The following is a 105,885-nucleotide window of genomic DNA, read 5'->3' on the forward strand; positions in this document are numbered from 1 at the left end:
GTTGTGACGCCCTTCTGAGAGCTGAGCGTCCGGGTCAGCGGCTGTCGGGACCGAAGGCTGAGGCGCACGTGTGAGCGCTGCTGAGGAAGCGGAGGGCGGGCGTGCGTCCGCGAGTCCCCGGGCGGCCGCGGCGGGCGCGAGTGATGCTGTGGGGCCAGCGCGGCGCCGAAGTCCACCGCCGCGGGTCCCGGCTTTCCTCCTCTCGGTTCCCCGCAGGGCAGCGCCGCCGCCGCCGCTGATTCCCCGGGGAGGGGGGGATGCCCGCGGGTCTCACGGAGCCGCCGGGCGCCGCGCCTCCCGCGGCCGTCAGCAACTCGGGCGCAGTGACCATGGCCCCCGTTCTCGTGGAGAGCGCCCCGGTGGCCCTGGGCGCCGTGACCAAGGCTCCGCTGAGTGTCTGCACGGAGTCCTTGGCGTCCCAGCCCCTGCCCCCTCCAGTGGGGACCTTAGTAAGTAAAGTGGCTCCTGTCAGTGCCCTTCCGAAACTCAGCCCCGGTGGTCCTGCGCTGTCGGCTCCGCAGATAGTCACCGTGAAAGCCCCCAGCACCACCACCATCCAGTTACCAGCGAACGTGCAGCTTCCTCCAGGTAAGTGAGTGGCTCGTCCCTTCACACCCCCAACCGCATCCCCACCCCCTCACCCCGCCTCCAGCTTCACCCGGAGGTGCCCGCGGTGACTTGGGCGACTTCGCAGCCCTGGATGGCTGAGCCTTGCCGGTGGTTCCGGGAAATAGAAGTCTGAGCCAAAGGAAACCTTTTTTACTTAAAAAAAAAAATCATCTCGGATTTGCAGGGAATGCACAGGAAGCAGTGATTTATTTGGGCTCAGATTTAACTAACATAACCCTCTTTGTGCCATTCCAGCGTTTCATATTTTAGGAAGGAATTGTGTCACCGGAGGGCCAACAGAGCTGAAGCAGCATATTCCGTGGGGCCCTCGAGGTACCTGTACTGAGCAAGGGAGAGAATGGGATAGCTAAATAAAGTTCGTTTTCTGGGAAATAGACCCGTGTCTATTTTCCACATGCTTCTACTGGGATGCTAAGGAGAAAAGAAGTGTCTTTGTAAAAGTTCTTGGGGTGGGGGGGAGGTTGTGTGTGTGAAGACTTAAAAACAAATTAAGAATACATTTCCAGTTTCCCAGTGCCAGAAAACAAATGCTGCCTCCCGGTGCCATCTCCCGATATGCAGTGATTTTAACTTTTAGTTGAAGAATCCCCCTCCTAGGGCACAAGTGTGGGGGTTGACAAATTCATCAGAGCCCAGCAGTTAAATTTGAAACACTGTCTGAGTGAATATTCTTTTAATGAATCTTTGGCTGCTTTTTATCCTAGGGCTTATTACTTCGTTGGGCTATTTTTCATGATTTTCATGAAGGTTTTGTTTTGTGATAGTGTACATATATTAAATGTGTTGAATGAGATTTGTTCTCTCACTTGTCTTGGCTGTATTGAAAGTCTCTTGGAATTTATCTTCTATTAATTTGCATAGCAGAAATTAGAGCTTCCAACCTGCTAGTAGCTCAAAAAACAAATACAACTCAAGAGTACTTTAATAATTAATTGTAACTTGGATGGCAAAGAAATGCAAGCATTTATTCAAAAGATTTCCTTGTTATCCTCTTGCAAAAGAACAGTTTTTGTAGCTAATGCTTTATTTAGTTGTTAGTATCATACACTTTTAATCAAACTTTGTTTCAGTTTTATGTGTTACTTAAAACTATGCTGAAAATACCAGTTCAAAATTGTCATCCTGCCTACTCTCTTACTTAGTTATAAATACATTTGAATGCAATTGCGCCTTAATTTGTTAAAATATAAATTCTGTATAGTCACTAAGGTGTGTTTAAAAAGTCAAAACTGCTAAGAGAGAGAAATGATCAAGAATGACAACTTGGAACAAATAACTTATGAAGGCTTTGCCTGCTAGGCACTTTTAATACAGTATTTATATTATTTTATTCACTGGCCGTAATTGGGTAGGTAGCATATATGGGAAGAGGTCTCTAAGGCTAAATAATTTGGCCACACCTGGCAGCTCTTGGGAGCTGGAGGGGATTTGAAATCAGATCTTTCTAACACTATTCTTTATATAGCATTGAGCTTACTCCATGAGTGTATACAGTTTATTTTATTGAGCAATAGTGCTGAAAGGTGACTTTTTTTTTTGTGCTGGTACTGGGGTTTGAACTCAGGGTCTAGGGGCTGTCCTTTAGCTTTTTTGCTCAAGGCTAGAGGTCTACCACTTGAACTACACCTCCATAATATTCTTGTACTTGATTATTTATATGGATAATGCTTATAAATCATACAAAGTTTGATCATAAGTCCTATAAAGGCAGAGACTCTCACTTCATTCTTTCTGTTGATTGACATAGAAAGGCACTTTAATATTTATTTGAATGCTGGCCTTTGTGGGGAACAATAGAGTAGAAGCAATAGAGTTGTAACTCTATTATGAGGGCTGTTTACCACATCCCATGTCTGTATGTGCAGTCTTGACTTCTTTGCTTATTCTGCTTAAAGCAGTTTATATTTGTAAAGTTACTAAAAAATAATTGCCTTCACCAGAGTATTACCCTTAGCAATTTCATCATATCTTTATTGAACCTCTTCAGTTTTTTAGCCACAGTAGTTCATTTGTATTAACCTTCCATTGTTTTTTGACTTCTTTCCTATTCACAGGCATTGGTACTGTTTGTGCTACTTTCTGCTATTGCAAATACTGCTGTAATAAACACTTTTGTTGTGTGCAGGCTTGTAAACATTTTCACAGAATAATTTTCTACTAGTGGAATTGCTGGTTCAAATGACTGTATTTCAGTAAATATTGATAAGCTTCACCCTAAAATATATAAATGTATAATCCACGCTGGGCTCTGGTGGCTCACGGCTGTAATTGTAGCTACTCAGAAGGCTGAGATCTGAGGATCGCAGTTCAAAGCCAGCCCAGGCAGAACAGTCCCCATGAGACTCTTATGTCCAATTAACCACTCAAAACCCAGAAGTGGCACTGTGACTCAAATGGTAGACCACTAGCCTTGAGCACAAAGAGGTCAGAGACAGTGCCCAACCTGAGTTCAAGCCCCATAACACACACACACACACGTATATATATATATTATATATACATGTATATATATTCCACAATGTTAATATTTAACCTATTAATGCATTTTAAAAGTCAGTTCCAAGCTTAATTGTAATGGCAAATGAGTCTCTTTTTTTTTTCTTCCAGTCCTGGGACTTGAACTCAGGGCCTAGCACTGTCCCTGGTTTCATTTTGCTCAAGGCTAGCACTCTGCCAACTTGAGCCACAGCTCCCACTTCTGGCTTTTTCTGTGTATGTGGTACTGAGGAATTGAACCTAGGACTTCATGGATAGGAGGCAAGCACTTTTGCCACTAGGCCATATTCCCAGCCCCAGCAAATGAGTCTTAACAATTGAGTGGTTAGGGAAGGACGTACTTTTCAATATAGAGAGAAAGGAAGCTGGATGATAATACTTTTATACAATTTTTTTCATTATTGAGCATATCTAAAATGACTCTTCTTAATTCCATATGAATTAGGTACATGATCCACAGCAGCTTGGAAGGTTTAGTATAGGCCCACAGAATAAAGACTAGATGATGTGCTAAACAGGTTTGTGGATTACAATGAACTTGGGACCTTAGTCTTTACTGAACAACAGTGGGGTATAGCAACAACATGATTGAATTATAGTCTATAGACCTGGATGTGAATCCTAGTTACATCATTTTGTGATCTTTGGAAAGTTTATTAATCTCATTCTTCATGAGAGCTTTCTTATTTTCATTTGGCTTATAACTTCTTCCTGTAAGTATCATTAAGGATTAAGTACAATAAGTAAATGTAAAGCCTCATGCCACAGAACTTTGGAATACCATTCATGTGGAATTTGATAGGCGTGTCCTGAATATTTAAAGATCTTTATAACACCTGGCTCAAGGTATGTTGTTCATGTATATGAAATATATTAGCACAGACTAAATTCTCAATAAACTAAAAAGATAGGTGTGATCTCTGCCCATCCCCCTCCCTTTCTGTTATGGGGCTTGAGCTTATCTCCTTGAGCTCTTGCTAAGCTATTTTGCTCTAGGATGCCTACCACTTGAATCACTTCTGGGCTTTAGTTGGTTAATTTGACATAAGACTTTCACAGACTTTTCTGTTCAGGTTGGCTTTGAACCAAGATTCTCAGATCTCAGCCTCTTGAGTAACTAGGATTACAAGTAAAAGCTGCCACCAGCATCACTGAAAAGGAGATAGAACTTTAACCTTAATGGTAGTCACCCTAATGAGATGACTGGGAAAATATTTTTTACAGATGACTGGGAAAAGAGTAAAGTTACATAAAAAATTCTCCAAAGTATTTTGAGTGTATATTTTATTTAGTTAAATTGTTTCATGGTGCTCCTGAGGTTTAAACTCTAGAAGGACCTCACAGTTGGTAGGTAGGCAGGAACTCTACCACTCCAGCCATATTTCAAGCCCTTTATCCTTTAGTTGTATTTCACATTTTTTTAAACCTGATCATATTTGTAATCCTCCTACTTATATTCCCACAGACAGGCTGTTACTACCATGTCCAGCTGTTATGTTGAAATGGTTTTTTTTCCTAGATTGGCCTCTAACCCTGATCCTCCTGGTATCTACCTCCTGGGTAACTGTGATTACAATGTAAGCCACTATATCCAACTTTCTCTCCCCCCCCCCCTTTTTTTATGGTACTGGGCATTGGATTCAGGGCCTTAAATAGGCTAGGCAAGCACTATAGATTTCTAGACCTTGTATCTCCAATTTTTAAAAAGATGCCTAGTTTCATTGAAGTAAAGTTTTTATTATTCAAAGAAAAAGAGGAGTTGAGATGTGGCTCAAGTGTTGAGTGCCAGCTGTGAGCCACAAAGCCAAACTGAGGCCCTGAGTTCAAGCCCCAGGCACCAGCATTTAAAAAGAAAAAAGGAAAGAACCAGTGCAGTATTGTAATTCTAGCTTACTCAGCAGGCACTGATTAGTCTTATAGTTTGAAACTAGCCCTGACCAGAGTTCATGAGACCCCCATCTCAGCATGAAGTTCTAAGCTGGCTTCAGCAAAAAATTTGAGAGACATCATCTCAACAGAAAAAGCAAGGCATGGCTGTATGTGCCTATCATCCCACCAACTGCAGGAAAGGCCAATAGAAGGATCACAGTCCAGGTTGGCTTGGGTAAAATGTGAGATAAATCCTGTCTTAAACTACTGAGAATAAAAAGGGCTGCAGGTTTGATTCCAAGTAGTAGGGGTGCTGTCTAGCAAACACAAAGCCCTGTTTAAACCCCAGCTTAGCTGAAAAGGAAGGAAAGGGGAGAGAGAGGAGGGACCTTGTCCCCCGTGATGTCCCTCTCTCTGTTATTTGTAACCTTTTTTTTGGGTGGGGGGTGTTAGTTTAGTTTTTTGGTGGCAGTATTTGGCCTGATGCTTGCTAGGACGGCCCTATATCATTTGAACCACACCTGCAACCTCTTTTTCTGTTTATTACTTTTGAGGTAGGGTCTCTTTAAGCCTAGAGCAGCCTGGGCTGTCCTGAGCTACTGAACTAGTTGTTCTTCCCTGTGTCACTGCGGATGACAGGCATATGCCATAGAGTTCAGCATTGTTTCCTCTGTAGCTGGGAAAACAGGCTGAAGATATTGCATCCAGACATGGCTTGAGATGGAGTGTTGTGAACGGTTATGGCTGGACTGTCTTTGAACCACAATCCTCTGATCTCTATCTTCAAGTAGGTAGGATTACAGGCTTTAACCCCTGTTCTAAACTAAGTATTGGTAATACTGACTTTACAGAATGAGTTGGCATATTCTCTTCCATGAAGAGTTTGTGAAGGATTAGCATTAATTTTTCTTTCAATGTTTGTTAGAATTGACTAGTGAAGACATCTAAAGTCTTTGTGTATTTATTTGTAAGAGTTCTATTGTCTTGTTCTTCATGAATGAGTTTCAGTAGTTTATATATTTCTAGGAGTTTACCTATTTTATCTGAATTAATTCACTGGCTTACAGTTGCTTAGTCTTCTCCTATACTGCTTGTCTTGTGTATGGTTAGCAATACAATCCATTTCTTTCTAGTGTTGGGATTGAACTCAGGGCCTTTTATTATTTTCTTTAATCATTGAGTAGCTAGCTATACAAAGGGATTTCAATTCAGTGTCACATGGGTTTCTTTATTTGTTCCTGTGAATTACAGGTAACACTTGAAGTTATTTTCATAGTTTAGTGTAGATATGTAGTCACCATTTACTCTGCTCTTATTTTTTTTTTTCTACTCCTGGGCCTTGAACTCAGGGCCTGAGCACTGTCCCTGGCTTCTTTTTGCTCAAGGCCAGCACTCTTAACACTTGAGCCACAGTGCCACTTTGGGCTTTTTCTATATATGTAGTGCTTAGGAATCGAACCCGGGGCTTCATATATACGAGGCAAGCACTTTACCACTAGGCCATATTCCCAGCCCACTCTGTGCACTTATTTGAAAAAAATACATTTCCACCTGTGTGTTTCAAAAAACACAGTAATATACATAAACAGTTGTTTCCCTTAAATCAGTTAAGAAAGAAAGAAAGTGCACTTTATATTGTCAAATCTCAAGTTTACCTTTCAGTGCTATTTGTTCTTTCATGTGAGTTCAGATTACTATCTGGGATCACTTGTTTTCAGCCTGACAGAGTTCATTTTTTGTTGTTGTTGTTGCCAGTACTGAGGTGTGGACTCAGGGCCTGAGCACTGTCCCTGGCTTCTTTTTGCTCAAGGCTAGCACTCTACCTCTTGAGCCACAGAGCCACTTCCGGCTTTTTTCTACATATGTGGTGCTGAGGAATCGAACCCAGGGCTTCAAGTGTACGAGGCGAGCACTTTACCACTAGGCCATATTTCCAGCCTCAATAGAGTTTATTTGTTAATTCTTTATATGATGTATCTGCTGGCAGTGAATTCTCTCAGTTTTTGTTTATCTGAGAATGTCTTTATTTTGTCTTTGTTTAAAATAAGGTTACTCATCTTTCTTTTGCTTGGTGAAATTCCATTGTTGAATCCATCTTGTGAATTCATTTCTGTTACTGTGCTTACTAACTGTAGAATTTCCTTTTTATTTTCTGTGTGTTGAAAATTTAACCCACAGCTCCATGCATACTTAGCAAGGACTCTAATCCTGAGCTATACATCCAACCCTTCTTCTTTTTTTAAAGTTGTATCTATGTTTCTAATTTTTCTCTTTCCCATCTCTCCTCACAAAGTGTCTTTGTTTAGGCTGGTCTCTCTCAACCTCCTGTTCTTAAATGATTCTCCTGGCTCAGCCTTATAAGTGGCTGAGACTAGAGGCATGTATTACCATACTCAGCTTTTGGTGACCTTCTTTATTTGTGGTATCACCCTGATGTTTTTCTTTGCTTCTTCAAAGTTTCCTTACAGTCCTTTGATAATACTAATCAATGTTCAGCGATTGTTCTGGAGTCTTTGTCAGTTAAATCTCATATCTGTTTCCTCTCAAAAAAGATTTCTGTTGCTCATTTCCGTATGCATTTTAGACAATATAACATTATCAACATTAGATACTGGTCCTTACTTCCATGGACATAGTATATTTTTGTTTACTGAATGAATTATTTTAATGATGTTTTCTTCCACATAAGAAGCCTCTACCTTGCGTCTGAGGACACCCTTGAGCGTGAGCAAAATGCCATCTTTAGTAGGGCTCTTTTTTTCTTAGCCCTGACTCAGATGTTAGGATCCACTCATTGCTAGGTGATTGCATATTGTTTTCAGCAATGCCCCTAAGGCCTAACTTGCCCACAGTCTTATCCTGTATCCTGTGGAAATTTAGGCTTTGCAGGAAAAGTTTTTGAGGCAAACATTTGAGGTGTGTCCTGACCCCATGAGGGTAGTTGTCTTTTTGGTTCTCTGGTAAACTAATAGATTTATGGTTTAGCTGGCCTCTTGGAAGCTTGTTTCTTTTTTTTTTTTTTTTTTTTTTTTTGGCCAGTCCTGGGGCTTGGTCTCAGGGCCTGAGCACTGTCCCTGGCTTCTTCTTGCTCAAGGCTAGCACTCTGCCACTTGAGCCACAGCGCCACTTCTGGCCATTTTCTGCATATGTGGTGCTGGGGAATCGAACCTAGGGCCTCATGTATACGAGGCAAGCACCCTTGCCACTAGGCCATATCCCCAGCCGGAAGCTTGTTTCTTAATAGCTCAGCCTCTTCTTGATAGGTCAATTATAAGTCAGGCTCAGAGAGACAAAGGGTAATACTCTCAAATGGGCCATATATGCAAAAAACAACCTGACTTCAACATGGTGTATATAGAGCTGGATTTCAGTGGTCTAACAGTGATCAGACAGTTTAACAAAATGAATACCAGGAAGTAGAAATATGTTTTGTCTGAGGGGGGTTGAACTTAAAGTTTGGGCAGACAAATGGATAGAAGGATAATGGGTACACATAGTTACAGTATTCACATGTGAAAATCAGGGGAAAATGAGGGAATTGGTATGGTTGGGATAGATTGGGGATAAAATGATGAAGAGGGTGACAGTGATCAATCATAAATTGACATATTGAGTTGAAACGGCTTTGTACAATTCTTAAAGATAATAAAATAGCTCAATTGTATTTGAGAATGTTCTTAACTTTGAGCTTTGACATAGTCAAATTATGAGGAAGTTCAAAGTATATTTGTCATTTCCTTTAGTGCTTGTATTTGGAGCACAGTCAGAAGTGTGGCATATTTTTTTTCTGAATGAAATCTTTAGTTGTAGGGTAGTAGATGGGCCTAGGTGGTGGTACTTTGGTCTTCCCTGTTTGCCTCTGAACATGGAACTCTGAAAGGGTTGAACTGTAGGACCCAAGTAGGCTTAGTGTGCTATTTTTGAAGTAGAACTTTTATTAATTAATTAGTTAAAAAGTGAGTAGGCTTAGTGAAAGAAGTGAGCTTCAGACATCTAGGATGTATATGTCCTCCTCACTGTGGATAATCCCAGGGTTGGACCTGTTTTTGGGGAGGGATGAGAAATGCTAGGGCTTGTTCTCTACAGGAAGACACCTTGGCCTTTGACTGGGAAAGAGCCTTGTGTTTTTGACTACACTACTTAGGGTGGAGTTTCTTTCATGCTTAATTGAAAAGCAGAGGATAATAGTTTAGATATTATAGATTCTGCTAATCTTGCTGAGTTTGGGTAGATCTTCTTAAATAATTGTGTAGTCATATATTCGCTTTGCTTTAGGGAAATTTCCAAAGACTTCAAAGGTCTCTACCAATTATAGTATCTTAAGAAGACTCCTTACTAGTTATAATTGTTTCTTAGGGAATAGGTTTATGGAGCACATCATGCTGCCATTTTATAGAATTCCAGTGACAAGTAGTATTCTTGTTTGTGCCTTCCTATTGACAAAAACAAGAAACTCTTTATGTTATGAATACTGGGTTATAGGGATAAAAATGGAAATCAATTTGTCTTATTCTTGTAAAGTTGATTACATAGTTTCCCTTGCACAAATACGCATCATCTGCAGATGCACATCTTTCTTACCATTTAGTACTGTTCTTGAGCTTATTAATTTCGGACTGGCTTAGGTATATAGAAAGTAATACTGTGATCTTAATATACCTTTCCCTGTCATTTGCATCCATACTTGTGCTGCATTTTGAATATTTGCCATTTGAAAGGGAATTTTTATCCTGTTTGTGTCTTACATTTTATTTGATGGTAGATTTTGCTAGTTTACTTTTAATGTAGCTGAACATGAGTTTCTCATTTTATTTTATTTTGAGACATTTTCTTTTTTTCTTTTTTCCCCCTTTTTTGTCAAAGTGAAGTACAGAGGGGTTACAGTTTCATATGTAAGGCAGTGAGTACATTTCTTTTTCAACTTGTTACCTCCTCCCTTATTTTTCCCCTGCCTCCCCCTCCCCTTCTCTCTCCCCCCAGGAGTTGTACAGTTGGTTTACACCAAATGGTTTTGTAAGTATTGTTTTTGGTTGTTGTTTTTTTTCAGATTTTTATTATCAAACTGATGTACAGAGAGGTTACAGTTTCATACGTTAGGCATTGGGTACATTTCTTGTACTGTTTGTTACCTTGTCCCTCATGCCCCCCTCCCTCCCCCCCTCCCCCCCCCCCCCCCCCCCCGTGTTCAGTTCACTTACACCAAACAGTTTTGCAAGTATTGCTTTTGTAGTTGTTTCTCTTTTTTTACCCTGTGTCTCTCAAATTTGGTATTCCCTTTGAATTTCCTACTTCCAATACAAGTAAACACGGGGTTTCCAATATACTCAGATAAGATTACAGAGATAGTGTAGGTACAACCACAGGAAGGTGATACAAGAATATCATCAATAATAGAAACTACACATACACATTGGACGTTGAAAGTAGTTACAACTGTGATATAACAATTGTTTCCATAACATGGAGTTCATTTCACTTAGCATCATCTTATGTGTTCATAAGGGTACAGCTACTGGACCTTGTGATGCTCTGCTATGGCTTGCCTAAACCTGTACTAATTATTCCCAATAAGGGAGGCCATAGAGTCCATGTTTCTTTGGGTCTGGCTCACTTCACTTAGTATAACATTTTCCAAGACCTTCCATTTCCTTACAAATGGAACAATGTCATTCTTTCTGATAGAGGCATAAAATTCCATTGTGTATATGTACCACATTTTCCTGATCCATTCGTCTATGGAGGGGCTTCTGGGTTGGTTCCAGATTCTCGCTATGACAAATTGTGCTGCGATGAACATTGTTGTGCTGGTGGCATTACTGTGATTTTGTTTGTGGGCTTTTGGATAGATACCCAAAAGTGGGGCTGCTGGGTCATAGGGGAGTTCTATATTGAGCCTTCTGAGGAATCTCCATACTGCTTGCCAGAGTGGCTGAACCAGTTTACATTCCCACCAAAAATGTAGTAGGGTTCCCTTTTGGCCACATCACTCCAGCATTTGTTATTCTTACTGGGGTGAGGTAGAATCTCAATGTTGTTTTGGTTTGCATTTCTTTTATTTATTTATTTATTTATTTTTGGCCAGTCCTGGGCCTTGGACTCAGGGCCTGAGCACTGTCCCTGGCTTCTTCCCGCTCAAGGCTAGCACTCTGCCACTTGAGCCACAGCGCTGCTTCTGGCCGTTTTCTGTATATGTGGTGCTGGGGAATCGAACCTAGGGCCTCGTGTATCCGAGGCAGGCACTCTTGCCTCTAGGCTATATCCCCAGCCCCTGCATTTCTTTTATGGCCAGTGATGTTGAACACTTCATGTGTCTCTTGGCCATTCTCTTTTCTTCTTCAGAGAAGTCCCTTTTTAGGTCTTTAGCCCATTTGTTGAGAGGGCTGTTGGTTCTCTGGTTGTTTGTTTTGGAGGAATTTAATTTTTTGAGTTCTGTGTATATTTTAGATATGAGGCCTTTGTCCATTGTATGGCTGGTAAAGATAACCTCCCAATCTGTAGGCTTTCTGTTTATCTTGCAAGCTATGTCCTTTGCCATGCAGAAGCTCAGTCCCATGTGTCCAACCTTTCTTTGATTTGTTACATTTCTGGGCCTTTATTAATGAAGTTTTGTCCTGTGCCAAGGAACCCAAGTGTTTCTCCTATTCCTTCTTGGTAGTGTTTTCAGGGTATCTGATTTTACTTGAAGGTCTTTGATCCATTTGGAATTGATATTGGTGCAGGGTGATATATAAGGATCTAGTTTTAATTTATTACAGGTGTTGAGCCAGTTTTGCCAGCACCATTTTTTGAAGAGACTGTCTTTCTTCCATCCTATTTTTTTTTAGCTCCTTTATCAGAGATTAACTAGCCATAGTTCTGCGGGTTCATTTCTGTGTCTTCAGTTCTGTTCCATTGGTCCTCAGGCCTGTTCTTGTGCCAATACCAAGCTGTTTTTATTACTTCAGCTTTGTAATGCAGCTTGAAGTTTGGTATTGTAATTCCTCCATCACTGTTCTTTCTACTTAGGATTTTTTTTTTTTTTTTTTTTTTTGCTATTCGGGGTCTTTTATTGTTCCATATGAATTTCTGGATTGCTTCCTGTATTTCATTAAAGAATGGTGTTGGGATATCGATGGGTATTGCATTGAATTTGTAGATAGCCTTTGGCAATATTGCCATTTTGACAATACTAATCCAATCCAGGAACATGGGAGGTTTTTCTATATCTTAGTTCTGCCTTGACTTCCTTTTTCAGGTTTTTAAAGTTCTCATCATAGAGGTCTTTTACTTTGGTTTAAGGTTATTCCTAAGTATTTTATGTTTTTTGAGGCTATTGCAGAAGGAGTTGCTTTCCTGATTTTAGCCTCACTATTTTGAGAATTTTTTATAGAGCCTAAGCTAACCTCAAACTCACAGGCCTACTGCTTTAGCCTTCCAGATACTAGAGATGTTATCACTATATCAGCTGGTTTTTAATGCTTAACAATAGATTTATTAAAGTGTTTTATCATTTAAAGGTTATTTTATAATTATATCATTCTATAATTAAGGACATGGAATTCATAATATACTAAGTACTCAAATGATTTGCTGTTGCTAGTATTGTATGAGAAAATAAACTGGTGGTTATGTTTTATAAGCTTGGAAATCACATTTACTTTTCTCTTTAACTACAGGTACAGTTTTTATCAAAAGTAACAATGGTCAATTGATGTTGGTATCACCTCAGCAAGCTGTAACAAGAGCTGAGACCACAAACAACATAACCTCAAGGCCAACAGTACCAGTAAATACTCAAACAGTCAAAATCTGTGCAATGCCGGTAAAATACTGTAGTCTTAGTTTTCCAGCTATTATTTTCATGTCAATGTATATATGTTTGTTAATTTAAGAAAATTTAGATGATTGTGCTCAGCTTCGTAAATTAAGTCCTTTCTTTGAATTTGGCATTTTTGGTAAAAGGTAAAATAATGAAAGTTGAATACTCATATTCAACCACTGAATATTCAAAGTAAATGTTTAAAAGGACATTTTGCTTCATTTTTAATTTGTGGCAAATAGTACACAATTCCTTTTTGTCCATTATTACAGAAATTATCTTTCAAGATATGCAGAAATCTGTTTGTAATATTTTATTTGCCCTGTTAAAAAATTACTTTTCACTTGCCAAGCAAGCACAAGGCTCTGGGTTCAATTCTCAGAATGGCTGAAACAAAATGCTCTTTAATTTTACATAACACACGTGGCACTCTAAGTAACTGATGCTTATCTTTCGTTACAGAATTAAGTAGTATGTTTAAGCAAAAAATACTAAATGTAGCTTAACATGTTCCTGACTCGGGCTCATCTACCTGGAAGATGTGGGAATATTAATCTTTGCTGTTTTTTTTTTATATATACTCTCTTACTTTTCATTCTATGCCCTTATCTGGATATTTTCTGTTAGTAATAGTTTTGTATAAGTTAAGTATATAGGTTAAAAATACTCTTTGTGTGCGTGTGCACAGATACTAGGACTTGAACTCAGGGCCTGAGTACTGTTCTTTAGCTTTTTGCCTAAGCCTAGTGCTCCAGCACTTGAGTCACAGCTCTACTTTTGGCTTTTTGGTGGTTAATTGAAAATTACAGTCTTATGGACTTCTCTTCCTGGGCTGCTTTTGAATATGATTCTCTTTTCTCAGCCTCCAGTGTAGTTAGGATTACAGGTGTAAACCACTTAATACCCTTAATCTGGCTAGATTAAGGGTATTTGTTTTTTTTGGCCAGTCCTGGGGTTGGACTCAGGGCCTGAGCACTGTCCCTGGCTTCTTTTTGCTCAAGGCTAGCACTCTACCACTTGAGCCACAGCGCCACTTCTGGCCATTTTTTTTCTGTATATGTGGTGCTGGGGAATCGAACCCAGGGCTTCATGTATACGAGGCAAGCACTCTTACCACTAGGCCATATCCCCAGCCCTAAGGGTATTTTTTGATTATGGTTAAATATTAAGTAAGAATCTTTTTTTACAAACCAGAGTCAAGGTTAAGTCATAGTCTAATACTTATTATTATTATTATTATTATTTTTTAGATAAAATGGGTCTTAGTGAGTCAATTAATTCCTCTGAATTAAGTGAGTTTCAACTAATCAGCTGACCAGTTGAGCTTTTAGTATTCAATATCATCAAGGGCTATCATCAATCTGGCTTAGTAGTAGAATGCTTGCCTTGCATGCATGAAGCCCTGGGTTCAATTCTTCAGTACCACATAAGCAGAAAAAGCTGGATGTGGCACTGTGCTGTGGCTCAAATGGTGGAGCACTAGCCTTGAGCAAAAGAAGCTAGCTCAGGGACAGTGCCCCGGCCCTTAGTTGGAGCCCCAGAACTGGCAAAAAAAGAAGAATATCTATTAAAAGCATTGATTGACTAATAGCAACAAATTTTCTCTTGTCCATTCCCCCCAAGAATTCTAGCTCACAAATAATAAAGAACGTGGCAGTAGCACCTGTTAAAAAATTGTCACAGATAGGAACTACTGTGACAACCACGGTTCTGAACTCTTCCTCAGTACAAGTAAGTTATGGCTTCTATGTGGCCATGTGTATACCAGTTGTTTTCTCATCTTTCTATATTTTTTAGCTATTTCCTACCAGATAGATAAGTTGTTCACTATGTGACATTGAAGAGAGCATTTCAGTGAACTATAGTAGTACTTACTAAGTTGTGAACTGTTGGAGTTAAAAGAACAAGACTTGGACTTAAAGTTTATGCTTTACTAGGTATAGGAAGTAATTTGTAGCTCACCATGCTTGATCTTAGTGTAGTCTAGAGCAATAGAACTTAACCAAAGAATGAAGTTAATAATCTATGTTCACTGTGAGGCATACAGGAAATAAGGAGCAAGAACTTGGAATTGAGAATGATAGGCCTTTTTGTTTGACTTGGAAAAGTCTGTTAAGAAATTTTGTATTATCAATATACTGTTAATTACTATTATCAATAAGTATCAGTTATTTTACTTACAACATTCCTTTTCTTTCCTGTTCACTACACACGTTTAATCAGTGCAATGCACTGATTGGTAAGACCATTGGCTAGTCTAGAATATTTAGTTTAAGAGTTATGATTGAGTCTAAGAGGTTCCATCTAATACTGCAGGGGGAACACACCAGTATTCTGTAGTTTTCCATACTCCTTACAATATGAATTTGGCATTGAAGGCACATGTATCTGGCAAAGTATAGGTAATAGTTATATTAGAAAGCATTATAAAGGCTAGATTTACATTAGAATGTTAGAGCTTTCTACTACTATAGTACCTGAGAGAAATAAATTTACAGAGAAGAAAGATTTATTTTGGCTAAAATCCTTTTTTTTTTTTTTGCCAGTCCTTAGGCTTGAACTCAGGGCCTAAGCAATGTCCTTGGCTTCTTTTTGCTTAAGGCTAGCACTCTACAATTTGTGCCACAGTGCCATTTCTGGCTTTTTTTTTCTATATATGGTGCTGAGGAATTGAATCCAGGGCTTCATGTATGTAAGGCAAGCACTCTACCACTAGGCCATAGTTTTGTAGATTTCAAGCCATGGCATATTGGCCCCATAGCATAGTACATTATAGGGAAGTATGTGATGGAGGACAGTTTGCTGCATACAGAAAGCCATTGAGGATAAGGGAAGTGCTTCAGTCCTAGTATGAGTCCTAGTATGTTCTTCAAAGGCATGCTCCCAGTGATTGGAAGTCTTCTAACAGCCTCCACCTCTTTAAGATTCTAATACCTCCCAATAGTGTTCTGTTCTGGGTCCAGTTAGCACAAGGACTTTTTTTGTGCTCTTACTTGAATTTGAACTCAAGACCTTATGTTCTTTTTTGGCTTTTTTACTCAAGGCCAGTGCACTAGCACTTGTGTCATACTTGTATCCTTTCCCTAGCACGTGGGCACATTAAGACGGAAACTATACTATGGAGAAAAGATAAATATTATCATGTAAAATAATGCCATAAATACTTAATCTTGCTCATGAATAATAAGATACTTTTCATAAGCTCACATTTGATCAGGCTTTACATTGTATAAATCAGGGGACAGTATGCCCCTGAGGTGCCCCTACCATCAGGCATTGAAGGCCTTCATAATCATAGCTCAATTCTAGTTTACATTTTCTTAAATATAGTGTTATGTCTGATTATATAAAATAGACCCTGAAGTAAAATCTTACAGTATGCAGACCTCAAAGTTTATTAGAAAATATCCCTAAGAGGCATAAAAAAACTGCACAGTAGTTATCTCTGGAGAGCATGTCTAAGGATAGTAGTAGAAATGGGACTTGATTTTTTTAAAAAAGTTATTTATTTTTTTATTTTTTGGCCAGTCCTGGGGCTTGGACTCAGGGCCTGAGCACTGTCCCTGGCTTCTTTTTGCTCAAGGCTAGCACGCTGCCATTTGAGCCACAGCGCCACCTCTGGCCGTTTTCTGTATATGTGGTGCTGGGGAATAGAACCCAGGGCTTCATGTATATGAGGCAAGCGCTCTTGCCACTAGGCCATATCCCCAGCCCCCTAAGTTATTTATTTATTTTTTTTTATTGTAAAGGTGATGTATAGTGGGGTTACAGTTACATAAGTAACATAATGAGTACATTTCTTGTGGAACGTTGCTAACCCCTCCCTGGTTTTCTTCTACTTCCCCTCCCCTAACTCCCACACCCCAAGTTGTAAAGTCCATTTCCAACATGGTGTCTATCGAGTGTCACGACTTTATTTTCAATGTTGCAAGCACTCTTGCCACTAGGCCATATTCCCAGCCTTTATTTTTTCTTCTTTTGTACCTCAAACTTTTCTTATGTCTTGTAACTTATAGTATTTTGTCTTTGGGATAAGAGTTTGGTAATTAGCAGTATTAAACGTTTTGTTCTGCAGCTGGTGCTAGAATCACACCCCATTTTGATCGTGGGTCAATAAACTAAGAGAAGTTCTTTTCGGTGTGAATATAAGATATCCCCCTTTTGTAATATTCTTTATGCTTACTCTGTCTACAAAAATCAGTCTATCTGAATATAAGATAATTAGTTGATCACTTTGCTTTCTACTTAAAGTAGGAAATTGCAGGATAGGCAGTTCTTTACTATTTCATGTACATTTTAGAGAACTTTAACGATATTCTTTCTTTTGAAGACTTGCACATGTGACACTATTTTTCAGAGACAACCCTAGGACAGTAAATCTCACTGCTGTCCTCGATTTTTTTCAGACAAGATTAAAAGGATTAGGAAAATTAATTGCTTGTAGTCAGTATTGCAGAAGTTGGCAGTGGAAAGTAGGTAAGTGGGAATGATCTGCTAGACTTGATTGCTGTAGACTATTATAGCATTATAAAGGAGCAAAGAAGGAAGATAATAAGGTACCATAGGAATACATATCTAAATATATACCAACTTAATTTCAGTCTGTGGCTGTGCCTACCAATGTTGTCACAGTTAATCCTGCGAATCTGGTGAATGCTATAACTACTTTGAAGCCTTCAAGTTTGGGAGTATCATCTGTCCCATCAAATGAACCTAGTCTCAAAGCAGAGAACTCAGCAGCTACTCAGATTACTCTTTCTCCAGTAAGCTCTTAACTTTTTACCTTTTACAAATATAGTCCCTTAGTAATGTTCTTAAATCCTGCCTGCTAGTTAACATTTGTGATGATTTTTCCATGTTTAGGCAATGCTAGAAAATGTGAAGAAATGCAAAAACTTCCTTGCAATGTTAATAAAACTAGCATGTAGTGGCTCTCACTCTCCAGATATGGGGCAGAACGTGAAGAAGCTAGTGGAAGAACTTTTGGTAAGTTATTACTATAAACTCTAGTAAGCTTGGTGAAAATCTATATTGTCCATTGGTCATTTGGAAGACACTACCTTATTGAGTTTGCAGATCTTCCAAATGCTTTCAGATATTTTCCTTAAAAACAAAACAAAACGAAAAAACGCATTCACTAATTTCACTTTGTATCATACTAGAAAATTCTGTAAGTACTGTGAAGCCATCAAGTTCTAAAATTTTCCAAAATTGCTATCAATTGTTTTTCTTACAGACATTTGAGAAAGTGTGTGCTACATCTCTAAGTCTGAATGACCACAGTTGCTTTATTATTCTTTCCAGTAAAAATAAAAACCAGCAGCTAATTTATTTACCTAGCAACTTACCCAAAAAGAGCTTTTCCTTGAACATTTTTTTTTTGGTTTGCAATAGAAATGCTTTATGTGTAATTTCCTTTAGATGTGTACCAAAGGGCTAAATTTTAATAAATTTTAATTTTTATTGTTCTATCAAGATTTTTTTTTAAATTTAGTGATATTGACACTATTTTCTTTTTAACTGCAAGTACAGAGCAGTGTAAAGCACTGCTATGACTGTTTCTCTTTGCTTTTGTCTTCTTACTAGTAATTTTATTTGCTGTTACTTTTACGTCATTACTATAAACCTCAGCACAGTAAAAAAAAAAAAGTCTTTCCCCCACCTTCCAGAAATCTTAGTATTGGAGTGAAAATAATTTTGATTTCACAGTGTCTGTAGAATAAAATGATAAAGTAAGCTATCTTCATTTCTTTGGAACTGACATTACGAGTTTGCAAGAGTATCTAAAAATACAATCAGAGGAAAGCCATTGAATAAATTTTTTAAAGTTCTCAAACTGAACAACTTCTAATTCTCTACCCTAAGAAATTTTTTGTGACTCTTGTGCATTTATTGGTAATTGTTTTAAACTGACTATAAAAATGTAGTATTATTGTTGGGCATAGGTAGCTTATGTCTGTAATTCTAGCTACTCTGGAGGCTGAGATCTGAGAATCATGTTTTGAAACCAGCCTGGGAAGGAAAGTCTGTGAGACTCTTTATCTCCAGTTCATCACAGAAAAAAAGTTATAAGTGGTGCTGTGGCTCAAGTGGTAGAGCACTAGCCTTGAGGAAAAGGAAAAAGGAGCCCAGGGACAGGGTCTAGGCTCAGAGTTCTTAGCTAGTCAGCTTTTCTCTCACTTTGCTTACTGAGATCCCTTTCTTATCTCATTCCCTGAAATAATTATACCTTTATTGTATTTTTATAACTATCCCTATTATTTGTGCTTGTTTCTCTGGTGACATAAAAAAAAAAAGCCTCCCTATAATGGTGGACTTTACCACTTGCCAAAAGTTTGACTACAGCCAAAAATGACATACTTAGCCTCTTTTTAACTTTAACTTTTTAAAGGATTATGCCAGGCACCTGTGGCTCACACCTGTAACCCTGGCTACTCAGGAGACTGAGATCAGAGGGTCCTAGTTCAAAGCCAGTCTGGCTGATAAATCTAATAGACTCTTCTCTCTGTTATTAACCTGCAGAAAGGTAAAAATAGAAGTGTGGCTCAAGTGGTAGAGTGCCAGCCTTGAGCAAAAAAAAAGAAAAAGAAATAGGGTCTTGCTATTATTGTTCAGACTGGCCCCAAACTTCTTAGCTTTGCACTGTTTAAAGTATTTGTAGACATAAAAGTGTTTTATCTCTCTCATTTCTTAGGATGCAAAAATTGAAGCAGAAGAATTCACTAGGAAACTATATGTTGAACTCAAGTCTTCACCTCAGCCTCACCTTGTTCCTTTTCTTAAGGTAGTTAAATATCTTTTGAAGAAATTGTTTTGATTGGATTTCTTTAAAATGATTTAAGACCTGAATATATTACTATGGTAGTCATTCAGTGTGGAGATAGTAATAATATGATAGAACTTTAGCATTTTTGTAAATTGTAAAGCATTCATAGTATTGTTTTCTTTTTCTTTTAGTTCCATTTTATTTTATTAATTGATCAGTTTTTATGTCTACACTGGGACTTAAATTCAGGGCCTCTCATAGTATTGTTTTCACTTGAACGTTTTGGAAAAACTGAAGTAGCCTCTTCTTCCTGAGGATAACTTGATGACATTACATTGGTTATGCCTGTAGAAGGATATACCCAAAGATGGTGTGTGTGTGTTTATTTTTTAACTGTATTTTTTTTTCTTTCTGTTTTGGTACTGGGGATCGAACCCAGGATGTTGCATTTGCTAGGCAAGTGCTTTGCCACTGAGCTACCCATCCCGAGTGTGTGTGTGTTTGTCAAGAGAATGTGAAAGAAAGGAGGAGAGAATATAGGGTCTTCTATATATTGTCTTGTGATACATGTTCTCTTAGAACAGTAAATTAACATAGTGCTACATTTGATAGGAAGGTTATACTTCTTAAAAATAAATTTATATTGACATTTTTTTCTCTATAGTTTATTGGAATAAATAGAATTTAAGAACAGTAACTTTGATAACAAGATCTTGTTTTGGCAAACTAAAAACCATTCATTTAGATTCTTAAAAGTTAAAAAGAAATGAAAGTGTTCCTAATATTATGGTTTTTTAAAAAAAATCCACAAATACATGGAAGAGATTTGACCCTTGTATTTTCAGAGTCCATAGCTACGATTGAGTAGATTTCTCTTAAAATGTGAAAACTTATGCCCTTTTGCTGATGACCTGTAATTTGAGGCATTTCTTCTAAGGTCCTTTCTGTTGCATTGATTCTTCAGCTCAAGATGCTGCACATATCAATGATAACTCTCTTGAATTTTTATTTTGTACTCATTGTATACTGTGAGGGACAAAGAAGAAAATTAGACTGTCTAGTATGTGAACACTCTATTCTAGTTAGCTTTCCATTACTGTAACAAATACCTAAAGATGATAAACTTGCTTTTCTTTTTCTTTCTTTCTTTTTTTTTTTGAGACAGATTTCCTGTCATCCAGGGTAGCCTTGAACTCATGTTCCTGGCTCAGCTTCTAGAGTTTTGGGATTAAGCCTTGTGCTAGTCTTGGGCCTTGACCTTGACCTTGACCTCAAAGCTTGATTTTAAGCATCTTTGCCCCAAGGGTAGCAGTCTTCTACTTGAGCCACAGCTCTTCTTTTGGCTTTTTGGTGGTTAATTAGAGACAAGTATCTCACCGGCTTTTTTGCCCAGGCTGGCTTTGAACCTTGATCCTTAAATTTCAGCCTCCTGAGTAGGTAGGATTATAGGTATTTGCTATTTGGGGGCATTTTAAAATGTTGATTTCTTGCTTCCTACACACACATTCACTACATACATACACATACACTTTGAAAATCTCTCCAAGTTAAGCTTTTAATATTTTCATACATATAAAATATTTATATATGTAAACATATAAAATAAATATGTAAATATATATACACGTATAGAGAGAGCAATATATAAAGGTAGAGCAATAGTTCTTAAGTAACTTTTAGTGATTTTATTTTAATTTTTTCTTAAGTACTCCATTGTATTATAGACTGATAGCTTTATAGGCAATATGAATTTAAGTGTCACAACAAGAAAATATTTCCAAATAGTGGATAAAGATAACCTACCAAATATCTACTCTTTATATCTTTAAAAGAAAAAACAAAAGCTCTAGGGGTGAAAGTCCAAACCTGTTAGTGTTTAGTTTGAACTTGTATTTCTTCAGGATATGAAGATAGACATTGACTTAAGATACAGTCAGAAAGTATGCACAGTCAGAAAGTATGCTACCTTAATTAAGGATATTGTTTCAGATCTTATTGTTCTCTTTGTGTATAACTCACTAAAGTTATTGGCAAAAAGACTTCCTGTGTTATTTATTATGGAGTTTAAGTGAACAGAGAAGTATGATACAGGGTTTTATTTTAAAAAGTGATAAATGAGGTATTCAAAATAAACTTAATGTTGACATATCAAATTTCATATTGAATAAGTCTTTTAGGGCTTGAAATTGATTGTATCTTAGTAGTTGCATAAAATAAATGTTACCATGTTTTTTTCAGCTGAAATATTTGATAAAAGTTTTATTTTCTTCCTGTTCTAAAGAAGTAAAACATTTTTTTATTGGACTTATTTTATATCAGTGTTTTCTTTACTTCTTAGAAAAGTGTAGTTCCCTTACGACAGCTTCTGCCTAACTCCCGGAGCTTTATTGAGCAGTGTGTTCAGCAGACTTCTGGTGAGGTTGTCATTGCTACCTGTACCACAGCAGCAACAACTTCTCCTGTGATGACAACCACAGTATCCTCAGTCCAGTCGGAACAGTCCATCATTGTTTCTGGAGCAACAGCACCTAGAACTGTTTCTGTGCAAACTCTGAATTCACTTGCTGGTCCAGGTGGAACAAAAGCTGGAGTGGTGACAGTCCGTTCTGTGGGTCCAGCCACTGCCACTGTAGGATCAACAGCTGGAACTGTTTTGCTTCAGACTTCAAAACCACTTGTGACACCAATACCAAATACAGTAACAACCGTCTCACTTCAGCCTGAGAAGCCAGTTGTTTCAGGTACAGCAGTAACTTTGGCTCTCCCATCTGTGACTTTTGGAGAAACTTCAGCTGCAGCATTTTGTCTTCCATCTGTGAAACCTGTAGTAACTTCTGCTGGGACCACACCTGATAAGCCTGTTATTGGTGCCCCAGTTCAAATCAAAATTGCCCCTCCAGGACCTGTCCTTTCACAGCCCACCGGTATTCCGCAAGCAGTTAAAGTGAAGCAGCTAGTGAGTAACATTCATTTCTTTCTCACTTGTAATTTGGAAATTTTCAAATGTTCAGAAAACTGGTAAGCCTAGTCTTTACCGTATTTGACTGGTCCTAATTTTTTGCTTCATTTTGCTTTTTTTCATTGTAGTCAAATGCACAAGCACATATACAATTTTTTTGCTGAATCATTTGGAAGTTCGTTGCAAAAATTGTGACTGTGCACCCTCAAATTCCGTGGTATTATTACACATTGGTCATTATTAATATTGATACAATATTTTCCGTCCAGGGCTGGGAATATGGCCTAGTGGCAAGAGAGCTCGCCTCGTATACATGAAGCCCTGGGTTCGATTCTCCAGCACCACATATCTAGAAAATGGCCAGAAGTGGCGCTGTGGCTCAAGTGGCAGAGTGCTAGCCTTGAGCAAAAAGAAGCCAGGGACAGTGCTCAGGCCCTGAGTCCAAGCCCCAGGACTGGCAAAAAAAGAAAAAAAATTTTTTTCCACCCATCCCAATAATATTCTTTTAGTGCTTGTGCTTTCTCCCCCCTGATTTTGTTTTTTTCCTTTTTTTATGTTTTTATTATAAAACTGATGTACAGAGAGGTTACAGTTTCACACGTTAGGCATTGGATACATTTCTTGTACTGTTTATTACCTTGTCCCTCATACCCCCCTCCCCCCTCCCCTTGTCCCCCCCTGAGGTGTTCAGTTCACTTACACCATACAGTTTTGCAAGTATTGCTTTTGTTGTTGTTTCTCGTATTTTACCCTTTGTCTCTCAATTTTGGTATTCCCTTTGAATTTCCTAATTCTAATACCAGTACACACTGTTTCCCATACACTCAGATAAGATTACAGAGATAGTGTAGATACAATCACAAGAAGGTGATACACGAACATCATCAATAGTAGAAACTACAGATACACATGGGATGTTGAAAGTAGTTTCAACTCTGATATAACAATCATTTTCATAAAATGGAGTTCATTTCACTTAGCATCATCTTATGGGATCATAAGGGTATAGCTATTGGGCTCTTGTGATCCTCTGTTGTGACTTGCCTAAACCTGTGCTAATTAGTCCCAATAAGGGAGACCATAGAGTCCATGTTTCTTTGGGTCTGGCTCACTTCACTTAGTATAATTTTTTCCAAGTCCTTCCATTTCCTTACAAATGGGGCAATGTCATCCTTTCTGATAGAGGCATAAAATTCCATTGTGTATATGTACCACATTTTCCTGATCTATTTTTTTGATGAGGGAGGAGGGCTCAACTCAACTCAGGGTCTTAAGTTTTCTAGTTAAGGCTGTATCGCTTGAACTGTGCCCTCAACCCCTGATCCCGAAGGAGTGTTTTTACATTCAGTTATTTCTCTTTGGCTCTTTTAATGTAGAAAAGTCCTCCATCTCTTTATGGTTTTTCAGTATATTACAATCTTTTCAATACCCAGAACGTTTCTTTATTGTTTTGTCATCTGGTTCCTTCAAGGTTAAGTTTAGGTTAAATATTCTGGGGAAGATTATTATATAGATGATAGATACTATGATAACTTTTTGTTAATCCTCAGTTTTCAGCCTTCTGATTAGCTAAGATTACAGGCATTGAGTCACCAGTGCCCAGCTAATCTCTCTCTCTCTCTCTCTCTCTCTCTCTCTCTCTCTCTCTCTTTCTCTCTCTCTCTCTTCTCTTTTTTTCTTTCTCTCTTTTTTTTTATACTTAGCCCTTACTGGATTTCTTGAACTTATTTTGGAGACAGCCTTTAGCATTGGTTACTTTCTGAAGGATACTTTTTAGGATACTTTCTTTTTTTCACATTGATAAAAAGTATATATTAATACACAAAAGAAAGTATGCATATTAAATGAATTAAAATATCACAGTACAGATTTAGTGAGAGAGGATTTGTGTGGCATAGTGTCATTTTTGTCTTAAAAAAATCCTCCTCTAGTTCATCCTTTGTCACATCTCAGGCTGCAAGTTTTACTTTGTCCAGACCATGCATTACAATTATTCATAGCATTCAATATCTTGTCTTATTTTACTTAGGACTCAACAGGTTGCATAGACTTAATTTTATGACACTATTGTTGGCATGATGAGTTTAGGATACTTTCTGAAGGTTACTTTAGGATACTTTTAAAAAACAGAACCTAAAAAGTTCTTTTAGAAGTGTATTTTGAAATACTTATGGATAAAAAGGTATATCGGGATTTGTTTAAAATGTGGTGATATCAGAGAAGTGGTTATGGGAATAGAGGAAACATGACTTCTGGAATTAATCACTTTAATCTGGGTAATTATATAGGTGATTTCATTTAATCCTATGTATATCTTGAAATTTTCCATGATAAATTAAAGTAAAAATATAGTCTGTATGGAAAGTTTTGTAAATTTTAGTTCTACTCTAAAAGTATATATGATGTTGACTTCTAATTTTTGAGCAAGATAATTTTGCTATATACAAATTGAAAGTAAGCATTCTTGTTATGCTAAGATAAAGGTATATTTTACAGGTAGGTGAGTACTCACCTACATTTTCCTAAAGCAGTTTTTCTTTTAATAACAGTATTGATTGATCTCATGATTTTAGGTAGTCCAGCAGCCTTCAGGAAGCCTCGCTAAACAAGTGACCAAAATTTCCCATCCCACAGCATTGACCATTCAGAAACCAGGACAGAAGAAGATGCCAGTGAACACCGTAATGCCTACTAGTAAGTTTTCTTCATGTACATACTGATCCATGCCATCATCCCACTTCTACTGGGTTTGGAGCATAGTAGAGTTTTACCCAAGCGTGTTGTAGTATGAGCAAAGAGACTTGATATTTTCAAATCTGTGCTTAAGAGAGGTCTAGAAGGACTACTTACTAATTCTTTGTACATATATACATATTTTCAGGGCTATGGGCAGCCTGACCCTAAAATGATTTTTTTTTTAATAGTCACTGCTCAGCCAGGTGCTGATGACTCATTTCTATAATCCTAGCTACTCAGGAGGCTTAGATATGAGTATTGCAGTTTGAAGTCAGACCAGACAAGAAAGGCTATGACACTCTTTATCTCCAATAAATTACTCAGAAAAGGCCAGAAGTGGTACAAGTGGTAGAGCACTAGTCTTGAGCAAGTGAAGCTCAGGGACAGAGCCCAATCCCTGAGTTCAAGTCCTGGCCAAAAAAAAAGAAGCAATTACTCATGATATCCTATATTTAGATAAAGAAAACCTAGTTAACTTGCTGTAACTTTCTTTTTAGAAGGTAGCTCTTTGTTTCTAGGAAGTCAGTTTTATACAGATAAGGTAGAAGTTTTATGTGTTTTTAAAATGTACCAATATGAATGTTACTTTAATTTTTCAGTGAAAAATGATGCTGATTCTACAGGTAATTTTGAGACCACATATAATAAAAATAAGGAAATCTTTATGATTTCTTTTTCAGGAAATACATTCATTGTCCAGTTTGAATTTAAGCATAGTTTTATGGAAGTTTGACATTTTCTTTGATTATTCTACATATAGTAACTATAGTCTTGAATTTTTCCTAATGTGACATGATTGGTTTCTTGTATTCTGTGTTTTTCTTTTCTTCTTTTTCTTCTTTTTTTTTATAGCTTCCATTTTAAAGCAAATTACTCTGCCTGGAAATAAAATTCTATCGCTTCAAGCATCTTCTAGTCAAAAAAACAAAATGAGAGAAAATGGGACCGTATGCTTCAGGTAAATAAGAAAAAAATGTTGAAACTGGGTCTGATTTAAGGAAATAATTTTTAAGAAAAAAACTAGAAGAAATCAGATACATTGATGTCTTTAAAATACTTTATTGAGTGTGACTTATAAACAGTAAAGTGCATAAATCTTAAGTGGTCTGCTTCATGTATTTTGGAAACCATGCTTATATAATCATAGTCCAAATCAAGATATTCAGCATATCCATCACCTTTATATATCTTTAAACTCAATTATCTTTTTTTTTAATTCAATTGATTTTATTTATTGTATTTCTGATATTTTAACATCTTTGTAAAGATCTAGATTTCTTTTTTTTTTCTCAAATTTTTATTATCAAACTGACGTACAGAGAGGTTACAGTATCATACGTTGGGCATTGGATACATTTCTTGTACTGTTTGTTGCCTTGTCCCTCATGCCCCCCTCCCTCCCCCCCTTTCCCTCCCCCCCCAGGTGTTCAGTTCACTTACACCAAACATAAACTCAATTATCTTTATCCCCTGTCTATGGCAGTTTCTGTTCTTATATCCATTACAATGGATCATTTTGGTCTGTTCTTGAACTTCACATAAATGGAATATTATAAGTAGATCCCCTTCAGTTTTTCTTTCTGTGGTTTCAGTTACTGCATTCAATAGTGTTCTGAAAATATTAAATGGAAAATTCTAGAAAAAAAATCATGTATGCTATTCTGAGTAGTATGATCAAGTATTTTGCCGTCATACTCAGAAAATGATCTTACCTTTTTTAGCATATCACTGATGAATCACTTAGTTGTCTTAGTTATTGAATTGGCTATTATAGTCATGTTCAGGTAACCCTTATGTGGTGGCTTAGTGCTACAATTACAATGCCTACATCATTGATTTTATTCCATCTTGTAGACATTCTGTTATCCTACATCCTCACAGGAAGAGTGAGCACAGGATGATAAAATATTTTGAGAGAATTTTAAAAAGCGCATTCATATAACACTTCAGTATATTGCTATAATTGTTCTGTTTTTATTATTCTTGCTAATCTCTTACAGTGCCTTATTAAAATTTTATTATTGGTTTGTCTTGTAGAGAAAATGTATACCTAGGAATTGCTGCAGAATCTCCTCTCAGATACCAAAATTCATTTATGGTCAACTTCCCTACATGAAATGCTATAGTATTTACATATAATCTGAGCACTTATATTGAAAATATATATTCAAATACATATTTTAAATTCCTCTCATAGTTTTTAAATATCCAGTATAGTTTAAATGATGTATAAATAGTTCTTCTACATTGTTTAGGGAATCATGACAAGATCAAAACTCTGTACATATTTAGCATGGACACAGTTTATTTTTGAGACAGAGTCTTACTGTGTTGCTCAGCCTGGCCTGGAACTCATAATCCTCTTGCTTTGGCTTCTCCAGTGCCTGGGGTATAGGCATGTTCTCCTAAAACCCAGCATCAGATGCAAATTTTTAGTGAAGATCAGTTAAATTATGGTTGATTTTTTTTTTTCCCTGTCTTGTGATACTCTAAATCCTTGCCCCTCCCAACCCCGCTTTTTTTTTCAGTACTAGGGATTTGTGTTGTTGTTGTTGTACTTAGGGATTAAACTCATGCTACCTCCTTTTTTATATACTTTTTAATATAAAACTGATGTACAGAGAGGTTACATTTTCATATGTTAGGCATTGGATACATTTCTTGTACTGTTTGTTACCTTGTCCCTCATACCTCCCTCCCCCCTCCCCCTTCCCCCCCTGAGGTGTTCAGTTCGCTTACACCATACAGTTTTGCAAGTATTGCTTTTGTTGTTGTTTCTCTTAATTTACCCTTTGTCTCTCAATTTTGGTATTCCCTCTCAATTTCTTAATTCTAATACCAGTATACACGGTTTCAAATATACTCAGATAAGATTACAGAGATAGTGTAGGTACAATCCAAGAAGGTGATACAAGAACATCATCAACAGTATAAACTACAGATCCACATGGGATGTTGAAAGTAGTTACAACTGTGATATAACAATCATTTCCATAAAATGGAGTTCATTTCACTTAGCATCATCTTATGTGATCATAAGGGTATAGCTATTGGGCTCTTGTGATCCTCTGCTGTGGCTTGCCTAATCCTGTGCTAATTATTCCCAATAAGGGAGACCATAGAGTCCATGTTTCTTTGGATCTGGCTCACTTCACTTAGTATAATTTTTTCCAAGTCCTTCCATTTCCTTACAAATGGGGCAATGTCATTCTTTCTGATAGAGGCATAAAATTCCATTGTGTATATGTACCACATTTTCCTGATCCATTTCCTGCTACCTCTTGAGACAGCCCTTTCATTTAAAAATTTTGTTTCTGAGATAAGATCTTGCTAACTTGGCCCAAGCTGGCTTTAAACTAGGAGTGCTCCTGTTTCTGCCTCCCACATAGCTGAGACAGGTATGTCCCACAGTCTGGAAGAACACAAATTACAAGTTTTGCCAATTTAAGTTACATGCCGAGGCACCATTTAATATCTTGGGGTCTGCTTAGTCTTCATTGATAGCATATGTCACCTTTCTGCTCACTATTAACTCTACTGAGGTCTTTATTCAATTTTACTTGCCACAGTCCTTGAGACAGCTTGGGGTGGGGCTATGAGGATGAGTTAAAGCTCCATAGGTTAAGAGAACTTATCACTTGGATTTTTGTTTTCATTTGTAGATAGTTTGAAGTTTAGTTTTTGTGTTCAGATTATGTTGAGGCTGAGGCTGTGGTTATTGTTTTGTCTTTATTTCAATATTTGCAATATTTGTAATCAAATATCCAAATATTTGATTATAGAGATCTAGGCAGTTACCACCTTCCAATTCAGTTACATAAGATTCTTTTGGAGGCTGGGAATATGGCCTAGTGGCAAGAGTGCTTGCCTCGTATACATGAAGCCCTAGGTTCAATTCCTCAGCACCACATATATAGAAAATGGCCAGAAATGGTGCTGTGGCTCAAGTGGCAGAGTGCTAGCCTTGAGCAAAAAAAAGCCAGGGAAAGTGCTCAGGCCCTGAGTCCAAGCCCCAGGACTGGCAACAACAGCAACAACAACAACAACAAAAGATTCTTTTGTTCTCTCCTCCAGCCAATCTGACATTAAACCTTAGGCGCTAGAAAAATCATTGCTTTTTGGTTTAAGATCTCCTTTTTTCTAGCCCATTTTTACTTGGGAATTTAGATAACTAATATTTCTTAATATAAGCACTTTAAACTATAATTTCCCCTAAAGTACTGCTTTATTATTCAACTGAATACATTTTTTATTTTGTTTATGTCAGAATATTTTATCTCTTTTTCTTTCATTTAAAGTGCAAATGTGGGAGGCTTTCTAGGTAGATATTTTTGGGACTTTTCTAATAATGTTATCAGAAAACACAATTTTACAGTTTAAATTATCTTAATCTTGTTGAGATTTCAGCATGGATGCTTGTGATGAATATCTTATGAGCATTTGGCAAAAATATATATTATTATTTATTTTAGAGGAGTAGGTTTTTTTTTTTTTTTAATATTGGGTTAAATGCCACTGAAGCTACCTTGACAGAATGTAGATATTATACATTCTGGTGCTTTAAAAAAATTTTTGGCCTTGTTTTGTTACTCAGACTGGGTGTTTTTGAAACAATCTAATTCTGATTGTGGATTTCCTTATTTTCCTGTTACTTCTGTTGATTTTTCTACACCTATTAAAATAGACTCTGTGTGTGTGTGTGTGTCGGTGTGTGTGTGTGTGTGTGTCGGTGTGTGTGTCGGTGTGTCCTGGGGCTTGAATTTAGGATTTGGACACTATTCCCTGATTTTTCACTTAAGGCTATGCTCTGTGACTTGAACCACAGCTTCACTTCTAGCTTTTTGCTGGCTAATTGGCTATAAGAGTCTCATGGATTTCCTGCACAGGCTGACTTTGAATATGATCCTCAGCTCAGATCATCTCAGCCTCCAGAATAGCTCCATTTTATAGACGGGAGCTACCAATGCCCAGATTCAAATAGACTTTTAAAAATAGTTGTTCTGTCCTATTACAGCCTTTTCTTTTTTTTTTTTTTGTTCTATGGTATAATTGTATATCTTTACCTCTATGTGAATGATTCTAATTATTTTAAAGTCAGTGCTTTTCTATTTTTTTTTTTTGGCAGTACTTGAGATAGGCACTAAGCCATTCTACCCTCTACCCCCTTTGCAGTGTGTGTGTGCGTGCGTGCGTGCGTGTGCGTGTGTGTGCTTACGCGCACACACATGTTAGTCACCAGGAACTCAGCTTTTTGCTAATTAGTTGTACATAAGTGTCACATGCTTTTTCTTCTTGGGTAGGCTTTTAACTGTGATTCTTAGAGATCAGCCTCTTAAGTAGCTAGGATTACAAGTATGATCAACAAACAGCCTCTGGCTGAATTAGTTATGTTTGAGGTAACAGACTTCCTTTATGGTCTGGCTGGCCTGAGCTGTGGTCTCCTATTTTTGCTTCCCTGTGTCACTTGGGATGATAGGTGTATGCATTGTGCTTTCCTGTAGCTAAGATAGTAGACATGTGTTACATCATACCTAGCCAATGGTTTAGATTGAACTGTGAGAACTTATTTTTTTCCCCAGCTGGCCCCAATCCAGTATTCCCCATCTCTGTCTCATAAATAGTTAGGATTACAGCTATTTAGGTGCCTGGATATTACCTTTTTTAATACTTAGATTACCTAGGAGTTTGGTTTACTTATTCAGTGTCAGAGGAGAATGCCAGAAAAAAATATAGGAGTTTTGAATTAATTCCCTTCAGAAAAAATTCATCTAGTGTCCTTGAGGGTCGCAGATGAGTTCTCACCTCTGTCTAATCTGAGAGTGGTAACCACTGTTTCAAAGTGAAATAACCTTTCCAAGCCTCCTTTGTAACTTTGGTTTTCCTACCTTTGGAGGTTTAGTCCCTTAAGGATTTCAGCTAACTTACAGTGCATCTTTTTTCTGGATTGTCAACCTCTATTTTCAGTTTCCTAGTTCACTAGTTCCCTGCTTGGCTTCTTTGATTTTTCTTCTGCAGTGCTTCAGTGGTAAATGCTTCCCATCTTTATAGATAGGATCAGACCCCACCCCGAAGCCATGGCATCCTTGAACTCCTACTTTCTGTCTTCATGAGGTTGCCTTATGCTCTATTGGCTTTTTTGCCTCTTAGCAGCTACTATCTCTGTGGCAGTTTAGTGTCTTGTTCCACATCAAGAATTAGCACATGCCCAAGGAAAAAGAACAAAATAGACAAAGTAGAGCTACCTCAGCAAGGTTCTCTGCTCACAGGACTGTGGCCCCTAAAAACCTGGCTCTGTTGGCAGCTTTCTGATGCTTGAAAATAGACTTAAAAATAGTTGTTTTGGTCGTATCAGCTTTTCATTGCTTAAAAAAAAAAAAGAAAGGTATTGATGTGCAAAGAGAAGCAGAAACCCTGAGGTAATTATTAATATATTTTTGTGCTCAAATATTTATTGGAGTTACTGTTTTGCAATTCACTTTCTGTATGTATGTGTATGTATGTATGTCTGTGTGTATATGTATGTATATGTGAAGATGGAGTCTAGCAAGCTTTTTTTGTTATTAAAATTAGTAATAATTTTATTTAATGATTTCTGTAGCACATATCTCAGTAGTATTTTGAATAGTTATTATCTTTGTGCAAATTACTTTTTTATGGTCTTTGTAAAAATATTTTATTGTCAAACTGATGTACAGAGAGGTTACAGTTTCATACGTTAGGCATTGGATACATTTCTGAGCCAAATATCAGCATCATAAGTGACTAGAATATGGGTATGAACCCAGCCTGTGTGATAGATTTTGACAAAGAGAACTTTTAATTTTTGTTTGTTTGTTTGTCCTGGAGCTTGGACTCAGGGCCTGAGCACTGTCCCTGGCTTCTTTTTGCTCAAGGCTAGCACTCTACCCCTTGAGCCACAGTGCCACTTCCGGCTTTTTCTGTTTAGGTGATGCTGAGGAATTGAACCCAGGGCTTCATGTATGCAGGGCATGCACTCTACCACTAAGCCACATTCCCAGCCCTGGAACTTTTAATTTTTAAGCGCCTGAATCTGGTAATTTATTTTATGGAAAGTACTACTTAGGACTTTAGAGATCTTTCAGAAAGCCATAAATGTAAGGACCTTTAGTGTCTGTCTTAAAAGTTTTTGTTTTTTTGTAGTGTCCGGATTTTATTGAGTAACTATATATCCATAGGCTGCAGCCTCTTTCCTCAGCCTCCTAGGTTCTGAGATTACTACTACCACTCCTAGATATCTTTACTTCCTGTCCTTTTCTTTGGCTATTTATCATTCCTCTTTCCTCTTCCTGGTTTCCTTGACTCTACCTCAGATTTCAGTTTCTTGAGTATCTGGGATTACAGGGTAAACCACAGGTGCCCAGCATATTGTTTGAAGGCATTTAGCATAGTATTTCATATTAAAAATAGTATATTCAAATTATAATGTGATCAGTTGTTAAAATATCATTATTTTTATGCTCTATATCATATCATTATTTTTATGCTCTATATCATGAATTCTTTCTTAAATCAAAAGTATCTTGGTTTTTTTATTTTTCACTTGGGCATGATGTTTAGAATTGACATAGAAGTTCCTTGAAAATTTTGTAGAGAGATTATGTGATTAGGTTAATTTGGGAGAGGAATTAACATTCATTATGTGAAAGACTCATCTACAATAGTTATATTTATTAGAATTCATTAAGGTAGATAACAGAAAAGGTGAAGAATAGTTGCATGTGCAGTATGGAAAATATGCATAGTCAGGAAAATTGGGAAGTCACCCCATTTTGGCAGATACTTTATGGTATTTAAGACCTCTTCTCCTTTGCATTCACATTCCTGTTCCCACTTGTAGTTATAGAAATGCAGTTTGCTGAACTCCGATCCTCAATCTTCAAATGGTTGTGTTCCTTTATGTTTTTAGAAGAGGTTTGCCTGGCCAAATAATGTAAAATAGCTTCAGACATGCCTGCTTTCAATTCATTTGTTCAAATTGTCTTATTTTTATGTTTATTTCCTACCTACTTTTACTATCTATGGGAGTTTATAATAACAGTTGACTATTATATGTTCATATTAAACATTCATATTTGTTGAAGTAATGAATTTTGAAAATGAGAACAAGTGGTTTTGCTTTCATTTAGTTGGCTTTTTTAAATCTTAAGAACAAGACTTCAGTGTTGACTTTTGTTAAATAAGAAAAAATAAATAGTACATGGCATTAGGCCTTGTTCTGACTAAACTGGATGAGGTTTAATAATATAGTGACACATGCTTGCTTTTTTAACCTCCTTAAAACTGTCTGGTTAACTTAATTTTTTGTTGTTTGTGAAATTTTTCACAAGAAAAACCCCGTTTTTACACTTACCAGTATAGTTGAATGGATATTGAATGCTATATAGTGTATAAACACCAGAGGGTGCCAGAGATTCACGTTTAAGTGCTTTGTATTATATGACCTCTGTTTCTTTAGCTAGCCATATTTAAAGTGAATGGGTATTTGGTGATGATAAGGAATTTGTGTACATTTTGATGCGGTAATAACTTATGATTGGGTTTTAAAAATCCTTATATATTTATATATAATAAAATATGAATAATTCATGTATGTTTTTTTCTGGGAGTACATGTATCTTAACAGCTAGGAATTTTATCTTTTTTTTTTTTTACTTTAAATGACACTTTTAGAAAGAATATAAGTCTAGGCACTGGTAACTCACAGTACAGTCCTTGTAACTTAGAAAGTGAGATCTGAGGATCTCAGTTCAAAGCTAGCTTGGCTAGTCAAATCTGAAAGGATCTTATTTCTGATTAACCAACAAAAAATGGAAGTGGAGGTGTTTAGTTTAAATCAAATGCAGAGTACTAGTCTTAGGGTGAAAAATCTAATAAGCAAGTGACTTCAAGCCACAGTACCAGTATACACACAGGTACAAATAATATTGGGATATAGGGAGTCTTTTCCTCCCATATCCTGCATGGAGAATAGGAAATGTTTCTGTCTTTTTTCTATTTCTTCTTACTGTCTGCTTTTATTGTAAAATAAATATTTACTAAAACTTTCATACATATACAAACAAAAATACATGATGAGGTTACATGCTATTTATGTTATCATGCCACCAGGTTTAATGTCTGGTTTTTAATATTACAGGAAGCAGATTGTGAAAAGAGGCATGTTAGCCATGCCCAATAGTGTTAGTGAAAAGATCTTAAGCTAGCTCTTCATGGAAGGTAGGGTGCTGAACATTCCACCCAGGTGAATTGCATGAGTACAGACTTGGAGATGAGATATAAAATGTTTCAAAGTTTTGAATTACATTCTGTTATAATAACATGATGTTATTATATTATACTATCATAAAAAAATTCTATTTATACTTGTGCATAACAAGGAGAGACCTTACAGGAAGGTTCTTACAGAAAGAAAAGGTTACATGAGCTGTTGAAAGAGTCTTCTTTTTACTTTGTGATCATGAACATTTTTAAGAAGAATCAGGCTGGGAAAGTGGCTTAGTGGTATAATGCTTGCCTTGAATTCATGAGGAACTGGGTTCAATTCTTTTTTTTTTTTTTTGGCCAGTCCTGGGGCTTGGACTCAGGGCCTGAGCACTGTCCCTGGCTTCTTTTTGCTCAAGGCTAGCACTCTGCCGCTTGAGCCACAGCGCCACTTCTGGCCATTTTCTGTATATGTGGTGCTGGGGAATCGAACCCAGGGCCTCATGTATATGAGGCAGGCACTCTTGCCACTAGGCCATATCCCCAGCCCTTTTTTTTTTTTGTATATATGTGGTGCCGAGGTACCGAACCCAGGGCTTCATGTATACAAGGCAAGCACTCTTGCCACTAGGCCATATTCCCAGCTGGGTTAAATTCTTCAGTACCACATAAACAATAAATATTTGAAAAATCACTCTTACTCTTTGGGCTGGGATGTGGCTCATTGGCAAAGCACTTGCCTAGCAAGTGCAACATCCTGAGTTCGATCCCTAGTGTCAGAAAAGAAAAAACAAACAAACCAAAAATACAGTTAAAAGTCTCAAACAAACAAAAAAACCTTTGAAGTGGAGCTGAGCGCTAACCTTGAGCAAAAGAGCTCTGAGACAGCACTCGGGCCCTGAGTTCGAGCATTATGATTGACAAAAAATAAAGGCTCAAAGCCAAAAGATAAGATAAATAATGTCTCAAGACACATTCTTGCTCTTAGTGTTGAATTGACTGCTTTTCTGATAGAAGATTTTTACTTGAAAGAACAGCTGGTAGACAAACTGGATACATTGTTTTGGAAATTTGACAATTTTTATGAAAATAAATGACAATGAGCCTGATACTTCAACCAAAAAAAAAACAACTAACAAATGAAAAAGTTTGAGATTTCCAACAAAAATTCAGATTTTGAAAAATGTGTATCCTGCCATTAATTTGATAGTTTCTCCATACTTAAATTTTCACATCTGATTGGTAGACATACTAACATGATTTTTAGATGGTGCATAATGTTTAAATTAGAAAGATGAGTATTAACTCAGTGAGCTGATTACTTTCCAAATTAGTAATGAATGATGTTATAAAACTGTGCATAGGTAAAAGGTTCAAAGTGTATAATTTGCAACAGTAGAAGATGACACTGCTATTATTTCTTCTTTCTTTTCTTTCCCTCCCGCCTTTCCTCCCTCCCTTTCTTCCTTCCTTCCTTTTTCCTTTTCTCTCCCTCTCTCTCTCGCTCTCGCTCTCTCTTACTCGCTCTCTTTTCTTTTTGGTGGTATTGAGATTTGAACCAGGGGCTTTATGCTTGTTAGGCAGGTGCTGTAGCACTTGAGCAATGCAGTGCTCCTGCCCCAACCCTTTTTGCTCTGTTTTTCAGATAAAAATCTCACTTTTTAAAAAAACCTAGAACGATTCTCTGACCCTATTCTTGTTATTTCCTTTGTGTGGTCGGAATTATAGACATGAGTCCCCTCACCCAGCTTTTACTGTTAAGCTTCCTGTCTCACTAACTCTTTGCCCTGACTGGCTTTGAGCTGAGAACCTCCTGATCTCTATCTTTCCAATACAGGATGGTATTATAATCATGAGCGACCATGCCTAGCACAGTGTTATCTAATCATTATTTTTTTAAAATTTTGTTGGTTTTCATAAAAATGTTACTTACATTAACATAGTCTACTTGTTTTAATTTTTAACAGGTGATACCATTTTTTTTACTGTCTAATATAGTTGAATGATTAATGGTTTTATCGTACATATGGTTTTATTCTCACTTTACTAATAGGAGGACCGATAAGTAGGGATGGGAAGAAAGTTACCACAGTCATCTTATTAATAATTGTCAGTAGAGATTGAAACCTTGGCCTCTCTAACTGTAGAGTTGTATTTTAACTTTTTATTTTTCTAAGTGTGTGCCATGTTACCTTTGTATGCTTTTTAAAAAAAATCTTAGAAATCTGGACTCCTTTACAGGCCTTATAGAAGAGAATCATGAGTGCTCTGTTGCATGGGTATGGTGGTAAATACTGCATGTTAAATATATCTTCTGTTTAGTTCTTCAGAACAGTAAAATGTGAGAAATACTGAAATATGCTCAATTACATTTTAATTAATAAGAAAGCTGGTGGGGATTTTCCATGAGGAGAATATGTCATAGAAGAGGGACAAAGGTTCCCATATGAGAGTATAGACATACCCTGGTAAAGGAGAGGGGTTTTGCCCAAGAGAATTGAAAAGAATATGAATATACCTTGTTAGATAAGCAATTCATAATTTAAGGAACAGTTTTGGTTTTCTTAAAAGTTGTTTCATTTTTAAATTTTATTGTTAATTTTAATTTCCATGTTTCTAGGCAGTTAACCTACCACTTGAGCTATGCCTCCTTCCCTGTCTTTTTTTTTTTTTCTTCTTCTTCTTAACTCTAGTTATTTTTGAGAGTCTTATGTTTTTATCCAGGACCAGCCTCAGATCCTGATCTTTCTGCCTACTTTAATGTAACTAGGATTGCATGCATACACCACCATGCCAAGTTTATTTGATCATTCTTTTTTTTTTTCCTTTTTAAATTCAAGCTAGTTTTAACCCACAATACTCCCATCTCTGCGTCTTGAATAGCTGAGATTTTAGGCATACATTGCCAAGCTTAGATTATTTCTTATTATATTTTTTTAGACAGGTGTTGGCTCTGTTGTCCATAGTAGTTTTGAAATTCAGTACTCAAATGACCTAATTACCTCAGCCGCCTGGGTAGCTGGAACAGTGGTTATGTGCCACTGTGCATGGTTGATTTTGTTTGTATTTTTAAAAAACATATTGTGTAGGTGACCAGGTAATATCATAAGCATTATCACACACTGTTGCCCAGTGCTCAAACAGGGCATGCAGTGAGAAAAATTAAGGTTCTTCCTAATTTTTTCTGTTTAGTACCTGGGCTATTAATACCCTTTTGTGTATCTGTAGGGTTTTTTCTTCTTATTTCTCACTACAGTTGTGCTTTATTTATTGATGATACATGACAAAGTTGGGCTCCTAGAAACAGTATTCTCAGCCCATATGCTAATATACTATACATATACATGTATAAAGGGAATTCTCAGTTTTTACTACTTTCCAACCTTAGAGATTGTCCCATGTCAGTACATTTTCAGTGTGATTTAATGTTTCTAACAAGTTTTATTATTTTTATTGATGATTTCCATTATTTTCTGTACTTGTAAAATAAAACTGTAATGACAGTAACTTCATAATTTCTAGAAAGAATGATTTATTCACTTGAAATCATGCTAAATATATCTTCATGTGAGTTATATTAATAAATTATACTCTGAATAACAAAGATTAAGACAGCATTTTTCCATGTTAACTTTAAAAACTTTGACAGTCTAAAAGGGAAAAGATTAATCTTGTATTCCTCATGTGAACAGAGTATAACATCTTGAGTTATTTTTATTTTCTCTAACTGAAGATTCATAATGCCTTGTCTATTTTTCCTTAGGATCTTGGGTCTTTTCTCTATTTATAAGAGCTCTTTTTATTTTGAGGTACAGTTGATCCCTAACTTATGATGGTTCCATTGAATGATACACTTTTTTACTTTATTTATGATACTGTCAAAACAATATGCATTCAGTCAAAACCACACTGTGGATGTGATGTAATACTCTTCTTGTGGTACAGGGCAGCCCCCAGCCACAACTCCCAGACAGCTATGAGGTTATAAGGTAAACTGATACTCTCTGTCGTTAATGTAGCTAAGCATTTTGGGGATAAAGGGATTTAATATGTTACATGAACTGTTCAGTACTTTATTATTATATTTTGCATTATATGATTTTTGCCCAATTGTAGGCTATTTAAAGTGTTCTAAGCATGTTTAAGATGGGCTAGGCCAAACTGTGTTTTTAGCGAATACTTTAAACTTACAGAAGAGGTTTTCTGTTTGTTTGTTTGTTTGAAATATAACTCCATTGTAAGTTGATAGCATCTGTAATTCCTTTCCAGGTAGTATGAGTTGCTTCCTACAATCTTCAGTCTAAGAGTAAGGACTGTTGTTCTTATTTTACTGATGAGGTAATTTCTTAACTGTTCTCTGTGACTTAGATAATAGCGTAGAAGAGTCAGGATTCCAAGGAAGGCAGTTTGACTCAGTACCTTCATTTTTGTTCTTGGCTTCTTAGTGCCTTGTAATAAATAATCAGCACATTCTTTAAAAATTTTTATTGTAAAGATGATGCACAGAGGGGTGTTACAGTGCATAAGTCAGGTATCAAGTACATTTGAATAGTGTCACCTCTTCCCTCATTTTCTCCCAGTTTTTTCCCTCCCAACCCCCCTCCTCCACAAGTTGTATGGTTCATTTTCAACACAGTGTCCCAGTGAGTATCACTGCTGAATTAGTTCACCCTTTGACCCCCCCCCATTTCTGTGGTTCATCTTACCCTCCCAAATCAGATAAACTTAGACACAAAAGGTACAGAAATAAAAAAAATAGCAACAAAAGGGGAAAATCAGAAAACCCCCTTATTTCCATTTCTTAGGGCTCATTTTGCTAAGCATCATTTTATATGGTCATGTACATATAGCTAAAAAGTCCTTGTGATCCTCTCCTAAGAATATTCTCCTTTGATCTCACTGTGTGAATGTTTAGTCTTGTTTGATTTATCATGTTCAAGTGTTAACAGTTTGTCTTTTACTATCCATTGGGTTTACTTGTAGATTTATAGGCACATTCTAATTATTACAAATGAAAGAAACCATGCTACCTATGTTTCTTTGGGTCTGGCTTACTTCACTTAATTTAATTTTTTAAGTCTTTCCATTTCCTTATGAATGCTGAATATCACTTTCTGATGGAAGCATAAAATTCCATTGTGTGTATATATAACACATTTTGTTGATCTGTTTTTCCATGGAGGGGCATCTGAAATCATACCATATCTTGGTTATGGTAAACAATGCTGCAGTGAACATGTTGTGCAGGGAGCTTGAGTATGGTCTCGTTTGTGGATAAATGCCCAGCAGTGGAATTGCTCAATCATAGAACAGCTGTATGTTTAGTCTTTTGAGGAACCTCCATAGTGCTTTACTGAGTGATTGAACAAGTTTACGTTCCCAGCAACAGTATAGTAGCATTCCCTTTAGCCACATCCCCACCAGCAACTGTTATTGTTAGTTTTCTTGATAAATGGCCATTCTAACAGGTGAGATGCATTTTGTTTTTATGGCCAGAGATGTTGAACATCTCTTTATGTGTGTATTGGCCATTCTTCTTCTGAGAAATCTCTCTTTAAGTCATTAATCCATTTACTAATTTGCTTATTGCTTGTTTAAGGATTTGTTTTTTGGGGGTTAATTTTTTGAGCACTAAGTATATTTTAGATATGAGGCCCTTGTCTGATGCATTCTTTTGAATATAAAGAGCTTCCTTCAATGTTTTACATACAGTTTATATGCTATTAGGAACATGGATGATTAAGTTAGACATATTATTGGAGTTTAAGGCAGAATGCATGAAGCCCAGGGTTCAATTCCTCAGTACCACATACACCAAAAAATCCAGATGTGGTAGAGTGTTAGCCTTGAGGAAAAGAAGCTCAGGGACAGTGCTCAAACCCTGAGTTCAAGCCCCAGGACTAGCAAAAAACAAAACCAAAAAACTACTACACATGCGCGCGCGCGCACACACACACACACACACACACAGAGTGAGATTTACTGTACAAAGACAAAAAATGTGTTTTCAGATGCCTGAATGTAATAGCAATTGAAGGAAGAAGTGATTTAAAAGCGTAAAAACAAATTAAGATCTGAAGTAGAGTTGGTAGTCGTTTGGCTAAAAGATGAGGAAGTATAGTGTGTTGAAGGACTAGCAAAGCAAGGCCTGAACAGAGGCTAAAGTCAGTATAATTTAGTGAGAGGAGGAAAAGGAAAGAACTAAGGTCCTTATCTGAAAGACTGAATGTCAGATTGACTTTATGGGAATATAAGCATTATTTGAATAAGAAAAGAATGTGAATTGATATAATTCAGAAGTCAGTGCTATTGCAGATCATGAAGGTGGAAGTGATATAAAAGGCAGGTACGAGCTGTGGCTTACTTTATACAAAGCAAAAATTACTAAACTGGTTACATTATAAATAGGTAATATTCCTTTAATTTTCACTTTGGTCTATATTTCACTTCACAGGATCTTGAATTGAAGGCTTTATTTGTTGAATCACTTTTTTAAAGTGATTTTCAGAGCATATTTTAAAACAAGAAATTACTCTCATCAGAAGTCACTGCACCAAGCTTAAAGACTAGTTAATTAAATAAAATCAAACCAGAATTACAAATATCTTTAACTATCATAACATTCATTACTGTTTTACCTATCTTAACTTCATTGGCAATGCCACTAGACAGGTGTTTTTTTCCCTTTACTTTTCTGCAACCAACCTCATTTCCTAAAGGAAATTTCAAATGATTTGGGTGCTCTTTACTGTGACACCTTTTCTTCCCTCAGTAGGGTCCTCTGCTCTTGCTTTCATCTGTAACCATGGTAACAGGCATCTGTACTAGAGGGAACTGTGTTCAGCTTGGGGCCAGGTAGAAGGAAGGCTGGCAGGCGAAAATAAATCTTTTGGGGCTATTAGTTCCCTGTTTATTTGCAGGGAGAGGCTGCAGGATTCTAAAAGACCTGGGAGTGTCTCCTCATTGACTGAATTTCCATTTTAGCACTATATGTTTTAGGTGCTTTTTATACTTGACAATGTTCTCTCTAGTCATTATGTAAGATCTCATAAGAAGCTGGACAGGAACCAGAAGAGGCTGTTTACTAGGGCTAGTGTATCCACACACAGCTGACCTAAGTCCTTTGTGTTTATTGTGTGTGTATGAGTCATGAGTTACCTTTAATAACTCCAATTTTATTTTTAAGAGAAGGTTGTATTTCATCTTTTTTTTTCTGGTACTAGGGCTTGAACTCAGGGCCTGAGCACTGTCCCTGAGTTTTTTGTGTTCAAGGATAGCACTTTACCACTTGAGCCACAGCATCACTCCCAGCTTTTTCTGAGTAGTTTATTGGATATAAGAGTCTCTCGGACTTTTCTGCACAGGCTGACTTCAAGCCATTTTGCTCAAGATCTCAGCCTCCTGAGTAGTTAGGATTACAGGCATGAGCCACCAGCTGAGGCTCTATTTGCTTTTTTAAAATTCAATTTAAAATTTTGTTGTTCTGAGGATTGACCACAAGGCCTTCTGCATGATAGGCAAGCATTCTACCACATAGCCATTTCTTAGCCTTCTTAGCCTTTATAAATGCTTTTTGTTTGTTTGTTGTTTTGTTTTTCTGGTGTGGGTCCTGGGGCTTGAACTAAGAGCCTGAGTGCCATTCCAGATTTTTTTTTTTTTTCACTTGAGCTACAGTTTTACTTCTACCTTTTTCGGTGGTTAATGAAGATAAGAATCTCATGGACATTTCTTTTCATGATAGCTTGAACTGAGATCTAAGGATCCCAGCCTCCTAAGGAGCTAGGATTATAGTCATAAACACCAGGGCTTGGCTGTTTTTTCTTTGAAGTCATAATAATTTTGATTGGATAATCCATGTATATTATATCCCTTTCAGTTCCTAGAATATGAAGTATGAAGTCTGTTTTTGTGTTCCCACTTTCCTATTTTCCTCTCTGGAGGAGACTTTCTCATGTAGCTTTACAAGAACATACGTCCATATAAAGATGTATATTCATACATGTACACACATATTTAAATAATGCCTGTGTATTTGTGTGTGTGTGTGTGTGTGTGTGTGTGTGTTCAGAATACAGTCCCTTCTGAGTCAATCATAAAACAGCTACTTTATTCTTCTCAGTGACTAGATAGGACCTTAAGTTGTTGATTTTATAGAGGAGGAAACTTGACTCCCATAGATTTTAAGTGATTAGATGTAGGGGTGAATTGACTTTCAGTGTATGTGTTGTTGGTCCTTTAATTTTTAATTGAGTAACCGTACTTGAGGTACTATAGAGATGTTTTGATACATGTGCACTTTGTGTAATGTTTAAGTTTGGGTAATGATTCTTCTAGTTTTTCTTTTTTTTGGCCAGTCCTAGGCCTTGAACTCAGGGCCTGAGCACTGTCCCTGGCTTCTTTTTTGCTCAAGGCTAGCACTCTGCCACTTGAGCCACAGCGCCACTTCTGGCCATTTTCTGTATATGTGGTGCTGAGGAATCGAACCCAGGGCCTCATGTATATGAGGCAAGCACTCTTACCACTAGGCCATATTCCCAGCCCTAGTTTTTCTTTTAAATAATATATTACTGTTATCTGTGGTCACTATTTTGTAATAAATATTAGTACTTACTAACTCTTAACTTGGTACCCATGGATACTCTGTGTTTTTGAAAGATGTTTTTTTCTCAGGCTCTTTGAGATTATAGTTAAGATAACTTTAATTTCAATGCTTTAACTTTATGATAACTACCATTTTTTACTATAATCTTGGTATTTAAATACTTAAATATTTAAATATGGTCATGCTATTTGATTTACAGTAAGGGAGAAGTTGATTCCTAGAACTATTCTCAGTGTCCTATATATCTGACATTTGATAGGAATGAATTTAACCATTTTATTTGGTAGTTTGAGAGATTTATTTTTATTTACTTTTCTTTCCCTAATGCAGAAACACACTTTTATTATGCTTTTTTAATGCTTTTATTATGCGTTTAAAGACTTCTTTCTTTTTCTTCACTCTCAACTGCTGTGTCTAGCATGTTACTGTCTTTCATTTACTGTCTTCTGTATGTTGGTGTTGAGGCTCTTTTTTGTCATCTCAAATGTACTATTTTTTTTAAATAGACACCAAGCGTCTTTTTTTTACTTCCCCTTTCTGTGCACAAATAGGAAATCTTCTCTTAAATAATGTATTGACATAATACTACATTGTATACTATTCCATACAATAAAGAGAAGAAACATTTTTTTATATAATCACATTTTTGTACATTATGTTATATTGGTATATAAGTTATCTCCAATAACTTGCCTGTTATTACATGTGGCAGTGAGGATACCGAGAGGGAATTTTAGTATTTCCTGTCTTCTCCACCATATGACACCATATGAGTGTATGGATGTTTATATGAATTATATATGAATTTATGTATGAGTTTTATTTATATATACATCATACACTCGTCTTAGATAGGCATACTCATTTTGAAATTATGTGGCAGTTCTATGGGATAAAAACAATTGCTTAATTTTTCTGGTCAAAACAAGCTCAGTGGGTCATAACTATAATTTCAGCTACTCAAGAGGAAGTACAGATCAACTTGGGCAAAAAGCTAGTGAGAATCCCATCTTGATGCATAAGCTGGTCATGGGGGTTCATGTCTAAGATTCAAGTTAAGTGAGAGGCTGGAGGTGGATTTGTCTGAGGCCATGGTTAAAAACACAAGATGCCACTTGAAAACTAATGAAAGCAAAAAAGGGCTGGAGATCTGACTCAAGTAGGAGACTAGTTAGCACAAGGCCTTGAATTGAAGCCTTAGTACTGCCAAAAATTAATAAGTACAGCTAGGAACCAAAACATTTTATTGTATTTTGTCATTTCTGTATGTGTATGTATTTGTGTGTTTTAGTATAATTGTATATTTTCCATATAGGCTCTTTGCAGTCAGTTGTTTAATATCTTCAGTTGATATAAATGGATTACATAAAACTCTGAAGCAGAAAACCAAAAGTAGATACAGTTTGACTTCAGGATAGCTAGTTGAACAGGTAGATTTCCAAGGGACTTTATATTGGAATTACCTCTTAGATCCTAGAATCTCAGCTGCCCTCAGTGGAGTAGTGATTTTTGCACTGGGGAATCTGAGAGGATTTTAACTGTCTTGTATGGAAGCAAAGATGTTTGTTTTCATTCTTCTGTCTTCCATTGCAGAGGATTTGTGGCTGACTTAGTGTAACTCCAGATCCATCTTGGTGTATCTGATTTACCAGAGAGGAAAAGATAAGCTCTACAAGACAGACTTCCTTCTGATTCATGTTTTTTGTATTAAATGTGCACTTGTGGTTACAGATATCAAGTAATTTTTAAAGGCTTGTGGGAAGAGGTAGCCATTCTTTTATTCTTCTCTATGTTGGGTGAATTAAGTGATCCTTGTTATAAAAGAGAATTCTATCTCTTAATCTCTGAAAATATGGGTACATACATCAAAAACTAACTTTTTTGTTTACTATTAGAGATGAAGATGACATCAATGATGTACCTTCCATGGCAGGAGTCAACCTCAGTGAAGAAAATGCTTGTATCTTAGCAACAAACTCTGAAGTGGTTGGTACACTCATTCATTCATGTAAAGATGAACCATTTCTTTTCATTGGAGCCCTTCAGAAGAAAATTTTAGACATTGGTAAGTACCGAGATAGGATTATTAACTTAATAAGAATGTCTGTCTGAAGGGAAATGTTACCGAAGAGACAGCATAAAATTCTGAAGCATACATAAGGCTTTTGGAAAGAATAAAAATTTCTTGAGTGTTATATAAAGAAATTTCTTTTTGGAAATCTTTAATATAGGGCTGGGAATATGGCCTAGTGGCAAGAGTGCTTGCCTCCTACACATGAAACTCTCGGTTCGATTCCCCAACACCACATATATGGAAAACGGCCAGAAGGGGCGCTGTGGCTCAGGTGGCAGAGTGCTAGCCTTGAGCGGGAAGAAGCCAGGGATGGTGCTCAGGCCCTGAGTCCAAGGCCCAGGACTAGCCAAAAAAAAAAAAGAAATCTTTAATATAACCAATATAATACAACCTGTGTTTTCTGGCCTAGATAATAGAAGTTGCTATTTTGTCCTTAGTTCTCAAAGGACTAATCTTTCTATATGAATATTTAATGAGGTCTATATACATTTTTACCCATCTTTTTTTCTTCCTTGATTGGCCTATATGCATGTTTGTGTACACGTGCAGACATATGTTTCTTCTTATAAAATGTAGGAATAGTCAATGAGAGCCAGTACTACCTACACCTCAATTAGAGGATTAACACTCTCACTAGGTCTAGTTGTTAGATAACTGCAGTGTATGAAAGAAAATGGAAGGGAACATAGGAGTGTTCTAGAGGCAAGCAGCTTTTTCATATTACTTAATCTCGAACTCACTATCCTGTGAAAGGCCAGTCTCTCCATATTAACTGCAAAAAGAGAAAGATGGGGAAGAGTTTTTCCTAGGTGAGTTATATCATTCTGTGTCAAAACACAGACCAGCTCTTGTCCTCCACCCATGTTATATTTTGAGAAGCAAGTACTAATAATGTGTTTTGTATATTTGAGTAATAACTTCGGTGTTATGTATTATTGAAGGCTTTTAACATGACTTGAAAATATGACTTTTATTTATACACTGTAGTATATTTAAGAATTGCAGAATAACTTTGAAGTATATTAGTTTGTATATGAGCTACTATATACTGTACAAATGGCCACTTTGTCATTTCTAAATTAAGGATACTAATTTTAGCATGAGCAACTAGCATTTAGAAAGTCATTCAGTAGATAGGAATTGGAAGAACTGACTACAAAATATTTGCTGTTTTCCTGTGTTTATTCCTCTCTTCCTCCTTTTCTTCCCTGGCTACCTTCTTTCCTTTCATTTTTCTTCTTTGCATATCTATTTTGTATTGTCCAAGACTCACTTCCAAAAATACAAACCTAAACTGTACTTTCTTGTGATGATTTATGAAATGCTACATTACCTAGAGCACTGGCAGAAATAATAACTTAGTTTAATAATTATCCTCCCCTTCCAAATTTTATTTCTAGTTTGGTTTAGCTTTCAGTTATATGGTTTTTCTTGTTGTTTGCCAGTCCTGTGGCTTACATTCAGTCCCTAAGTGCTGTCCCTGAGCTGCTTTTTCTCAAGGGTAGTGCTCTGCCACTTGAGCTACTTACAGCTTTTTGGGGGTGTGGAGGAGGGTAATTGATTGTAGGTAATAAGAGTGTTATGGACTTTTCTTGCTTGTCCTGGCTTTTAACTGTAATCCTTAAATCTCAGCCTTTTGAGTAGATAGGATTTCAGATAAGAGCCAGTGGTACCCAGCTGATTATATGGCACTCAATGGGCATTTTTGACTACTTAAAACAAGAATCAACAACTTTTTTCCACAAAAAAAAAACAGATGGTAAGTTTTTGCCATTTTGTGAGCCATATGGTCACTGTCACAGCCATTCAGTTCTGTTGTTCAAAGGCAAACAACCATAGACAAAATAAGAACAAAATGGGCCATTGTTTTTTAGCCAGTTTTGGGTTGCTGTAACAAAATAGCATGAACTATTTGGTTTAACTGACTTTTTTCACAGTTCTGTAATTTGGAACCCTGAAATCATGTCCTCAAGTCCTTTTGCTTTTAGTATTTTTTTTTTTTTTTTTTGCCAGTCCTGGGGCTTGGACTCAGGGCCTGAGCACTGTCCCTGGCTTCTTTTTGCTCAAGGCTAGCACTCTGCCACTTGAGCCACAGCGCCACTTCTGGCCGTTTTCTGTATATGTGGTGCTGGGGAATTGAACCCAGGGCCTCATGTATACAAGGCAAGCACTCTTGCCACTAGGCCATATCCCTAGCCCAGTATTTTTTTTTTTAAAGATACAATCTCAAGCTACCTTTGCTCAAGTTGGCCTTGAGCAGTGATCACCCTGTCTACCTTCCTAGGACCTGAGATTACAGGTGTGAGTCATTTTTAGTTCTTGTTGATGAAACACAAACTTGTGATACAATATAATTCTCAATTTACTTCTGAATCATTTAAACTTAAAAAAAATAGAACAGTAGAATAAGTGATGTTAATATATTTCACAGAATGTTTTTCATTTATAATAAAATTCCTCCTTATACAATAGATCACAACCAAGCCATTCCTTAAAAACAGAAGTTACAAATTTACCCCTAAGAAATTTAAGAAAAACAGAAAACATTTGTTTGCCTAAATAATGTTAAGAGATTAAATGCCAATATTCTTCCCTTTTTTCCTAATTACCTAAATTAAATTGCACAGGCATTCAATAAAATCAGTAGTAAGCATGCAAGGACTAACTAGGTCTCCTTAATTAAATTGACTTTATTAAAAAGAATATTTTTTTCTATAGAATTTAACTTTGGAATTTGAAGGCATGTTTTCTTGCTAACCTACTGAAGATATTTAAAGACATTTGTTCTCTAAGCTCTAGAATTATTTATTAGTTTTACCTTTCATTTGTTTGTAATGTTTGGGGGAGTTGAACTTAGAGCTTTGCACTTGTGAATCAGGCATTCTACTAGTTGAGCTCTGTTCCTAACTCTTAGTATCGCCAATATATAGATTTATTGTTTGTGGTGGTAGGGATTGAATCCATGACTTTGCATAGATGTATGGGTTTCTAGTAGATTATCTTTTGTTTTATAAATATGTAGGAAATTACTTTGAGTAAACACTAAATATTTTTGAATGTTCATCTTCTTTAAGTATAGATAGCATATCACTATGCCATGTTTAGTTGTAATTTTAATTTGTGGTTGTTTTAAAATTTTATTGGCCCTTAATTTAGAGGTTCCACCGTTTGTTTAGACTGAAGATTTCAATAAAGTGAATTATACTTTATAGTGTATGTGTGTGTGTATGCGTGCGTGTGTGTGTGTGCTTCAGTCTGAAATTGAAGATAAATTCAATTTTGAAGGCTTTGTTTAGGAGAAGTTTCAAGAATTTATATCTTTCTTTGTGGCTTACTACAAACTTTACACTTGATCTTAGCCAAAAGGCTGAGAAGCGATACACTACAGACTTTAAAATTTAGTACTTATGTGTGGCAATGTAAAACAATTTAAGAGTTATTGATATAATTAAAGCATGATTTTGCTAGAGTTTTGAGTTCTTCTTTTGGCAATACAAGTATGTTTCATATGAATTGACATGCAAAATAAAACCGTAATATTCTTAAATTTCTGTGTGCATATACATACATGTACACACATATACTTAAAAATAGTCACAGTAGCAGTTTTAAATTATACTACCTAAATGCCCATATCTTTAGATTTAGATATCTGTTGATGCTGGTGGTTTCACTGTGCCTGAGAAAACCTTTGTTAACTGGTAATGTTGAGTTAAATGAGCTTCTGTCTTTGGGTATCTGATACAAATTGTCCTGAAACTTTGTTCTTAGTAGAGGGATGAAAAAGTGTTATTCGGCAAAGAGAGAAGTTATTCAAATGGATGGGTGTGAAAGAATGAGGCTTTGAACCCATTCCAACTTTTAAGTTCATTATTAGGCCAAGTTATTAAAAAAATGAGGTATGCAAAATGTAAGCACAGTTGGTAATGGATTAAAAAGATTATAATAGGGAATCAACAAACTCACAGTCTGAATTCATTGAAATAAATGTCACAAATTGTTAACAGTGTCAGTGTAGGTGAAATGTAATTTTTCTATTTTTTAATTACTAAAATTAACAGAATGTAGCACTAATTTCTACACTTACCATTTTCCTCCCTGAACACTAAACTTGATTTGTGTTCTTATTAACTTTGTCCTATAAATGACCTTGCAAGGAGAATAATTCTAGAGGCTAAGTGAAACAATGTCTATATTTTCTGAGGCTTCAGGCTAGATTTTATTAATGTAATGTCTAAGATCTTTGAAGTTGTGACTTTACCAGGAAAATCATAATCTCCAAACCTTTATTCGTAATGGGTATGACTTCCAGGGGGAACAGAATACCTGCTGTGCTAATTATTTCAATTATCAGCTACTACTAAAACATGTAATGGATTTTTTCTGCTTCCACAGGTAAAAAGCATGACATTACAGAATTTAATTCTGATGCTGTGAATTTGATCTCCCATGCAACACAGGAGAGATTACGAGGCCTTCTAGAAAAACTGACTACAATTGCTCAGCATCGAATGACTACTTATAAGGTAAAGGAAATCATTAAAGAAGTGCAAACTCCTCTAGAGGAGGAGAGACAAATTAAAGGTAGATTGGGGTGGGGTATTGACTCATATTCTGAATTTATTTTTAAAGGAATGCTTGAAACTTACATTTCAGATTAGTAGGAAAGCTTTATTTAGTTAGTATTGCATGACAGAATTAAAACAGAACTTACTGTGTTATCCAAAGCTTCTATGTCAGTGTAGATTGGAATGTGCATCTGTTCTGCTTGAGGCTTCTTCTTCCTTAAGGTTTTAATTGGGGAAGAGGATATGTTAGGATAGAATATTGTGTTCTCTTCAGTGATATATGCTCTACTAAGATGCCTGTATCTTTTGGTTAATTAACAATTGCATTGAGTACAAATGTAGGTATCACTTTTACTGTGACTGGCTGTTTTCTGTTTTGTTTTGTTTTTAACTAAACGTAGGTATAGCCTAGTGGTGTGAACTAGAAAGGTTGAGTCACTTGATGTATTTGAATTTTAGGAGGAGAACAGATTATTGGATGATGGGATTAAAGGAAAAGACACTATGGGATAGAAAGAAATAAGATAATCCTTTCCTTTATGAAATTTTGGTAGCTAGCTTTCAAACATTGTGGTACATAGGTTATCTCATGACAATTTGAGATTTTGAGGATGGTCATTGACATGGATTCCTGGACATAAGTTAAAAAGGATCAGCTGCTACACCACTGGTAAGTTCCCTGGAGTCCTAGAGTATTTATATTTTTTCTTTTCTGCTTCACACAGAACTTTAGAGGAACTATATATAGTTGCTGAAGTTCTTGATTACATAATTTGTGTGAGAATTTTATGGACATTCATGTGCATAAATTCTATCAGCAGGAGAAAAAGTTATGGGAAAACAGAATATCAGGATTTCTTTTTGTATGATTCTACTAATTCATCCATTTCTTCTAGGTTATCTAGTTTGTTTAGAAGTATGGAAAGTATATTTTTACAATCCTTTTTATTTAAGCAAGGTCTGTAGTAATAATCTCACTTTCATTCCTGATGTAATAGTTTCCTTTTTTTCTTTAGAGTTTTAGCTGATGGTTTGTCAATTTTGTTTATCTTTTCAAAGAAGAAACTTTGGGGTTTATTTTTCTTCTTTTTTATTCTCAATTTCATTTATCTCTACTCTTGTCTGTATTATTTTCTTCATTCTTTAAGCAGTGGGTTTAATTTGTTCTTTTTTGTTCCCATAAGTTAGATTGCTTTGAGAACTTTCTTTTCTAGTAGAGGCATTTACCTGCTATATATTTCCCTCTGCATTTGACTTCATATCATACATTTTTGTTATGTTGTCTTTTTGTTTTCATTTGTCTCTAATTTTTTTAAATTCCTCTGACACATTGGCTAAGCAAATGTTTAATTTCTGCATATATGTATCTTTCCTGGTTTTTCTTTCTGTTGTTGATTTTCTAGTTTCATTGCATTGTGGTCAGAGAATCTCGATACTTTACGTGACTTGAAATTCATAGAGCCTTGTTTCATAACCTGACATGTAGTATATCCTGGAGAAATTTCCATATCCAGTTGGACAGAACATGTGTACTATGCTTTTATTGGGTTTTTTTATGATACATGTTTGCTGGGTCTAGATGGTAGTTTGTAGTATTAAGTCATTCATATATTTCTTCTTTTGATCAACTATCTAGATACTCTGTTATTGAAAACAGAGTAATAAAGTTTTCAGCTATTTTACCTCAGCGGTAGAGAGGTGCTTAATATGCACTAGGTGATAGTTGTAATCTCCATACCCCCCCCCAAATAAATAAATGAAAATTCTGTCAGTGTTTGCTTCATGTATTTAAGGCCTTTATAATTTTTTGTTAGTTACTATAACAAATACCTGAGGCATCAACCTAAAGAGAAGAAAGGTTTATTTTGCTCACAGTTTTGGAGATTGCAATCCATGGGCTGGCTATTGTCCTCATTATTTTGGGGCCTGTGGTAAGGCAATGTGTTGTAGCAGTAGAACATGTAGTGTGGAGCAGAGCTGCTCATTTCATAGCAACTAGGAAGCAAAAGAGAAAGAGGGGCTGAGGTTCTAATTTGTATACCCTCTAACATCCTAGCTTCCCTTCTACTAGGAACAAGCTTGTAAAGGTTTCACCATCTCTCAGTGTCACTACTGGTTGGGGATCAAGACTGTCCCTCTCTCTTTTAATTAAGAAAAGGGTCTTGCTGTGTTGTGGTCACATACTTTTTAATTGGATCCTTCTGCCTCCACCTCCTTAGTAGCTAGTACTAAAGGTATGAGCCACCATGTCTGTGTTCTCTCATGTTCACATAAATACCAATGCTTTGTTCTAGTTATTATTTACAAGAATTATCTGATTGTGCTTCTTTGACTGTCAATCTGTTTTTATTTTATTTTTTAATCTAAAGTAAAAGTCTTCCAGGTAGTGTATAGTCAGATCATGTTTTCTTTTTTATCCAGTCTACCAATTTCTACTTTTTAGTTTGGAAGTTGAACCCATTTACATTGAAAATGATTACTGACTGATAAGAAAGATCTATTGCTTTGCTCTTTGTTTTTGTATTCCTTTTTTTTTTCAGAATAATTATTTATTGTCAAAGTGATATACAGAGGGGTAACAGTTTCATATACATAAGGCAGTTGGTACATTTCTTGTACAATTTGTTACCTCTTCCTTCACTTCCCACCTCCCCCTCTCCTCCCCCCCTCCATCCTGCCATGAATTGTTCAGTTGGTGTACAACAAATGGTTTTGTAAGTATTGCTTTTGGAGTCATTTGTCTTTTTATCCTTTGTCTCTCGATTTTGATACTCCCTTTCCCTTCCCTAATTCTAATACAAGTATATACAGTATCCAGGGTACTCAGATGAGTTACAGTGATAGCGGGGACAACCACAGGAAGGGGATACAAGAGTATCAATCAACAACAACAAAAAGCTACAGTTTGGTTTCACATGGCATGTTAAAAATAATTACATTGTTTTTAGTCCCTCATTTCTTGTATTATTGCCCTCTTTGTGTCTAATTTTTTTTGTCTTGTACCATTTTGTCCTTTTTCCTATATATTTTCTAGATATTTTTGTAATGGTTGCTATGGAAATTTATAGTTAACATCCTAAACCTATCACTTGTCTCTGTCTTTGTGCGGGGAAATTACAGTCTTTTGAGTTTTTACTTTTAACTTTTAGAAATATACTGAAAAATTTCACCCCTGGAATCTTTTCACTTCTGCCTTAATCACAATGTTGTTTCAGAAATACATCATCATTTATAATGGAGAGTTTCTATATAAATATAATATGTACAATTTAATATGGAAGAGAATTTTCCCAAGAAATGTTTACTGAATTTTCTTCAAAGCTCTCTTGCTGATAAGCCTTTACATGGAATTCTTCTGTTGTGCACTAGTAGTTTATATTGCAAGGATTTAGTTCCCCTAAGCCTAATGGATACTACACATCTCACCTAGAAGACCTGTGCTGCTTAGAACTTAACATCTCTGTAACTGTCTTTTTACATTGACTATTCTGATTACTTGAGCCCACATTCATTCTTTAATACAGCTAATAGCACCGTCAGAATTTGCATTTATAGAGTGCAAAGATTATTATTATACTTTTTTAAACAGAAGAGGAAATTCTTCATGAATTTTATAAAAAGCAAGAATGCTTACTATCTATTCCTTTCTACTCTGAACATACACATATTTTTTATAATCTCCTACCTGGGTAGGGATGATTCACTAATTAACCATAGACCATACACTGAGATTTAAACAAAGAAGTTGAAAGTTGCCTGTGGTACAGAGCTTTTGATATTTCTGTTGGTTGTTTTCCACTGGTGATGTTGTAGTCTTCTCTATGCCTGTGGCCATGGAGAAGCTTCGTTGTTGCCTGTACAGTGGTTTCTTTAGATTGAATCTCCTTGTTGGTGTTACCATTTAGGTTTGGATCATTCTATGTGACTGGATGTAGCTCAGTGGCAAAGTGCTTGCCTAGCAAGTGCAGCATTTTGAGTTTGATCCCCAGTACCAAAAAAGAAAAGACAAAAAAATGATATTTCCGGGACTGCGACTATGGCCTAGTGGTAAAGTGCTCTCCTTGTATACATGAAGCCCTGGGTTCAATTCCTCAGCACCACATATATAGAAAAAACTGGAAGTGGTGCTGTGGCTCAAGTGGCAGAGTGCTAGCCTTGAGCAAAAAGAAGCCAGGGACAGTGCTCAAGCAATGAGTTCAAGCCCCAGGACTGGCAAAAACCAAAACAAAACAAAATGATATTTCCATACATCCATATAATGTACTTCTATCATATTCCCCTCTCTATTCCTCTTTTTTTGTCCCTATCTCTTTCAGTTATTCTGTTTTTAAATTTGGGTTTTATAATGAATTCTTTTTGTATTAAACATAAAGTAAAATAAGTAGCATGAATATAGTGGTTTGTTTTATTTTCACTTGGTAATGTCCCTAACATTGTAAAATCATTTTCTGTTGATGCATGAACACTTTAATTTGTCCCTTAGAGAGTCAATAACATGGTAAGGTGAAGTTAACTGTTTAAAGAAGATTACGGACTCAATAGGAATAAAAAGGTACCCATTCCTCTAGAAGTTTCTGGAAGAGAAAAGAAACAGATCATAGAAGAGGCAGCTCTATCCAAATTGGGAAAGAGAGAACTTCATGAGAATATGATAGGGTTAAAATTTTTAAGTCCATGACCTCTTCACATTTATTGTCACTTATAAATTGAATTATGTCAGTAAACTGTCTCCAGAGTGTTTAAACATAAAAATGGTAAGTATTTAAGAAACCACTATTACTATGTTCAACTTCTATGATTGGCCTATAATATATTCCATATTTTATTTTGTATTAACATTAGAAATCATTTGGGAATTCTTTTTGTATTAAACATGAAGTAAAATAAGTAGCACTAATACACCCTTATTCCTTAAACTATGTAATACTCTTTTATCTAGTTAAATACCAACAATAAAAATTTAATTTAAAAAGAATCTTGGGCACATACAGTCTCTCAATCTCAGTTAATTGAATCAGCCGTAAGTAAGCATGGGATAAAACAAAGATGGAAGATGGAAGTAACTCTGACCTTGACTTCCAGTTACACTGTCTGCTGAACTGAATGTTCTAGCTGTTCAGCTCTACAGCCTCCCTCAGATGTCTGAATTTCTGACATAAGTAGATGGCAGATATCTAAAATAATAACTGCGAAGACCCGTCTTCTTTGTCCACCTACCAGTAAACCACATACTCAGTTATATGTGTTATAAAGGAGAAATAAATGGTCATGGGTATAGACAGTTAGGAAATTATTTAGATTAGAAAGCATTTTTACACTTACATAAAAATAAGGGAAGTAATTTAAAATTTACCTGATTTTCTTTTTGCTGTTATTCTGGTTTGGAGGTCAGGGACTGGACACTGACCCACCCTGAGTTTTTTCAAGGCTAGCAGCCCTCTAAGACTTGAGTCATACCTTCTTGCTTTTTGCTGGCTAATTGGAGATGAGCATCTTGTGGACTTTTCTACCCAAGCTGGCTTTGAACTGTGATTCTGCTCGGCCTTCTGAGTAGTTAAGATTACAGGTATAAGCCACTGATGCCTGGCAAATTTTATCATTTTATCGAGCACCTAATACAAAGAATTATACTTCTCTGTTGAAATTCACATTTGTTAATTACCTACCTTAATTTATTTGATTATAATTTTTATCTAAATTCATTCCTACAGGGAATACTCAAGCCAGGATTTCATGACTTTAATTTTGCCAACTTGTCTTAAGTTCTGTTTTGATAAACTTATATTAACTTTTAAAGGTTAAGCTAGTCAAACCATGGTAACCAAAATGCTATCTTTTGTCTTTGATATACTTTTCAGTTAGGTGATTGTTTCTTGCTTTTCATCTTCACAGCCTAACATTAAATTACTTATATTAAAGTATACTGAGATAGACAATTATTTAACTACAAAGATTTAAATTTATAGAGAAATAGTATACTTTCTGGGATTCTTAAGTTTTTAGTATCTACTTGGCTTTGTTCCTTTTCACATCTCCAAATGAGGTTTATTGGGCAATCTCTTTGAAATGTATTGACTAATCTCAAATTTAGAGCCATTGAAGTTCCTATCTTTTGTTTGTTGTGCTTTTTGTTTACAAAAACAAAATACTACTTTCTGAAAATTTAGCTTCCTATGTGTGTTAGAGTCACTGTCTTCAGCTGATTTATAACAATACCTAATTAGAATGTGTGATCCAGGGTCATTTTAAGACTGTCTTTTTTTCCCCCTAGGCAAGTGAAAATTACATCCTGTCTAGTGATACCAGGTCACAGCTCAAATTTCTTGAAAAGCTGGATCAATTGGAGAAACAGAGAAAGGATTTAGAAGAAAGGGAAATATTACTTAAGGCAGCCAAGGTAAGGGCCTGTCTGATTTATGAGTGGATACAGCCTGGCAATGAGGTCAGAATTGGCTATATCATTGGTTGACTGTCTTGGTTTTATTAAGCCTTTAGATTTCTCTTGAGGATTTCTTAAAATGAAATTACTAATAGAATGTCTCACACCCAGGATGATATGGTACAGTGGCTTTCAGTTAATTTAGTTTAATGAGACATAATCTTTTGTCTCCTCTCATTTCCCACATGCCTGGCATCATGCCCATCTTCCCCCTTCCCACAATGTATAGTTTTTATAAAATGCTTAGAATCTTTCAAGGATATGATCTCATATGTGCCAAGTTACTGTGAGGTGGGAAGATTTAGAAAGTAAATAGGAAGATTATGAGTTAAATTAGGAATAGTTTTCATTATATGGAATAATTTATAAGCTAGGTGGAGATGGATTCGAGAGTCTAAAAGAGAATAAGTGGGTGATTTACTATTTCTTCCTTACTGTTTCCTAGGAGTGAAATGCAAATGAAATGGAAGCTTAATTCCACTACAGTTTACATTTTGTGCTTCCATACTTTTTTAAACTTAAGGCCTTTGGATGCAGTCTTAAAAGCTGAGCACTAAAGTCATAGTTTTTTTGTTTTTAGCACTAATTTTTTGTAGTGTTTTGGAAGCCTCCCTTCTTAGAGTATTTGTTCCTAAGTGCATGCCAAGTGATTTTTTTAAAAAACTAATTTATTTTGAAATATTTCATACTTACAGAAAATTTACAAGAGCTGTGTATTCTCTGCCTTTTTCCTATATTCCCCTTTTCAACATTTTACTGCAGTTGTTTCATCTTTGGTCTACACACACACACACACACACACACACACACACACCTTTCATTAGTTTGTTCATATGGTCATTTGCCTTCTCTCCTTTTCTTGTTTTGTAGGTTTTTAACATAATTACAGAATATATAACTACTGGCACTAATTTCATTTTTCTAAAATTTTAAAAGTCACTTCACATCACTCCTGAACATTCTATATATGTATTTGTAAAAATAAGGTAATCCCTCAAGTCAGGATTCCAGCAGTATAGCATTACCATTGATTACATTGGTCTTATTTCAATTCTATCATCTCAATTGTTTTTTTCCCCCTCCTGTTTCACATTTCCATTCCAGAATGTTTTTCATTTCATTGTCCTCTCTTTTTCGATTCCTTTGATCAGTTTTTTTTTTTTTTTTTTTGGCCAGTCCTGGGCCTTGGACTCAGGGCCTGAGCACTGTCCCTGGCTTCTTCCCGCTCAAGGCTAGCACTCTGCCACTTGAGCCACAGCGCCGCTTCTGGCCGTTTTCTGTATATGTGGTGCTGGGGAATCGAACCTAGGGCCTCGTGTATCCGAGGCAGGCACTCTTGCCACTAGGCTATGTCCCAGCCCCCCTTTGATCAGTTTTGAATTCTTGATCATTCATGCCCTTGGCAGTTTTCAAGAGCCACAGAGCTTGCCCTCTGTAGAGTGACCTTCCACCTGGATTCATGTGGTATATCCATTCCTTAGCAGAAATGCACAGAAACGATGCTGCATTCTTCTAAGCTAATCATATCAGAAGCCCAACTTTTTTGCCTGGTTATGTAGGTGCCAACTACTTTCTCCCCATTTTAAATTGACTTTGTAATTTTGTGAATTTTCATAGGAAGATATTCTAAGATGCATCAATACCTCATTGTTCTTCAAACTATGTATCAGCCTTAGCATCTGTCTAAACCAGATCCTTCTGTGATGGTTACCAAATGCTGATTCTTTATTTCCATTAACACTCTACTACATGAAAGAGCTCTCTTTTCTTCCTTATGCACATTAGTATGGGCTCACAGATTTCTATTTCTGCCTTCAGTGTCTCCGTATTTTTATTAAAACTTGGTTGTGATTTTATAATTTCTACTTAGAAACTTGGCTCCTGTTACTCTTGATCAGATCCTCATCTCAAAAACAGCCTTGTAGTATAACAAAACACATTTATGAACAATTGTTTATGCATAGTATTCTAATAAGGGCAGTAGAAGACCCAAAGTTAGGGTACTCTAATAACAAACAAACAGAGATACTCAATAAACATATCTGAACAATCTAGCAAAGGTTGTAAGAAGACCCCAAAATAAGATAGTCTAACAAAAATACTAATCAGTATTTTCTACTTACAAAGAGATTTGGTTCAAGATAACTTTGACAGGTTATTGATTTTAATAGTTCTTGAAATAATGTATATTTCCTGAAATGGCTTCACCTAATGATGAGCCAGTGTTGGTTGTTTCTATTCATTTGAGCCAACAGCTTTTTCCCTTTTCTTTTCCCTACCATCCATTTTTAGTTTTCAATGTTCCAACAAGAACACATCTTGCCTCAACTGGATCTGACTGACATTGTTAGCATCATTTTCAGTCTAAGCTTCCTCCAGGCTAGAACTGCACAGCTAGCCCAGATGATGAGGGGGATGGGGAGTGAGGGCAGAAGTGCAGCTAGACTGGGTTGAGGCATTGACCCTGGAGCTAGGATTTTCAATCACAAGAGAAATTGTCATTTATTAAATATTTAATGGCAACTTCAGTGTTTAGATGCTTGTAATTTCTATTAAAAATTTCTTTTCCTTTCACAGAGTCGTTCCAATAAAGAAGATCCAGAACAGCTGAGATTAAAGCAGAAAGCCAAAGAGGTAGGACTTTCAAGTTACCGAGTTGGTCTTTGTGTTGAAGGAAGGTTGGCAGCTCTCTCCTGGCAATTAGGTCAGGGTTTATTTTGCTGTTGCATACCATTTGCTGAAGCCTTGGGGAAGGACAGGAACTGCTGAAGGCAAGGGCAGTACTTCAAATGAGGTCAATGAGTTATGTACTCTCTTTTAAATTTATTTTCAAGGCTTAGGCCTGTCTAGAAATGGCTCTTTGTAAACTGCAGCAGTGTACTTAGAGGAATATAATGTGGGATTAAAAAAAAGAAAGAAAGAAACTTTTGAGATTTAGCATCTGGGACTGTACAATAGGCTACATTTTTCCAGGGTAATTGTTCGTTTTGTAAATCTGATACTGCTTATAATTCTTTGGCTAGGAGGCGGTACTGGGATTTAGTTTTAAATGGAAAACGCCTCTGGCTTTTAATTTTCTGGGCCCAGCAGTTTTCTGTTCTGGAATGGAGCCCTTGTTTCACACAGTTCATGTTTAGCTGCAGGGGTTTTAGTTTATGGCTTAGACTGGTTAAGCTTTTACTCCCAGAGGCCTCTGCATAGCAACTGTAGAAATCAACAAATAAGTTCATTTATGTCTGCAGCCTCCTCTCAGTAGCTGACTTTTTACATTTCCCAATATCCATTTCCTGACTTTTCTAGCCTCAGAGAAAAAAGCTCCACTAATTGGAGCTTATTTTAATTGAGCCTTAATATTGGATCTCACTGGAGTTGCCCCCAGAGCTGCTGAGAACAGAATGAAATGAAAGTACCTAAGGTTGAAGATGTGTGTGTGTGTGTGTGTGTGTGTGTATGTGTGTGTGTGAATTTTTTCACTTGACCTACAGATTCTTTCCCTTCCTGAATAAATCATCAAGCCTGTTCACATTTCTGATTAAGGGTCTGACAGCAGATGATAATAAAGACAATTGAGGTGTGAGACGTGTTATATGGAGCTGAAGAAATTGGTTTCTATAGTTACTTGACTGATGTCATGCAATTTTTAAGGATCTTTTTGCTAAATAAGAGTGATTTCCTGAGCAACCTTTTCCCTTAACTGTGCCTCTTGAACTATGAAATTTGTTGTTGCTTAACACTGCTGCACTTGGATTTTAGGTGCCAGCAGCAGCAGGTTATTTATGAATGCTTTAAAGGCCCTTATTGTTTGGATTAATGTAGGAGCTCACACAAAACTAATGGAAATCTAGTAAGATTCTGCAGTCAATGTGTTGTGGTTTCATTAACATAGGAGGAAAATACATGAACTCTAGGTAAGGTATCAGGATTAGGACAAGGAATGTTAGAGTGGGAGAACATTGAAAAGATTGCAACCAGAATCATTTTTATTATCAACAAAATATTCCTCATATTAATTTCTTTCCATTGGAAAATTTATTTAAAAATATTAATGTGAGCCACTAGTATTCAAACAAATCTAGCCTGCTAATAATGATGGATTATTTGGGGATGTACAGCAATAGCATTGTTCTGAATCCTGGATATCTCTCTTCCTTTTAATTAAGAACTTCTAATTGTATCCTCATTTTAGAAAATCCAGAATGCTTCAAGATCTTTCCTTATCTGTTGCTCTTTCATAAACTTTTACCAATACCTGTCTTAGATTAGTTTTTCCTTTAGCTTTGAATGAAGTGGCTAAAAGTAATGTGCTTAATTATTCCCTGGGGGATAAATAGGTGGATAACATTTTTCAAAGAATATTGAGAAAAATAAAACATGCTCTTACTGAGAACAGGTGAAAGCATCCCGACTTTATTTCTTCTCCTTTACCCCTGTACTTTTTTTCCCAAGGAAAATGAAAAGAACTTGATACTCTTTCCAAAGGATTTTGAATGTTTCTAGTTTTTTTCTACTATAAGTAAATCCTCTTGGATCAAAAAAGGACTCAAAAAAAGGATAAAAAAATACATTGGCCCTGGTGCAAGAAAAGAGCCATTCTTCATTAGTTGCAAATGTTTAAAAGTTAAATTTATTATTTTCTGTGTAGGCCTGGGTGCTGTCCTTGAGTTTTTTTCTCAATGTTAGTGCTGTACCACTTGAGCCACAGCTCTTCTGGCGTTTTGGTGGTTAATTGGAGGTGAGTCTCAAGGTCTTTGCTGGCCATGCTGGCTTTAAACCATGATCCTCAGATCACAGCCTGAGTGGCTAGGATTATAGGCATGAGCCATATATTGTTATTTTTGGTTATCCTTTTGGCCCGTGGAGCCATTAATAACTTTACTGTTCAAAAAGACTCGCATTCAGAACCAACGTAGGGATACTAGATTTGTTTTACTACATAAATATTATCCTTACCTTAGTAAGAGTTGACTCATTCTCCTACAGGATAGTTTGTAAGGTTATGTACTCATCACTGTCACATTAGTATAAACTATAATACAGTATTTTGGTTTGCAATTGTTTTGGTACTCAACTGTCTGGGAAGTTTTCCTTCTTCAGTTGAATGTTAGCACAGATTCTTCACAATTTCTTGACTTAGATGGTTACTTGGGAAGGGAAAAGCAAAGCAATTCTATCTGCAACGTTGGTCACAAGAAATAGGTTAATGCAATGTGTTATAAATGCAGAATTATTTGGAGAAATTGTTAGCATTTTTAATATTGGAAAATGTTTCAGCAATGCTATTTATCACATAAATTTTATTTATTTATTTATTTATTTATTTATTTATTTATTTATTTATTTATTTATTTATGGCCAGTCCTGGGCCTTGGACTCAGGGCCTGAGCACGGTCCCTGGCTTCTTCCAGCTCAAGGCTAGCACTCTGCCACCTGAGCCACAGCGCCCCTTCTGGCCATTTTCCATATATGTGGTGCTGTGGAATCGAACCGAGAGCTTCATGTGTAGGAGGCAAGCACCCTTGCCACTAGGCCATATTCCCAGCCCCTATCATATAAATTTTAAATCACAATCAGAATCTCCTTCATAATCCATGTTTGCATTCAACTGTTAAAGACTAAAGTTTTTATTTTGATTGTTTCTCATTTTTTTCTTTTCTCTAATACACTTTTAAAGTTATTGTTTCCTTGCTTTCTGGGTTTACAGATAAACTATGTTAAATTGCACAGGCTTTTGTGAGGGCATCTAATAATTTCTTTTCATTCTTTCTATTGACTTTATTCAATTTTGTCATTCTCATTTGGCGCTTAAAAATTGGGCTGGGTTTGCCTCCAGCCTAGTGTCAATCCATTGAGGTATTCCTAGTGCGTACTATTCTTATTGACTTGACAGGTTATTTGTGTACTTTAAAGCCTTATTTTTGTCTGGCAAACTGTCTGTGAATATCTGTGTAATTCAACCATTTTATTTTAAAGACTCTCTTTTTCTTTTGCCCCATTGAATGTTTTTGCCTGAGACAAAACCAAAGTAAGAATAAAAAGAACATACTGGGGTGGAGATGTGGCTCTTCTATAGAAAGCCTACCTAGGGCTGGGATGAAGCTCAGTGACAAAGTCCTAGCAAGTCTTGGTTTGATTCCCACTACCAAAAAACAGAAAGAAAGAAAGAAAGAAAGAAAGAAAGAAAGAAAGAGAGAGAGAGAGAGAGAGAGAGAGAGAGAGAGAGAGAGAGAGAGAGAGAGAGAGAGAGGGAGGGAGGGAGGGAGGGAAGGAGGGAGGGAGGGAGGGAAGATTGTACAAGGGGGTTACAATTTAAACGTCCATTTAATCAGCATCAGCCATTGTTCTGTCTCCACCCAACTCTTCTCTTACTCATCACATAAAGTTTCCCATTCATGTTTTCACAAAGTGTGAAATATGTGTGTGATGGGAGGTGGGAGATCTGTGTGTCATCAAAGACACACCACTCTCGGTAGAAGTTACTCTTTGGACTCACTCAGTTGTGTTTGAATGCAGGTTTGAATTCTGATAGGCATGTTCTCTGCCACTTGAGCCACAACTCCAGCTCTTTTGGCTTTGGATATTTTTAGATAAGGTCTCACTTTTTGCCCAGGCTGGCCTGGACAGTGATGTTCTTGTTTTATCTTCCCACCATAGCTGGGAGGGTAGTTGTAATTCACCACATGCAGCTTATTGAGATGAGAGTCTCACAAATTTTTTAGCCCAGTATGGCATGAGTATCTGGGACAGTAAGTTCACCACATCCAGGCACCTCAGTATTTTGTATTTAAAGTTAATATAATAATATTTCTGCTTATTTATACTAGGTTATCATAATTAGAGAAAGTTGAAACACACACAAAAACAGTAGCTTCGAAATGTTAGATGTGGAGGGCTACAGATGTGGCTCAAGTGTTCGAACAACTTGCAAGGTCCAGAGAGGAAATCTCAGATACTGAAGAAAAAGAAATTTGCTATGAGAACATTTTAGATAGGTGTTATCAAAGACATAGGTTTGAGACTAGCTATGGATCTTTTAGGGTTTTTCCCCCCTTCCAGAGAACCTGAAGGGAAGTAAAAAGGGGAGAAAAAAAGAGTATAAGCATGACAACTGAGGAAGGGGTGAGGGTGCAGGATAAAAGTCTTATATTTAGCATAAACAAGCTAAATGGCAACAGTGTCTGTAGCACATGGACTTCTTTCTTATTGCTATGATCAAATACATGAACAAAACAACTTTTTAAAGAGAGGAACATTTCTTGGCTCAATGTTTTAGAGGTTTCTGTCCATCTTGGCTCCATTGAGCCGTTGGTGTATAGTATATTATATCACTGTGACTACAGAAGCATGTGACAGAGCCTGCTCTCCCTACAGATTACCTGAAACAGAGAGAATAAGGGAGAGCCTAAGGACAGATCTACCCCCAGTGACTTATGCTTTCCACCTAGGCCTCATCTCTGAAAGTTTTCAGGACTGCAAAATAGAACCACAAGCTGGATACCAACCCTCCAATGCATATTCCTTTGAGAGGGGATGACACATCGTCGTCAAACCATAACTGTGTCTAATTGTGATTGAGAAATACTCCATTTTCTGGAAGATAGGTGTCCTGGTTTTTTATTGCTTTGACAGAATATCTGAGATAAACCATTTATGATAAAATAATTTTTTGGCTTATTGTTTCAGAGCTTTTCCAAATTAGAAAATCCTACCAAATATTCACAGAAGAATTCTCACCACTTCTATTCAATCTCTTTTGGAACATACTAAAGATAGAGGTACATTCAATGCGTTTAGTGAGGCTAACATAAGCCTACATGTAATAAAAATTAACATTGCTGGTAACACCTGCCTGTAATCCCAGCTACTCAGGAGGCTGAGATCTGAGGATTATGATTCAAAGCCAGCCTGGGCAGGAAAGTTCATGAGACTCATCTTCAATTAACTAAGAAGGATCTTCTTTAGTCATATGAATGTGTTTTTGTTTCTTTGTCCTCTCCCCACCCCCACCCCCCCCTTTTTTTGGTGCTGGTATTTTGGGTACTTAAATTAGCTTGTGTGCTGTCCCTTAGCTTTTTTGCTCAAACCTGCTACTCTATCACATGAGCTATAGCTCCACTTCTGGCTTTTTGATGGCTAATTAGAGTTAAGAGTTTCATGGACTTTTCCTGCTTGGTCTGGCTTTGAATCTTAGTCTCATGAATAACTAGGATTTACAGGTATGAGCTACCAGAGCTTGGTTTAGGTAGGGATTTTTTTTTTTAAGTTTTAAAAACCCTACTGCCTTTTGTTGTTTTAAGACAGAGTTTCACTGTTACCCAGAATGTCTCCACACTACTGAGATTAAGTGATACTTCCACTTCAACCTTCCAAGTAATGGGATTTTAAGCACAAGCCATCATGGCCAGCTTGATCTTTGAGATCCTGGTAAATTTATTGCCTGAGTTGGTCTTGAACTGTGATCTTCCTTTCATGCCTCCCAAGTAGTGGGATTATAGGTATGAGTCAAAATTCCCAGCTTGATCCTTTTTATTCAAGATCAATTTAGCTTTTCTAGTTCCTTTTCCTTTCCATATAGTTTGTTATTTATTCATTTTTGCAGGACTAGATGTCATACCCAGAGCCTCGTACATGCTAGACCTGTGCCCTTCCACTGAGCCATATCCCTAAATAAACCCCCATATAAACTTCAGAAATAATCCATGTTTTCAAAGTGTTTTTTATCACTTTGTTAATTTATAGTTTGGAGGCATTGAAATCTTTATTGTGTTTAATCTTACAATGCATAAACTTCATGTCTTCATTTATTTCTTGTTTCTTTCATAAGCATTTTGTATCTTGACATAAGCAAATACTACACTTATATACTGATTTTTACTAAGCTAAACTTGATGCCACCTGCAGCTCCATTATGCTCAGAACTTCCTCTGTTCTAGTTGTTAAGTGCCTGGTTGCTTTGTTTTGTGCTGCTTAAATTATATTGTTTTTGAGAACACAGGTTCAACTAAAATTATAGTGTTAGCATTGTGGTAGATTTAGATTTGCAGCATTGTATTTGAAACTTCAGAAAACCAAAGTATAATTTGTTGAGTGGATGCAAATGTTTTACTACCTGGATATAGGAATTAGAAGTTTACAACTATATACAGATACCTTCCCTCTCTTTTTTGTATATAAAATCAAATTTGGTGTCTGTAAAGAATACTATTTCAATATAACAACTAATCCTGAGTCCTGTATTCAGTAGTTACTTATCTACCGTTACAACCCTATGAGCAATTTTTGTACTTATATTAACTTCTTTTTGGACTGGTTGGATTTTTCTGTGAACCCTTTTGATTCACTCGGATTCAACAGGGATACCCTCTATCCAATAACCAGGGGTCAATGGAGTCTGGAGGTCCTGGAAGTAAATAGGGAGGGGTAAGTTAGGGGTAGTGAAGAGAATAGAGTAAAATGTATGGGGGGGGGGTGATGATTTTGGTTTAGTTTCAGTGAAGTGGAAATGTAGAGAAGAGTAGAATCGGTTGAAAGAACAAGGTTAAAATGATAGATAATAGGGAGTTTGCAGAAAAGAGTGAAGGTGTTAGTCATAGGAAAGTAATTTTAAGGAAAGAGAATGTGAAGAGAGAAACAAAGAAAAAATACTGGAAAACAAACACACAAAACAGAGAAATTACAAAAAAAAACCCCAATAAAACAAATAAAAACAGAAAATAAAAAACAAACGACATCTCAAAAATGAAAAATTGAAAATAAAAAAGTTTAAAAAATGTTTTAAAAAAAATGGAGTCTTCCTTGTTTGGGTGGGCTCTCTCTAGTCTCTGGTTTCCTTGTGATGGTCTGCAGTCTATTTTCCTGCTTCATGAGTCAGTTTAGACACCTTTGATTTGGTGCGACTATCTACTATTTCTCTACTGGGATGAACTTATGTCTTTTGTTGTTTGATTTGTGCTGCATGACTAAAGTCTTTGGATCGGGAAAGGTACAGAAGTCACCTAGAAATGATAAATTATGGCAACCTCACGTTTTTTATTTAAAAAAAATACAATTAAGGCGGTAACAAAAGATTTTACAGCTTCTGGAACCGTTTTACTGACTATACGAAAAATTGTCCTAAAGTTTATGAAACAAATAGAAAATCACACTTAATTTATTTTATTTGGATAATTATTTTCCAGATATAGACAGGCTATATAACAAAATACACTGGGCAGTTTGTTTTCAAAGGACTCTTATTTCTCACAGGCTGGGAATTTCACGTTCACGGTGACATCCAGTTTAGTGCATGGTAAGGATCCACACTCTAGTTTTTGTGAGGTAGAAGGAAAAAAGTATCTTTCTTGCCTCTTCTCTAGTGGCACGTATCCCATTGTGAGAACTCCACCACCTTGACCTGATCACCTCTCAAAGGCCTTACTTTCTTCTGTCATAATCTCGGGGGTTAAGGTTTTACATCAGAATTTTGAGTGGACACAAACATTCAAATTGTAGTCATTCTGCTTTACTAAAGAATTACCTGTGCATATTCATTATTTTGACCATTGTTTAGACAATCCTAAGTGATTAAAATTTTTTTTTTGTTGAAATGGGACTCTGTATCTCAGAGTAGCCTACAACTCAGGATTCTTCTGCTTCTGCCTCCTAAAAGCTGAGGTTACAGGTCCCATGACCTTCCTGAAAATTATCTTATGTTAGGTGATAACTCTGTGAGACAACACTTCAACACAAATTATTCTGCTTTCATCTTGCTTTTTCTTAGAAGATGTGTTTTTATTCTATTTATTTCCTTGCTTGCTTGCTTACTTACTTAAATACGTTATTGGGCTCTGAAGTCAGGGCCTCATACTTACTAAGCAAGTGTTGTGCCAGTGTTGTACCAGAGGTTGTTGATTGTTTTAAAAATAATGTTTATGTTTTTTGTTGGGTTTTTGTTTGTTTTTTTTGCCAGTCCTGGGCCTTTGGACTCAGGGCCCGAGCACTGTCCTTGGCTTCTTTTTGCCCAAGGCTAGCACTCTGCCACCTGAGCCACACCGCCACTTCTGGCCGTTTTCCATATATATGTGGTGCTGGGGAATTGAACCCAGGGCTTCATGTATACGAGGCAAGCACTTTTGCCACTAGGCCATATTCCCAGCCCCAATGTTTATGTTTTATATATAGGCTTTCTCCATAGGTTACTTTTTAGTTGATCATGTCGATACTATTTGAATATGTGACTATCAACTGTTCTTATTTTTTCCCTTTCCTTTTGTAATCATAAAGTTTTGTTAAGACTTAAACAATTAGTCTTCTTCTAGAGAAGCTTGTGGACCTAGTTAGTGGTATTTTATTTTCAGTTTGCCTTTTTAAAAAAATTTCACACTAAGCTGTCTTGACGAAGTGATACTTTCTCTGCCTTTTCATAGGATATCTTTCATCTGTACCCCTGAATAACATCACCCACATACTAAAAATTCTTTGTACATTTGGGCATTCTGGATTATATATGATGATAGCTGTACAGTAAAACACTTTCGATTTTTACTATAGAAAGTAAATTCATAATTTATGTTTGCAAATTAGGAATATTACAAATATATAAAATGAGAACACTTGGCTGTAGTAATTTTCTTTTATCTGAAAAGGTCAACTAGAGTTTATCCAGTCTCTGTCCAGTTTTCTGCTCATCTTATGCTTGAGATGACTTATTTTTCTCTGTCCAATAATTGTCCTTGCCTAAGTTCTGCTTAAATATTTCAGACTAAGTTTATGGAGTCAAGGAATCAAAAAAGGTATCCTTGGTTGTAAGAGAAATGGAGTATTTATTTCACACTATAACTTTACTCAGGGACAAATATAGAAATATTCTATAAGGATTAGTTTCTTTCTTCCTATGAACATGACTTTGTAAGGATTGACTGTTTTTCTTTTTTTCTCCACCTTCCAGTTACAGCAATTGGAGCTTGCTCAGATCCAGCACAGAGATGCTAATCTTACAGCTCTTGCAGCTATTGGACCACGGAAGAAAAGACCACTAGAATCCGGAAGTGAGGTAATGGTACAGCGTTTATTTTATTTTTCATATTAAAGTCCAAAAGAAGCAAAGACATGGAAGCCGTTATTCTAAATATTATTGCTGTCAAACATTCCTTAAAGGTTTTAAAGAGGTGTATCCTCTTCAGTTTTGTTACTACTTACTACTACGTATTTCATACTTCTACCTAGCTCCCGTCTTCAGTTGTACTGAGTCATTTCATTTTTTATTTTTTTGTATTTTTTTGTCAGTATGTGCTTGAACTCAAGCGCTTCTAACTTCCTTGCTCACTTTATCATGGCTGGCATTCTACCACTTGATCCATACCAATAGCCAGGATTTTTGCTGATTGATTGAAGATGAATCTTATGAACTTTTCTGCTCATGCTGGCTTGGAACCGAGATCTTATAGGTTTTCTCAGCCTCCTGAGAAGCTAGGATTACAGGCATGAGCCACTGGCACTTGGGAGGCTCTGTGTATTCTTGCTAGTATTTTTTTTTTTTTTTTGCCAGTCCTGGGGCTTGGACTCAGGGCCTGCGCACTGTCCCTGGCTTCTTTTTGCTCAAGGCTAGCACTCTGCCACTTGAGCCACAGCGCCACTTCTGGCCATTTTCTGTATATGTGGTGCTGGGGAATCGAACCCAGGGCCTCATGTGTATGAGGCAGGCACTCTTGCCACTAGGCCATATCCCCAGCCCCTCTTGCTAGTATTTTTATTTAATCCTTTCTCATTTGTCTACACCTGATTCTTCTATTAAGATTCAATCTGCCATCTTATTTCTTCCATGAACCCTGACTATTTACTTTCATACCAACTTACCCTTTTCTGAGTGTGGAGTTTATTTGCACGATTTAATTGTTCTCTTATTCCTTGTGTGAATATTTTTCTTTTTTAAGATTTTTTTTAAAGTTTTTTTTGCCAGTCCTGGGGCTTGGACTCGGGGACTGAGCACTGTCTCTGGCTTCCTTTTTGCTCAAAGCTAGTACTCTACCACTTGAGCCACAGCACCACTTCCAGCTTTTTCGGTTTATGTGGTGCTGAGGAAGCCAGCCAGGGCTTCATGAATGCAAGGCAAGCACTCTACCGCTAAGCCATATTCCCAGCCCCAATATTTTTCTTGAGAAATTATAAACTTGAATTGTTTTATTAACATCAAGAAAAAAATCTTCCTTATATCTTGAGAGTAATGATTTGAGAAAGCAGCATAACTTTGGTTGTTATGGACAAATGAATTATCAGGGCTGAGATAGCGGTATATAGTAAGATCCTGGGGATGAGGTTGGCAGTAAAAGAACAGTAGTTCTTTAATTGTACTCCATAAAGTCTAAATGTACTTAGAAGCAGCTCCCCAACAATATTAGCTTTTAACATTGTCAGTTCCTAAACGAATGTCAGTCACTTTAACAGATAAAAGGCCAGGTCTTGCTCTATGAAAATGATAGGTCCTTCATCCTCTTCCGAGATGGAGAACACACTGTTTTACTTTTTGGATATCTTTTTAGAAATTTGTTACAGACATAGATACATACCTAATGTGCATTCATAAAGCTACATTTTAAAATTTGAGTTTGATCAAATAAATATCCCTTAATCACAATCTATCTCATATACTTTTGAAGTATGGGGCGTGACTGTATTTAGATGAATCACAACTTATTCAACAAGTTCTCTAGTGAACATTTAGGTCTAGGTTTTTCTTTCATTGCCTCGGAGAATATTCTTGTATTTAAATTGTAGTGTGTGTGTATACAGTGTAAATTATAAGTGAAATGAGTATTGTTGAGTTAAGGAATATGCATACTGGGAAAATGTAATGAAAAACATGTAGAAAAATCAAGAGGGCAGTATGATGAACCTCCGCTATCTACTTCACTCCAACATCCATCAGTTGATGTCTGACATTGTTTCGTTTAAACCTATATTCAGTTTCGGGGTAAGTTTTCACCCTTCAGGTTATTTTAAAGCAAATCCTACACTCAATTTCATTTTATACATAATTTTTTTGCTTTTGCTTTTTGATAACTTTTAAATTACCTTATAAAAAGCTGTTGTCAGTTTTGACACCTTATTTCCTATATTTTCATTAATACTGGTTATTATCTTTGCCATCTCTGGTGAACAATGCAATTTTAGTAGTATTTAAATGATTGGTAAATGAAGCAATTTTTCACATGCATATTCAGTATACTCTAATTTTTCCTGCATCTCACTTAATTACATTGTTTAATTGATTAAATATATGGAAATCTCACTCATTTTCTCTGGGCTATTTTCTCTAACAGTTTTTAGTTTTATGTCTGAAGGCTTAAATTTTTCCTTAAAAAATATTCTCCCATTTTCATCTTCACAACTTACATTAACTTAAGAAAGCCTTTTGTTCTTTTTTTGTTTGTTTCTTTGTTATTCTGTGTTTTACTTTTTTTCTGGTTTTTTTTTTTTTTTTAGTACCAGAGTTTAAACTTAAGGCCTTATTCTTGCATTCTTGCTTCACGTTCTTGTTGACATTCTACCACTTGAGTTGTACCTTTAATCTGGCTTTTGTCTGCTTAATTGGAGATGGAGTCCTGTAGATACGGTATCTCTTTCCAGGTTGGCTTTGAATCTTGATCTTCCAGATCTCAGCCTCTAAGTAGCTGGGATCACAGGCATGAAGCACTGAGCAGCTTGTTTTGTTATTGTGTTTTTTTTTTAATTTGTTTTGCTTGAAGACAAAGTGTCCCTATACATTCAGCTGGCCTTCAGATAGAAATCCTGCCTTAGTGAATGCTAAGATTATAAACATGTACCATCATGTCTACCTATAAAGCCCTTTTTAAATAAGAATGAAGTGTGCTATTACTTTCATTATTTATATATATATATATGTGTGTATGTGTGTGCATATGTATATATCTCTATTTCCATCCATCTATCTGTCTTGTCTATCTATCTAATTCATGGAACATGTGTGTTTGTTTTGTGGCAATGGGGTTTGAGCCTAGATCCTTGGACCTTCATATGTAGCATTTCTTTTGAGTAAGAATTGAAATTTAGATTTAGCTTTATTTCCTGAGTCTTTGAATAAGAGTTGAAGTGTAGGCCAGACTGATAATCCCAGCATTTGGGGTGGAGGCAGAAACAGAAAGACTGCAACTTCAAAGCTAGCTTGTAATTTATAGCCAGCCGAAGGCCAGCCTGGGCAAAACAGCAAGACCCTGCCTCAAGAATAGAGAGAAAGAAAATATGAATTCAGTTTTATTCCTTCTAACCTCCATCATTCTTATTCAAGCTAGTAAATTGCCATCATTTACTCAATTGCTTTTAACTCATTTATTTACAATGCTGCCTTTTTCATATCTTTGTATTGTATTGTCTTTCAATTCCCATTTCCATATACTTTGAACCAAGTTTAGTAGTTTTTTTCTATGATTATGAAAACATTTTGTGTCTGTAGTATATAGCTACATACAGCTATTAAGCTCTTGAGCTAGGTGATAGAGGAAATAAATTCTTACTTTCAAGTTGAAATAAATTGTAATAGCCATATGAGGCTATTGGCTTCTACATGGGGCAGTGTAAAAGGATGTTCTGCTGGTGTATATCTGTTTTCTTACTTATTTGAGGAGAGTGTCCTAGGAATCAAACTAGGGCCTCACAAATGCTAAGCAAGTTCTGTCCTGTTTACCAACATTTCCAGCTCCTATATGTATGTTTTAGCACCAAAATCTTGAAAAAAATTACAATCATTTAAAAATGTGTAGTTAAGTAGTATTAAGTGTACTTTTTGCATGTGCTGATACTAGGGCTTTGGGCTCAATGCCTCATGCTCTTGCTTGGCCTTTTTGCTCAAGGCTGATATTCTACTGGTTAAGCCACACTTCTAGTCTAGCTTTTTGTTAGTTATTGGAGAATAGTGACATGGATTTTTCTGCCCAGGATGGCTTCAAACCTTGATTTCAACCTCAGATTTCAACCTTCTAAGTAGCTAGGATATGAGCATGAGCCACCAGGTCATGTAAAACAAACTCTTTACCCATTAAACGATTACCCATTTTTCTCTTCCATGAGTTCTTTGTAAGAAGAGTATTATAGAATTTGTCCTCCATGACTGGTATATTTAATTGGCATATTTAGCATAATGTCACCAAGGTTCAAAATAATAATGTATTTTAAAACATGATTAAAATAGTTTAGTAAAGGCTGGCCACCAGTGGCTCAAACCTGTAATCAGAGCTACTCAGGAGGCTGAGATCTGAGGATCATGATTCAATGCCAGCCTAGACAAGAAAGTCAATGAGAGTTTTATCTCCAATTAACTACCAAAAATACTGAAAGTAGTGTTGTGGTTCAAGTGGTAGAGTGTTAAAGATTTGGTATGTAAGAGGAAAAGTTAGAAGGCCGAATGCATTGGAGTACAATTTTTCATCTTCAGATAAGGTGGTGTGAGGGAATTATGGGTGAACTGATTTTCCTCATTATTGCCTTGCCATGGTCTCTTTAGCTAGTAGTAGGATTGGGGTTCCAAAGTGCTAGATCTGTGGTGGTTTTCTCAGTTAACACAGAGTGACCCACACATTTCTTTGTTATTGCCAGAAAGTATTGTTTTTATTTCTTCTCTATTTCCACCCAACTTATAAAAGGACAGTTAATACAGACTTAATTAAGACCAGAACTCTTTGGAATGTAATGTTTAGATTAGACTTCAGGGATAATTTTGTGACTGTTTAAACCAGCATGAATTTATCTCGGTATATAATCTTTGAGATTCTTTCTAGTGCCAGCCTAGGCTCAATTAGTCTTTAAGGTTCTTTGGAATGGAAGAACCTCCCTAGAGGATTCTTAGGGAATGTCGATCACTTGGTCAACAAATGATAGTGACATTGGTGGAAAGGAAGAGATACAAATATGGTAGAATATAGCTTTTTGTGGGGGAGATGCTCTGTGGTCATGTTTAAAATGCCATATGTAGGGTAGGAAAGTATTAAAAATAGCTCTTGAGTTTTTCAGTATCCTTTCTGGAAAGGTTCCTTGGTATCCCTTTTTAAAGTTCCCATTAGGTTAAAACATGAATTTACTATTTTTATAGGTATAAAACTGTTATTTCATATAGTTCAACCTAATTCAGTCTATATGTGTGTATGCATGCACATGCGCGCGCGCACGTGAGTGTGCGCGCGCGCTCACACACACACACACACACAGCCAGGTGCCAGTGGCTCATCCCTGAAAACCTAACTGCTGAAACCTGAGGCAGGAAAGTCTGTGACACTCTTTTTTGTGTCTTTTTGTGTGTGTGTGTGTGTGTGTGTGTGTGTGTGTGTGTGTGTGTGTGTGTGGTGGTGGAACTCAGGGCCTGGCCTGAGCTTTTTTATTCAAGGGTAATAGGGTAATACCCTACCCTACCGTTTTGAGTTTCTGCATGCCACTTCCTGTTTTCTGTTGGTTAATTGGAAATAAGAGTATCTCAGACTTTCCTGCTTGGGCTGTCTTTGGACTGTGATCCTTAGAGCTCAACCTCCTGAGTAGCTAGGATTACAGGTGTGAGCTACCATTGCCCAGCCTCCAAGATACTCTTATCTCCAAGAAATTACCAAAAAACAAAACAAAAAAAGCCCAAACGTGGAGCTCAGGTGGTAGGGCACTAGTCTACTAGTCTTGAGCAAAAGAAGCTTACGGACAGCAACTAGGTCCTGAGTTCAAGCCCCAGCACCGGCAAAAGAGTTTTTTTTTTTTTTTTAAGTTCAAATGCATACATCATAATAATACCGTTAGCTTGGTAAGGGTTGTTACTATTACAAAGAACTTAGAATATATTGCCTTTTTTTTGGTCTCACAACTCTGTGTACGATCATACCGTTGTTGTTTTTTAAATGAAAATTGGAGGTATAAAATGGATTCTCTAATTTTTCACAGTTATTAAGTAGAGGAACCAGAGATGCAACACCAAAGACTTGATGTTTTGTCTGTGCTCATAACCACTGCAGCAAGATTATTCTAAAAATACTATGCTGCCAGTTGAGCATTGTATTTTGGTCATTGTTTTACCTGGATTTCTCAAGAGAAACAACCAGTACAATGTATAGAGATAAACAATGAGAAATTTTAATGGAAATTGATTGATATGATTATGAAGGTTGAAGAGTCCCACAACCTGAAGACCCAGGAAATTGGTGGTATAATTCAGTCTGAGTTACTAGGCTTGAAGACGAGGGGAGCCAATGGTGTAGTTCACATTCCAAGATAAAGAGACCTGAGAATCGGGTAAGGGCTGATTGAGGTTGGAGGTAGACTGGTAGTTTAAGTTCTGTAGAAACAACCTGCAGCTTTGAAGTCCAGGATGGGAGAACATGGATGGCTCTACTTCAGAAGACAGTGTAACTTTGCTCTTCTGTTTTTATCTAGCCATCCAATGAATTGGATAACCCTTGTCTACTTGTTGATTGTGAATGTTTATTCAGTTGGCTGCTTTGGGTTAATCTACTCTGAGAACGATTTTACAGGTGTTCTATAATTCTAAAACATGTTCCACCTGTTATCTGGATATCCTTTAACCCACTCAACCTAAAACTTATAACTCACCATTAGAGACATTTTCTCCTGCCTCATACTTTTGTGCCACAGTTTACTGATCCATGGGTAGGCACTTAGAATGTTTTGACCTATTTGTAATTAGGAATAAACATACAATATCTTCATGAGCTTCACTTCTTTTGAGGATTGATTTATAAACATTGAACCTTCAGGTCAAAAGTGGAATACATCCTGTAATTTAATAACTATTTTCATAGGCTTTCCAAAAAACGTTGTGTCCGTTTCTACCATTGAATTCCTGTTTCCTTGCTAGCAATAGATATGACAATTCATTTAAAAATATTTAGCACAACTTTTTGTTTATTGCTTCTTTGTCAATCCTGTGTACCCTCTTCAAAGGTCTGTTTCTAAATGGAAACATGGCAACAAAATGTTGAACCTCTAAAATACCCTTTGAGGTTAATTCTTGAATCTTGTCATGTTTCTTTAAATGTTAAAATCACTTAGGGATTGTTTTTCATAATAGAAATGTATATACTTTGAAATAGTGAACCAGGTTGAATTCTTAACACTATTTGAATGATCATATGTAGGGATTATTGTCTTTACCATGTTTACTATTTTTATCATTTTGATGTATGGATAGATTAAAAGTAAAATAGTAAGTCTGAAATGATTTTGGAAAACCCAAAGGCTTAAAATCTGTTAGGGGGCAAACAATTTTTCAGTGAAGATTGTCTCTTTCTGCTTGCTTTTCCAGGTGACTTTTTAGTCTGGAAAAGTGCGTAAGTAATTTAACTAAATGGCTCTTGACACAAAAGGCTCAGATTTAATCCTTATTTCCTTAAGGGTCATAGTAGCCATTCTTTATTTATTTCCATCCTCTTCCACCAAGCTGTGGGGGTGGTGGAGAGCATTTTTTGAAGTGTTCATTGTTACCTATTATAGCCGACCTGTGAGACATTTAAAGAGACACCTATTGTCACCCAGTGCTGTCAATAGATACATACATTTAGTAGATATGAGCACTGTATTACTTTACATAAAGAATGTATTTTAAGATATATTTCTATATTATTTTGTTCACATTAGCATAAATGTATGAGCATTAGTTCATAAATAAAATATCTTAGTTTAGTTATTAGGTCCTTTAAATTTTCCAATGATTTAAAATTGATTTGTTTGTTTTGGTTTTTTTTGAGAATAGATTTTACTGTATAATAGCCCTAGCTGGCTTGGAGCTCTATACTGCCTCAATCTCTCAACTGCTAATATTACAGGCATGTTGTAGCCACAGTGATTTAAAGGTTTATTCTTTTCTGTCAACTACCTTTAGTATAACTTCCTGTGAAATAACGTGCAATGCACGTTATGGGCTTAACTTTTCTCAAAATCTCTCTTGGGGGCTGGGGATATAGCCTAGTGGCAAGAGTACCTGCCTCGGATACACGAGGCCCTAGGTTCGATTCCCCAGCACCACATATACAGAAAACGACCAGAAGCGGCGCTGTGGCTCAAGTGGCAGAGTGCTAGCCTTGAGCGGGAAGAAGCCAGGGACAGTGCTCAGGCCCTGAGTCCAAGCCCCCAGGACTGGCCAAAAAAAAAAAAAAAAAAAAAAAAAATCTCTCTTGGATAATCTTAAAGAACCAATTATGTTATGCTGAAAACAACATACATTCACAAGAATAGAGAAAATTGACACTTAGAGTATGTAATAGTATTTGAGTTTAAAGTGATTCATATTAAAGACATTCTTTCTGGGAGAAACAAATCTGCTAGGCTCAAATAGTAATAGGTGTCTTTTAAATGTGAATGAATTAAAAAATGGTATGTTGAATTTGTGTCATGTCAGATTGGCTAAGTTGGAACTGAGTTTTGCAGAATCCCTTTTCTTCTATAGTCTCTGGTTACTATAGGCTTTTGTGGCATTTTGATTTTGAAAAATGGAAGTGAAACTGCACATCTATTCCTCTTTTGCTGGGAGGGTCAAGGTGGGATCACAGGACCCTATTGTATCTCCGTGTATTGACATGGGTCAGTAGCTGGCTCTTCAGCTCAGTCCTCTTTGTGGAAAGTTATTCTCCTATTGAGTCTATAATGGCTTCCTTTAAGGCAGTGCTAGTGGTCTAGTAAGGGATGACTGATCTTCTTCTTCAGGACTTACCTTTTACCTATTATTTCTTCTGCTTCTATAACCAGATTCAGGTTCCACCAGTGTAGGGTGAGGTACTAAAGTGTGGCCCACGAAGCAATGTGATATATACTAAATGAATTACATGATCTTGCCTGCAATTGCCAGAGAAAAAGTGTGGGAATGAATGGTTCCTAAGGATTTAGGTTCAGAGTACAAAAGAACATAAAGTTGGGTTAGGCTGAATATACTGATTTAGATTCACTAAGCAAACATTACTGACAAAGGTTATTAGGTTAGAGGGCTAGAAGTGGCTTCAACAGTTTTATTTTGATTGGTTGCCTAACCTAAATGGGGCCTGGACCAAGAGAAATTGAGGTAGATACTAGAGCTTTATTTATTTATATACTATAAATACTTGTTTACAGAGACTATGTGTAAGATGACCACATCTGTCTTCTGAGTAGGTCCAGAGGACACACCTTTTTTCATAGGGATGAGAAAGCCTCAGCATCCTTGAGAAGCTCTATAGGTGAGCTCTGCTGTTTTCTGAGTTTGTTGGGAATAGCAGGATCCTTTGTGGTAGAGGCAAGTAATGACAAGGTAGATATGATGACTCTGATGATCAGTAAAGCCAGCGTAGTAATGGATATAGTCTAAGCTACAGAGATTTGGGGGCAGGGATACCTACATTCTGAAATAACTCAAAGGGGAGTAATACAATGAAGGCAACAGAAAAGGGAAATCTGTTGCTTTGAAAGTTCTGCTTATGGACCAGCAGATGGCAGTCAATCTCACAGCTCAGTAGTTTCTGCTTTGTGTTCCTTGTAAGGCCTAGAAAGCTCCAGTATCTAGACACTTGAATTTGTCCTTGCAGTTTTTGTTTTGGAGCTATGTCTTTATTCTGCTCCTCCCTGTTTCGTGTCTAATCCTTATGTTGGGGTGGCACTGGGAGTTAAGTATAAACTGAAGAGAGTTTGAAAAACATGTATCATTGCCTCTCACACAATTTCTTACAGTATTTCTGGAAAATACTGGTTATCTGTGCTTGATTAACTGTTAAGACTTAGGGACACATTTGTTTTTTATTAGTCTTAATATTCAGGCAATAGAATAAAAGTGGTTGGCTTTAGAGGTCCCAGATAAGATGGCTTGTCTTGTAAACAAAAGCAGCCTCTGCCTCAGTTTGGTTAGAAAGGTATAAGAAAAAATGCGTGTGACTGTACACATCTTTATCTACCTGCCACATGTCTGAAGTGCCTATTAGTTTACTTTTAGCTCTAGGCATTCTTCTAAACTCCACTAAGGTCCAGTTTACTGAGTGGGATGAGAACTTTAACAGCATATATTATTTCTCTTAAGCTGGCTAGCCAGTGACTTAGTAGGAGCTTAAAAGAGTACAACATGAAAAGGATAATTTAACAGATTTTAAGTAGAGGATGGTAGAGAAACTGGAGAACTAGAATTACACTCTAGTTATGAACCTCCCAACTTCTGATGAACTTAGGATAATGAAGACTAACATTTATGACATGTATACTGTTGTCATTTAATTTTTAAACAAATCTTAATCAGTTTTTGCTGTTGCTATCCCTAGTTAGAATAAGAATCTGTGTCACAGGGAAGTAATCTGTCTGAAGTCGTTTATGGCGTTAACAACTAGTATTTAACTACTTTGCATCCTAGCACAATTCCTTACCCATCACTGATACCCAGTAACAGGATAATGTGGAATTGAGTTAGCATGGAAGACTCGCATGAAACTAGAGGCCCATTTGAGATCAGAAAACCTAAGAAGGATTCAGGAAGCCATTGGATTATAAAGTTGTTTCTTCTGCCTCTAACTTTGCTTGGCAGTAATCTAACTTAAGGAAGTATGGGGAAAGAGCTAGAAAAGCTTTTTTAAAATGTTTTACTTTGAAATATCCAACTCGTTTCTCTGAAATGGGCAATTAATACTATTCAACTGTTTACTATAAAAGCAAAAAGAATTTTTCTGAAGTATTTATTTGTAATTAAGATACAAAGTTCTATTTCATGATCCCATTTCCTACATTAACAGAAGCTAACTTAATCTGCAGTTAGAGGCACTTAGGTTTGGTTAGGTTCCCAGGGTATCTTAACTGTGTGTATGATAAATGGAACATTTCTGTCATCTACATTTTGCTTTCCTTTCATCCAGATGAAGAAACCAAATTAAAGTATAGCCTTATGTAGAAAGAAGATTGAGTGGGAATGCCTGAGTTCATACAACTCAGCCATGAACTACATTAGCACCCTGTGGCATTGAGACTACAGTATAACCACAAATCGAACCTAGTCAGCTTTGGAGAAGGTAGGCAGTAGAGTGGAGGAAATGTAAAGCCAGCAGTGAGTGGGTAGGTTTGGGGTTTCTACTCTCAGCTATGGGTGCTCTCTTTACAGTGGATAATCGGGAGGCACCTAAGTCTCACTTGCTCATTGTGAAACTTAGTAAGTCAGAATTGTAACTTTCCCAAATCATAAGCTATGGAATAAAGATATATTTTGTATCCATGTTCAAGGAAGATTGGCTTTCTTAGTCACTATTTAGGGGAAGAGAATGCTGTCACCTTTTGTGAAGTTGTGAATTATGAAAGACATTTCTTCTGGTTTGTGGAGTGTCCCTTAGGGTTTGTTTCATTTATAACATTGCCTCAGGCATTCTGCTGCATCCTGTTGGAATGACCTCCTTTTCAACCCTGTGCTGATAGCTGCAATATGGCTCTGTCCCCTGAATCTTCAGGCTTGTCACATGATAAACATGAACTGTGACCCCTTTGTTCTTTAATCAGGTGATTAAGTATTATTATTTTTCTTTATATTTAAGTTTTTCTTGATTTTCTTTCCTTTTCTCCCTTTTGATCTTTTTAATTTACTATGAAGATGAGAGTTTTTGGTAGCAGTTTAATTTTTGTTTTCAATTATAACATTGATGCTACAAAAAAAAAACAACAAAACCCACAAATCCTAAGATCTCTGAGTTTTACAGCATGAACATAGCCATGTAGAAGTGAGTAGACCAAGAAAGAAGCATTACCAGGAACCAGTGACAGAAACCTGTAATCTGGAAATTATGATTGAAAGCCAGCCTAGGCAAAGTCCATGAGACTTCACCTCTAAAATAACTATCAAAAAAGCAGAATTGAGGTGACATTGTCCACAAAGAAATATACTCTTTACCTTACTTATGTAACCCCTCTGTACATCACGTTTATAATAACAATAAAAAATAAAATAAAAATACAAAAATAATTAAGCAGGATTGAAGGTATTGCTCAAGAGATAGAGCATCAGAGTTGAAACCCCAGTCCCACAAAAAGAGGAAGAAAAATAAAAAGGCAGGATCAAGCTTGTAATTTTTTTTCTTTTTCTTTTTTGGCCAGTCCTGGGCCTTGTACTCAGAGCCTGAACACTGTCCCTGGCTTCTTTTTGCTCAAGGCTAGTACTCTGTCACTTGAGCCACAGTGCCACTTCTGGCCTTCTTGTATATATGTGGTGCTGGGGAATTGAACCCAGGGTTTCATTTATACGAGGCAAGCACTCTTGCCACTAGACCATATTCTCAGCCTCAAGCTTGTAATTCTTGATGCTTGAGAGATAGAGATTGAAGAATGTTGGTTAGAGATGAACTTGGATCTAAAAGTTGTTTTTTTTTTTTTTTTTGCCAGTCCTGGGGCTTGAACTCAGGGCCTTGAGCACTGTCCCTAGCTTCTTTTTGCTCAAGGCTAGCACTCTACCACTTGAGCCACAGTGCTACCTCTGGCCTTTTCTATATATGTGGTGCTGAGGAATTGAACCCAGGGCTTCATGTATACGAGGCAAGCACTCTTGCCACTAGGCCATATTCCCAGCCCCGGATATAAAAGTTTATGAGACTCCATTTCAGCCAATGGCTGTGTACACTGATATCATCAGCAATACAAAGGAAAAGGAAGCACAAGAGGTTCTCAGCCCAAGAATGAAGCAAAAATCTATCTCAAAAATAGCCAACACCATGTGCCAGTGGCTCACATCTGTAATCCTTAGCTACTCAGGAGGCTGAGATCTGAGGTGAGGATCATGGTTCACAGCCAGCCTGGGCAGAAAAGTCCCCCTGAGACTCTCATCTCCAATTAACCACCAGAAAACCAGAACTGGCTGTGGCTTAAGTGGTAGAGTGCTGGCCTTGAGCAGTAAGAGGCTCAGGAACAGCACCCAACCCCTGAGTCCTATAACCAACAACAGAAAAAGTAAATAATAAAGGCCAACACTGCTGGGCACTGGTGGCTCACGCCTGTAATCCTAGCTACTCATGAATAGGAGGCTAAGATCTGAGGATCATGGTTTGAAGCCAGCCCAAGCAGGAAAGTCTGTGAGACTTTTATTTCTAGTGAAGCACCAACAAACAAACAAAACAGAAGATAGCATGATCCTGTATATAAAGAACCCTATAGTCTCCTCTCCCCAGTTACTTGAGCTGATCCAAAACTTTGACAAAGTAGCAAGGTATAAAAATTGGTAGCTTTTCTGTATGCCAATGATGAAAAGAGTAAGGCTGAAAGCAGAAAGCAACTCCTTTTGTAATAGCCTTAAGAGAAAAAAGAAAGCCTAGGAATTAACCAAAGAGGTGAAAGACCTCTATGATGAAAACTTTAAAAACTTGAAAAAGAAAATTAAAATAGATCTAAGAAAGTGGAAAACCCATGCTACTGGATTGGGAGGATTAACATCGTGAAAATGGCAATACTGCTAAAACCTATCTATAAATTCAATGCAATACCCATCAATATCCTAACATTCTCTAATGAAACAGAAGAGGCAATCCAAAAACTCATATGGAACAATAGAAGACCCCCAAGTAGCAAAAATAGCCCTTAGCAGGAATAACAGTGCTGGAAGAATATCAATTCCAAACTTCAAATTCTATTATAAAGCTGTAGTTATAAAAACAGCCTGGTATTAGCATATGAACAGGCCTGAGGACCAATGGAATAGAATTGAAGGCCCATATATGATCCCACAGACATCTATGGCCACTTCATTTTTGATATGGGAGCCAAAATTATCAGAATGAAGAAAAAATAGCCTCTTCAACAAATTGTACTGGCAGAATTAGACAAATGTAGAAAACTGAAGTTAGATCCTCATATATGATTCTGTATCAGAATCAACTCCAAATGGATCAAAGACCTCAAGGTAAGAACAGATGCCCTAAAAATATTACAAGAAAGGATAGGGGATACACTAGGGCTCCTAGGCACAGATCAAAACTTACTATAAAGATGCAGAAACACAACATATCAAAGAACAGTTGGATAAATGGAATTGCAATAAACTGGAGAGCTTCTGCATGGGAAAGGACATAGCAAGAAATAGAAAGCCCACAGATTTGGAGAAGATCTTCACTAGCTATACAACAGAAAGGGCTTCGTATCAAAAATATACCTAGAAGGCTGGGAATATGACTTAGCTGTAGAATGCTTGCCTAGCATGCATAAAGCCCTGGATTTGATTTCTCAGCACCACATAAACAGAAAAAGCCGGAAGTGGTTCTGTGGCTCAAGAGGTAGAGTGCTAGACTCGAGCAAAGAAGCCAAGGACAGTGCTCAGGCCCTGAGTTGAAGCCCCAGGACTGGCTAAAAAGAAAATTATACATACATACGTACATAGAACTCAAAAATATTAACCCCCCAATAACAAATCCTCAACAAAACAACCACCCCATTAATAAGTGGGGTAAAGAATAAAAAAAGACTTTTCTGGGAAATGGCTCTGTAGCTCAAGTAGAGCCTAGCCATGAACTAAAGAGCTCAGGGACAGAGCCTAGGCCCAGAGTTCAAGCCTCACAACCAACAACAACAACAAAAAAGACTTCTCTGGAGAGGAAATAAGAATAGCCAATAGACACACAAAGAAATGTTCAGTATCTCTGAACATAAAAGAAATGCAAATCAGAACTAATTGAGGGGCTGGGAATGTGGCCCTTGGTAGAGTGCTTGCCTAGCATGTATGAAGCCCTGGATTCCATTCCTCAGCACCACATATCCAGAAAAGCTGGAATTGGTCCTATGGCTCGAGTGATAGAGTGCTAGCCTTGAACAAAGAGAAGCCATAGAGAAGGGATAGTGCTCAGGCCCTGAGTTCAAGCCCCAGGACAGGCAAAACCAAACAAATAAAACTACATTGAGATTCCACCTCACCCCAGTTTAGAATGGCCATTATCAAGAAAACAATAACAGATACTGGGCAGAGATGTGGCCAAAAGGGAACACTGCAATGTTGGTGGGAATGTAAACTGGTTCAGCAACTCTGGAAAGCAGTGTGGAGGTTCCTCAAAAGACTACACATAGAGCTTCCCTGTGATCCAGCAGTACCACTCCTGAGAGTTTACTCAAATCATCACAAACAAGGCCACATTAAAACTACCAGCATAACTATGTTCATTGCAACATTATTTCTTATAGCTAAGATATGGAACCACCCCAAATGCCCCTCTGGGGCAAGATGAATGGATCAAGAAAATGTGGTATATATACATTATGGAATTATATGCTTCCATCAAAAAGAATAATATTGTATTATTCATAAGAAAATGGAAAGACTTGGACAAAATAGTAAGTGAAGTAAGCCAGATCCAAAGAAACATAGGCTCTATGGTTTCCCTCATTTGTAAAAATTAGTACATGTCTAGGATAGTCCTCGCAGAGGATCACAGTAGCTCAATAGCTATGAGCATATGAGCATATAAAATGATGCTAATTGAAGTAAACTCAAAGATACAGAAACCAGAGGGAGTTTTTTGTTTTTTAATGTACTGTGTGAAGTTACTTCTTTTTTCTTTCATTTATTTCCCCTTCGGTTTATACCTGTTGTCTTTGTTTTTTATTTTGGTTCCCTGTGTCATATATATATATATATATATATATATATATATATATTTTTTTTTTTTTATCTGATTTGGGGAAGGGAAGAGGAATAACAAAATGGACAAAGGACAAAGGGTGAACCAGTGCAACAGCGATACTTACAAAACACTATATTGGAAATGAACTTTACAGCTTGGTGGGAGGGAAACTGGAGGAGAGGGTAAGTGGGAGAAAATGAGGGAGCGGGTAACACTGTTCAATATGAAATGTACTCATTACCTTACTTATGTAACTGTAACCCCTCTGCCCATTACCTTTATAATAAAATTAAATTTTAAAAATTGCAGAGAGTAATTAAAATTTGATGGCTATGACAGGATAGTAATAAAACCACATGTACTCTTCATTTTAGTTAAATATCTTTTCTTGTGTAAAACTTTTGAATGGGTGAAGGACAGTTGGCAATCTTACTGATGGTTTTTGAAATGAAAGTTAAAAAGGAATGAAGGAATAAAGGATTTCTCTTTTATAAAATTACTCTTTGAGAAGTATTTTTCATTGCTAATTTTATTTGATAGTAGTATATAGATATTCGTCTGTAGAAAGCTTAATACATTGGTTTTTCTCTTTTGAACCAGTAAATCTATTTCAGAAAATATTATTGATAATCTGCATTGTTCTTTGTGTTTTGCTAAGTCCTAGAGGAAACAGAAATGATAGTCACTGGACTGGGGATATGGCCTAGTGGCAACAGTGCTTGCCTTGTATACATGAAGCCCTGGGTTCAATTCCCCAGCACCACATATACAGAAAACAGCCAGAAGTGGCGCTGTGGCTCAAGTGGCAGAGTGCTAGCCTTGAGCAAAAAGAAGCCAGGGACAGTGCTCAGGCCCTGAGTCCAAGCCCCAGGACTGGCAAAAAAAAAAAAAAAAAAAAGAAAGAAAGAAAAGAAATGATAGTTACTGATGTTGAAAAGTCTTGCTGGTATGTGGTGTTAAGGCATATACAAATTCCTCTCTTCCAGTGTAAGGTAGTTCAGGTGAAATGATGGGTGGATTTCCTTGGAAAGGTCTGTTGTCACCGGTCTTGGCCTCTTTGCAGAGTAATAGTGCAGCTGAAGTTAAAGGAGGAATGGGTGGCGAGGATGAGTAATAATGTATCACAGTGAGTAACAACACTCTCCAGATCAAGTGGGAATTTGAGTTTCTGCTGTGTTGCTTTGTGACCTTGAAAAGATTGCTTCAGCTCTCTTAATGTTCCTCACTTGATAATTAATAACACTAAAATACCTTGCTGCAATTTTGTATCAAAGAAAAGAGATAATGTGTGAAAAGTGCTTAACATAAGCTGTCAGAAGTATGTCAGTGATGACTCTGGACAGTGGGAAACCACTTGAAGATATGGGTACCATACATAGCATGGTGAGATCTGAGCCATACAAGGCTTTTATTATTTAATCTTTCCTGTTTCCCTACCAATGATTGCACATATTTAAAGTGTACAGCCTGGTAGAATTTCTATGCATACACACACCTATGAAATCATCACCATGATCCAAATAATAAATGCATCTCTATCACTTGGAAAAGTTTTACGTAAGGTTGTTAAAGTGGAATAGTCTCGCCTAGAAAGTAGAGTGAAGAAGAGCCTGAAAGTGGGAGATGAGTTCAGAGGTTGTTTCCAGGTCCAGGTGAGAGATAAAGAATGAGTGAGGTCATGAACTAGGTGAGTAGCCTGTGCAGCTGGGGCACAGAGTTGAGTCTGCCATTCAGAGGACAGTGAGCTCCTCTGTGCTAGAATTGATAGACTTCCCCTTAATGAAAGAGCCCTTATTTTAAACTCTCTCCTTTTCTTTTTAGGGCTTAAAAGATGGCCTTACTTCTGGGACATCCAGCCTGACAGCTAACAAACTGTTGCTTCGTCCAAGAATCACAAGAATCTGCCTCAGGGACTTGATATTCTGTATGGAACAAGAAAGAGAGATGAAGTATTCTCAAGCCCTATACCTTGCCCTTCTGAAGTGACCACTCTACTCCATCCAGAGCCTTGCTGTTTACTGCCAAAGAAGACACAAAAACAGTGTCCTACTGGCCTGAAATCTCATTTCTGGAAATAGTAACATGGAAGACTATTGTTTACAGTTAGACACTTTTATCAGGTTTTAGCCTATACAGCTCCTGGGGTTCTTACAGTCTAGATTCATTTTCTGAAAATCAGTCATGAAGTATACTTTACACAGTAGCACTTGTGCTTAATTGTAGCAGGATAGGACTGTGTTGGTTACTGTCTGTTTCCTGTGCCAAACTGTAACAGTGAATTGTCTTTCCCTAATTCCGTCTGCATTGACAAGATGCACGGGTAAAGGAAAAGTTCTTATTTACCAAGATAACTATATTTCATCCTATATTGAATTTGTCTCAAATTAGTAAGCTTTTTGGTCTAGAATCAGAAGTTATTTTGCTAACTAAATGGCAATCACCTTCTGTAGTTGAAGGTGACAGGCCACAGAATAGATCCTGTGGTAACTTGTTGGGCTGAGCTCCAGCATTGTTAAAATGAGACCAGAGGAGACTGTGTATGCCTGAGGGTGCTAGTTCTCTGGCTCACATCACCATGCACTATTTCTGACACCCAAGTGAGGGACATTCCTGTCAGGGAAACCTGCTTAAATACCTCATTGAAAATTAAAAAGGAAGAAAGTACTAGAAGGAATGATGAGGCATGGCATTCAAATTGATGAGGGGAAAATGATGATGGAATCATAAAACAGGAAATGTCCTGCTTATGTCTAAGGGGGTTAAGGGGTGCACATGGAACTCCAAAACAACTCTCATAGGTTTTGACAGAAATCACAACCTAACCAGAAAGGAAAATTTTCTAATGACAAGATTGCAAAAGGAAGGTTTGTTGTTGTTGTTTCATACTGTTTTAAATTCCAAGAAGGTTCATCTTTGTAGTTCATTTTCCTGTAAAATTTTAAACCTAGGTCTTCCTTTTGGATTCAGTACTTTTAAAAGGTACTATCAGCATCTTTCATTAGATATTGGCTCAATATGAGAAGCATGTTATAATGTACCCCTTCAAGGAAGAAGCTGATATTCAAAGCAAGCCTATTCTTTCTTTTTTCTTTAAAATTTCACATGTGCAGATTGTAGCTGGTAAAAATAATAGTAATCATTAGGATCACATACAGAAAGAATGTGTAAATCCTCTAAGAAGCTTGAGTGAAAGAGAAATGCTGTGTTTCTTAGAAAAGAGATAAAGGAGGAAAAAACAACTTCAAGTGTGTCATATTCTTCATCCTGTTCTTCCTATTGGGACTGTTAGGGCCATATCCTATGCAACAGTAAGATTTAAATTGGCCACAGTTTTTGTTTCCACAAGTTATTATGTAAGATGCTATAAATTATGTGTATGTTAAAAGAGTACTTTAAGAAGAGATCTATCCAAAGTCATTTTTATATATTTAAGCCCTTAGCTTTATTTTTTGTAAAATACAGCATATTCCCACATTTGTGTATATGTTATCAATCAAAGATGTTTAAAATTACTTCAAAAACTTCATTAAAATAATTATTTTATTATAAGAACAACTGTGCTTTAGTAACTGACTTTGCAAACCGGTTTTCATTGGTGGTCAATGAAAGTCTCACCTGAAAATCTCCATCTATCTGTTGGGCAGTGGATTTGCTGTGCCCAGATTGTTGTTTATTTTGCAGTGTCAGCATGTGAGTTCCAAATCCAAGTTTCAAATCCAAGTTTCCGTATCATTTTGTTTGAAGCAGCTGGTATTGGATTTGCAAAGAAATCTAAATTTATTCATTACAAAGGCTTTTCTTGGCCCATGAAGGTTCTCTAAGGTACTGTTTTTCACATTTTAATTTGTAATATGCACTTTAAACTTTGTGTGGTAAAGTATGTCTTACACAGAGAAGAACAAATAAGCCTACTTTACAAAATGGAAGCCTTGGGGTATGTGTGATCTACAGATGTTCTTTTTTTCTAAATTATAAAAGTGATATACAGAGGGTTTACAGTTACCATTCCTGAATAGAGTCCCAGGGGCACAACAGATAGGGGAGAGACTCGACAAATGGGACTACTACAAAATAAAAAGTTTCTGCACAGCTAAAGACATAGCCACCAAACTAGAAAGACAGCCAACCAAATGGGAAAGGATCTTCACCAGCACAACAACAGACAAAGGCTTAATATCTGTCATCTACAGAGAACTCAAAAAACTAAGCCCCTCCAAACCCAGTAAACCAATTATTAAATGGGCAAAGGAGCTAAAGAGAGACTTCACAGGAGAAGAGATCAAAATGGCAAAGAAACATATGAGGAAATGTTCAACATCCCTGGCAGTAAAGGAAATGTAAATAAAAACAACCCTGAGATACCACCTCACTCCACTTAGAATGGCCTATACTCTGAACTCAGCCAACAACAAATGCTGGAGGGGATGCAGGAAAGAGGAACCCTTCTCCACTGTTGGTGGGAGTGCCAATTAGTACAACCACTTTGGAGAACAGTATGGAAGTTCCTCAAAAAGCTCAGCATAGACATACCCTGTGACCCAGCCATACCACTTCTAGGCATCTATCCTGAACAACAGGTCTCAGGATATCAAAAAGACATTTGTACTTCCATGTTTATCACTGCACAATTCACAATAGCCAAATATGGAAACAACCCAGATGCCCCACTACAGATCAGTGGACCCAAAAAAATGTGGTACCTATACACAATGGAATACTACGTAGCGATTAGAAATGATAAAATATTGATATTCGCAGGGAAATGGTCAGAACTTGAACAAATAATGTTGAGTGAGGCAAGCCTAGAACACAGAGCACCAAAGGGGCATAGTTTCCTTGATATATGACTGTTAGGGTGGGGCAGGGGCAGTAGAGACCAGGTCTGCGAAACAAAAAACTGCTTTTCAAATGGTATTTCCACAGGTTTGGGTCAGCGACCTTATATTATGTCTCTAAAACCAAACAACTACTAAACATAAAAAGGTCTAGAATAGACCTATCAGTGGATCACAATAGCTCAACAGCTATGTACATATGATCATATAAGATGGGGTATAAGCAAAAACAACTCCCAAGAGAAGGACACAGGAGGATTCTATTGTTGATGTTACATTTAAAGTTCTAGGTGAATTTCCTCTGGCATATGCTACATGGTTACTGTATATGATTTTGGTACACTGGGTATTGTATATATGCCTACCTGATCTAGGGAAGGGAAAGAAAAATGAGGGTGTAAGATATCACAAGAAAAGTACTCAGTGTCTTATTATGTAACTGTACCCCTTTTGCACAACACCTCATCAACAAAATTTAATTAATAAAAATAAAATAAAATGATGTCATCGAGATGGGCTCTAATCCTTTATGACTAGTGACCTTGTAAGAAAATATTAGAACACAGACAGACTGAAGAAAAACAGTATGAAGACCCCAAGGAGTCTTGTCACAGATTGCCATCTACAAGCTAAGGAAAGAGGCCTCAGAAGACCCCAACATTACTGACATCTTGGCTTTGGATTTCTAGCCTCTGGAACAGATGCTAATTTCTGTTACTTAAGACATCAGGTCTGTGGCATTTTATAGCAGCCACAGCCAATTCTGGAATTAGCAGAATTGGTCAGCCTGGCTGACAGGATGATCTAAATCAGATATCACATCTGTGGGATGTCTCCAGCAACAATATTTCTGCATTTAAACTATCTTTTAAGGTTGAACTAAGGGGAAATGCAGGCCTAATATTCAGGGCCTATCCTGTGAAACTAGAAGAATTGAGAGGATGGCTGGCATTTGGAGAGATGGGGAGAATGAGGAGAAGGATGACATTGATCACACACAACCTGGCCAAGGAGCAGTAACACAGGAGTCGGCCAGGCAGACCACAGGTAAGGAAGCACTGCAGCAGTGTTTTGGAGGCGGAGTTAGCCCCTCAGATAGGTTAGTTGAAGTGGATCCATGAACCAGTGGCTTGGGTGCCACCTGGGAACTTGGCACATATGCAGAGCCTGGAGCTGTTCATTGAGGATGTGCATGGCCCCAGGTGATGGACACATACCTTTTGAGGAGTGCTGAAATACAAAGCTCCTCCTCACAAACTGTTTGTAAATCCATTCTTCTCTGTATATTAGGTTTGCTTTTGCAAAGAGAGATTATTAACAATCTTTATTTCTAAGCAACTCCTCATCTGCCATATGTATATATATTTTACATATATACATATATGTGTATATGTATATGTATATATATATATATATATATATATATATATATATATGTTTCCCCCGCTTTGGGACAGGGTCTCACTATGTAGCCTGTCTGGATCTTACTATGTAGCCTAGGCTGGTCTCCAAATTGAGATCCACCTACCTTAGTCTCCTGAGTGCTAGGATTAACAGGAGGGTACCACCTCTGGCCTAAATCTTTTGTATAGTTGACTCACATTAGAATGTCTAGGCCAGATATAAGGTTTTCATCTAAGTCAGACATAATGAAAAGAAAATAATTATAGTGGTAGTACGCATAGTAATATTAACTAAAGTATTTAGGTCTCTATATGAGAATGCTATCTGGGAATTCATTAACTCAGTATTATGATTCTGAAGAATTGTGCCATTACAGACTTGCGAGTTTGATGAATTTCCCATTAGATTCACAAATGGATCCTTGCCTATTGAAAATGTGTTTTATGTTTTGCAATGTTCTTTTTCCTGAATATTCAACTATGGATTATCCATCTTGTTGGGCTTTTGACATGGTGGAAAAATACACTTGAATAGTAATGAAGGAGTTTTAGAGGTTCTAGTATAGAAACCTCACTGAACAGGTGATGAAAAGATCTATATGTGATAGCCAGCTATTACTGTAACAAAATACCCAAGGTAATAAGCTTAGAAAGTGCAAAGGCTTAATTGGCTCACAGTATTTTGGATTGCAGTCCATTGTTATTTGGCCTGATGCTTTTGGGCTTGTGGCAAGGCAGTGCATCATGGGGGGCAAGCATGGTGGGGAAAGCTGCTTATCTCATGGCAGCCAAGAAGTGAAGAGAAACAAGAAGGAGTTGGGGGTCTTAGTATCCTCTTCAAAGGCATGTCCCAGCGACCTTTCTTCCTCCCACTAGGCTCTACTTCCTACAGGTCTTGCTGGCCTCTATTACACCACAAGTCACTAGAAAAGAACACTATGTGTAGTCAGTGGCATAAAAGAAATGAATGCAGAGAAATGATAGGTCCAAATCCTCACCAGGTTCCTTAAATGGCACACCCTGTGGCTTTGAGAGTGGCCCTGGGGGCTGCCTGAGAGCCTAACATCTGAGTATTTGCTTGGGCCTCCAGATGAAGTATTGACCTGTTTTTCTCAGTGCTTAGCTTTGGTTCCACTTCCAAGGCCGTAGGTATTTCATTTGTATGTTGGAAACATTTCAAACCACTCTTCTACTTCCTCTCACTGTGTGCTGTAATTCTGCTCTTGCTCTACCGGTTTCTTGTGTTCACTGGATTTTTTTGTTGTTGTTGCTTAGAAGTTTGATCTCAGGGTCTTCTACTTACTATACAGGCACTGTACAACTTGATCCATGCCCCAACTCCCTTTACTTTAGTTGTATTTTGATTAGGATCTTCTATTTTTACCCAGGGCTACCCACAGTCCATGATTCTCTTCCCATCTACACCTCTTTTATAGGTGTGGACCATGATACTCAGCTTATTTGTTGAGATGGTGTATTCCAACTTTTTCCTTTGGCTGGCCTTGGACTTTCACCCTTTCTGTCTCCATCTCCTGAGTAGCTGGGATTAGAGTCATGTTCCTTGATTGCTACTTATCAAACATATGTCTGAAGTATGCAGATCAGAACCAAGCCTGGCCCAGTCCAAGTCTCAGTACTAGAGAGCACACACACACACACACACACACACACACACACACACACACACACACCTACCTTTGGGTCTTTAAATGACCTGTTCTTGCTCCAGCAAGAACTGGAGTGGGCTCCCTCTGAGGGATGTTAATAGAGACCTTGCTGAGTCTTTTTCTGGAGTTCTTCCCTCACCCCCGTCTTTCCCTTTCCTTGTGGCTAGGGTTGGCTGGGGAGAGTAGGATAAAGACATACCATCCCATGTGGGGTTGGACCACTGAGCCCCAAGTAACAAGCAACAAGCCCCCCTTCACTACCACTCATGTTGGGGAAACCCATGTCCACAGAGGTCTGATGACAGGAACACAAGTGTGGGCACCAAAAGGTTAGGGGTTCTTAGAAGCCCCACTTTTGGGCATCTGCCCAAAAGATTACAAGCAAGACCACACAAAGCCACTAGCACAACTTGCCATCACTAAATGTAGAACCAACCCAGGTGCCCCTCAGTAGATGAGTGGATCAAGAAAATGTGGTAGGGTCTGGGGATATGGCCTAGTGGCAAGAGAGCTTGCCTCGTATACATGAGGCCCTGGGTTCAATTCCCCAGCACCACATATACAGAAAACGGCCAGAAGTGGCGCTGTGACTCAAGTGGCAGAGTGCTAGCCTTGAGCAAAAGGAAGCCAGTGACAGTGCTCAGGCCCTGAGTCCAAGGCCCAGGACTGTCCAAAAAAAAAAAAAAAAAAGAAAGAAAATGTGGTATATATACACAATGGAATTCAATGCCACTATCAGAAAGAATGACATTGCTCCATTCATAAAGAATGGAAGGACTTGGAAAAAAATCATACTAAGTGAAGAGAGCCAGACCCAAAGAAACATGGACTCTATGGTTTCCCTCATTGGGAATAATTAGTACATGTCTAGGATTTTCCTAAAGGAAGATCACAATAGCTCAAAAGCTATGTATATATAAACACATAAGATGATGCTATCAAAATGAACTCCAAGTTATGGAAATAAGTGGCTTATCATTGTTGTTGTTATTTGTCTTCCTTCCCCATTGTCTTATCCCTGATGTCACTGTAACTGATTTTGGTACTTTGGGGGTATTACAAATACATTTATTGAAACTAGGGAAGGGGAACATCAAAGTGGAGATACAAAGGGTAAAAGATGATCCAATGCAACAGCACTACTTACAAAACTATATGCTGTAAACCAACTGTACAAATCATGGAGGAAGGGGGAAGGTGGGAGAAAAGTGAGGGAGGAGGTAACAAGTTGGATAAGAAATGTACTCACTGCCTTACATATGAAACTGTAACCCCTCTGTACATCACTTTGACAATAAATTTTAAAAATCTTAATAAAAAAACAAAGGTCAGGGGTTCTGCATCAGCAGGGCCCTCTCCATGGCATTCACACCTAGGGAGACAGCTGTCTGCCTGGCAGCCTGGACCCAAGGGGAAGTGCCTATCAATGCCATCATTAGGGATTTTTATCACCTTTAGTTTAGCATCCCTTGAAAGACATTTCTGGAAGTCAGCAGAGTCCAAAGCAACAAGGTCCTCTAACTGGTGGTGGCAGTGTAGGCTACCTTTTGAGTCACAGGTGTGTCCCTCAGGGTTGAGGAGAAACTCAGTGCAGAACCCTTTTGGGGGGTGATGAACACCACAACCAGCAGGTTCACCCAAGCCATTTAAACCATGACCCTGGTGCCGTTTAAACCACAACCCTGGTGAGGCATCTTTCAGTATGTTCTGTAATGAAAAGCCCACCCCACCCACTTTCTCGGCCTCCATCAGTTGTCATGTGTGAGCACTTCTGAGCAGACAGCTCACATCTGTCTTCCGGCCCTAATCATTCTCTGCCACCACGCTACAAAGCTGCAAACAAGATGGGCATCAATCTGCCATTGTTCTGTGGACAAGCCTCAAGCTCCACAATTGAAATGGAGAGATGTGTTTTCTTCTAGACAATTCCACATTTAACTGGAGCTTCAAGTTAGCTTTCTAGCACCAACCAGGGACTGTTAACTCACTGCTGGCACATGTATGTGTATGTGGTAATACTGGGGTTGAAAACTCAAGACTTCCATGTTCTCACTTGGCTTTTTCTGGTGCTTTACCACTTGAGCCACAACTCCACTTTGGCTTTTGGGTGGTTAATTGGAGATAAGAGTCTGTGGATTTTTCTGCCCTGGCTGACTTTGAATTGTGATCCTCAGATTTCAGCCTCCTTAGTAGCTAGGATTGCAGGTGTGAGTCACTGGGCCTAGCTGCTCCCTACTTGTGAGGAGAACTTGTGTGTGATCTGAAAGTTCCTTCTACTCATTGTAGAAAGGCGTTTGAGAAGAATCTTTTCCAAGGATCACATCAGGCTCCTGACTAAGCACCAAGGGGGTTCTGATCTAGTCTACTGTGCATTTGTGGATGACCATGAAGTCAGTGTCACTCCCCAGGCTTGTGTAGTGGTAGTTGCCATCCAGGCTTGAGTGGTGACTGGTCAGTGACACTCTGGAGGGCACAGGCTGGTGAGGGAGCAGCTGCCAGCCCAGGGCATCTGTGAGCTTTCATTCCTCACCTGACTCCCAGGCCAGGTGGCAGCCTCCTCTTCTTGGGGTTCAGCCTCGTGGGCCTGGAGTTGGGAAGATAAGTAGGCTGGCTCTGTGCTGCCGGATGAGGTGGGAGTAGGAGGCATTGGACAGTCTCCAGGTCAACCAAGGAGAAGGTGACAAAGGACACAGGGACACTGCTGTCAACTCATTGCTCCTTCCTACTCAAACTCTTGGCTTGAGATTTCTTTTTTGAAATTTTCTAAAATGCGGTAGTTGTACAAAAGGGCTTTTTGATTCTGTAAGTCAGGTTATAAGAACAATCTATCCTGATCAATGTCACTTCTTGTACCATTCTGGCCCACTTTTCCCCATCTCATCTATGCCCTCAACTTATTTATTGTTTTGTTTTGTTTTTGCTTGTTCTAGGCCTTGAACTCAGGGCCTGGGCTATTTGTGAGCTTTTTTACTTAAGGCTTGCACTCTACCACTTGAGCCATGGTTCCATTTTTGGCTTTTTGGTGGCTAATTGGAGATAAAAGTCTGATATGCTTTCCTACTCAGGCTGGCTTTTAACCACAACCCTCAGATATCAGCCTTCTGAGTAGCTAGGATTGCGGGCATGAGCCACTGCATACATAGTTCAAGTTTTGCATAGTGTAAGTTAAATATATTTCCTCCTCACCTAGGGCAAACTTTGCTTCAGAAATAGTAACCTTTGGGAGGTTTACAGAAAAGAAAGGTGACATTGTCCAAGGTAAGAAGTTCATAGTTTGGCATGCATTTGCTAAAGAGGCTGCTCAATGAGTTTGCACAGGAAGTAAAGAATGGCGGGGGTGGAGGGGTAGTGGCCCGCCCCTGTCCTGCCCCCTGAGAGCATGTTGTGCTCCTGCTAGGCCTCTTCCAGGTCTAAGTAAACACTGCGGAATGCCATATGTGAAACAGACCCTTGAGAGTATCCTTTGCATGCTGGGTTTAACAATTTCCAACTTTCATCTGATTTTTTTAAAAAATTAGGGGAAGGAGGGAAGGGTTTTAACTTAATTATAAAAAAACAGACCAGGCATCTTCTTTCAAGTCAAAGCCTCTGGTCTTGGGACTGAAGCCCTGGAGCTCTGAGAATTTATTGTAAACATCATCATCGCCAAAACCCACAACTACTTCTGTTACTGGGAAGTGGGTGGATGGGTGACTTTTCTTTTTCCCTCTAAATTCTGGCTTCTTTCTGTATCTTTTCCTCTCAGGGGCTCTGCATCTGTCCATAAGCCTACCTTTTCTACATGAATTTGTGTCCATTTCCTTCCAACAAAGGCCTTTCCACTTGCAGGCGTGAGCTTTCTGGGTGTAACTCCTCCTCAGAGATTCCTGTTGCAACCCAAGCCGGTGTGTTACTTTGATAGTCATATGAAATAACCTTAACTTTGCCTGGAGATATTTATAAAAAAAATATGCAGAATTATTGCACCATAAAGCCTGCTTCACTGATTCTTACTGATTAAAAACTTTGTTCAAAAAAAAAGTCTAATGTAATAATTAAAAAAAAAATACTCAGCATCTGGAGAGCTCTGACAAAGCCAAGCTGAAACTCTGGCAGATCGTGTGTCTTTTGACACAAATGGGGGACTCGGGAGAAGCAGGGCCTGCTTGTGGCCTTTCCCCAGGTGCTGTCCATGCCTTACCTCCCTTCCTCTGCCCCAAGCACAGGCAGGAGTGATTGCCTGGGAGGGACATGCTTGTCTCTGCCATTCTGGAGTCCAGGCTCAAGTGATGCTCTAAGAAAAATGAAATCAAAGCAGTCCCTGGTATTAGGTGAGGTGAACCCACTTAGTCCACCCAATCCACTGGCAAACAGGCCCAACAGGATGGAAGCCTTTGGAATGGATGCTGCAACCTCCCAAGAAGAGTTGGCAGGAATTGACAGAAATCTGCATCCCTTCTTCTCGGGTTCCATTTGCCAGGCAGACCCCTCCAGGGCGCTGTGAAATTGGGCCCTACTATTGTTTGGCCTCTGCCTATTGGCTAGCATCAAAGTAGGGTTCCTCCAGGCCCTGAATGTAGAACAGGATGTGTGTGGGTTGTGCAGGGGGGTGCTAAGCCCCAACCTCTTTGAGCTTCCCCATAAAGTCTTGCCTTGTGTCTGGTGTTTCCTATCCCTCCAGACCTACTATCCTCTCCCTCAGCTCTTCTGAGCTGGTTTGACTTCATCTTGGCCTGAGTGGAGGCTCCCCGCTACAGTGGGCAGCACCCCTGCGCATGCCCGCTGATAGCGCTGGTTGCTAGGCCCCCAGCAGCTGTGTGTAAGAGCAATGAATGGAACAGAAAAGTCGTGACTCAGGGCCCACTCCGATATTTATCACACCCACTGAAATAGAAGCCTGCTGCTCTGACCTATCTTTGTGACTCCTGTGTCTACCCCCCTTCTCTCTAATATCAAAAGTGAGAAGCCAGCCTGAAGTAAGTGCTCACCATGACCTTGCTCTCCTATATATGCTGTCAGGTCTAACCAGAAACTCAAATGGCATATTTGGGGGCTTTTGATGCATAAAAGAAGAAAGAATGTACTCAGTCATAGCCCAGATTGGCCTGGAACTTGAGATCATTCTACTTCCACCTCTCAAGTGCTGAGATTACAGGTGTGTGTCTCCGTGCCTGTCTCTTCAATTCAGATCTTTTTTCCAACTTCAGGCTCCTGAGAAGCACCCTGTAGTTGCAGCTATCTCTTTCTGGGGTGTGTGTGTGTGTGTGTGTGTGTGTGTGTGTGTGTGTGTGTGTGTGTGTGTGTGTGTGTTGTACTGAGGATTGAACTCAGGGACTAGGTCCTGTCATTTAGCTTTTTCTGCTCAAGGCTGCCACTCTACCACCTCCAGTTCTAGCTTTTTTTTTTTTTTTTACTGGTTAATTGGAGATAAGAGTCTAAAGGACTTTTCTGCCCCAGCTAGCTTCAAACATGGATCCTCAAACCTCAGCTTCCTGAGTAGCTAGGGTTATAGGTGTGAGCTACCAGTGCCCAGCTATTATTTGTTTTCTGTAGGAATACAGGCAAGCTATCTTCCCCATCATATTTCCAGAAGTTAAAAAACAAAAACAAAACAAACAGCCCTTCACCCAACTCATCCTAGAACCTAGTCCTCCAGTGCCTGTTCCCAAAGTGGTAATTTGTACAGGATAAAACCTTAGGAACATCTATCTTCAATAAGGCCTACGTGGCTGCCTTGTAGTCATGCCTGTGTTTCTTTCAGAGAACTTGGAAGGTTACTGCTGTTTCACTCCTGTCCCTTTTGGCCTTCTCCCTGGCTCTCTGCTGTCCCATAATCCTCTGCTTTCCTACATTCCTAAGCACACTGACATCATCAGCTATGCATTGTCTGTCTCCTCTTTCATACAATACTTCTTTGTCCCAATTCACCCTTTCTTCTTATCTTGTCCCTACATCGCACTTGGTATATTGCCCCATCTTTCTAAGGCCAACTCTTCTTTCCTGCAACCAATTCCCTCCTTCCACACCTTCTCTGCATCTTTTGTCAATCATACCTTTGCTGATTGCTTAAGACGAGTTGTTTCTTTTCCTGTGCGGTGCCTCTGAGATGCCTCTTCCTCCACCCCCTCCCCAGATGTCCTTCCCACAGTACTTTGCTGTGAATTAACATGGAATCCCCACTGCCCTATCTACCATATTGCCCCACATTTACAATGTAGTTCACATGGGTCTCATCCGTCCTAAGTCCTGAGCTACCTGGATGATGTGCTCATTTCTGTTTTTTCTTTCGTCTTTATTCTCTCTTTCTCTCTCTCTCTCTCTCTCTCTCTCTCTCTCTCTCTCTCTCTCTGTGTGTGTGTGTGTGTGTGTGTGTGTGTGTGTGTGTGTGTTCCAGAACTGGGATTTTAATTCAAGGCTGCACAACTCTCATTTGGCTTTTTTGGCTCAAGGTTGGTTCTCTCGCCCTTGATCCAAAGCTCTACTTCTGACTTTTTCTGGTTAATTGGCAATAAGGTTCTAATAGAGGTTGTTTTGTTTGTTTTTGTTTTGATTTTTGCTCTGGCTTGCTTCAAATCATGACCTTCATATCTCAGCCTTTTGAATAGCTAGGGTTGTAGGTGTGAGCCACTGGCACCTGACTTGCCCTAATTCTTTCTGTGCTGAACACAATTCTTTGCATGCAGTGGCTTGTGGTAAATGGAGTGAACTAACAAAGCTCTTCTGACTTTTCTAGAAAGGAGTCTCTTGTGTAATCTCTACCACACTCAGACAAACTCCAATACTTTGAACTTGAAGGAAAGGAAAATACCTTCAATTGTTCTTGCTGTTTCTGTTTTCTTTTTCTGCTTGCAAACATGGTCCATGACAGGTGTCTTCTCTCTTCACCTTGAGTCTGTCTTCACTATCTGCAGCCCGACCTCCATTATCAGGACTCAGTAGAGACTACATTCAACCAATGAATGCTTTCCTTCTAACGGCCATCAAGTCTTCTCCCTGACATGGGATACTCTGAACATGCCCAATGCCAAAGTCACATCTGGGCTGTGGCACACCTGGATGATCCTGTGGCAGCCAGGTGACCTTCTATCCCCTGCAATCTCTTGTTCGTGTCCTCCCCTCTTCCTGAGCCACTTCTTCACTTCATCTCTCCTCCGTGGACTGAGGACTCCCTGCCTTCATTACTTTAGCCATTTTGGTGGCTGTTTGATTCTCCACCTCCCTACCTAAAATGTTGTCCTAATATGGTCACTTGGTAGCTCTCCTGAGGCTTGGGGTACCTCATTCCTAAAGTTATTTGCCTTTCTTTCTTCCATTACGTTGTGAGCCACTTAGCTCAAAACTTTGTTTTGATTCGTCAATTCTTCCTGTCCCCTCCCTCACCCCCGTCAAGTTGGCATGGTGTCTAGGGCATCCTGTTTCATATCATCAGCTTCGGCACATGCTCAGAAGTCATCCCTTCAAAATGGAGCTGTGGCTCAAGTGGTAGAGCACCAGCCTTGAGTGAAAAAGCGAAGGGAAAGTGGCCAGGCCTGAGTTCAAGCTCCAGTAACAGTACAAAACAACAACAACAACCCAGAAGTAAGCCCTTGCATCAGTGCACTAGATTCCTGCCTCTGTTCCTGCCACCAGGGTCCTGTCTCCATCACCCTGCACATCACTGAGTCATAGTCCAAAAGGCTTCCCCAGGATCCAGTGGAGGTCTGTGACAAAAGACCTCAGATTGTTTGTGTGCTTTTTTGGTAGGTTGGTTCTTTGTCACTTTGTCACCCAGACTGGCTATGAGCTCCCAATAATCCTGCCTCCATAGCCAGTTCGAGTAGTGAGATGACAGTTCTGTATGGCCACCCTTGGCTACAAACCGGGATTTGAATCTCCGCTCCATGACTTTCTGGAAGGCTGGTATCACTTCCCCATGTTGCTGTGTTTGCAATGACTTAGCATTGTAAGATTTTAGTGAGTTCTAAGTCCATGGTATAATAAGGTTACCTTTATTGGGTTTTACCAACCAATTAAGCCATTTCAGAGCAACTAAGTCATTGTCCAAGGTCATGGTCTACAAAGCAGAGCAAGATTTTCCACACGTTGCAAAGAGAAAAGTGGACACATGCTTTTAAGTAATCTATACTAGTGAATGGATCCACAGACTTAACATTCAGAAACAATCCTAGAACCTAATTCTTTGGAAGCCAGGAGAAGACACTGGCCATGAGGGAGCTGAGCAAGTGTAAGTCAGTGCTGCTACCCTGGAAGGTGGGGTAGAGACCAAGGCCTTACGCACAGTGCTACCACGGGTGTTGTAGTGGGCATGGGCAACATCCAGAAAGAAGGTAGAGAAAACGGAAGGGGGTGCTTGTTGATTCATGGCTCACCCCCTTTACTTTGCTACTTGGGGCCATGCACCCAGCTACTCAAAGCTAAGTGGCTGCATGATTCCAACTTTACCACACATGTGTTCTGTTGGAACTATGCCTTCACTTAAAAAAAAAAAAAAAACAACTTCATTGTCGAGGTGATGTTACAGGGGTTACAGTTACATACGTAAGGCAGTGAGTACATTTCTTATCAAACTTGTTAGCTCCTCCTTCCTTTTTCTCCCACCTTCCCTCTTCCCCAATTTCTCCCACCCTGAGTTGTACAGTTGGTTTACAGCATATTGTCTTGTAAGTGTTTCTGTTGCATGGTTTGCCTTTTACCCTTTGTCTCTCCATTTTGATGTTCCCCTTCTCTTCTCTAATTCAGACAAACACATATATAATATCCAGGTTACCAAAATCAAATACAGTGACATCAGGGGCTAAACCATAGGGAAGAGAAGCAAAAGAGAGAAGAAATAATTTCACATAGTATGTTAAACAACAACAACAACAACAACAACAACATTGAGAAGCTACTTGTTTCCATATCTTGGAGTTCATTTCGCTGAGCATCATCTTATGTGTTCATATGGCTACATAGCCATTGAGCTATTGTCATCCTTTTCTAGGACTATCCTAGACATATACTCATTATTCCCTATGAGGGAAAACATAGTGTCTATGTTTCTTTGGGTCTGGCTCACTTCACTTAGTATGATTTTTTCCAAGTCTTTCCATTTCCTTATAAATGGGGCAATGTCATTCTTTCTGATAGAAGCATAGAATTCCATTGTGTATATGTACCACATTTTCTTGACCCATTCATCTATGGAGGGACTGATGCTGTGGTGGGCACTGACAACATCCAGCCACATTCAGTTACAGAAAGAAGGTAGAGAAATGGGAAGGGGGGGGTGCTTGTTGATTCATGGCTCACACCCTTTACTTTGCTGCTTGGGGCCATGCACCCAGCTACTGGAAGCTAAGTGGCTGCATGACCCCAACTTTATCATATACGTGTTCTGTTGGAGCTCTGCTTTTATCTTTTTTTTTTTTTTTTACTAGTCTTGAGGCTTGAAGTCTGGGCCTGGGCTACCCATGCGCTCCTTTTGCTCAAGGCTAGTGCTCTACCACTTGAGCACTTGAGCCACAGCACCACTTCCTGCTTTTTCTGTAATTTAGAGATAAGAGTCTCACGGACTTTCTTGTGTAGGCTGGCTTCAAACTGTGATCCCCAGACCTCAGTCTCCAGAGTAACTAGGATTACAAGTGTGAGCCACTGGCGCCCAGCTCTGCCTTTACTCTTTACTTCAAACCCCAGTATGTGTGGCTCAAAGTATCCACCATTTCAGGATCCTCAAATAAAAATGTTCCATGGAAAAAATTTTGTCTGGGGACATGGCATGTTATTTTCCCTCCTTGGAGGTTCACAGGGAACACAGCATTTCTAACAAGAGCAACTTGTTAGCCAGCAGGCATTGGTAGCAGCAGCTTAAACCCAGGTGTTGGTTCTTGGTCCATCTCTACAAACCCAGGGCTTGGTGACTCACAACTGTAATCCTAGCTATTCAGGTGGCTGAAAGCTGAGGACCGCAGTTCAATGCTAGCCTAGGCAGGAAAGTCCATGGGACTCTTGTCACCAATTAACCTCCAAAGGGGAAAAATAGAAGTGTTGGAAATGGATTTGTGGTGTAAGTGATAGAGCACCAGCCTTGAGTGGTGAATCTAAGGAACAGTGTCCATCCCCTAAAAAAGTGGGGCTTAAGGCGTGATTAGAAGTTATCTACCCTAGCAAGTCTTCCATTTCTTTAGACTTGGGGCTCTCTACAGTTGGCAGGAGCAACTGCAGGAAGCAGCAACTCCATCCAGGATTCAGGACCAACAGGATTCAGATACTGATGTCTGAAACTCTGCTAGCTAGTTTTCTTCCTTATCCTTCCCTCAGTGCGACAGCTGCAGACAATCTTCTTCGGGGCTGCTGAACAGATCATTACTCTTCCCTCTTTCTCTTCCTCTCCTTCCTCCTCTGCTTCCTCCATCCTGTCTTTCATTTCTTTCTCCCAGCAAAAATCTTTTTTTTTTTTTTTTTGGCCAGTCCTGGGCCTTGGACTCAGGGCCTGAGCACTGTCCCTGGCTTCTTCCCGCTCAAGGCTAGCACTCTGCCACTTGAGCCACAGCGCCGCTTCTGGCCGTTTTCTGTATATGTGGTGCTGGGGAATCGAACCTAGAGCCTCGTGTATCCGAGGCAGGCACTCTTGCCACTAGGCTATATCCCCAGCCCCCAGCAAAAATCTTTGAGCTTCACTATACTACACCATCTATGTCAGCACCGTGTTCCAGGGCTTGAAGTTGTAGTGAATGGAATCAATCAAGAATCTTTCCCCAAATAACAGGAAAGAAGAGCTGGAAATTTCCCACCCTGTAAAAGACAACTAGCTTTGGTGAAGATGTCCATAAAAATGGACACATATTACATTTCTTTTTCTTTTTTGTCAGTTGTGAATCTTGCACCCAGGGCTTGGGTACTCCGAGCTCTTTTGCTCAAGGCTAGTGCTCTACCACCTTGAGCCACAGCTCTACTTCTGGTTTTGGAGTGGCTAATTGGAGATGAAAGTCTCACGAGGACTTTTCTGCTTGGGCTGGTGATCCCCAGATCTCCGTCTCCTGAGTAGTTAGGATTACAGCCACTGCTGCTTTGTGCTACTGGCTCAAATATTACATTTTGATGAATAAGTAAAAAATAGAAGAAGCTTCTCCCCCAAGGCCAGGAGGGTGATATGAGGTAAGTAGGCAGAAAGGCTAGCAAGTCCTAACCTGTTATTGTGTGTGTGCGCGTGCACGCATGCACGTGCCAGTGTTGAGGTTTGAACTCAGGGACTAGATGCTGTTCTTTGGCTGTTTCACTCAAGGCTGGCACTATACTGCTTGAGCCACATAGTCACTTCTGGCTTTTCAGTGGTTAATTGAAGGTAAGAATCTCATGAACTTTCCTGTTTGGACTGGCTTCAAATTGTGATCCCTAGATCTCAACTCCTGTGTATCTAGGCTTACAGGCATGAGTCACCACCGCCCTGCCTAACTTGTTAGCCTTCTGCATGGACATCTGAAATCCTGGCATAACTTTTTATTGATTGTCATTCCCAGGGCCAACCTCCATGTAGAAAGGACAAAAGGCAGAAAGTTAAGAGGGTGGGAGACAAGGGTAGCCACAAATGATCACTAACTATTTCTCCTAGAAACACTGGCTCTGTGTAGTCAGCTGGGCTTTGGGGTCCTGAAAAGGTTGGAGCTAGAATGAGAACAAAAGATCACTAAACCCAGTGCTTTTACTTTTCAGATTTCCACAGGGGCTCTTAGGGCAAAGGAGAGTAAATTACCCTCCCTGGAGGAGATTTAGACTTAGCATGAAGCTGCCAGACCCAAGGGATATTTCTTTGAAATAAATCTATCCTGATTTAACATGAATGTAATTTTCGACATGCTTTTCATAACATAGCTGTTTGTTTTAATATAAAAATCATCCCCTCAAGACCACATATGTATGATTCCATTTATATGAAATGTCCAGAATAGGCAAATCTATAGAGACAGCAAGTAGACTCGTGGCTGCCAGGATCTGGGAGGGCTGGGAGGAGCCAGGCGGTAATGGCTGAAGGGCACAAGGCTTCTTCCTCTGTGGGGGAGATGGGAAAGGTTGATTGTGGTGATGGTTGCACAATTCTGAGACTCTACTGAAAAACCATTTATTTATATGCCTTAAATGGGTAGATTGTAAGGGATGAGAATTGTAGCTCATAAAGCTGTTTTACAAAATGGAAAAAAAAAAAACTGATTCCTCCCAAGTTCAAATAGAATCAGCATTCCTGGAAAAGAAGTAATTTGCAGCTTTTCACCACTAAGTATGCTGGGATTAAATGCATCCATTGAAGAAGCAAGATTATAGCTCAGATCCACCAGTTTACAGGTGTATGTGTGTGAGTGTGTGTATGCATATGTGTGCCAATACTGGGGCTTGAACTCAGGGCCTTATACTCTTGCTTGCTCTTTTCACTCAAGGATGGCTTTCTACCACTTGAGCCACACCACTATATTTGGCTATTGTTTGGTTAAATGGAGCTAAGAGTCTGAGATTTTTCTACCTGGGCTGGTTTTGAACTGGGGTCCTCAGATCTCAGCATCCTGAGTAGCCAAGATGACAAATATGAGCCACCTGTACTTGGCTCAGTTTATAGATTTATAGGAACCTGAGGAGGTAGCATGACTTAGAAACATGGAATAGGAAGGACAGCCATGTTTCCAGACCTCCAGAATGAGCCTCTGAATGGACATAGTGCTGAACTAGGACTCACCTCTGCCTTTCCTAGATCAGGGACTTACCAATCAGTTCAGCCACACCTGTTGTCTGGCCCATTCCTTTAGCTGTCCTCCTTGGGCTCACTCTGGCTTTTGACACCCTAGGAGTCCCTGAAACAAGAGGCCATGCCAGAAGATTGTTCATACCTACTACCCACCAGGGCCAGTGCGAGTAGCTAGAGGAAGGAAACCCCACCCTTTCCTGCCTAGGGTTTCACACAGCCCAAGGCCAGCAGCTCCACCTTGAGAAGCTGTAGGAGTAAGATCCACTATCTGAACCACCACAAAGAACCTGGAGTATCTGGATGGAATCAGAGCCAAGATACATTCACCTAAACCTGCCTGGCATTGGGCAAACTGTGAAAGTAAGCAGCTGGGATCAGGGGTGAGGATTGTTGCCTCCATGGGATTTGGCCTTCTCCACATGACCTCGTATTAAGGAAGCCATGGGTGTGTCCAGGAATGGCAGGGCCCCACCACATCAGATCTTCTCAGTGCGAGGTAGGCTCAGATGGCTTCTGCTCATGCTGGGCCTCCCTGTGTGTGGCTGTGCCTGGTTCTGTCATTTGGTCTTGAATGACATCTTCATGAGGGTTCAGGTGTGGGGGGGGTGGCAAGGGGGAGGAGGGAACATGGAAACCACACACCTTTAAGAAATGTAAGTTAATCTGTCCAGGGTTTCTAAGTCAATAAATGAAGGCGCTGAGTCTGTTCCTCACTCTGGGCCCTGGCTATTTCTACCACATCCTGTGCTCTGTATCTTGTGGAGAGTTATCTAAAGCTTGCCCATGGCCCCAGAGGACAGTGTGAGCAGTAATTGCCATCTGTCACATTTGATGACCACCTCTGGGATAATGTCACTTCAAGTCTATGCCCAGGGCTGAACTTGAATGAAAAAAAAGAGAGAGAGAGAGAAAGAGACAGCAGTCCTAAGTGTGCTTAGAAATATTCCTCACCCCTGGCTGGCACTCTCTGTCTCTCTGTCTCTCTGTCTCTCTCTGTCTCTCTGTCTCTCTCTCTGCTTCTCTCTCTCTCTGTCTGTCTCTCTCTCTCTCTCTCTCTCTAAGCAGGAGGTGAAGGATGCACAGTTACAGACAGGGAGGTTAGCATGAGGTACTTCACCAAGGAAGGAGTTGTTTAACTACCTCCTTGTCTAAGACCTGAATAACTGGTCCATGAGAAGAATGTTACAAAGCTCTGGACGGGAACCTAGTGGTGTGGGGCCAGACATCAGGCAGCCCCATTGGTTCCAGTTCAGGCATCCTCCTAAATTAGCTAAGTTCATAAGGTTGAAAACAATCCAAACAAAACCCAGGCACCATGGCTCATGCCTGTAATCCTAACTACTCAGGAGGATGAGATCTCAGGATCACAGTCCAAATTCAGTCTAGGAAGAAAAAGTATGCGAGACTCCAATTAGCTACCAAAAAGTCAGAAGAAAATGTGTGGCTCAAGGGGTTAAGTGCTAGTCTTGAGTGAAAAAGCTAAGGAACAGTACCCATGCCCTAAGTTCAAGCCCCAGAATGGGGCGGGGTGGGGGGAGGGAGGGGCGGAACAGGGAAGTAAAACAAAAAGAAT

At 38.1% G+C, this 105,885-nt stretch overlaps 1 protein-coding gene across 1 annotated transcript; it reads left to right on the forward strand.

Annotated features, from left to right (window-relative positions):
- The first annotated feature begins 257 nt into the window (after nt 1–257).
- Taf4b (TATA-box binding protein associated factor 4b) lies at nt 258–87,701 on the forward strand. The gene is made up of 15 exons (XM_048363520.1): nt 258–588; nt 12,651–12,796; nt 14,417–14,524; nt 17,395–17,556; nt 17,657–17,779; nt 19,488–19,577; nt 21,898–22,515; nt 25,092–25,212; nt 26,107–26,212; nt 44,974–45,143; nt 49,548–49,678; nt 55,992–56,117; nt 58,737–58,793; nt 68,083–68,187; nt 85,538–87,701. The coding sequence occupies exons 1-15, from the start codon at nt 258–260 to the stop codon at nt 85,700–85,702; spliced, it is 2,559 nt and encodes an 852-aa protein (XP_048219477.1). The 3' UTR covers nt 85,703–87,701.
- Nucleotides 87,702–105,885: the final 18,184 nt, after the last annotated feature.

This window comes from Perognathus longimembris, chromosome 15 (genome assembly GCF_023159225.1).
Source record: "Perognathus longimembris pacificus isolate PPM17 chromosome 15, ASM2315922v1, whole genome shotgun sequence".
Lineage (NCBI taxonomy): Eukaryota > Metazoa > Chordata > Mammalia > Rodentia > Heteromyidae > Perognathus > Perognathus longimembris.

Bases quoted from the DNA above. Each gene is read 5' to 3' on its own strand.
- Taf4b (XM_048363520.1), top strand. From the start codon at position 258: ATGCCCGCGGGTCTCACGGAGCCGCCGGGCGCCGCGCCTCCCGCGGCC. The intron at 12,797-14,416 runs GTAAAATACTGT...ATTCCCCCCAAG, and splicing joins TCAAAATCTGTGCAATGCCG to AATTCTAGCTCACAAATAAT. The intron at 17,780-19,487 runs GTAAGTTATTAC...CTCATTTCTTAG, and splicing joins AGCTAGTGGAAGAACTTTTG to GATGCAAAAATTGAAGCAGA.